The sequence below is a fragment of the Lolium perenne genome, chromosome 7, assembly GCF_019359855.2.
Source record: "Lolium perenne isolate Kyuss_39 chromosome 7, Kyuss_2.0, whole genome shotgun sequence".
NCBI lineage: Eukaryota > Viridiplantae > Streptophyta > Magnoliopsida > Poales > Poaceae > Lolium > Lolium perenne.
This window is the reverse complement of record NC_067250.2, coordinates 18,395,603-18,538,760: the sequence shown is the minus strand read 5'-3', so window position 1 is coordinate 18,538,760 and position 143,158 is coordinate 18,395,603. Positions and strand designations below refer to the sequence as shown.

Here is a 143,158-nt window from a genome sequence, read left to right as displayed (position 1 = left end):
GAAGGAGTATTCTGTTATAACCAGTGCGGTTAATAAAAGTGCAAAGAAACCTATAGAACCTGAAGAGCAAATAAAGGTTGAACCTGCTGTTGCGATAGTTAAAGATCTTGTGACTGAAAATGTAGAAGATGGTCATATTATTTTCTGTGAAGATGCTTCTAATATTGTTTCGCATCCTAATAAGTCTAGGAAAACTAGTGTTCCTATGCTATCTGTTAGAATTGGTGATCATTGCTATTATGGTTTATGCGACATTGGTGCAAGTATTAGTGCCATTCCTTATGAGCTTTATACGGAGATCATGCATGAAATTGGTTCTTGTGAACTTGAAGATATTGATGTGGTTATTAGGCTAGCTAATAGAGAAACTATCTCTCCTATTGGTATTGTTCGAGATGTGGAAGTTCTATGTGGTAAGATTAAATATCCTGCTGATTTTTTGGTACTTGGTTCTGCTGCTAGTAAGTCTTGTCCTATTATTTTTGGTAGACCTTTCCTAAATACTTGTGGAGCTGTTATAGATTGCAAGAAGAAAAAAATTGTGACTAAATTTGCTGGTGAATCTTATGAGTTTAATTTCTCTAAATTTGCCAAAACTCCTTATAAAGCTGATTTGCCTAATAATGATTTTAGAGTTGAACAGTGTGCATCTATTGCTCTTGCTCCTAATAATCCTTTGCAGCAACATTTGGAGGATAGTGAGAGTGAAGTCTTTAGGGAAGAAAGGAATGAGCTTGATGAAATTTTCCTTCGTCAACCTATTCTTAAACATGACTTGCCGGTTGAAGATTTAGGTACAACACCACCACCGAAGGAAGATCCTGTTTTTGACTTGAAACCATTGCCTGATAATCTTAAGTATGCTCACATTGATGATAAGAAAATATATCCTGTTATTATTAGCTCTAAGCTTTCAGAATTTGAAGAATAAAGGTTATTGGAAATATTGAAGAAACACCGAGGAGCTATTGGCTACACTCTTGATGATTTGAAGGGGATTTCTCCCTCTATTTGCCAACATGCTATCAATATGGAAGATGATGCAAAGCCTGCTGTTGAACATCAGCGTCGTCTAATTCCGAAGATGAAGGATGTGGTAAGGAATGAGGTATTAAAACTTCTTGAAGCTGGTATTATATATCCTATTGCTGATAGTAGATGGGTTAGTCCTGTGCATTGTGTTCCTAAGAAAGGAGGAATGACTGTTGTGCCTAATGATAATGATGAGCTCATCCCTCAAAGAGTAGTTGTAGGGTATAGAATGTGCATTGATTATCGAAAAGTTAATAAGGTTACTAAGAAAGATCATTACCCTTTACCCTTTATTGATCAAATGTTGGAGAGGTTGTCTAAAAATACTCATTTTTGCTTTCTTGATGGTTATTCTGGGTTTTCACAAATTGCTGTTAAAAGTAAAGATCAAGAGAAAACCACTTTCACTTGTCCTTATGGAACTTATGCTTATAGACGTATGCCTTTTGGTTTATGTAATGCTCCTGCTACTTTTCAAAGATGCATGTCTGCTATTTTTCATGGCTTTTGTGAGAATATTGTAGAGGTATTCATGGATGATTTTTCTGTCTATGGGAATTCTTTTGATAATTGCCTGCGAAACCTTGATAAAGTATTGCAGAGATGTGAAGAAACTAACCTTGTTCTTAATTGGGAGAAATGCCACTTTATGGTTAATGAAGGAATTGTATTGGGACATAAAATTTCCGAGAGAGGTATTGAAGTTGATAGAGCTAAAGTTGAAGCAATTGAGAAGATGCCCTATCCGAGGGACGTTAAAGGTATTCGTAGTGTTCTTGGTCATGCTGGGTTTTATAGGAGATTTATTAAAGATTTCTCCAAGATTTCAAAGCCTCTTACTAATCTTCTTCAAAAAGATGTACCTTTTGTTTTTGATGATGATTGTAAGGAAGCTTTTGAAACTCTAAAGAAAGCCTTAACAACTGCTCCTGTAGTTGAACCTCCTGATTGGAACTTACCTTTTGAAATTATGTGTGATGCTAGTGATTTTGCTGTAGGCGCTCTTCTTGGACAGCGAGTAGATAAAAAATTAAATGTTATTCATTATGCTAGCAAAACTCTTGATGCTGCTCAAAGAAATTATGCTACAACTGAAAAAGAATTATTAGCTGTAGTATTTGCTTGTGACAAGTTTAGATCCTATATTGTTGATTCAAAAGTCACAATTCATACTGATCATGCTGCAATTAGATACCTTATGACGAAGAAAGATGCTAAGCCAAGGCTTATTAGATGGGTGCTTCTTTTGTAAGAATTCGATTTACATATTATAGATAGGAAAGGTGCTGATAATCCAGTTGCTGACAATTTGTCTAGATTGGAAAATATTACTTATGATCCTATTCCTGTTAATGATAGTTTTCCAAATGAACAATTGGTTGTAATAAAGGTGAACTCGCGAGATAATCCTTGGTATGCTGATTATGCTAACTTTATTGTATCCAAGTACTTGCCTCCAACCTTTTCAGCTCAGCAAAGGAGGAAATTCTTTTATGACTTGAGGCATTATTTTTGGGATGACCCACACTTATATAAAGAAGGAGTGGATGGTATTATGCGAAGATGTGTTCCCGAATATGAACAACAAGAGATATTGAGTAAGTGTCATGGTAGTGCTTATGGAGGACATCACGCCGGAGATAGAACCGCGCAAAAGGTTCTACAATCACTTTTTTATTGGCCAACTCTCTTCAAAGATGCAAGGAAGTTTATTTTATCTTGTGATGAATGTCAAAGGGTTGGTAATATCTCCAGACGAAATGAAATGCCTATGAATTATACTCTTGTTATTGAACCATTCGATTGTTGGGGATTTGACTTCATGGGTCCTTTCCCTTCTTCAGAAGGTAACACTCATATTCTTGTCGCTGTTGATTATGTTACTAATGGGTGGAAGCTATACTCACAAAAAGTGTTGATGGTGAGACTTCTTTAAAAATGCTTTTAGATATTATTTTTCCGAAATTTGGAGTACCTAGATATATTATGACTGATGGAGGTTCTCATTTTATTCATGGTTGTTTTAGAAAAACTCTTGCTAAATATGGTATTAATCATAGGATTGCTTCCACTTATCATCCTCAAACTAGCGGGCAAGTAGAATTATCAAATAGAGAGATTAAATCTATCTTGCAAAAGACTGTTAATAAATCTAGAAAGAATTGGGCTATTAAATTGAAGGAAGCATTATGGGCTTATAGAACTGCTTATAAAAACCCTATGGGTATGTCACCGTATAAAATGGTTTATGGAAAAGCTTGTCATTTACCTTTAGAACTAGAGCACAAAGCTTATTGGGCTGTAAGAGAACTAAATAAAGATCCTAAACTTGCCGGTAAGAATAGATTGCTACAATTGAGTTCTTTAGATGAATGGAGAAATGAAGCATATGAAAATGCTAAACTCTTTAAGGAGAAAGTTAAGAAATGGCATGATAGAAGAATTATCAAAAGATAATTTAATGTTGGGGATAAAGTCCTATTGTATCGGTCTCGTCTCAGATTCTTTGCAGGGAAATTGCTCTCAAAATGGGAAGGACCATATGTCATTGTGGAGGTGTATCGTTCAGGGGCAATTAAAATTAGTTCCCTGCAAGGTGATGTCACACAAGTAGTGAATGGACAAAGACTCAAGCACTATATCTCTGGAGATTCTTATAATGAAGATGTTGATGTTATTCAAGTGGTGACTCCGGAAGCTTTCATCAAAGGTCAAACTGACAGTTCTGTAGAGTTCGACTTTGAATAGGTAACAATACTGGTAATAAAAAGTTCGCGTTTAACTTTACGAACAATGTTTTTGCTATTTTCGGAAAATATGAAAAATTACGAGATCGAAACGGAGTGGAGGAGACGCACGAGGGCGTGCCCCCATAGGCCGGCGCGGGCCCCAGCCTGGCCGCGCCGCCCTATGAGGACATCGCCTCGGTTCCCCTCTCCGACTCTTGTTTGACTTGGTACTTTCCTTCTGTCGTGAAAATTTCTGCTATATAATCCCCCGGACCCCTGGAGGTCCGTATATCGTTTTCCCGTCGTGTTTTGTTTCGAGCTGTTTTCTGCCAGGGTCTGTTTTGATATAGAAGCACCATGGTCTCCAACAACAAGGACAAGGAGCCTTCGAAGGAAGTAAAGGAGATGTCATCAATGAAAAGGAAGCGGGAAACTGCGGGGAGTAAGCCAATCTTGGTGGGATCGGTTAACACTGGACGTTCTTTTTCTCATAACCTGCAGGGACCTCTACCGCCTGCTCTTAGCCTCAACTCTTTCCCTTGTGTGGAGGAAGCACTACGGGTTACCGATGAGTTTTGTGATCAATACCGTGCGCTGAGAAGGGAAGTGGAGATACTTCTTGAGGAGAACAACCGACTTCGCAGAATGTTGGAATATTACTCAATTCCTATCACAAGGCCGCCACCGCCACTTTCAGATAACAATGAATCTCTTCGAGTCTTAGTGCAAAATTGCAAAACTGAGAAGCTGAAGCTGAAGGAGATCTTTAAGGATCGGAGGAACGGGCCATCACCATCATCACCGAAGGAGTAATTCATCATCGGTATTGGCATCCCCTTGGTTTGTTCCAAGCTTGGGGGAGTGCCGCGGTATCACATCATCACTATCTTTTACCTTTTTATTATCAAGTAGTGTCATATCATGAGTAGGGAAGTTATCATATAAGATAGTTTGCAGTATGGAAGCATCTCTCTTTAGTTGGTTATCTATGTATCCCTTGGTGTGAGTTATCGTTATGGAATATTAATGAGAAGTTTTATCATTTACATATTGCACATCTTATTTTAGTTTGCAATCTCTATTATGTGGTTGATCTTGTTGTTAGTATTGGTATCACTTTGGGAGCATTGAGTAAATCTATTTGGTTTTGGCAAACTTAGCATTGGTCAATAGCAACAACACTTTGAGTTTAAAGTAGAGAAGAAATACATGTAGATATGTTGTTTCATTATTTCTTTCTTGTTAGCCATGAGCTTAGTATTCTAAAGTTAAAATCATTTGTGCTTACAAGGAAGATGCATGATTGTTTCTATCACATGTATATTTGTTTGTTTCCCTCAACTCTTATGCTTGCTAATCAACCTTGCTAGCCAAAAACCTGTACTGATAGGGAATGCCTCTCGTGCATCCAAACTTTAACCCAAACCTATGCCATTTGTGTCCACCATAACTACCTACTACGTGGCAATTCTTGCCATTCCAAGTAAATACTTCATGTGCTACCTTTAAACAATTCAAAAAGTATCATCCCTTATTTGTGTCAATGTTTTATAGCTCATGAGGAAGTATGTGGTGTTTTATCTTTCAATCTTGTTGGGCAGCTGAAGCGTGTAGTTGACACGTCCGTTGGGAACCCCAAGAGGAAGGTGTGATGCGCACAGTAGCAAGTTTCCCTCAGTAAGAAACCAAGGTTTAATCGAACCAGTAGGAGTCAAGAAGCACGTTGAAGGTTGATGGTGGCGGAATGTAGTGCGGCGCAACACCAGGGATTCCGGCGCCAACGTGGAACCTGCACAACACAACCAAAGTACTTTGTCCCAACGTAACAGTGAGGTTGTCAATCTCACCGGCTTGCTGTAAACAAAGGATTAACCGTATTGTGTGGAAGATGATTGTTTGCGAAGAATAGTAAAGAACAAGTATTGCAGAGGATTGTATTTCAGATGTAAAGAATAGACCGGGGTCCACAGTTCACTAGCGGTGTCTCTCCCATAAGATAAATAGCATGTTGGGTGAACAAATTACAGTTGGGCAATTGACAAATAAAGAAGGCATAACAATGCACATACATATATCATGATGAGTACTATGAGATTTAATCAGGGCATTACGACAAAGTACATAGACCGCCATCCAGCATGCATCTATGCCTAAAAAGTCCACTTTCAGGTTATCATCCGAACCCCTTCCGGTATTAAGTTGCAAGCAACAGACAATTGCATTAAGTATGGTGCATAATGTAATCAACACAAATATCCTTAGACAAAGCATCGATGTTTTATCCCTAGTGGCAACAGCACATCCACAACCTTAGAACTTTCTGTCACTGTCCCAGATTTAATGGAGGCATGAACCCACTATCGAGCATAAATACTCCCTCTTGGAGTCACAAGTATCAACTTGGCTAGAGCCTCTACTAGCAACGGAAAGCATGCAAGAACATAAACAACTCATATATGATAGATTGATAATCAACTTGACATAGTATTCAATATCCATCGGATCCCAACAAACACAACATGTAGGATTACAAAGAAACGATCTTGATCATGATAGGCAGCTCACAAGATCGAGCATGATAGCACAATTAGGAGAAGGCGACCATCTAGCTACTGCTATGGACCCATGGTCTAGGGGTGAACTACTCACACATCAATCCGGAGGCGATCATGGCGATGAAGAGACCTCCGGGAGATGATTCCCCTCTCCGGCAGGGTGCCGGAGGCGATCTCCTGAATCCCCCGAGATGGGATTGGCGGCGGCTGCGTCTCTGGAAGGTTTTCCGTATCGTGGCTCTCGGTACTGGGGGTTTCGCGACGAAGATTATATGTAGGCGAAAGGGTAGGTCAGGGGGCGTCACGAGGGGCCCACACAACAGGCCGGCGCGGCCAGGGCTTGGGCCGCGCCGCCCTGTTGTGTGGCCACCTCGTGGCCCCACTTCGTTTCCTCTTCGGACTTCTGGAAGCTTCGTGAAAAAATAGGACCCTGGGCGTTGATTTCGTCCAATTCCGAGAATATTTCCTTACTAGGATTTCTGAAACCAAAAACAGCAGAAAACAACAACTGGCTCTTCGGCATCTCGTCAATAGGTTAGTGCCGGAAAATGCATAATAATGACATATAATGTGTATAAAACATGTGAGTATCATCATAAAAGTAGCAAGGAACATAAGAAATTATAGATACGTTTGGGACGTATCAAGCATCCCCAAGCTTAGTTCCTACTCGCCCTCGAGTAGGTAAACGATAACAAAGATAATTTTTGAAGTGACATGCTATCATAATCTTGTCATACTATTGTAAGCATATGAGATGAATGCAGCGATTCGAAGCAATGATGAAGATAATGAGTAAACAAATGAATCATATGGCAAAGACTTTTCATGAATAATACTTTCAAGACAAGCATCAATAAGACTTGCATAAGAGTTACTCATAAAGCAATAAATTCAAAGTAAAGGCATTGAAGCAACACAAAGGAAGATATAAGTTTCAGCGGTTGCTTTCAACTTCAACATATTTATCTCATGGATAATTGTCAACACAAAGTAATATAACAAATGCAATAGGTAAATATGTAAGAATCAATGCACACAGTTTACACAAGTGTTTGCTTCTAAGATAGAAAGAATAGGTAAACTGACTCAACAATAAAGTAAAAGATAGGCCCTTCGCAGAGGGAAGCATGGATTACTATTTTTGTGCTAGAGCTTTTCATTTTGAAAACAAGAAACAATTTTGTCAACGGTAGTAATAAAGCATATGTGTTATGTATAAGATATCTTATAAGTTGCAAGCCTCATGCATAGTATACTAATAGTGCTCGCACCTTGTCCTAATTAGCTTGGATTAACACGGATTATCATTGCATAGCATATGTTTCAACCAAGTGTCACAAAGGGGTACCTCTATGCCGCCTGTACAAAAGTCTAAGGAGAAAGCTCGCATTGGATTTCTCGCTTTTGATTATTCTCAACTTAGACATCCATACCGGGACAACATACACAACAGATAATGGACTCCTCTTTAATGCATAAGCATTCAACAACAGTTAATTTTCTCATAAGAGATTGAGGATTAATTGTCCAAACTGAAACTTCCACCATGAATCATGGCTTTAGTTAGCGGCCCAATGTTCTTCTCTAACAGTATGCATACTCAAACCATTTGATCATGAAAATCGCCCTTACTTCAGACAAGATGAACATACATAGCAACTCACATGATATTCAACAAAGGTAAAAGTTGATGGCGTCCCCAGAAACATGGTTACCGCTCAACAAGCAACTTATTAAGAAATAAGATACATAAGTACATATTCTTCACCACAATAGTTTTTAAGGCTATTTGTCCCATGAGCTATATATTGTAAATGCAAAGAATAGAAATTTAAAGGTAGCACTCAAGTAATGTACTTTGGAATGGCAGAGAAATACCATGTGGTAGGTAGGTATGGTGGACACAAATGGCATAGTTTTTGGCTCAAGGATTTGGATGCACGAGAAGAATTCCTCTCAATACAAGGCTAGGCTAGCAAGGTTGTTTGAAGCAAACTCGAGTATAAAAGGTGCAGCAAAGCTCACATATAAACATATTGTAAGCATTATAAGACTTTACATCGTCTCCTTGTTGTTCAAACACCTCAACCAGAAAATATCTAGACTTAGAGAGAACAATCATGCAAACCAAATTTTAACATGCTCTATGTAGTTATTCATTAATGGGTACAAGGTACATGATGCAAGAGCTTAAACAAGATCTATATGAGCACAACAATTGCCAAGTATCACATTATTCAAGACATTATACCATTTACCACCTGCGGCATTTTCCGTTTCCAACCATATATCAATGAATGAGATAGTTCAACTTTCGCAATGAACAGTAAAGATAAAGCTAAGAACACATGTGTTCATACGAAACAGCGGAGCGTAATATCTCCAATATAAAGGATTGTGGGATCCGACTTTATTCAAACAAAACAAAAACTAAAGCAAACAGACGCTCCAAGCAAAGCACATAAGATGTGACGGAATAAAAATATAGTTTCATTAGAGGAACCTGATAAGTTGTCGATGAAGAAGGGGATGCCTTGGGCATCCCCAAGCTTAGACGCTTGGGTCTTCTTAAAATATGCAGGGATGAACCACGTGGGCATCCCCAAGCTTTGACTTTTCACTCTTCTTGATCATATTGTATCATCCTCCTCTCTTGACCCTTGAAAACTTCCTCCACACCAAACTCGAAACAAACTCATTTGAGGGTCAGTGCATAATTCATATATTCAGAGGTGACATAATCATTCTTAATACTTCTGGACATTGCACAAAGCTACTGAAAGTTAATGGAACAAAGAAATCCATCAAACAAAGCAAAACAGGCAATGCGAAATAAAAGGCAGAATCTGTCAAAACAGAACAGTCCGTAAAGACGAATTTTAAAATGGCACCAGACTTGCTCAGATGAAAATGCCCAAATTTAATGAAAGTTGCGTACATATCTGAGGATCACGCACGTAAATTGGCAGATTTTTCTGAGTTACCTACAGAGAATTCTGCCCAGATTCGTGACAGCAAGAAATCTGTTTCTGCGCAGTAATCCAAATCTAGTATTTACTTTACTATCAAAGACTTTACTTGGCACAACAATACAATAAAATTAAGAGAAGGAGAGGTTGCTACAGTAGTAACAACTTCCAAGACTCAAATATAAAACAAAATACTGTAGTAAAATCATGGGTTGTCTCCCATAAGCGCTTTTCTTTAACGCCTTTCAGCTAGGCGCAGAAAGTGTGTATCAAGTAACATCAAGAGACGAAGCATCAACAGCATAACTTGTTCTAATAATAGAATCATAAGGTAACTTCATTCTCTTTCTAGGGAAGTGTTCCATACCTTTCTTGAGAGGAAATTGATATTTAATATTACCTTCCTTCATATCAATGGTGGCACCAACAGTTCGAAGAAAAGGTCTTCCCAATATAATGGGACAAGATGCATTGCATTCAATATCCAAGACAACAAAATCAACGGGGATAAGGTTACGAACATTATCAATCCTCCCCATAGGTTTCTTTGTAGCATTATCAGCAAGATTAACATCCAAATAACAATTTTTCAATGGTGGCAAGTCAAGCATATCATAGAGTTTCTTGCATTTCTAGGAGCTTACTAGGTATCGGTGCTTTAATTTCCTTACCATCATTAACATTACTAGTGTACCTTATTCTATCCATGTCCATCTTTTCAAGTGTTCTTTTAAAATCAGGGAACATACCAAGCCTCTTATGCTTGATAAAAACTTTTCTAGCTTATTTAACTATATCCTCAAATTCTCTAGCAAGGACTTTTAAAACAAAATTTCTCTTTTCTCCCATCTCCATATCAGAAAGTGTAAGAAACATATGTTGTATTATTGGATTGAGATTAACAAATCTAGTTTCTAACATGTGTACCAAACAAGCAGAAGCACTTTCATAAGTAGGAGCAAATTTTAATAATGGTATATCTTCAAAATCTTCATCCATACTAACATGGGTGAAAAATTCTTCTATATTATCTCTTCCAATGATAGACCCTTGTCCTACCGGTATTTTTTTCAGAGTGAACTTAGGAGGAAGCATGATTAAATAAACAAAAAGTAAATAAAGTAAATGCAAGTAACTAATTTTTTTGTGTTTTTGATATGGAGAGCAAGACAGTAAATAAAGTAAAACTAGCAACTAATTTTTTTGTGTTTTGTTTAAGTGCAGCAAACAAAGTAGTAAATAAAATAAAGCAAGACAAAAACAAAGTAAAGAGATTGGAAGTGGAGACTCCCCTTGCAGCGTGTCTTGATCTCCCCGGCAACGGCGCCAGAAATTTGCTTGCTGCTTGTAGTTGACACGTCCGTTGGGAACCCCAAGAGGAAGGTGTGATGCGCACAGTAGCAAGTTTCCCTCAGTAAGAAACTAAGGTTTAATCGAACCAGTAGGAGTCAAGAAGCACGTTGAAGGTTGATGGTGGCGGAATGTAGTGCGGCGCAACACCAGGGATTCCGGCGCCAACGTGGAACCTGCACAACACAACCAAAGTACTTTGCCCCAACGTAACAGTGAGGTTGTCAATCTCACCGGCTTGCTGTAAACAAAGGATTAACCGTATTGTGTGGAAGATGATTGTTTGCAAAGAACAGTAAAGAACAAGTATTGCAGTAGATTGTATTTCAGATGTAAAGAATAGACCGGGGTCCACAGTTCACTAGCGGTGTCTCTCCCATAAGATAAATAGCATGTTGGGTGAACAAATTACAGTTGGGCAATTGACAAATAAAGAAGGCATAACAATGCACATACATATATCATGATGAGTACTATGAGATTTAATCAGGGCATTATGACAAAGTACATAGACCGCCATCCAGCATGCATCTATGCCTAAAAAGTCCACTTTCAGGTTATCATCCGAACCCCTTCCGGTATTAAGTTGCAAGCAACAGACAATTGCATTAAGTATGGTGCGTAATGTAATCAACACAAATATCCTTAGACAAAGCATCGATGTTTTATCCCTAGTGGCAATAGCACATCCACAACCTTAGAACTTTCTGTCACTGTTCCAGATTTAATGGAGGCATGAACCCACTATCGAGCATAAATACTCCCTCTTGGAGTCACAAGTATCAACTTGGCCAGAGCCTCTACTAGCAACGGAGAGCATGCAAGAACATAAACAACTCATATATGATAGATTGATAATCAACTTGACATAGTATTCAATATCCATCGGATCCCAACAAACACAACATGTAGGATTACAAAGAAACGATCTTGATCATGATAGGAAGCTCACAAGATCGAGCATGATAGCACAATTAGGAGAAGACGACCATCTAGCTACTGCTATGGACCCATGGTCCAGGGGTGAACTACTCACACATCAATCCGGAGGCGATCATGGCGATGAAGAGACCTCCGGGAGATGATTCCCCTCTCCGGCAGGGTGCCGGAGGTGATCTCCTGAATTCCCCGAGATGGGATTGGCGGCGGCTGCGTCTCTGGAAGGTTTTCCGTATCGTGGCTCTCGGTACTGGGGGTTTCGCGACGAAGATTATATGTAGGCGAAAGGGTAGGTCAGGGGGCGTCACGAGGGGCCCACACAATAGGCCGGCGCGGCCAGGGCTTGGGCCGCGCCGCCCTGTTGTGTGGCCACCTCGTGGCCCCACTTCGTTTCCTCTTCGGACTTCTGGAAGCTTCGTGGAAAAATAGGACCCTGAGCGTTAATTTCGTCCAATTCCGAGAATATTTCCTTACTAGGATTTCTGAAACCAAAAACAGCAGAAAACAACAACTGGCTCTTCGGCATCTCGTCAATAGGTTAGTGCCGGAAAATGCATAATAATGCCATATAATGTGTATAAAACATGTGAGTATCATCATAAAAGTAGCAAGGAACATAAGAAATTATAGATACGTTTGGGACGTATCAGCAGCTTTCACTAATGGACTAGTGGCTTTATCCACTTATCCTATAATTTTGCAAAAAGAGCTGGCAACGGGGTTCCCAGCCCCAATTAATTAACTCTCATTAATAATCCTCTTCACATGTTTTGCTCTGATTCATCAGTAAGCAACTTAATTTTGCAACAGACACTCCTCCATGGTATGTGAAATGTTGGAAGGCACCCGAGGATTCGGTTAGCCATGGCTTGAGAAAGCAAAGGTTGGGAGGAGTGTCATCCTTAAATAAACTAAAATACATGTGTAAACAAAAGAGAAGAGAGATGATCTACCTTGCTGGTAGAGATAACGTCCTTCATGGGAGCCGCTCTTTGAGAGTCTGTTTGGCAAGGGGGTTAGAGTACCCGCTACCAGTCGTTGACAACAACAAACACCTCTCAAAACTTTACTTTTATGCTCTCTATATGATTTCAAAACTTGAAAAGCTCTAGCACATGATTTAATCCCTGCTTCCCTCTGCGAAGGGCCTATCTTTTATTCTATGTTGAGTCAGTAAACCTATTTCCATCCATCTTAAGCAAGCAATTGAGTTGTTGTGATCCAACCATCTATATTGTGATATATTTAATCATGTCTTTTATTCTTCCTTGTTCAGTGCAAGTTTTATCTAAATGAATATAGCTTTGAAGATTATCGACGATTATGAGGAGATTATTATGATTGAGTATGCAAATTTTGCTATAAGCCTTAATATAAGAGCGCTGCTCGATAAATAAGTACAATCTGTTAAGTGTTCTCTGACCAAGAACGAAGTTTGCCATCACCAATTATGATTTCCTATGCACCTTTATTTGTGATCTCCTTTTACTTGTTTCAAGTTGAATCATATTGGGAAGTTGTTCACTAGAATGCCTTGTGTGAATTAATATGATGCTTCTTGTCCGTATTTTATTTATCGACTCTTCACTCCATAAACATGTGGTCTTGTTTACTGAGTTCAGTTTCGCTTGGGGACAAGCGAAGTCTAAGCTTGGGGGGAGTTGATACGTCCATTTTGCATCACTATTTTATATCACAATTTACTGTTATTCATTGGTATATTTCATATTTAGAGATGATACTTATGTTATTTCATCTATTTTGCATGTTTCATGATTATTGGAGAATCGCGCACCGGAGTCAGGATTCTGCTGGAAAAAGCACCGTCAGAATGCAATATTTCGGAAGATCAGCAATTGACGGGAATTATACTGAAAATCCTATTTTTCCAGAAGACGGAGGGAGCCAAAAGGAGGAGCCGAGGAGGGCCGCCATGGGCCCCCCTCATAGGCCGGCGCGGGCCCTGCCCTGGCTGCGCCGCCTTGTGGGGAGGGGGCCCACGACCCCCTCTGGCCTCCTCTCCTTCACGTACTTCTTCGTCCCAAAAACCTAAGCTCCAGGGGATAGTCGCGAAGAGTCACAGCCGCCTCTGCGGGGCGGAAAACACCAGAGAGAAAAGAGCTCTCCGGCGGGCAGGAATCCGCCGGGGAAATTCCCTCCCGGAGGGGGAAATCGACGCCATCGTCACCGTCATCGAGCTGGACATCATCTCCATCATCATCACCATCATCTTCATCATCATCACCGCCATCTCCACCGCTGCACATCGTCACCGCTGTAACAATTTGGGTTGGATCTTGATTGTTTGATAGGGGAAACTCTCCCGGTGTTGATTTCTACTTGTTATTGATGTTATTGAGTGAAACCATTGAACCAAGGTTTATGTTCAGATTGTTATTCATCATCATATCACCTCTGATCATATTCCATATGATGTCTCGTGAGTAGTTCGTTTAGTTCTTGAGGACATGGGTGAAGTCTAAATGTTAGTAGTGAATTATGGTTGAGTAATATTCAATGTTATGATATTTAAGTTGTGGTGTTATTCTTCTAGTGGTGTCATGTGAATGTCGACTACATGATACTTCACCTTTATGGGCCTAGGGGAATACATATTGTATTCGTTTGCTAATTGTGGGGTTGCCGGAGTGACAGCAACCTGAACCCCCGTTGGTATATCGATGCAGGAGGGATAGCAGGATCTCAGAGTTTAAGGCTGTGGTTAGATTTATCTTAATTACTTTCTTGTAGTTGCGGATGCTTGCAAGGGGTATAATCACAAGTATGTATTAGTCCTAGGAAGGGCGGTGCATTAGCATAGGTTCACCCACACAACACTTATCAAAACAATGAAGATTAATCAGCTATATGAAGCGAAAGCACTAGACTAAATTCCCGTGTGTCCTCAAGAACGTTTGGTCATTATAAGTAAACAAATCGGCTTGTCCTTTGTGCTAAAAAGGATTGGGCCACTCGCTGCAATTATTTCTCTCGCATTTTACTTACTCGTACTTTATTTATCTGCTATATCAAAACCCCCTGAATACTTGTCTGTGAGCATTTACAGTGCATCCTTCATCGAAACTGCTTGTCAACACCTTCTGCTCCTCGTTGGGTTCGACACTCTTATTTATCGAAAGTACTACGATACACCCCCTATACTTGTGGGTCATCAGCCGCCGCCAATCCCATCTCGGGGGATTCAGGAGATCGCCTCCGGCACCCTACCGGAGAGGGGAATCATCTCCCGGAGGGCTCTTCATCGCCATGATCGCCTCCGGATCAATGTGTGAGTAGTTCACCCCTGGACTATGGGTCCATAGCAGTAGCTAGATGGTCATCTTCTCCTCATTGTGCTATCATGTTAGATCTTGTGAGCTGCCTATCATGATCAAGATCATCTATTTGTAATGCTACATAGTTGTGTTTGTTGGGATCCGATGAATATTGAATACTATGTCAAGTTGATTATCCATCTGTCATATATGTTGTTTATGTTCTTGCATGCTCTCCGTTGCTAGTAGAGGCTCTGGACAAGTTGATACTTGTAACTCCAAGAGGGAGTATTTATGCTCGATAGTGGGTTCATGCCTCCATTAAATCTGGGACAGTGACAGAAAGTTTTAAGGTTGTGGATGTGCTGTTGCTACTAGGGATAAAACATCGATGCTTTGTCTAAGGATATTCGTGTTGATTACATTACGCACCATACTTAATGCAATTGTCTGTTGTTTGCAACTTAATACCGGAAGGGGTTCAGATGATAACCTGAAAGTGGACTATTTAGGCATAGATGCATCATGCATGCTGGATAGCGGTCTATGTACTTTGTCGTAATTCCCTGATTAAATCTCATAGTACTCATCATGATATATGTATGTGCATTGTTATGCCTTCTTTATTTGTCAATTGCCCAACTGTAATTCGTTCACCCAACATGCTATTTATCTTATGGGAGAGACACCACTAGTGAACTGTGGACCCCGGTCCATTCTTTAAATCTGAAATACAATCTACTGCAATTGTTCTTTACTATTCTTCGCAAACAATCATCATCTTCCACACAATACGTTTAATCCTTTGTTTTCAGCAAGCCGGTGAGATTGACAACGTCACTGTTACGTTGGGGCAAAGTACTTTGATTGTGTTGTGCAGGTTCCACGTTGGCGCCGGAATCCCTGGTGTTGCGCCGCACTACACTTCGCCGCCATCAACCTTCAACGTGCTTCTTGGCTCCTACTGGTTCGATAAACCTTGGTTTCTTTCTGAGGGAAAACTTGCTACTGTACGCATCACACCTTGCTCTTGGGGTTCCCAACGGACGTGTGTGTAACTGCACGCATCAAGCTCTTTTTTTGGCGCCGTTGCCAGGGAGATCAAGACACGCTGCAAGGGGAGTCTCCACATCCAATCTCTTTACTTTGTTTTTGTCTTGCTTTACTTTACTTTATTTACTACTTTGTTTGCTGCACTATATCAAAAACACAAAAAAATTAGTTGCTAGCTTTACTTTATTTACTATCTTGTTGGCGTTTTCTATATTAAAAACAAAAAAAATTAGTTACTTGCATTTACTTTATTTACCTTTTGTTTATTTCATCATGTTTCCTCCTAAGTACACTCTAAAAGACATACCGGTAGGCCGAGGATCTATAATTGGAAGAGATAATATAGAAGATTTTTTCACTCATGTTAGTATAGCTGAAGATTTTGAAGATAAACACTTGGTAGAACTTGCTCCTACTTATGAAATTGCTGCTGCCTCTTTAGTACACATGTTGGAAACTAAATTTGTTAATCTCAATCCTATAATTCAGCATATGTTTCTTACACTCTATGATATGGAGGAAGGAGAAAAGAAAGATTTTGTCTTAGAAACCCTTCTTAAAGAATTTGGTGGTGTAGCAAAAGAGGCTAGAAAAGTCTTTATTAAATATAAGATGCTTGGCTCTTACACCAACTTTGCTAGTACCCTTGAAAAGATGGACATTGATAGAATAAAGTACACTAATAATGTTAATGATGGAGGGGAGATTAGGACATCAATACCCTGCAAGCTCCTAGGAATGCATGAAGCTCTAGAAAATGACCACCCCTCAGCCGCCCGTCGTCCCGGCCCTTCTAGCCCATCGCTGCGTGGCCATGTTCGACGCCGCAAATTGGGATAAATTATGATAAATTTGTATTTTTCAATTTCAAATTGGGACAAAATTGTTTGAACTACTACCTCCGTCTCAAAAAAAGCTTCTCCACTTTCTCGATGTGTCCATGTACATCCGTATGTATGATTTGAATTCTATCCCAACTTGATTGGGAAGATTGATATGTATTTGATCCGAGAGGCTGGTACATGCTTTCACTTTTGGGATCCCTTCACTTTTATAAGATGTTCATGCATGCTAAAATTATCGCGCGTATTACTTAGCACAACTAGAAAATTGTACGCCAAAATACAGTGGTTAAAGCCATCTACTGAATAACAATTCTATACTATCTAAATCATCTACCACAACCACATAACTGCTAGGACATGGATGACACCAAATAAAACTGCCTAGATGAATCTACTTTTCTCCTCTCCCATCACTTGAAGTTCATGTTCTAGATTTTCTACCACTTGATCAAATACGGCAAGATCTATCTCAAGTATCAACTTCTCCTTGCAAATAAGCTCCGAATTCTTCTTTTTTCCTCCACAGTACGCTTCAGCTCGAATATCATCAGGTTTTTACGGGCCAATTCATCACCTAAATTAGCCACCTTCTCCTCCAAATCCATCCTCTGGCTACACCACTGGGTTGATTCATCTTGGTATGCAATGTACCATGGATCATCGGCTTGCCTAGCAAACTGTAACAATAATGGAAAAAGAACAACTGAAATCACTCCAACATGCCATGACGACACTTCAAATTCAACGGTAGTACAGAGAGAAGAAGATAGATACCTACACTTCCGACGAGGTAGGAGAAGTAGAACGTGGCCACGAAATGATCGAATCCCCACCCTCGCCAGTGTACCCGCTATGAACAGACATTGAGGACTATTTCGCACCTGCAAACTCCTATTAATTACGGGAACCAAATCGATTAGGGGGCTGGGGAGGCAGAAGCGGAGGTCTTACCAAGCTATACTACCAATTGGTGCGCGGAACAAATCCCGGTCGTCGTGGGCGGCGGATCTTCTTGCGACGGACTTTCCTGCGGTGGGTACAATGCGTTTGGACGAAAAAAGTGATGGAGCCATGGTTGACGTACAACACCGCAGTCCGTCCGACGCCGCCGGGGGACAGAGCCGGCAGTGCGACGAGGCGCCGGCGATGGCTGCTCCATTCGAGGGTGGGGAACGCCAGCGGTTCTCTGATGACTAATGAGATACACAACACTAGGTTCCGACCATGTTTAGCATAAGATTCACTTTAGATTAAGCTGCAAAAATAGTCACCTGCTGGGTCTAGCTTAAGAAAAATTAATTAGCGAACTTGTTGCTTCTCTCTAACTAAAAGTAGGGATATATGCCTTTTCACTAAGGGCGACCCCAGCGGTCATTGGCTGAGGTGGCCCCACAGAGCGGCTCTATATGATTTTCTCTAAATAAATAGACGACCCCAACGGTCATTGGCTGCGGAGGCCCCACAGAGCGGCAATGTATGATTTTCTCTAAATAAATAGACGACCCCACTGATCATTGGCTGCGGCAGCCCCACAGAGCGGCAATATATGTCTTTTCCTGAAAAATACACGACCCCATTGGCCATTGGCTGCGGCAGCCCTATAGAGCGGCCCCATTTGTCATTGGTAGCACCGCGTATACAATCAGGAAATAAAACGGCCCACACGTCAGCGATAGATGGCTGCTCCGACGTGTCTCCTGACCCTACCCGTCAGCACGAGACGGTCAGCGAGGAACTGCCCCTGTGCAGCCCCACCCGTCAGATTAACGGTCAAGGCCTCTGACCAGACGGCTACCGGCCGTTCCAGCATTTGTGAGTGTTTCAAACTAGAGGGAGGGGAAAACTGAGAAAAAATTAAGCGGCTGGGGAAAACTGAGCACAACTAAAAATCCGAGGGCACGAAAATAGAAATCCCTTCTTTCAAATCCTAATGTTTATGCATCGATGGCAATCTACTCCTGCTTGTGCGTTGTAATTGTGGATCTTTAATCTGCTCAGAGAGATTGTTCATGGATTTCTTTGTGTATGCTTAAATCCTGTACCGAAGGAGGTTCGATCCCTCGAAGATTCTTTAGTTCTCGGAACAACACCAAAATTCAACATCATGGACATTTCAAATATTGTAGAATGAACAACTGGATTGTATACATGTATGCGAATTTGATACATAACCACAATAGTGTTTGTACATGTCCCTCTGCTAATTCATATTCTTATTTAGGCATACACAACCATCAACAAATTATCATCTGGAGACATGTGACACGGAGAACAAAACCTAACTTATCATCTTCATGTGGGGTCGGTGTCAGAAAACCATTTCAGCTGGTTTGTTTATCTTTTGTTTGTTTCAGGCTGAACGTGATATGGGTTCCAACTTTGCTTTTTCGAGGAGTCTTAGCTTTTAGTGTTATAAACTTCTCATGGATGTTTCTTCTGTGTTCTTCACATTCCCTGCACTACAAAGAATATGTGTTACTGTTGTTTGGTATGGTACATATGAAGAGGAGAGCGGTGAAACATCTGTATGCATTTGTTCCTGTTATGTGTGATATATAAACCCTACATTCTCTACATCTATTTGTATATTTGACATTTTTTTTGCCGGGTACTAGAATATTAATTATGTATATGTGATGCACATGTTTTGTTAAGAGTGCTTGTTCTCTCAGCATACTATAAAGTTCTATACAAGTTGCCTAATTGCTTCCTATAACTAAGAGTATTTCAGGAATTATGGAGATTTTTACCTTAATTGCTTTCATTAAAACTTAATAGATACATTGTCATATTGTCAATTTATTTTAATCGCTGTTATACAAAATGAACATTGGCACAAACTTCACTGTATGGTGCGCAAAGAGGCACACCTAAATGTAGTGAAGCTAATATTCCCATGGGCAGATGGGCTTATGCAGCGTGACTGCGCAAAACCAGGGCAGCCTAGTCAAGTCAACGGGTCAAAAGATACAATTTCCCTGCAACTACTCACATTTTATTTCATGAGATCTGATCGAAAGAGACAAGCATAAAATTATGAGCGCGAAGCAGGTCTAGACTAAACTAAAGTCGATGTAGACTCTAAATATTGAGAACGATCAGTCGTGAAGTCTTGTTCTTTCACTACCCTTGGGTCAGACGGGTGTGGTGCTCTCTCCTCACTCTGCGTATAAATGGAGAACAACCTCCAAGCCTCCTCCCACACAAACTACAGAGCACAGTGTTGCTCCAACAATTGCCATTTCTGTAGAGCATCCATCACGTCCACTGACAAACATGTCTCCAGTGAAGGTGTTCGGGCACCCCATGTCGACGAACGTCGCACGGGTGCTGCTCTGCCTGGAGGAGGTCGGGGCCGAGTACGAGCTCGTCACCGTCGACTTCCTCGCCGGCGAGCACAGCAGCCCCCAGCACGTCCAGCGAAACGTAAGCAGACGATCGATGATTTGTCAGTCGCCGTAGCAGGTGATGATTTTCTGACCGAGCTGTTACTCGTTCCTTGCAGCCGTTTGGGAAGATCCCTGCGTTCCAAGATGGCGAACTCGTCCTGTTCGGTGAGCCATCCATCCATGATCCATCCATAGTTCCATACACAAATCATTCAAGTCTGTCATGTTAATCCACTCGCTTCTCTAATAAATCGGCCGAGCGAGTTTACAGAGTCCCGCGCTATCGCCAAGTACATCCTCCGCAAGTACAGGACAGCCGACCTCGACCTGCTCAGAGAAAACAGCGGCATCGAAGAATCAGCAATGGTGGACGTGTGGACGGAGGTGGAGGCCCAGCAGTACTACCCGGCCATGTCGCCGGTGGTGTTCGAGTGCATCATCTATCCGGTCATGCGCGGCACCGCGACGAACCAGACCGTCGTCGACGAGAGCCTGAATCGCCTGAGGGGCGTGCTGGGCGTCTACGAGGCCCGGCTGGAGAAGAGCAGGTACCTGGCCGGAGACTCCGTCAGCTTCGCCGATCTGAACCACTTCCCGTTCACGTTCTACTTCATGGCGACCCCCTACGCGTCGCTGTTTGATGAGTTCCCGAAGGTGAAGGCATGGTGGGAGGGGCTGATGGCGAGGCCGGCGGTGCAGAGGGTCTGCAAGAATATGCCTACGGAGTTTTAGTTCACTAGATGTTTATGTGTTCGCGTGTGTGTTGAAGTGAATTTGATGTTGAATAAATAGATGGATGCTATGTATCAGTCCGTTCCATATTATAACATGTTTTGACAAAGTAATTTAGTTTACCAAAACATTGAGACAGAGGGAGCAGTATGGACTCATATCTAATCTTTACTGCGTCATCAGTTACTACTCCCTCGTTTTTTATAGGAGGTGACATGTAAATTTGATAAAAAGATCAATGTTTTCAAATTTCGATCAAATATATTGAAGAAAATATCAACAACTATAACATTAAATAATTATATTACTCCGTATGAAGATCAGAAGCAGCGGCTATCTCCACGCGCTCTTTGTCTTCCTCGCGCTTGTACGCGAAGAACGTCAGGAGCACCTCCTGCTCCTCGAGAAACTCCTCCTCCTCCTCCTCGGCGTGCCGCTCTAACACCTTCCACCAGTGTGGCTGCGGTGTCTCATCTTCATCGCTTGAAGTCACCGTGTCTTTGTTGTCCTCCAAATTTCTTTCGCCTTCGTCGTCGTCGGAGGACGAGTTGAAGTGCTCCTCCTTCACCACCAGAGGCGCCTGCTCTTACATAGGAGCCTACTGCTCTACATGGAGGCGCTTCGCTTGCGGGTACTACGGGACGCATGAAAGTCGAGTGGTCTGCATTTGCCTGTCTATGTACGTGTCTGCACTTGCATGTCTCGCTGGAACAGATCAGAAGCAATCGATCTACAACGTGTGTTTGTCTCTGCGCCAGAAAGTACACATGCCAAAAAATTACTACAAAACTTTATAATTATTTAAAAAATATGAAAAATTAATTGTTGTTGCAAAATTTAGGTTGATCCAACATACCTATTGGGCCAACAAGCCCACCGATTTTTTTTTTTTTGAAATGGATCGACCCGTAGCCTTTAAAATTGGACTTGGGACCACAGGGCCATGTCCAAGGCCAGATCCGAGTCGACCCATTCCCATCATAAGCCATCCCACACACCTTCTTCCACTAAGTGCCAACATGATCGCTAGGCTCGTGCCAAGCTCACGAAGACAGTGTGACGTCACAACCTATGCAACTGAAGAGAAAACTAAAGAAATCCAACAAAACACTACTGCTAACTAGACCTAGCGAGAGACTTAATTGAAACTTAACCAAATATAAATAAGATTCATGTGTGCAATTCGACTACTATTGAGAAATAGAGGCGGTGCTAAACGGAAGAAATTTTTACAAGAGTTATCTGGTGTATGCAAGGGCATCACCAGTTTTCCTTACAATAATGCCTTGCCGTAAGAGACACACGACTGTTCAAGCAATCATGAATCACAAAACATATCCACTTAAAAATAGGACTACAACATCATAGTAGCATAAACAACAACTTTTGTGGGAAAGTTACCTTATCCTTATAAAAAAAGCAACCTCAGCAGTTCAACAGTTCCTTTCTCTTTAGTGTAGACCAAAGCGGTGGCTGTCCATGGGCAGTGTATGGTATACAATATTTGCGGATGTCTCGGGAAAAATATCGACACATACGCAAGGTTTTCAGTATTAGGATGTTATGTATCGTGTTTTTTAGCAACATCATATCGTAGAACCGTATCGTGATGATAAGACTTTTAGTTTTAATAAATATATGTATATATTAAAAACATAACTCAAATACATTTAAATTTGATTATTAATTTCAATTTGAGTATATTTTATATATCATTCGTAGTGGCCTTTAAATGTTGCAGCTATATAATGAATACAGTAATATAGGTTGATGTACAATGCATGACACACGAGGATAATTAATTACGAACCGGCAAAATAAAAAAAATAGGGGTCATGTGCTTCAAAGCGAGTGCACATAAATCGCTAGTCGACCATCCCATCCAACCTAGTGGACACTCAATACTTAGTTCACCTTGATAATTTAATATCTTTTACTTGTGAGTTATTGTTTTCTAATATATCAACTTTGTATCTAGACACTTCTCATGGTGAAAGTAACATAGCTAGTACTTCACACAACTTAAGACGTTTTGGTGACATGACATGGCAATAATGAGAAAATGAGTGAGGTGATAACTAGATATGTTACCATAACATCACACATCTCAAGACAAGATGAATATACAACATAACAAATGAGACAATGCATGAAACCACATATTTTTAGAAAGTTAAACTTGACATAGTTTGACTAAGTATTTACCAAAAATCATTAACATGCAAAATAGAAAATTAATATTATTAAATAGACAACGAAATATATTTTGGTACGGTATCTACAAAATATTATATTTATTGATAGAATGTTTTAAAAATTTGATCAAACTTTACTTGGTTTAACATTTTCAAAGAAAAAAGACTTAAGCTTTGCGATAGAGGTAGTATAAGTTAATGCCCACTATAAAGGTAGCAGTAAGAGCACCTCCAGTCGCGTCCCCCAAAGGGATTTGGGGCGCGCCGGACAAAAAAACGTTCACAGTCTCAAACCCGTTTTTTGTCCTTGCGCGGCCCGATACGGTGTCTGACGCCTTGAGCCCGTCCCCGCCCCACAGGGGACGTTCCGGGTACGTCGGACACAACGAAAAGCGAGACGAGGCATGGCAGGACCGACGCGTCGGCGGCTCGGAAGCCTAAAACCCCGTCGCCTACCTTTGGTCAAGCGACGTAAATGGCATCCGAGTTTTCCCAGGCGACGCAGGGACACGTCTCGTCGTGCGTCGCCGCGTGGCCGTCCGCGCCGACTTTATTGCGTCCAACGACCCGCTGCCGCTTCGCCTGCCGCCGTTGTACATTAAGAGGCCCTGCGGTTCATCCCAATCTCTCACCGCTCCCAAATCTTCTCCTTGCCGCTCCCTGATCTTCTCCTTGCCGCTCCTAGATCTTCTCCTCTCCGCTCCAACCAATGTCGTCGTCCTCCCGCAAGATCGCCGCGGCGAATGGCTTCGGCCACGGCAGCCTCACCGTGAAGGAGGCGTGGGCGTTGTACCGTGCAGGATATCCCGTCCTGCCGGACATGCGCCTGCCAAGCAGCGACTGTTCGCACACGAACACGTCGCCGTGTACCCTTGACGCCGAGCGCGATGCGCGGCAACACGCCGAGGGAGGCTCGCCGGAAGCGCGATACGCAAGACAGTCCAACGAACGCTTTTGTAGACCCGAAACCCCGCTCATCCGGGAGGGACCCCGTCAGGGCTTGCGGCGGCTATGGGCTGCCCTAGGTCGGCCTAACCGCCCCTAGGACCTCGTGGATTTGCAGCCTCCAATCCTGAAGCACAACGAAGAACGAGAAGAAAGATACAATGGGAGAGAGATAAAACTAGATGAACATGAAAAAATAGTAGATGTGTTTGTTCGATTGGTGTTGGTTCAATCGGCCTGCACCCCTCAAGTATAGAAGGAGCGGCTGGACTTTCCGTGCAATAAAGAGGGTTGGATTCACGTCCAAAACTCTAGTTTGGGTCTAACTCGGATGATTTAGCCCGAACTTTTCATAACTGTTCGGTCAGAAACATATCTGCACCTTGCGGGACCTTTTTGAGGAAGTAAACAATCTCAAATCAAAATATCGTAAACAACAAAGTTGTTCGCCTCGAAAAAACGAAGAACTTTCATGTTGATCACTTTTCCATCCGAGTTTATAGTGATCGTTCAATTGAGGTAGCAAGAAAAACGATCAATCCCGACGCTTTCGTCAGTGCTCCAACTCCGCTCGCGCCCTACCTTAGAGGCCTCTATGGTCGGGCGTCCCATCTACGGTAATTCGAGTTCCAGCAGTATTTTAGCTCCACAAATTGCATACTAACTCGGATCGCGATGACTCAAAAACCAAAGTTGCTTTCGACGAGACGCGCAACATTCATCTATATCACTTCTTCATTTGAGGTCGTCTTAAAGGAACTCTAGTGGAAGCCTTCATATATCGATCCTCGAGATCACCTCTGACTGCTAGCATAATCGGCTATCAAGCCGAATCATGGAACAACTTGGCATGGTGGACATTATGTCTTCTAAATGAGCAATAAAAACTCACCGAGTGAATCTTTCCAATTGCGTCTTGTTTTCATCTGTGACGCCGAACGCCGAATTATGTTCTTGATTAGCCATCGGCCCAAAACGAGTATCAACACATGCCCCCCTGTTTTCTGGCAGAGCTTGCATGCCAGAAAATAACTTTCTCCACCTTTTGCTCAGGACGATGTCAACACTCCATCGACCATTGGTTCTCAGGACGATAATTCTATGTCTGCTATTTATGTTCAGGTTGGTTCCACCTTGGTAGAACTTCTTCAAATAATCACCTTTGAGAACAACCACTTCATCTTGACGATTGATGGATATCCCAAATAAGTTCATGTACATCTTCCATAGCGACCCTTGCTTGATCTTCATCCAAGAACTTCAAAAGAATACCGTCAATTGTTCGGCGATAAAGCTTATCGTCCATTAATGCATACTTAGAAGCCATCTATCGAACAGTTCTGTCCGTCCTCTTGCTAGGATCATGCAAATATTCAACAATAGGTATTTCCAATCTTCTTGTTCACCTGCACTAGATCCTTCATTAGTGACCGAATCAATGGGATTTAATTCGGACTTACCTATGACAGCGAGAGCAAACATCGGCTTATGAGATATATGAAAAACATCATGATTAATATGGTAGCCATATGTTTGTTGTGGTAACTCATTTGCATTCCAAATGTCTTGCCTAGATATATGAGCAGTGCTAAAGTAATCTAAGGTAGAAAATATATCTAGATATTTATCAAGATACATATTAAGTGATTCGTCGAAACATTGGCAAACCTTGGATTTTTGTTATACTACTACCAACGAATCACTAGAAGCCTCAATATGTGTAGCACCTATAGCAAAAATCAGTTCTAGCACGAATAGGAAAGCTTCATATTCGGCCTATGATAATCTAAGCGAGATGAGGCTTCGAAAACAGAACCATTAGGAGATAAATAAGCAATACCAAAGAATTAGCTATTGCTTTTAAAAACTGAAGCATCAACGTACAATCTCCATGGTAATAGAGAGACACGATCAACAACCATATTATGTTCATAATCAGTTCCCAACAACGAAATTTAGAATAATTTGGCCTTTCATAGATTTAGATATTCATAAGCCAAATTACAAAAGCATAAACATAAGCATAATATTCAATGAACTCATACCTTGTCTCGTGTTTTAATAGGACTAGGGACGATGTTAACACGCCACATTGTCCATGATAAGATAATTCTCTCAGGGCGATAGGAGAAGTATCGGCCATATATGTTGTTTGCCTCAAGAGGCCTTTATAATTCATCCACTAAAGTATGTATAGCCAAAATAACCAGAACAACAATTCTAATTATGAACTTCAAATATTTCGGCCTCTCAGATTAGCAACATAATTGTAATTATTCAAATGAATAACGATTTGGTAATAACCTTTGATGATTGAAAGAATTATGATGTACCCATGGTTCAAAATAAGACCATGTGGGGTAACCGGTCATACCTGGGGATATGCTATATGGCATATGTATAAATGACACGACTGAGCAATGTGGACGATGTGCTGACCGAAACTTCTTATTATATGACAGACTATTCAGGGTTGATCTTTTGCTAGCCTCGGTCTTTTCTTCTTTCGTCCTTGCTGCTATCCTTGCAACAAGAACTTGCACGTCCTCCTTGCTTTGAGGTCCTTACTTAGGGACCCACGCCATATTCTTGGTCTTCAGCTTCGTGGCACTAAGTTGTTTCAGCTTTCTCTCTTTCCAACTTGTTAAGCCTAGTGGGCATCCCGGCTGTGATTTAGTTTTGCACAGTGCCGTCTCTTCCTTGAACTTTGACACTTCAAATTTTACTTGTTCCTTGGACTTCATCTCTTTGTCTTCTGTAGCCAAGGTCAACTTGACCGGCTCTTTTTTATTTGAGACCGAATCTGAAACATCACACTTGCAACCATCCTTTTTCACTCGGTAAACTTGCTTGACCGTCTCCTTCTTGTTCCTTGAGCTCCTAACCGATTCCTTTTTATTGAAACGGTCTTTGACATGTGATTGATGTTCAGATTTTGACCTTCTTGGAGCTGCATAATTTGGGTTAGATGATCTATAGTAAGACGGATAACGTGCCCTTGGGTCATACATGTGATCCCATGATAGATATGGATAACAATCACCATAGGAAGGTATCCATGACATTGGCATTGGCGGCCTAAAGGGAGGATACGAAGCTGCTGCATTGAACTTCTCCCGTTGCCAATCCCGGTCTTTAGACTTTCGTTTTGGGGGTGATCTCGGTGACTTTGCAATACTTGGCCGATAAAAACTCCTTGCTTCACTCTCCTTCTTATATTTTTCCAATAACTCTGCGAAAGTGACTTTAGTTTTCTTACCCTTGTGCTTATCACGGCCTTTGTCCTGTTTCATTTTGCGTCCATTGATCTTTGAATTTTGTTGTTGCCCCCCAGTGCTTGATGTCCTTGGTGTAGCTTGAATGGAACACCCAACTTCAATAATGTCTTCAACATGCTCTTTAATAATTTCTTCACTTGAAAGCTTGATCCCATTATCTTCCGTGTGTACCTTCTCATCATCATATGAATCGGCTAGAGGTAACCGATCCAATAACTTTTGATCATTCATAGCAATCGAAATAGATTGGCTATCTGTTTGTGTTTCAACAAATTGCAATCGTCCTTTATCTACAGCCAATTGTACTATTTTATGAAACATGGTGCAATTATGAGTACTATGCTCAAACAAATCATGCAACTTGCAATAGATTCGTCCTTGTGCTAATGGCTCAACATTGTGATCAAGGATTCTAATATAATCACTCTTCAGCAATACATCAAAGATATGATCACACATGCTCAAACTAAAGGTGCACCTTTTATCTTCCAGCCGATCTTGATGTGAAAACGGCTTTGAAATTAAGCAAACGAATGGTTCATATTTTACATCACCCCATTCAGCTATGTGTTGATTTTTACACTCTTTTTCCGATGTGTTTGAATAAGTTGTTATTGTATCATCGACTTTATCACAAGACACTAACCTTGGCTTTGAATTTCTGAAACCAAAATAGTTATAACACACATGTCTCACTTGAGACCAAATGTAAGACAAGTATGAAGTTAGCAAAGCTACCCATGTAGATATAAAATTCAAATGAAACAATGTGGAAAGCCTTGGTTGTAATAAGTTTTCACTACCGGTCTTTCTAAATGGTACAACATGTTGACCGATATGCCTAGTGACATAGGCATCCCCAATGGGCCTGCCAAAGATAGTACCCGGGGTTTGATGAAGGCCCACTACCCGAAGAATAAGAAGACTCGGAAGCCCAAAGATATTATTAAGGAAAGTTAGAGTTGTAATAGGAAGGGTTGTTTGTAATCTTACGGGATGAGTTAAGAACCTTCCCGGACTCTGTAACGTGTACAATATGAATCCCTCGGCTCCGCCTCATATATAAGGGGGGGTCGAGGGACGAGAGGATCATCGAATCATTGTTGAACAAACCCTAGCTTTATTTCGTCGAGCACTTTTCGGCTGAAACCTTCGAGATCTACTTGCCCTCTACATCCAACGAAACCCTAGTCTACTACTTGTAGGCATTGACAAGTTAATCCCTTGTCAATTGGCGCCGTCTGTGGGATTTAGAGGCGACAAGGAGCTGATCTCGATGGCACGCTCAGAATCATCAACTTCATCGGCAGCAAGCAACATCATGGATAGAGGTAAACAGATCGAAACTGGTCTCGTTGGTTTTGTACCTCACCCGCCCTCCCGTTTGGATGCATATACATATCCGGAGGAGCCCATGGAGATGACGTTCGGGAGGTTCCACTTTCGCGTCGGGAAGGAAGGAAGTTATCGTCTCGAAATTCCGACCTTCCCGAGGTTTCCTATGGAGCATACCGAATCTTCAAGCTCGGCATCATCGATCGAGTCAGGCGATGAAGAAATCTCTTTGCCACGCTTCGTCAGCACCAAGGCAAGCGAAAAACTCGCCAAGATCTTCAGCGATATGTCTTTCGAGTCGTCTGCGGACTCCTATATAAGCAGCGATTCCGAAAGCGTCGACAGCTTCGACTTCATCGACAAATCTACCACCATTGGAAAGGTCTTCACCAATCTCTATGATGGTGTCACCGAATCCAGCAAGGCGCAGAATTCTAAATATCATCAAATCTACGTCATCGGAGAAGCAAGTCGTGATCAGGATGAAACGTCGGAGGCTTTCGACGATCTGGGAAATCCATACGTCGATCCCTCTGACTTAAGGCGAGGATTGGGCAACAAATACGCTGGGCCTACATCACGTATAAGAGTTCAGTTGCCACAAGCAGCATGGGATAGAGCCGCAAGAGCTATGGATGGTTCAGAACCAATGGCGACAACCGCCACGGTCGAGGAATTGCAAGCATACCAATATAGACTCGCTCGAGCCGGAAGGGAATTGGAAAAACAAACAGAGGTCCTGAACAAAAGAAGGGAGGCAGCTTCCGCGTCAAGCAGGCGAAGGGCGGACCTTAGTCGACACTCAGGAACTTTGGGAGATAGTCACAGAGAAGCTCGGAACAGGGCAAGGTCAAGGTTGCAAAACATACCTGAAGCAGAAAGAGAGAATCTAGTTCAAAACCTCGACATGTCATTTATGTCGATAGACACGAGAGGAAACATTATTCCTAAAACACCGGAAGCTGGGTACATGGCGACACAAGCCTTTATCCTCGCATCTAGGCCACCTCCTGGAGATCCAAGGGAAGCACTGTATAATATGGCCATGGCAGGCGTTGGAGCCATGGGAACAGCGTTCGCATCGACGCCTCCAGAAGGATCAGCAAGGCAAAATAGTCCACGACCTGCGGTTGCAGCAGCAGCTCCCGAGAGAACAGGCGAAGCAAGGGACGCAGAAACCCAGGCAAGGGTAGACAGGGCACGACAACATAGAAGGGAACATCGACATTCTCCAGACTTAGCCGAAGAGGATATGTGCGGGCTACCATGTTTCACGAGGAGGGTCCAAAAAACTCGGGTGCCCTCAGGGTTTAAGCTACCCGATAATTTCAAAAAATTCGACGGATTGCAGGATCCTGAGGATTGGCTGGTAGATTACCTCGAGACAGTGAAACTAATTGGCGGCACATGGGCAACGGCAATGCAGAGCATTCAGGTGCACTTGAGTGGAGCCGCAAGATCTTGGATAAAGAAGCTTCCAGTAGGTTCCATCGATAGCTGGACTGATTTTGAGGACATATTCATCAAAAAAATTCGGTCCACTTGCAAAAAGCCTGCGACACTCGAGGAGTTGAGATCATGTCGACAGAAACATGATGAATCAATGAGGAAGTATATCCAAAGGTGGAACATCATCAAAAACTCGGCAGAAAACATATCTGACGAGAGAGCCATAGATGCATTTGTGGCAGGAGTCCGACGAGGAGATTTCGTGGAGGATCTGGGGAGAACTAACCCAAAAACAGTATCAGCATTAATGGAGATAGCAAATAAATGGGCAGATGGCGAGGATGCTGTGCACAATAAGCGACACTGGTCGCCAGAGGAGGACCGCAATCGAAATTACCAGGGCAGGCGACGATTCTCTCGATTTTCGAGTTATGATCCACCTGGCCAAATTTCGGCTGGGTTTCGATCAGGCACTGGCGGAAACAACAGAGATAATTATCAGCGCAGCAGCGAGCAGCGAAGTGACAACAGAGATGACTCGTGAAATAGCAGGCCAAACAACGGTCCTAGGTTTCAGAGGCCCTTTGTCACCCCTGAGGATATGATGAACGGTCCATGCCAGATGCACTTTTTCGTCGACAACAATGGGGTAAGACAGTCAGGACATCTACAGAAAGATTGTCGGAACTTTCAAGCAATGATGAGGGTTGCCGCGCAAGCCCACGCCTGTGCAAAGCAAGTCGAAATCCCCAAGGACCTAGGAGTGAGATCCATCTACCACCTCCTCCCGCAATTACGGAAGAAAATCGACACCAGCTCAGGATAGCGGCAGCACCAGCACCACCACCATACGTCGATCCCAACTCCCATGGAACGGTCTCGATGATTCAGAAAGGCAGGCCATCCAATAGAGCTCGGAAAGTAATCTCGCGGCAGGTGTTCATGGCAGAAAAGATGCCTCCACCAACAGTCGAGTATCTCAATTGGTCGGGACAAGACATTGGTTTCACAATTGCGGATCACCCGTAGCAAGTTCCTCGACCAGGGCAATCAGCACTTATTTTGCCCGCAGTAATTGCAGGATTCGACGTGTCTCGAGTTTTCATCGACGGGGGAAGCAGTCTAAACCTTATGTATGCAGATACACTAAGGAAAATGAACATATCCTTGGCAAACCTCAAACCAACGGATACACGATTTCATGGCATCACACCAGATAAACCAAGTTACCCACTGGGAAGGATTAATCTCGATGTTCAATTCGGCACCCGAGAGAATTACAGGATCGAAAGGTTGGAGTTCGAAGTCGTGGATTTCCCATCACAGTATCATGCTCTGTTGGGGCGCCCAGCATACGCTAGGTTTATGGTAGTACCACATTACACATACCTGTTGTGGAGGATGCCTGGACCAAAGGGGCCAATCACGATTAAAGGAAGCTTTTCGCTTGCCGATAAATGTGATAAGGATTTTCATCGGCTTTCAGAAACCTTCGGGATGCAAGCAGAATATATGGAGTCAAAGCTCACGACAGATTACGATGTATTACCAGATGTGGGGAGGCCTAGCAAGGAGTCAACCTTCAACACAGCAAAGGATTCCAAGGAAGTACAGATTCACCCGACAGACCCGAAGAAAACGACGTCCATCGCAAATAACATGGACCTCGCATAGGAAAGCGCGCTCGTCGAGTTCCTCCGTGAGCACTGGAAAATCTTCGCATGGTGTCCAGCTGACATGCCAGGAGTACCCAGGGAACTTGCCGAGCACCACCTTGTTGATCGCCAAAACCCACCGGCGGGCAGCGGCCTGTCAACACGGTAGAGCCGGGAAGAGCCTAGAGCTGCGGCTGGCTGAGACCCCTCCGAGCGACGGCCCGCAATGCTCTTCTGGTCACACGCGGCGATGCGAAGTGCAAGGGCGTGCCACCTGACCTATACCTGGTCAGGAAGGTGATGGGGATGCCTCGCTTAGTTCCTGCATGGCATACACGTAAACATTAAATAAGAGCCTCGATCGGCTCTCAGGTTATCCTGTGAATCGGCTCAAAGAGCCGATTCACCCATGATCCGTACGGGGTGCACGAATACTTGGTGATCCTGCTTGATCAAGATAAAGCTAATGAGATCTACGACGATTTAGGGTTTTCACCGCATAATCGGATCATCCTACTCCAGGTTGGGCCTCGCGGCCACGCACGGTGCTCGTAAGCCGATCCTAAACAAGGCCACACAACCAACGTGACGTTGGTCATCGGAACATCCTGTTTAGGACTTGCAAACGCCACCCTACGTGCCGCTGGATCCTCCCCCCCTTCGTAAGGCCTAACTATTGCAGATATTAAACTAATCCTTGCAGAGCAAGGAGCAATCGTAACGGATCAGATCTACTAGATGATGAACAAGCAGGGTGCCGCCCCCACGCCTGAGATAGGCGTGAGGGCGGCTAGACACGCGAGGGTTGCACTACGTAAGCATGTTTATACGAAGAGCTATGCTAACCCTAACACATCTATGATAACTACGTTGCCCGCCATCAAAGACGCTTCAGTACGGGCGACGCATGAACAACGTGGAGCTTGTGCTGCCTAGATCGCAAGATGCGATCTAGGCAGCATGTCGCTTACCTGATTGAAACCCTCGAGACGAAGGAGTTGGCGATGCGCCGAGATTGGTTTGTTTTGGGGGTGAACGTTGTGTTGTTGTTTATTCCATAAACCCTAGATACATATTTATAGTCCAGCGGACTTTCTAACGTGGGAATACCCCAGCGTGCACGATACAAACTCTAACTTCTAACTTAAGACACGATCTAATAAATTACAGATAAATGGGCAACCTAGCCCAACTCCGCATAAAAGGCCGATCTTCGTATTTTCTTCATATATAACCTTCAAGCTTATCTTGATCGTGGCCCACCTCCGACTTGGTCAAATCCTGGTGATAACACATGCCCCCCTGGTTTTGGAAATAACATTTCCAAAAATCATTACGCTTTCCTTCGTCGGGTCATGTCATGATATAGCAGAGTCGCCGCAACATCCGTCATCATTATGACTTGTCAGTTATTCTGGAAAACTCGATAGCTCTGCATCATTTCCTTGGAAACTGTAATGGCGTTAAACTTCCGCCAAGCTCCCTATCTTTCATCCGTGCCAATCGATCAACCCTCTTCCTCCTCTGATCTGGCTATTAACCTTTCTTTCCAATCTATTCCCCAAGTGAGCCAACATTGGAGTCCGAGTGGGCTTTTAGTGAGGACGATGTCGATGACGCAGAGGAAGAAAAACTCCAGTCGAGGGCTAGAGCAGCGGTGACGAGGCATTCTCCGGAAACAGTGCCGGTGACAGCTACGATGCCGACGACGAAGGCAGCGAAGACTAGGGACATAGCACCAGCAAGATGCGAGCAATCGGCTCTTCTTCTGTTCCTCTTTGAACCATCGGCTCTTCATTGCAACGAACCCTCCTTTGTATGAAGAAGTATTCTCCAACCCATTGTTTTGCCGATGGTCAAAGTCAGGCAGTCTCCAAAGAGAGCCGATGGCATTGCATCGGTCTCCATTATAAAAATACGAGGAAAGTCGACCTAGCCGCCCTTCCAAACGGTAACCTGCGACCTCTATCTGAAAAGGTGAACTCAGATCCCCAAATCGCCGCCTGAGCAGCTCCAACCCACAACCATCTACACAGATCTCGGCCACGCCGCCTCCGGCTCCTTCGCATCCCATGGCGGAATCATCCAACACCGATACCACAGCTTCCAGACTGAAGGTAATCTTCAACCCCCTCGCGCTGTTCGACTTGACATGAGATTAATGGCAAGCACCTGAATTAATGTTTCGCTATGCTACTAATTTAGGCTTCAGATATCCTTCTGCCACACCCTTCTCTCGCAAATTCGATGTGCCTTGGTCCTCGTTCTTCTGAAAGTCCTGCCCTGTTAATTTCGTGCGAAGCTAACAGAATCCCCTTTGTGAGCCAAAACCTAGATCTAACTTCCTGGGCCGACTGCCTACGAGCCTGGCCTAATCCTCCTGAAGGTTGGGTGGCATGGTACAATAGAGTATCAAAATCCCACTATGCCACTTGGGAAACCATAGGGATAGCCGATGCCCTGTCACTATCATTATCTCCTCTTGAGAAGAACGAGAACATCTTGAAAACCATCGGCTACTTCGGTCCGATGCATCGAATCGCTTTATGTTTGGTCATGGCCCTATGACACCAACCTTACCGGATGTGGCCATGATCACGGGGCTGGACATTGCATCCCCACCCTTCGCATTCAAACCGCCAAAAGTCCCTTTCACCCTTTCCTCCAAAAAGAGTGTACCAGTGGGGTGCCTACCTCAATCGTTACATGAAAAACAAAGGCCCCGTGACAGAGAGGAGCACACAGCCTTTCTGAATTTCTGGCTGGAGCACTTCATATTCGTGGCCCATCACTTGCTCCTACCAAGAATTACCTCTCCCCGGCTTATGAACTTGCTAAAGGCACCCAACTCGGCCTAGGCAAACTGTTCCTAGGAGAGATTGATCGATCCCTTCAACCGATGTCTCACAAACTGTTCCATCGAAAGACAGTCAAAACTGGCGGCCCCTGGTGGTTCATTCAGTTGTGGGCACAACTATACTTCCAAAACCAAATACCAGACTTCCCACCACTGACCACCTGCACCTTTCCGGACGTGAATGGAAAGGAAATCCGATGCACCAGCTACGGCCAAGCCCTATATGGTCTCCCGGGCAGCAGGCTGATCCCCAAGGAAGCAGCAGGGTGGTTCAAGATTTTCTTTCAAGGTCTGGACAACCCCCTGTTTGATCCTTATACCGAATCGGCGAACTTTGAAAACCCCGTCTCTTTCCGATTGGACGACCTTGCCGGTGACGCCGGCACACAGCATTTGTACTCCATCATGATTCGCCCTTGCTTCCTCCCTGTTGGCATGAGTACCTCGAACCGGATCACAAAGCCCGGTTATGAGTGCTACCAACCGGTAGTGGCAGCCCGACAGCTTGGACTCGGACAGGTGCCTCCACACTTCTTCTTACACCATCTTACAGCCAGTAGAGCGGACCTGCCTGACATCATCACTGCCCAAAGGTGTTATACCTTCTTTGATGCTTTGGCCATCCCAATCCCTCACGACCTCCGTTTCTCCTTTACCACCGATGGTTTTGAAACTTGGTGGTCTATGTGGAAAACCCACGTCTTCAGGAAGGCTCTAGGACCGCTGCTGAAAGAGCTTGACGCCGAATATGACATCCCTGCAGACCAGGTACCATTACTTAAGCATCTCTTGTAACCGCACATAGCGATCACCTGTGACTTGATTCATTCTCCTGGCAGCAACAAGATGGTCCGGCTCCCACACAAGCCGACGGTTCCCCTTTCGTATTCCTTCCTCCGGCACCAGTGGTCCTCCTCTTCCAGAGCTCGCCACCCCTGAAGAAAGTCATAATGCAGAGTCAACCGATTTCACCAAAATCGGCCGCTAAGAGTAAAGCATCTTCGGGGCCGGTTGCCCCCCGAGCCTCGACTCAGGCGAGGACGGCAGTGAGGAAGGTGGCTGCCAGGAAAACCCTGAAGCGTAAAGCCCCGGCCCAAGGAAGCTTGCATGTAAGTTGATTCAGACCCCGTAGGCATTTGTCCACCTCTGAAAATTTGTTCTCAACCCGCTTGTATTCTTTCCTACAGGCCTCCACCGAAGAAACCTCCAGCGGGGCCGAAGAAACCAGTCAGGGGGACTCAAGCTCGGGTAATTCCGAGAGGTCCACCACCCAGAGCCAGACGGCTTCACCAGCGCCGGCTTCCAAGAAAAGGTCGATCCCTGAACCTCCTGCCCCCCAAGCCCCGACCAGATCGGGGTCACGCACGAAGCGCCGCTGCGTTAAAAGGGCTCGTAAGAACCCACGAACCTCTTCATCAAGCCAGGAGGTCTCGAATGTAATCATCTTCTCGATCATACTTCACGCTTTCCGGTTGTTACATATAGATCGGCTAATCGCTTCCTCTTGCAGGCCGAAAAAACTTCTAGCGGAGACGTTGAGGAGATACAGATACCGTCCGCCACTCTGGACCTGGCCACCTCAGCGGTGGCGGCTGCCCAAATGGTTAACCCATCTCAGTCCACCGAAGAGCCGATCGTTACTGCATCGGCTGTCCCCCCTTCCTTGGGAGAGGTATGTCTTTCTTCCTTGGCTTCATTAATTCCACCATTGCCTGCTAAGCTCACTTTGTTTGCCCTGCCAGGGCTATGATCTTTCGAGCTTGCTTTCGTTCGATCCAGAATCCATCGAACCAACTTCTTCCAAGGCAGGTGGGGAGCCGATCCCCATTACAGTCCGTGGTCCACTCCAACGCCTCAAAGATTTGCTTTCTGCCCCAACTGAGACTTTGATTGAAGATTCCGCGGAAGCCAAAGGCATTCTCGAGGATATCCAGCTTCATCTCCCTATGACCCTGCAAGTGAAGCTCTGGCCCGCTGTTACCCTGCCGGTTTTTAAGTCAAGGGTGCAATCGGCTCGCCAAAGGATTGCTCTTCGCCACTCCCAACTTCCGCTGAGGGCCGATATTGCCGAAAAATGTCGACGGCTCAATGAGAAGAAGGCTGCTCTGGACGTCAAGACGGATACCTCTGCTACTCGTGCTGAACTCGAGACCCTGCGCAAGGAGCTGGAGGATCTTGAAGAGAGGGTAAGGGCGACCAAACAGCTCATCCAGGACAAGGAAACCCTTGTTGCCCGTTCTCAAGACGAAGCAAAAGGCCTCACGGCCGGTCTGAAGACCGATCTGGCTGAAATCCGTACCCTGAGCAATCAGCTGGTGACGGGTAAGGACGAGGATGACAAGGCCGAGATTGCTGAGGCGGATCGCGTCCGTGTCGACGCCATTTTCGCCCTCGGTGTGTTCCTTCAGTAGGGCCTTCAGAGACAAATGATGTTTCATTGGACTGGATCTTTCTGTACTTGCTACAAATTTTTTTTTTTACTGGCCGATTTTCCATCGACTCCCGACATTTTCTTGCCCATGCGTCTGTCTGATAACCATATGCACCTTCCCCGAGCCGAATCTGACAGGTGACTGCAGATATCGGCTTTGTATTATGTCCATGCGCCGTACTCGTACCTCGGCTCTGTTGGGATTCGTGTAGCCGACGTGGCCGCCGATCGCTAGATCACCGTTGAAACCAAGCAGACCGTGTAGTGAGAATAATCTTGGCCGACTCGCTGGATCGAAGCGCTCCATGAAGGTTTCGTAATATCCCTCGTGTAATGCTGGAGCACAAGGCTCCGTCGGGAGGACGAGCACCGCGTTCGTACCAGCCGATGTTTCGTCATCGGCTTTCCTTTGCTCGATGTCCCACCGGGCGTGCCAGAATGTGTTGATCGCCAAAACCCACCGGCGGGCAGCGGCCTGTCAACACGGTAGAGCCGGGAAGAGCCTAGAGCTGCGGCTGGCTGAGACCCCTCCGAGCGACGGCCCGCAATGCTCTTCTGGTCACACGCGGCGATGCGAAGTGTAAGGGCGTGCCACCTGACCTATACCTGGTCAGGAAGGTGATGGGGATGCCTCGCTTAGTTCCTGCATGGCATACACGTAAACATTAAATAAGAGCCTCGATCGGCTCTCAGGTTATCCTGTGAATCGGCTCAAAGAGCCGATTCACCCATGATCCGTACGGGGTGCACGAATACTTGGTGATCCTGCTTGATCAAGATAAAGCTAATGAGATCTACGACGATTTAGGGTTTTCACCGCATAATCGGATCATCCTACTCCAGGTTGGGCCTCGCGGCCACGCACGGTGCTCGTAAGCCGATCCTAAACAAGGCCACACAACCAACATGACGTTGGTCATCGGAACATCCTGTTTAGGACTTGCAAACGCCACCCTACGTGCCGCTGGATCCTCCCCCCCTTCGTAAGGCCTAACTATTGCAGATATTAAACTAATCCTTGCAGAGCAAGGAGCAATCGTAACGGATCAGATCTACTAGATGATGAATAAGCAGGGTGCCGCCCCCACGCCTGAGATAGGCGTGAGGGCGGCTAGACACGCGAGGGTTGCACTACGTAAGCATGTTTATACGAAGAGCTATGCTAACCCTAACACATCTATGATAACTACGTTGCCCGCCATCAAAGACGCTTCAGTACGGGCGACGCATGAACAACGTGGAGCTTGTGCTGCCTAGATCGCAAGATGCGATCTAGGCAGCATGTCGCTTACCTGATTGAAACCCTCGAGACGAAGGAGTTGGCGATGCGCCGAGATTGGTTTGTTTTGGGGGTGAACGTTGTGTTGTTGTTTATTCCATAAACCCTAGATACATATTTATAGTCCAGCGGACTTTCTAACGTGGGAATACCCCAGCGTGCACGATACAAACTCTAACTTCTAACTTAAGACACGATCTAATAAATTACAGATAAATGGGCAACCTAGCCCAACTCCGCATAAAAGGCCGATCTTCGTATTTTCTTCATATATAACCTTCAAGCTTATCTTGATCGTGGCCCACCTCCGACTTGGTCAAATCCTGGTGATAACACACCTACACTTGGATCCAATCGCGAAACCAATCAAACAACCTCTGCGACGTTTTTCGGAGCCAAACCGCAAGGCTATGCTGTAGGAAATTAACAGACTCAGAGAAGCAGGTTTCATCAAAGAAATACATACAGAGGCCACATGGGTAGCTAACCCAGTGCTGGTGCCAAAGAAAAACATGAAGGTCCTTCGCATGTGCGTCGACTTTACGTGTCTTAATAAACATTGTCCAAAGGATCACTTTCCCCTCCCAAGGATCGATCAAATCATCGACTCCACGGCAGGATGTGAACGTCTTTCCTTCCTGGATGCTTATTCTGGTTATAACCAAATTAGATTGAAAGAAGATGATGAGGTGAAAACAGCGTTCATCACCCCTTACGGCGTGTTCTGCTATCGAACAATGCCCTTTGGGTAGAAAAACGCGGGAGCAACATATCAGCGGATGATGCAGAAGTGCCTAGCAGAGCAGATCAGAAAAAATGTACAAGTATACATCGATGATGCCGTCATAACATCCAAAAAAAGCGACACTCTAATTGAGGATCTGAAGGAAACTTTCGACAACCTCGACAAGTTCTGCCTCAAGCTGAACCCGACAAAGTGCTCTTTTGGCGTCCCTGCAGGAGAACTTCTCGGGTTCCTAGTATCAGCAAGAGGGATCGAAGCAAACCCCGAAAAAATACAGGCCATCGTAACGATGAGGAAGCCAACTAAGTTGAAAGAAGTACAGCAATTAACCGGGCGAGTCGCAGCTTTAAGCAGATTCGTCGCCAGGCTAGGAGAAAAGGCGTTACCATTCTACGCCTTGATCAAACAGGGAGACAAGTTCCAATGGAACGAAGAAGCGGACAGAGCTTTTGAGGACCTCAAGCGCAAAATCTCGACACCACCAATCTTGGTAGCACCAAAAGAGAAGGAGCCTCTGTTGCTATATATTGCGGCCACACCCCAAGTGGTAAGCACGGTCCTTGTCGTCGAAAGGGAGGAAGAAGGAAAACTCCACGGAGTGCAGAGGCCAGTATACTTCGTCAGCGAAGTTTTATCGCCCTCAAAACAAAGGTACCCTCAGTACCAAAAGCTAGCATACGGAGTATTCACAACCGCACGAAAATTGCGCCACTACTTTTCGGCGCACCCGATCGTAGTGGTCAATGACGCTCCCTTGTCAAATATACTAAACAATCCAGAAGCTACGGGTCGTGTCTCCCTTTGGGGAATAGAACTTTCCCCTCGGGACATCACGTATGAAAAAAGGAAAGCAATGAAGTCGCAAATCCTACCAGACTTCATCGCGGAGTGGATGGAGTTGCAAAACACAGGACCACCAGACTTATCGAGAACTTGGACCATGAACTTCGATGGGTCCAAGAGATTAGAAGGAGCAGGCGCAGGGGTGATATTAATATCACCAGAAGGCGACAAGCTGAAGTACGTTCTGAGGATGACGTTCCCAAACGCGTCTAACAATGAGGCAGAATACGAAGCCCTCATACACGGGATGAAGATGGCGAAAGCTTGCGGCGCAACTCGACTAAAAATCTTTGGCGACTCGCAGTTGGTAGCTCAGCAAGTCATGAACCAATGCGATGCAGTCAACGATAGTATGATAGCATACAAGGAAGTCTACAGCGAGCTCGAGAAGCTGTTCGACGGATGCGAAGTAAATCATATCAGCAGATTGAGCAATGATGAAGCCGACGTTCTCGCAAATATCGGGTCGCAATGCCTTGCAGTTCCGCCAGGCGTATTTTGGGAAGAGATAGCAGAAAGATCTACAAAGTCGACAAAACCAAAAAAGAAGGAGAAAAATCCCTCGGGGGCTACCAATGAAGTACCAGAGGAAGAAGAAGAAGATCAGGACCTGGTCATGATGGTACAGATACCATGGATGCAGACGTACATATCATACATCCCGAAGAAGGAAATACCCGACGATCCAGTCGAAGCAAGGCGAGTTATTAGACGATCTAAGGCTTTTACTGTGGTCAAAGGGGAGCTATACAAACGAAGTATTTCGGGAGTACTACAGAGGTGCGTCACACCCGAAGAAGGAAGGACGATCCTCAAGGACGTACACGAAGGAATTTGCGGTCACCACGCGAGTAGCCGAGCTATTGCTGCCAAAGTCTTTCGAGCTGGATTTTACTGGTTGACAGCAATAGAGGACGCAAAGGAGATAGTACGAACCTGTGATGCGTGCCAGAGGTTTGCCGCAAAACCTCACTCCCCGGCAGCAGAGCTGATGCCAATACCTTTGTCGTGGCCCTTTGCTCAGTGGGGCCTCGATATGGTGGGAAAGCTACACAAATCCTGGCCAGGAGGAAAGGAGTATATGTTGGTAGCCGTCGACAAATTCACAAAGTGGATAGAAGCGAAGCCGATAAATTCACCAGACGGAGCATCCGCAGTAAAATTCATAAAAGGCCTCGTCTTCAGATTTGGAGTGCCCCACAGCATCGTCACAGACAATGGCAGTAACTTCACATCCCACGAGTTCAAAGATTATTGCGAAGAAGTGGGTATCAAGTTACACTTTGCGTCGGTTGCGCACCCGCAGACCAACGGTCAAGTCGAGAAAGCTAATGGAATCATCTGCAACGGCATCAAAAAACGCTTATTAGCACCACTGGAGAAAGCTCGATACACCTGGCCAGAGGAGCTGCCCAGTGTATTGTGGAGCATACGAACGACACCAAACACAGCGACGCAAGAAACTCCGTTCTTCTTGGTCCATGGAGCAGAAGCAGTACTACCAATCGAGATAGAGCATGATTCTCCACGAGTCGTGGAATATGATGAAGAGGCGTCGAGGAAAGCGTTAGAAGATGACGTCGATGCACTCGACGAGGCTAGAGACGAAGTACTCTCTCGGGTAACCAAATACCAACAGGACTTGAAGAATTACCACAGTCGACGTTTGCGGCCAAGATCCTTTCAGGTGGGAGACCTAGTTCTTCGGCTCACGCAAAAAAGTCATGAAAAGCTCGAGTCACCATGGCTTGGCCCTTACGTCGTGACGGAAGTAATCAGAGGAGGAGCATACAGGATAAAGGACAAGAAAACAGGGGTGGAGGAGCAAAACCCCTGGAACGTGGCGCAACTCAGGCGGTTCTACGCCTAGAGTCGAAATATAGTCCTTGTAAAACTTCAATGTACTGAAACGCCCGCGAGTTTTCAGACGCACTCTTTTCCTTTTTCGGGGCACCGAGTGGGGCCGGGAAAGGTTTTTAATGAGGCGGGCTCGCGGTGCTGCAATATAATAAAGATAGTGACAATATAGCTCTTCTTCATCGACACGCTCAAAGGCTCAGACCCGACGAATTTCAATATAGTTCTTCGAAAAAAGAAAGCCTCGCCTTGGTATTAAAATACCTCGCGAGTCAATAAAAATACAAAATAGTACTCGACAAAGAAGCTCGGGGGCTGATACTCGCCAAAACTACATACTGAATAAATGCCTTGGTTCAAAACCTCGCAATATACAAATACAGAAAATAGCCACCGAAACACTCGGGGGCTAGACAAATATAGAAATATGATGATTGCTTCACAATATAATCACAATCGTGGTTTACAAAGAAGAGTCGTCTACCAAAGAAAAATAATTAGTCGTGATTCAATATGTCATCAAGGGTAATTCTGCCTTCTTCGGGAGCAGCACCAAGAAAATCAGCATAATGACCGTCTGCAAAAAAGTCGGCATCCATTCGAAGAAGGTCTTCAATCATTTCTTCGGCTATAGGCGAAACCTTCGTGTTAATTCGGTCGACACCAACTCTTCGACGCCTTACCTTCTCATGAACTTTCGTAACAACTTGGGTCAGGTCAAGCTTCGAGTGGCAGATCTGAAGCATGATAAGGGCAAACCTGGCGCCAGCTACCAGTTGAGCTTTGACAAAACCATGGATCTTGTGGGAATCCTTAAATCTCCCCATTAGCTCGGGAAGAGTTTGTGGCTGAACGTTCCGAGGAAACATGGAGTTATAAACCATAGACAAGGTCCTGGTACAGAAGTCAAGGAAGTCGCGAGTTTGAGAGGTGCGATCCTGAAATCTGACAATCTGTCGGGTCCTCTCTGGGGTAGCCCAGAACAGAGAACCATGGTCAAGGGCAAGGTTAACAAGGAGGTTCGTCCTAGTATTTACCCTCTCTTCTTCGGCAGCAGCATCAATAAAGGAACCTATCAAACAACAGAGCTGAAAATTTTAAGAGACGTAGCATGAAGACGGAAGGTATCGTGGTCTTATAAAAAAGGGGGGAGGATGCGACAAGCATACCCGACATATCCGCGCTGGCTTCATTCATTAACTCGAGCATGAAATTTTCTCAAGTAGTCGCCTTTTCAGCCTCGGAAGCAGCGATTTCCTTAGCAGCCACGGCCTCGCGAGCTTGCTGAAGTGCAATTTTTTCAGCTTCAGATGCCTTACGAGACTGTTCCATCATCACAAGTGTTTGCTTCTTTGCATACTGAAGTTGCTGCCGAAGTTCATCCAATTCTTGCGGCAAGGAATCTTCGACAGGTGTAGTATTAGCAAGAGTTCTCCTTGAGCGAGAAGGAGAAGGCGAAACATTGGAAGGAGCGGAAGACGGAGTATAGTTATCAAATACCAACTAAAATTTAACAAAAAAAAGTCGACATCAATCAACAAGCAAGATAGAGTTTTCATTAATTTTTTGGAATAGTTACAAAGGCGTTACAGTGGAGCTAATGGAGTACGTGTCGCCCAATAACTACTTTGGCGACATCATCAAAAACAAAAGAAGGAAAAAGAGGAGGCGTTAAACTAGACCTCCGGCTTTGAGGAGCTGGGAGTCGAAGCTGGCTTGATCCCGAGATAGGCCAGGATTTTCTTCGTGTTGGGCTTAGCTGCCTTGATCAATGAACGCCACTTCGTTTGTTCTATCTACTCGGTGGCGCCAACTTTCGTCCAGTCGATAGTTTGTTGGCTGTCCGCGACCAAGGCAATAGTGCTTTCGACAGCAACTTTCATGTTCTCCTAGCGCATCTTCAGTCCAAGATCTTCTGACGAATCAAATTCCTTGGCAAGGGCAAGGAAAGTTTTGGGCTCCTCTTTCTTGGGGAAGAAGTGGGGGAACAACTTGGATAAACCCGCGTCAGCATGGTCTATGCCCTCGCGAACTTCAGTTCCATGAAATTCCAAGAAAGAGAGTGCGTCTAGAAGAGGATCATTGTCGGGATCTTCAAGCTCAAATTCTTGGTTTGTTCTGGCTGCCGAGGAAAATACACGTTGGTCGACAGCAGGAAGAAAAATTAACACTAAAAAAGGAAAAGATAGAAGGGTACGATAAAATTACCGACAAAGCGCCGGTTCTGCGCGGTCAAGCGCTTGGTGATTGCCTTTTCACGAGCAGCTTGGGAGGCCTTGTGTTCATTCAAAGCGGTTTCGGCATCAGCCAGCCTCCTCTGCAGATCTTCGACACCAACAGCTTTGGCTGTGGCTTCTTCAGCCTCTGCTTTAGCTTGGCTAGCATCAAGATCGGCCTTCTTGCGAGCCATTTCACTCTGCTCTAATTTCTGAGCAAGAGTGTCGACAAGCTTGTTGGCTTCTGCAAGTTTCTCTGCAACAATAATCAAGAAGTTTTCAGAAAATTCAAGCAAAGCAGGAGCAGGAAGTCGTAAAGCGGGTGTCATAAAAATTAGTACCTTCAGCTTTGCTAGCACATTCACGGTACCCAACAAATTGGGCACCGATGCGAAGAAGCTCTTTGACCATAGGCTGTCAAAGGAAAACGAAAGCAAAAATGTCGATATGGGAAAATACGAAGGCATGCAGAAGAAAACAAGAGGAAATTTAGACAGTGATAAGCAGATTAAGAACTTACGTCATCCAAGAAGGAATTGGAGGAGCTATCCAATTCAAGGGTAGGTTCCACGATTGGCTCCACCCTTGTCCTTTTTGGGGAAGGAACAAGAGGGCTCGAAGGAGGAGTGGGAGCACCAACATTCAGTTGAGGAGGCGAGGATTTCTCTCCTTCAGCTGGTGTCTCTGAAACAACTAGAGTACGCGACGAGCTCGTTCGAGCAGCCACGTCAAGAATTGGTAGTTCTTCCTCATCATCACTGCGAACAAAAGACGACAGCATAAAAAGCAAGATAGACAAAAAAAACTTCGAGTACAAAGATAAGAAGAAGTAAAGACAACTTACGAGCTGATGAGGGATTCAAGATATGGATCATAAGCCGCCTTCTGACATGAAGGATCAACTTCTTCGGCTTTGGAGGTGCCGGAATCCTCGGCGTCATTCCTTTTCCTTTTGTTCCTTGGAGAAACAACAGGAGGAGGAGATTGTGCCGATGTGGTGCCCTCGGAGGCAACATCTTTTTCGGAAGAACCCGCAGATTTTCGAGAATCTACGGGTTCATTCATAAATGAGGGGGCGTCTTGGTTGTCGTCGGCGATAATAGCCCTTTCTTCGACTTCTCCATCCTCAGGAAGAGGAGGAAGGGAAGCCAAAGTAGGATGGTTCTGCAGGAAAATAGCGACAAAAGAAAAATTATAGAGATATCAATAAAATATGATGCAGGAAAAGTTCGGGACAAGACAAAAATTCGAGAAGACAAAATACCTGAGGGAGAGGATTGGCGGCACTGTATGGTTCCACGCGGCAAGAGGAGGGAATATGATCCTTCTTGCTGAGCGAGGAAATTCTTCGAATAAGCTTCTCCAAGTCCTTCACAGAAAGATCCTTGGAGAGCCTATTGGCGTCATTTGCACCAGCATACGTCCAAAGGGGATTTTTGCGAGCCTGAAGAGGCTGCACCCTAATCCTAAGGAAGTAGGCGGTGATTTGGACACCAGACAGCTCCTTGCCTCGAGTATTTTGAAGTTGATGAATACGAGACATAAGTGCTTCTGTCGTCGTTTTCTCTTCTTCGGAAGCTTCAGCACCCCAGGAGCGGCGGCGCAGAATTTTGGCACTTCCGTCAAAAGGGGCTATGTTGTGCTCAACAGAATTGGCACTTTCTTCGTGTATGTAGAGCCACCTTTTGCGCCACCCTTGGACAGAATCAGGAAATTTGACGTCGAAGTAATCAACGTCAGTTCGGACACAGATAACAACGCCGCCTATGTTATAGATGGCGTTGTGGGAGCCATTGCGGCGGAGGCAGAAAATGCGCTTCCACAGAGCCCAGTTAGGAGGGACTCCGAGGAAGCACTCGCAAAGAGTGATAAAAATGGCGACATGGAGGATGGAATTAGGGGTCAGCTGGTGCAGCTGAATCCCATAAACAAAAAGAAGGCCGCGGAGGAAATCGTGAATTGGGGCAGAAAGGCCGCGGATGAGGTGATCAACGAAACTAACCCGGTACTCCATTGGAGGGGTTGGGTAGCTTTCTTCGCTGGGAAAGCGGATGGCGTCCTCCTTCTTCATCAGGCCTAGCCTCTTCAGCATGTTGATGTCTTGGTTGGAGATTTTAGATCTCTCCCACTCAAGATCTTCAGCGGCCATCTTGGACTCTGGAGTACTGTGGCGAGTGAGTCGCGCGCGCGGTGGCATCAACGACACTGGAGAAGCGAAGTTCGTGCGTGCGTAAGATCAAAGAGAATTGGGCGCAGTGGAAGTTTTTGCAAAGAGGAGCAGAGGTGCGGCGCAAGCGAAGGTGCGAACGGAGGTTGAAGAAAGGTTTATATAGGAATTGGGCGAAGCAATGCACCGTTGGATGAAGAAATCGTGCGGTGGAAAAAGATCTTGCAGATGAAGGGTAAAAAAGTATTTTTACTGGGATGGAATGGAACAGGCGTTACAGTACGTGCGCCAGGAAAAGCGGAGGACGTGTGTCCCCCACTTGCACGACGTGTCAACATGGTGGAAATAATGGACCCACAAGGCAGAAAAATTACGACTATTAACAGAGATGAAGTAACTTTGACTAAGGGAAAAATGTCGACAAGAAAAATAAAAGAAGATTGGCGACATGAGAAGTTATTGAATACTTCCGGAGCCTTTGATCAAATACAAGTTTTTGCCCAAATGCTCGGGGGCTACTTCGAAAAAAGTAAATCTCGAGTATGACAATATAGAAATTGCAGGAGCCTATGATCAAACGCAAGCTTTTGTTCATAGCCTCGGGGGCTACTCCCATCGGGAGCGCTGTTCGCGCACCCGAGAGATAAAAAGAAGAAAATGCCGAGAAAGAATGACAATATAGCGACATGGTGCACTACAGTGTTGAGCCTACAACCAAGCACAAGTCCTTGGCTGTAGCCTCGGGGGCTACTCCCATCGGGAACGCTGTTCGCGTGCCCGATGAAATTTATCAAGAAGAAAAATAGAAAGAAAGAAAGTAAAGGAAGGAAGAAGGAGCATATTTCAAGTTATAAAGATAACTCTACATATACTCCCATCGGGAGAGCAATATAAGTCAGAAATTGACTCGATGAAATGTGCTATTCCAACAGCCGAATAAGCACTCGACAATATATTCTCAGAACGCCAAAAGTTGCGAATAAATTCTGAATGCCGCAAAACACTGCGAAGGTAAGACCCCAGATCCGTTCTATGCGGCGTGGCCCCATCTCTGACGATGGTTTGCTACTTTTATCCGTATCAACAGATACGAAGAAAAATCCTAACGGACGCGTTAGGTACCTGATAAATTTAATTGGGACTCGACAGAATGGTAAGACCTTAAGCGGCACCTGTCGAAGTTTACACCAGTATCCCGAGATCATGTCCAGGGACGTGATCTTGAAGTAGGTTTTTGCGGATTGCCACTAGAGCAGTTAACTAGTACCTGATCCGTCAGATGAACTAGCCCCAACTACCATTATCCCTGTACGATATAGAAATTCATGTGAAGAAATATAGACAAGTCAAAATTGTCGAGTAAAAATAAACAGGGGAGATTTTCCCTGACTCTACGATTCAAGCAAAATCTCGGGGGCTACTGACATAGGCATCCCCAATGGGCCTGCCAAAGATAGTACCCGGGGTTTGATGAAGGCCCACTACCCGAAGAATAAGAATACTCGGAAGCCCAAAGATATTATTAAGAAAAGTTAGAGTTGTAATAGGAAGGGTTGTTTGTAATCTTACGGGATGAGTTAAGAACCTTCCCGGACTCTGTAACGTGTACAATATGAATCCCTCGGCTCCGCCTCATATATAAGGGGGGGTCGAGGGACGAGAGGATCATCGAATCATTGTTGAGCAAACCCTAGCTTTATTTCGTCGAGCACTTTTCGGCTGAAACCTTCGAGATCTACTTGCCCTCTACATCCAACGAAACCCTAGTCTACTACTTGTAGGCATTGACAAGTTAATCCCTTGTCACCTAGTAACCATTTTACTGCTAACAAATAATTTACAGTTCACGATTGGTCTTTTGATGTTTCTTATAAAACTATTGCTAATAGATGAATGAACAATATATTCTTGACCGAATCTGAAAATAAGTAAATTATTTGCTAGAGATGCCTCTTTGAAGACGTTAGTAGAATAAGATGGTTGTATGTCATGAACAATAATTTGCCCCACCTCTGGATGATTTTCCAACGCATTGTCTTCATGTTTTCCTGGATAATGTGCTCCTTTACTTTGATGCTCTTTGTCAACCGAACATTGTTCGGCTATATTTTCTTGTCGTTCATGCTCATTAACTTCTTTGGCATGAAATTCATATGGCAACATGTAAGCTCCTGTGCATCCATAAAAATCAAGCATGGTTGCACCATGATCTTTTTCATTGAAGCTTGCATCTCTTGATTCAGTAGATTCAGCACATGTACTTTTTGATTCGGCTCTTTTAATAACTGAATTAACCATACTAGCAGAACCATCTTTATTTTCTTCATGGATCTTATTACTTCCCAAATCTTCTTCTTCTTGCCTTGGTATTGCAGAGGGTTCACCTTGATTGCTGCATGGATGATGGGACTTGATTTCTCCAACGGGAGTAACATTATCTTGAGGGTTCTTCTGGATCATTGCATGGAAAAATTGTAGATCTTCCTCTTCAAGCTTTTTCTTGTACGCTTTATGCTCCTCCTTAAGATTATTTTCAAGCACCTCAAATTCCTCCATGTGCTTATTTTTTAGTACTTCATAGCCTTGGAGTTGTTCCTCTGATAAATCATCAAATGTAATGACCTTATCGGCGTTAACCTCAGCTAGACATTGTTGCCCTCTAATGCTTGTTTTTTTTTCTTTCGACAATGAAGTGTTGTCGAAACATTGTAGTTGTGAAGGACAAAACCTGATATTATTTGCTTGACGCTCTTCTTCACGCTTCTTATTGTATGATTCATAAGCATATATTGGTGCAAGATCACATGGATTTCCTTCTAGTTTCCGGAGAAGAGCATTAAGCTTTTTGAACTCAGCTGCAAGTTTTTCCCTACAATCATTGTTTCCATACGCTACAGCAGCACTAGATGAAGGCACCTAAACTTCTATTGAATTTCCACTTATTCGGCTATAACCATTGTGGAGGTGTAGAGCCGAATTATGGATATCTCCAGTTGCATATGGTGGTGAAAAGTTAGTAACATAAGGTGCAACATATGATGGTTCAGGGTAATTGGCCAAATAGCTAGTAGTAGGATGTCCAATTTCCCTATCCATCGGCATGTATACAGGTGAAACAATATATTCTGAACTATCTACCGATGAATAAAACGATGAAACACTATTTTGCAAGCTACTGAAATTTTTAACATTGGGTGTTTCATATTGATTAACTGAAGTCATCATGTTGTTCATTGGCATATGAACTTCTGGGGATGCCGATGCATGAGAACTCGAATTTACATGTTGCAAGTTGCTAAGAGTATGGATATTATTTCACATCGGCTTTTGCACATAGTAAGATTTAGGGTTAGCTGATACAGTATATATATCAGAGGATCTAGCAACATCAATATAAGAGCTGCTTGCATCTAAATAAGGAGATTGGGAATTCATGATACCGTTGTAGATTGCAGCCTCTTGATGACGATCTTTTCGTAGCAAGAACGGGCTGGAGACCGTTCGAAGCTTCGTCCCCAGCGGAGTCGTCAAAAAGTGTGTTCGCACACGACACGTCGCCGTGTATCCTTGACGCCGAGCGCGATGCGCGGCAGCACATGCCGAGGGAGGCTCGCCGGAAGCGTGATACGCAAGACAGTCCAACGAGCGCTTTTGTAGACCCGAAACCCCGCTCGCCCGGGAGGGACCCCGTCAGGGCTTGCGGAGGCTATGGGCTGCCCTAGGTCGGCCTAACCGCCCCTAGGACCTCGTGGATTCGCAGCCTCCAATCCTAAAGCACAACGAAGAACGAGAAGAAAGATACAATGGGAGAGAGATAAAACTAGATGAACACGAAAAAGTAGTTGATGTGTTTGTTCGATTGGTGTTGGTTCAATCGTCTTGCACCCCTCAAGTATATAAGGAGCGGATGGACTTTCCGTGCAAGAAATAGGGTTGGATTCACGTCCAAAACCCTAGTTTGGGTCTAACTCGGATGGTTTAGCCCGAACTTTTCATAACTGTTTGGTCAGAAACATATCTGCACCTTGGGTGACCTTTTTGAGGAAGTAAACAATCTCAAATCAAAATGCCGTAAACAACAAAGTTGTTCGTCTCAAAAAAAAGAAGAACCATCATATTGATCACTTTTCCATCCGAGTTTATATTGATCGCTCAGTTGAGGTAGCAAGAAAAATGATCAATCTCGACGTTTTCGTCTGTGCTCCAACTCCGCTTGCGCCCTACCTTAGAGGCCTCTAGGGTCGGGCGTCACATCTTCGGTAATTCGAGTTCCAGCAGTATTTTAGCTTCACAAATTGCATACTCCTAGTGGATCGCCTACTTCGAGGCACAATACGACATGGAGATGCAAAACACCACCGGCCTCATCGGCGGGCCGAACAGCTGGAACATGGATGAGCGCCTCCTGTTCTCGGGCATTCCGGGGCGCACCCTGCAAAACGTCATCGACGGCATCCACAACGGCGATCCAAGGTTGGAGGCGCCGTCCTCACCGCCACCGTCTCCCACAGCGCGCTGGCAGCCGAGGAGGACCTCCTCCAACTCTTCCTCATTAGGGCCGGCCTAATCGACAACGTCCGCGTCGCACCGCTCTGCGCCCTACACCGTCCCCAAGCGCGTGGTGAAGGAGGAGCAGGCGACGCCCGTCAATCCGAGGCGCGGTGGCAGCGGCAGCCGACAGCAGCAAAGGCGCGGCGGTGGCGCCCTCCTCATCCCAAAGCCAGAGGCGAAGGAGGAGCAGGACGACGAGGAAGCGACGAAGGCGGCGCTGCTGGCGGAGTACGAGCGGTAGCAGCGGCTCATCGCCAGCAGCGATGACCCCGAGGACTGCCCAGGGCTACAAGTGGCGTGCTTGGCATCGCTGAACGACAAGGACGCCAGGAGGGGCGACCTCGACACGATGATCGTCATGTCCATCCGCGACATCGGCAAGCCGCTCGTGGACCTCACCGACGACGGCGAGGCAGGACCAAACGGCCTGGTGAAGGACGAGCCCATCAACAAGCCCGACGAGCGTTGATACGTCCCAAACGTATCTATAATTTCTTATGTTCAATGCTACTTTTATGATGATACACACATGTTTTATACACACTTTATGTCATTATTATGCATTTTCCGGAACTAACCTATTGACGAGATGCCGAAGTGCCAGTTCCTGTTTTCTGCTGTTTTTGGTTTCAGAAATCCTAGTAAGGAAATATTCTCGGAATTGGACGAAATCAACGCCCAGCATCTTATAATTGCACGAAGCTTCCAGAACACCGGAGAGGCGCCAGAGGAGAGCCACAGGCCCACCAGACAGTAGGGCGGCGCGGCCCAGGGGGGGTGGCGCCCCTGATGCGCGTGAGACACACGTCCGTTGGGAACCCCAAGAGGAAGGTGTGATGTGCACAGCAGTAAGTTTTCCCTCAGAAAGAAACCAAGGTTTATCGAACCAGTAGGAGCCAAGAAGCACGTTGAAGGTTGTTGGTGGCGGAGTGTAGTGCGGAGCAACACCAGGGATTCCGGCGCCAACGTGGAACCTGCACAATACAATCATAGTACTTTGCCCCAACGTAACAGTGAGGTTGTCAATCTCACCGGCTTGCTGTAAACAAAGGATTAGATGTATAGTGTGGATGATGATGATTGTTTGCGAAAAACAGTAAAGAACAATTGCAGTAGATTGTATTTCAGATGTAAAGAATAGGACCGGGGTCCACAGTTCACTAGTGGTGTCTCTCCCATAAGATAAACAGATGTTGGGTGAACAAATTACAGTTGGGAAATTGACAAATAAAGAAGGCATAACAATGCACATACATATATCATGATGAGTACTATGAGATTTAATCAGGGCATTACGACAAAGTACATAGACCGCTATCCAGCATACATCTATGCCTAAAAAGTCCACTTTCAGGTTATCATCCGAACCCCTTCCAGTATTAAGTTGCAAGCAACAGACAATTGCATTAAGTATGGTGCGTAATGTAATCAACACAAATATCCTTAGACAAAGCATCGATGTTTTATCTCTAGTAGCAACATCACATCCACAACCTTAGAACTTTCTGTCACTGTCCCAGATTTAATGGAGGCATGAACCCATTATCGAGCATAAATACTCCCTCTTGGAGTCACAAGTATCAACTTGGCCAGAGCCTCTACTAGCAACGGAGAGCATGCAAGAACATAAATAACATATATGATAGATTGATAATCAACTTGACATAGTATTCAATATTCATCGGATCCCAACAAACACAACATGTAGCATTACAAATAGATGATCTTGATCATGATAGGCAGCTCACAAGATCTAACATGATAGCACAATGAGGAGAAGACAACCATCTAGCTACTGCTATGGACCCATAGTCCAGGGGTGGACTACTCACACATCGATCCGGAGGCGATCATGGCGATGAAGAGACCTCCGGGAGATGATTCCCCTCTCCGGCAGGGTGCCGGAGGCGATCTCCTGAATCCCCCGAGATGGGATTGGTGGCGGCGGCGTCTCTGGAAGGTTTTCCGTATCGTGGCTCTCGGTACTGGGGGTTTCGCGACGAAGACTATATCTAGGCGGAAGGGTAGCTCAGGGGGCGTCACGGGGGACCCACACAACAGGGCCGCGCGGCCAGGGCCCAGGCTGCGCCGCCCTGGCGTGTCGTCGCCCCGTGGCCCCACTTCGTTTCCTCTTCGGACTTCTGGAAGCTTCGTGGAAAAATAGGACCCTGGGCGTTGATTTCGTCCAATTCCGAGAATATTTCCTTACTAGGATTTCTGAAACCAAAAACAGCAGAAAACAGCAACTGGCTCTTCGGCATCTCGCCAATAGGTTAGTGCCGGAAAATGCATAATAATGACATATAATGTGTATAAAACATGTGAGTATCATCATAAAAGTAGCATGGAACATAAGAAATTATAGATACGTTTGGGACGTATCAGCCCCCCTATTGTGTGGCTGCCCCGTAGCCCTTCCAACTCCGCCTCTTCGCCTATAAGAAGCCCCCTGACCTAAATCTTCGATACGGAATAGCCACGGTACGAGAAACCTTCCAGAGCCGCCGCCATCGCGAAGCCAAGATCTGGGGGACAAGAGTCTCTGTTCCGGCACGCCGCCGGGACGGGGAAGTGCCCCCGGAAGGCTTCTCCATCGACACCACTGCCATCTTCATCAACGCTGCTATCTCCCATGAGGAGGGAGTAGTTCTCCCTCGAGGCTAAGGGCTGTACCGGTAGCTATGTGGTTAATCTCTCTCCTATGTACTTCAATACAATGATCTCATGAGCTGCCTTACATGATTGAGATTCATATGAGCTTTGTATCATTCATCTATGTGTTACTCTGGCGATGTTATTAAAGTACTCTATTCCTCCTTCATGATGTAATGGTGACAGTGTGTGCATCATGTAGTTCTTGGCGTAGGTTATGATTGTAATCTCTTGTAGATTATGGAGTTAACTATTACTATGATAGTATTGATGCGATCTATTCCTCCTTTCATAGTGTGATGGTGACAGTGTGCATGCTATGTTAGTACTTGGTATAATTGCAATGATCTATCATGCACTCTAAGGTTATTTAAATATGAATATCGAATGTTGTGGAGCTTGTTAACTCCGGCATTGAGGTGCTCTTGTAGCCCTACACAATTAATGGTGTTTGTCATCCAACAAGAGAGTGTAGAGTGGTTTTATTATGTGATCAATGTTGAGAGTGTCCACTAGTGAAAGTATGATCCCTAGGCCTTGTTTCCAAACATCGAATCTCCGTTTATTTACTGTTCTGTTGCATGTTTACTCGCTGCCATATTTTATTCAGATTGCTATTACCACTCATATACATCCATACTACTTGTATTTCACTATCTCTTCGCCGAACTAGTGCACCTATACATCTGACAAGTGTATTAGGTGTGTTGGGGACACAAGAGACTTCTTGTATCGTGATTGCAGGGTTGCTTGAGAGGGATATCTTTGACCTCTTCCTCCCTGAGTTCGATAAACCTTGGGTGATCCACTTAAGGGAAAATTTGCTGCTGTTCTACAAACCTCTGCTCTTGGAGGCCCAACACTGTCTACAGGAAAAGAAGCGTGAGTAGACATCAAGCGTCAAGAAGGAGGTCGTCACCGACGACATGTACAACTTCCACCAGTACTACGACGCCTCCGGCCGCCGCAAGTACTTCTAGATTATGGTTTAGTTTAAAATTAGTCGAATCTCGTTCGAATCTATGTAATATATAGCACGTTTGGATGAATTCCCTCAAGTTTTAAATTTCCAAAATTTTGTTTGGAGGACGCGGCTGGAGAGCGATGTCCCCCAAACGCTCGATCCGACGCCGTTTGGGGGACGGTTTGGGGGACGCGACTGAAGATGCTCTAACATATTCTCCACTATTATCAGCCTAAAGATAACACGATAGTATCGCAATACGAGTAAAATACCAACAGATTAAGATACCATCACGAATACACGCCAATTCACAACAGTAGTATTATAAAATCGTAAAATACAGTGATAACATGGAGATACCGAAAAGAACTATGCACATAGGAAGTTATCCATGCGGTGACTGATCAAAGCTTGGAAACTGCATGTCGTTTTACACACTACTCGCTACGTATGGCATGGGGTCCCTGCTTACGAAGAATTAACTACCCGCTTAATAAAAACTGCTCGCGTAAGTAGAAGAGACAAACGAAAACAGGAGGAGTACCAATATTATAGGAGACCTTATGAGTTGACTCGTGTAAGTAGAAGACACAAACGAAATCAGAAGGAGACAAAGGGTCAGTGTACTTCCTATAATCAAATGTGTACCTACTCTATAATCAAATGTGTACCGACTCCCCCTAAAAAATACTACCACTGCTATCTACAAGTAAGTTAAAGACCGGAGAACAGAAGACTTCGCATGATGCGTTATAGACTCGAAGTCACGTGCAGTACACCCGTCAAAGACTTGGAAGTGTGATTTTCCCACTTACTCTTCACTCCCCTCTCTAAGAGCATCTCTGACTGCACATTTGGCAACAACGTCAGATCGGTTGTATTGGGAGGGCCAACGCATGGTATACTGGCGTCTACTTCTAGGGAGTGGTGGCACCTAACCTGCCTCCTAATACGGCGCCCTTGTAGATTTTTGTGTGTGCAAATTTAACCATATTTGTGACAAAGTTGCATAGTTTTCAACTTATCAAGTTTTACAGTAATAGAAAAACAAAATGAAGAAAGGCGGACCTAACATAGTGGTAGAGTATCTTCACTTGTGTCCTCGAAGTTCTGGGTTCGAATCAGGCTCTTTGCATAAAATAAGAAAAATGTTGCCCAGAAAATCTCATCCCTAGCCCCCATAATGCATGCGAGCTTTTGGCATTGGGTACCCTTTAATTCAAATAAAATGAATTCGAGAAGTTCAATTAGATTAAATCTAGGCAACATTTTATTTGAGCGCCCACATATGCTCATCTTCATCGGAAGCGGCATTGGCTTTCTCTTCCATCAAGATTGGACTATCAACTCATCTCGCTATCTATGGTATATGAATCAAACAACAAAATAATCACACAACCGAACACCCTATGTAATTTACATAGGCAAAAAGTTGGAAGAAAACATACCTATACAAACATGCAAACACATGACGTGTAAGGCAAGTGTGAGGATGTTGTTGGGGCCATGCCTAAATGCTGAAATCATGCACGACGTTTCAGTAGGCCTAGGGGGAGGGAGGTACTATGAAAAGCGTGGCTAGAGATGCTCTAAAAGTATGCCTTGGTATTCGTAAAGGTTGATATTTTTAGACGTGGAGACCACTAAACCCAATTCTGGCTCCACAAAAAAAGTATGTTATCTTCACGACGCTAAAGATCTTATTTTTAAAACTCAAAAGAAAGGAAAATAAACGTGCTTAGGTGTACAAAGTTTAAAACTTAAATACCCTAAAAAAAGTTTAAAACTTAAATAGTGGCATTTCTTATACCTATATAAAAAGACAAAAATACACAAGCTACGCATTACAATCTGTAACTTTGCCTACAACTGGCGCATATCTTCAACAAAGGGTGGACGGCCTAGAATGAGTTTCGGGTGGTAATGCGATTTTTCTTTGGCAACAAGTGTGTTCCTATAATCTCCTATAAGTATGCACATTCACTTGCACTAATTGCATCTCGAAGCAATCACAAGAGCTAGCCCTCACTACCTCCCTGGAGTCAATGGAGCTACCATCATTGGCCACCTTCCTTTCCATGGTGCTCGCTGCCGCCGTCTTCCTAAAATTCAAAGCCACATCACGCCGCAGCTATAACCTCCCACCAGGTCCGAAACCGTGGCCAGTCATCGGCAACTTCAACCTCATCGGTGCGCTCCCTCACCGCTCCATCCACGAGCTCTCCAAGAAGTACGGCCCGCTCATGCACCTCCGCTTCGGCTCCTTCCCCGTCGTCATCGGCTCGTCCGTCGAGATGGCCAAGTTCTTCCTCAAGACCCAAGACGTCCTCTTCATCGAACGCCCCAAGACGGCCTCCGGCAAGTACACCACCTACAACTACGCCGACATCACCTGGTCGCCCTACGGCGCGTACTGGCGCCAGGCGCGCCGGATATGCATCACCGAGGTGTTCAGCGCCCGCCGTCTCGCGTCCTTCGAGCACATCCGCGCCGACGAGGTGCGCGCTCTGGTGCGCGGCCTCTTCGCCGCGGCGTCCGTCCCGGGGCGCGCCGTGCACCTCAACAGGGACCACCTGTCCACGCTCAGCATGAACGTGATCACGCGGATGGTGCTCGGGAAGCGCTTCTTCGGCGACGGCGCGGACGCGGCGGAGGGGCCGGTGTCGTCGCTGGACGAGTTCAAGTGGATGCTGGACGAGCTGCTGCTGCTCAACGGCGTGCTCAACGTCGGCGACTGGATCCCGTGGCTGGACTGGATGGACCTGCAGGGGTACGTGCGGCGGATGAAGAAGGTCGGCAAGATGTTCGATGCGTTTATGGAGTACGTCCTCGACGCGCACAGCGAGCAGCGGCGGCGTGACGGCGAGGGCTTCGTGGCGAGGGACATGGTGGACGTGCTCATGCAGGTCGCCGACGACCCGACTCTCGAGGTCCAGTTCGGCCGCGTCGGCGTCAAGGCGTTCACCCAGGACCTCATCGCCGGCGGCACGGAGAGCTCGTCGGTCACCGTGGAGTGGGCACTCTCGGAGCTTCTGAGGAAGCCCGCCATCTTCGCTGCCGCCACCGAGGAGCTGGACCGCGTCATCGGCCGCGGGCGCTGGGTGACAGAGAAGGACATACCGAACCTGCCGTACATGGAGGCCATCGTCAAGGAGACGATGCGCGTGCACCCCATCGTGCCGCTCCTCATCCCGCGCGTCGCCCGCGAGGACGTGGTCGTCGGCGGCTACGACATTCCAAAGGGTGCGCGCGTGCTCATCAACGTGTGGACAATCGGCCGGGACCCGGAGCTGTGGGATGCGCCGGAAGAGTTCTCGCCGGAGAGGTTCGTCGGGAGCAAGATGGACGTCAAAGGGCAGGACTTCGAGCTGCTCCCCTTCGGGTCTGGCCGGCGGATGTGCCCTGGCTTGAACCTCGGGTTGAAGGTGATACAGCTGAGCCTGGCCAACCTGCTCCATGGGTTCACGTGGGGCTTGCCGGAGGGGATGACGAAGGAGGAGCTGAGCATGGATGAGGTGTTTGGGCTGTCAACCACCCGCAAGTGCCCGCTCGTGGTTGTCATCGAGCCCAAGCTTCCTGAGCACCTGTATGTTTGATGCATGATATCGTGCAATGTACCATGTTGCAACTTGCGTCAAATTAAAGATTTGGTTTCCTCCCGTGGTCTCTCCTCTTTGCCGCCGCCCTAACCCTAGCCGCCTCCAGTTTATCCTCCTCCATAGATTGGTTCCCCCTCCTCCGGTCGGCTTCGCCGGCGTCAGGAGGAGTGGGGAACCCGATCTATGCGTGGAGTTTTGAATAAAAGTATTGTTTTCATTAGATTATGTTAGGATTTTGGTAGCCGCCTTCTTGTTGGTTTCCCCTCAATGGAGATGGCATCGTATGCAATAAGTGATCTTCGGACTTTCGTTCGGCGACGAGATCTTCTTCCCGGCGTCAATGGTGGTGTTGAACAATCACAATTTTCTAGGTATGGGTCTTCGGATCTTGCTTCGCCAGATCGATTTTGGATCTTTTGTCGTTGTTGCCGCGAGGAGGATTATCCTCGCAGTTTTTGTCCCGGCTGCTACGTCCTCGACAATGGTGATTCGTACTCTCGACTCTCCATCGACGACAAAGCTAGTTGGTTATTATTCCCTGATATACTGGTGTTGGTACTCTTGCCGATGTTGTATGACTGCTTTAATGGTTGCGTGCGTGCACGCAGTCTTGGCATTGCGGCTCAAAAAATTATGGGAGAACTTTCGTCGGTATCTACAGGTCTATGGTTCGTTATATATCTTTGGCTGCCTTCACAAGAGTACAAGATTGTGTTCTGGAAGAAGAAAGAAATTGAAGACCTCGAAGATTTGTTACTATCTTTTAGACTTTATTTTGTAATCGTTGGAGTCAGTTCATGTATCTCTACCATGTACTATTTGTTACTATGAATATATGTGGTATTGATTGTCAAAAAAAAAGTAAAAACAAGTTGATTCAAAATTGACTTAGTTCTAGTCAAGTGAACCATTCTCATATATAACTGCTTTGCAATTTGAAAATCTAACTTGCAACTCGAAAATCTTAGTTGCAACTCAATTTTTAACTGAAAAATTCGAGTTGCAACACTTATCTCTACTAATAAGTTACGAATCGGTGGTGTTGGTAGGTAGAAAAACCGGAATACATTTTCGTCCGTAAAAAAAAACCAGCCGTCCGTGTCGCCCAACATCGTCCGCCATCTTCCCGCACTTACCCTGCCTCCTTCTCTCGATCGGTAACCACCGGCGTATTAGGTCTTGTCTCTCCCAAAAAGAGTCCAGGTCCAAGTTCATAGCAGAAGTCTCTATCAATCAATCAAGGTCTGGACTATGGACTCTTCGTTCGTCCGTAACCATAACGAACTCTATGCTTACAGCCTGTTAAAGCCCTCTCTCCCCAAATAAAAGAAGCCCCACGGAGGCCACGAGTCCATGAACACAACAGAAGCCAACCCCCACGAGGACACGAGTTGATGGAGGTAATAGAAGCCAACCTCCTCCTCTAGGGTGTGCGGCCGCCGGCGCGGTAGGACCGGTGACGGCTCCGTCAGAGGGGGATATCAGGTGGAGCACGTGTTGAATATAAATACACTGCCTAGTCTATTTCCATCAGTTCGGACTTTTGGTTCAATTGGCTAGTGCAGCAATCTTTCATGGTATTAGAGCCAAGATGTCTTAAGTTCAAGACCCTGCTAACGCAGTTTTAAAAAATAAAAGAAAAAAGATTCTGCGGCCCACACCAAACCCACGCTAAGGACTAAAATAGCCTAGACGTGAGGGGGAGTGTTGAATATAAATACACTGCCTAGTCTCTTTCCATCAGTTCGAACTTTTGGTTCAATTGGCTAGTGCAGCAATCTTTCAGCACGAAGGATGCCGAACCCAGGACACGGGACAGCAGCCAGATGCAGTGCAGGAGCAGGATTCATGGACGGTGGGCACATGTTTAGGGACGAGACAGCGGCCATATGTAATGCAGCGAGCAGGACGCGAGGACGGCGGCCAGACGTGGTGTTGACGGACCCATAGTTCTAATCGTCTTGGCGTTTCCATGTATCATGCGGGTGCGGCAACTACCAAACAAGTCTTCCGCGATCTTCCGGTGTACTCCGGCCTTCCCGTCTGCCCCGCGGGCGAGGCTGCCGTCGTCTGGTCGGTGCGGAAGGTAGCGGCCGGGAAAACATGGCGGCGGCGCTGTCGCCATCCGACGACCGTGATTAAAGGCAGCCGACGTAACAAAGAGAAGGGCGACGATAACGCATGAATCGATCGATCTCAACTGCATCGGGCCGCTTCTGTGCTCTGGGCCGGAGGTTAACATTACGCCGGTTGAGGTGCTGCATGTTCTGCAGCTCTCGACCCATAGATCCGTCAGGGTTGCGGCAACATGCACGCCCAAGATGGCGCCCATCCAGCCGGGCCAGCCTTTCTCTATGGCCGCGTCCACAGCGTCGCGATGGCGGCAGCAGCTCGCCGTGGATGACGCCCACACACACAGAAAAATATATCAATACTCCAGGTAGCTGTACCTGGCGCTCGTGGGAACAATCATGTCCATGCTGCAGGTCACTGTAGCTTAGTCGCTTAGAGCATCCCCACTCGTCTCCCCGAGAAGCCCCCCACGACCACTTTTTTTCATCCGGACGGCGAAAAACTGCCCAGTAAGGTCCCCGATTCCTCGTTTTGGTCCGGATTTGAGCTTATTTCGTCCGGACTCCCCACGCCAACCCCAGTTCCCCGGGGTCTTCCCGGGGACTCCGGATGGAGCGAATCATGCACGCTGGGCCACTGTCAGTGGTCGAACACCTCATGAGCAGCTCGGCGTGGGGTGCACATGGTTGAAAGTTTGTTGCCCCCCATGCCAAAAATTGATCCAATCCGGAGCTAATTTCGTCCGGAATTCAGCCGGGGACTCCAAACGAGTGGAGATGCTCTTAGAGGGTCCTGCCCTTTGAGCAAGCTCACCAAAGACCAGAGCACATACCACATTGGTTTTCAGCGGTTTGTCTTCTGTCTTTTCATTCATATTGCTTAATATGTTGAATGCAGAATTGACACTACGTACTCTTCTCTCATCGGATGCATTTATTTTGTCAAATCTCCTTATTTTCAGAGTTCACAATTGTCCTTAGACATTGGTCGTTTTCACGAGTTCAGGTAGAGGTAGAAGAACGTACATCTACAGAATTTGCACTACTCATCTCTGATCTAATGCAAAAGATTTTCTCGAATCGTTTTAATTTTCAGAAACTTCGGTATATTTCATGGCTCAAGTAGAGGTAGGTGTACTACAGACGTTTAGTGTGGTATGGACAATATCATCATACATGTTAATAAATTCATATATGATACCTATCTGTCATGCTACAACTAACTGAAATATGGCGACCAAAAGCAAGTAAATTATGCTACAGCTAACTGAAATAGTGTGGCAGTTTTGAGCTTTACTTATAAGCAAGTGAGTTTTTCATGTAATAATTATATATTAATTAGATACAATTTGATTAATTTAGTTTAGTATCTTTCCATGAAATTTAGCAAATGATTTTCCACATGATCATTTCATACTTTTAAATACACATGATGTATACAAAGAAAATCCCGTCGCAACGCACGGGCACTTCTGCTAGTTACAACTAAAGTATCTCAGATACAACCCCATTTACAACAAAAAAAATGACATTAACAACTCCACTACTCATAGAACGAACAAATCACGATAAAAAAAAGTGGCAATTCCGTTAAAACAGTCTATTCTATGAGTAAGGGCTAAGGACCATGGATCTCAATATTTCAGAGTGAGCATTTTTGAACCAAAACAGTAATTGATAGCTGCCAATTTTTTTACTACCTCTATCTATAAAATTATGTCGTATGTTTGTTAAAATTTAGATGTATGTAGACACTATTTAGTATATAGATACATCTAAATTTAGATAAATATCGGACATCCTTTTATGGACGGAGATAGTAACTTGTCTTGATGCGGACATGTTCCTAAAGTAGCACTACGAGCAATCTCGACTCGAGTGAGTCCTCGTCTTGCCATGAGTCCACCGCAGTCTGGTCGTTATGCAAACTTCCGTGGAACCTCCAAAACTGTCTGCGCATCTTCTCGCTGTTCTGCCGACTACTTTGTAGCTCTTGGCACAACTCGAGTCCACCGCCATCTGGTAGTTCTGCCAGGGCCGGTCCATACATTTTGGGGGCCCTAGGACGACGCGATGCCAATGGCCCCTTGTTCACAGTGGTGGAGCTTTTCTAGGGTAGGGGGCCATGGCCCCCTACTCTTGAAAATTACTTTAAAATATCTACTAATGCTAATTTTATAAATATTTCTTAAAGTTTAACTACGATTGGTGTTATGGCCCCCTTTAACAATCTCCGTCAATCTTCGCCACTTGGTCACACACAAAAACACTTAAAAAGTATTAGTATTCTGCAAGAGAAATATTAAAATAATGCAATAGCAAACTAAATAATATATATTTGAAAGATCGATGGTTTTTAAAATTTGGAATGCAATTATTTATTTCTATTTAGAGCGAACTATATAGTATATAATGTGATTCTTATTTCTACAATATCTACTTGTGTACATGTGTATATACATATATATCTCTACAATTAATCAGATAAAAAACCACGAGGGCCCCATGTTGTTTTACACATTTGGAAAGGCTAGAGAGAAATCGTGCCATCGAAAAAAAATTATTCAAAAATATTGACATAACTTTTTCTGATATTAATAAAATATAGATCACAGAAACATAAAGTGCCAGAATTTGAGACTCCAGATCAAAGCGAAGCACCATTATTTTAGAGAAATCTTGAAGTGGACATACAAAGACATAAATATTTTGCTTCTCTTGGACTTGCTACAGGAGAAAAATGAGTAAAAAACATGGTTCGTCCATAGACTTGTAGAGTTTATTTTGGTCTCTATATTTCTGGAATAGTGTTTTACGGTAACTAAATGTATTTTAGAGCTTGTCTACGGTCACTCGTACCGGGAGTGCAATGTATTTATCGATGTGGCACTCGCCGGATCGACATGTCAGGACACATGTTATGTTTCGTTGAGTGGTCTCAACAATGCTTTTCTTGCAAGAAAACCCCTCTCAATCTTCCATAGTGGGTCTCTCATGTCAACCCTCATCCTTTTCCTCCGACTTCGTGTTGCCATCTCTCCTTCGTGACTAGCAGCTCCCTGATGACCACAACCACCAACCCTTCCACTTCACGGAAAACACTATCCATAACCCTAATGGCCTTGGTGGAGAAGCCCCTCGTCCCTTTCCACTCATCGCCACGATCTCCCCATCCTCTCGCCGGACCCAATCCTCCATGATTTTTTCTGAAAATCCTCATACCCCAAATCCCGTCACCCGATATTTTTTCTTTATTCTCCTCTCGATGAGGAGCATCCATGAAGGAGCAATGACTAGCGGGAAGCAACAATTGAGTGGCAACAATGGAGAAGTAGAGGGTGCCACATCGAGGAGCGCTAGCCCTCCGACGACCGCATCCTCTACTTCAGCGACTACCGGAGCACCCTCAACGATGTTGAACAGATCTCATCGCTGCAAGACCATGTCAACAGTACCGGAACGTGCATCGCCGCGCCATCTGTCTGGGGCATGGACCACCGCCTCCATGTTTCGTCCTCCAATAGGACCTCCACGTGCAACACAATGGAGCATGGGAGGCCATCGACCGCATGCGTTGGAACGTGGGAGGGATGCTTCGATGATGCACATGGTCAACAGGGGTTGCCGCGTCTGGCAGGGTGTGTGTGGGTGGCTTGAGGGACTAATTAGCCGTGCTGGCGCGCGGCGGGGGGGGGGGGGGGTGGGGTGGGGCTTGGTAGCAAGGCTGGTTGGCTGCATCAGAGTCAGCCATGGCAGGTTTCTATGAGGCTGGGGCTCTTGGTAGGTGATGATGAAAATTTTGACCGAAAATATCCTAGACAACAAGCATTATAGTGCAGGTGGTGATGAAAATGTTGCAAACCATGTAGTATCGAGAGGTTTTTTTTTTTGTAAAATAACCAACACTTGGACCGGCAAACATCCTACCACATTGACAAATACGACACGCTCTCCGGATGCCGATGACAACATATGAGCTCTGAAACTATATTCCAAAATCAACTCCGCCGACAAGTTTGTGGACTAACACCATATTTTACTTGGAGAAAAGCCGTAGCTGGTGCTCTCCTCAAAGAGAGAATGGTAAAGGGTAAACGACGATATGGATTTTTGGGTTGATTATTTCCACGCAGCAACTGCTACCACGAGACCACACCATGCCACAATAAAAAATAACTCGTAGCAAACTAGAACACACAAACATATTTACCAGTTACAATGTAATGACCTCAGTATTGAGCAAACGTTTTTGAGAACTACCGTTTTTGAACCAAACAAAAATCGACACGCGCGAACTTATTTTAACGTATTTGATTTGAATGAAGTTGCCTCCGATTTTAATCGGACGACTAACAAATTATTCACTCTATAGAAGACTAAAATCTAAATATTCTCTGCTTATAATTTTGAGTGAAATGCATCAACAGTCCTGGAAGTTAACAGCTATGTCTGAAACAGTCCTCAAACTCAAGACTTGCCTTATTTCAATCCTCCAACTTGCTCCAAATGTCTATCTACGGTCCAAAATACAAAGGTCCACCGTATACCACTAATGTGTCATGTAATCGGGCCCACAATGGCGTTCCGCCAACACCTAATCTAATCTGCCTTGCGTGTGGGTCCCACTTATCAATGGTGGAAGAAAAAAATAAAACTGCGCCCGCCTGGAGAGGATTCCAACTCACGTAGATATACATCGGCCAACATTCTCACGCACCATTGCCACAAACGAGCAACTTCGTTTGATGTTATAAACACGGATGTAGCTTTATTAAAAAACTACCTAGATAATTGGTTAAAATACGGCTGATTTGTTAGCTAGTAAAGCAAATGGCCCTCTTCCAGCTATTTGGAAAGAGGATCCTCCGGATTTTTTAGTTGATGTAATTTCGAAGGATGTATCTGTGTTTCCTAATTTAATATAAATAGTCATTACGGCTTTCGCTAAAAAAAAAGGTATAATATCATGATTGCTGAAATACCGAAGAAGTGATGGTATGAATTACACCTGGGCAAAGCTCGGGCCGGGCCGGGCTTCGGGCCGGGCTTAAAAAAGCCCGCGGGTAAAAAGTCAGGCCCAAGCACGGCCCGGCCCGACTGTCGGGCCTATAATTTAAGCCCGAACCCGGCCCAAACGACCAAAAAGCCCGACCCGGCCTGAGAAGCCCGGCCCGACCAGGCTAAAATGCGTGAAAATAAAGGCCCGAGCCCAGCCCGGCCCGGCGTTCGGGCTCAGATTTAAGGTCCGAGCCTGGCCCGAAGTGCAAGCCCGACCCGGCCCGGCCCGGTATTTTCGGACCGGGCCGTCCGGGCCGGGCTGCCCATGCCCAGATGTAGTATGAATGCATTGTTCAAATAACGTAAAAGTGCTACTGCAGCGGCATGGTTTAGAACTTTTTTTTCCAGCGGCCGTAGGTGATCATGAAGCAATGAACAAAGGGTACTATAACGGTAGCACTACACTTAGCGTGTGTCAGGCTTAAGAAAAGGTACGGACGACGGAGCAAGCTTTTCCTAGAGATACCTTGGTATTTTCGAAAACTAAAAAAGGTGGCAGCGGATGGTGAAGTATTTTGTCTCCGAAGCTCCTACAAAAGAAGATGGTACTATTTTCTCCTGAGGCGGTGGAAGATGGAGTAAAGATTTTCTTTTTCCGAATTACCATAGAAGAAGACAATAGTATTTTTCCCATGTAAAATGGGCAACGAGCGATGGACAAAATATATTTTCTTGGTGGTACCATGTATAGACATGGTAATATTTTCCCTGGATAAAATAGATGGAGCACTTAGTTTCCTAATATAATGTAGAAAAATGAGTAGTATGTATTCTCGAGAAAATAAATATTTTTTTAGAGTATGCATTTAATACTTTTTTGGATAAAATAATCTACAAACGATAAAATAATTTTTTATTTTTAGAGTAGACCCGATGAAGACCTAACGCCAGAGAATTGGGCTGAAACGTTGTCGAAGACATGCTTTTGAGAAATCACTGTTGCGAAATTAGCGGTAAAGAATAACTAAAATTGATACTTAACAACCCTAAAAAACACACTGTAAGGGTATTTTACCCTTATCCATTATTTTGGTATCTATGACACCGTGCTAGAGTATTTGGTCTAATACATGCCTACAAGATGACTTTCAGGTATTAGCCAAAGAGGTATGATGGTATAGCAATGGAACAAAAGGCAACGGGAGACCCCCCCAATTCGACGAAAAATCAGCTAGTTTTTCAGAGCCTGGCCGGTCACAGATCCGGTCGGACCGGCCCTGGCACCGGACAGCCCGGTCACCAACCGGACCCAGAACCGGTGCCATCCGGGCGAGTTCCAGTAAAGAAGGCGAGCCCTCCAGTCTGCGTCCGGTCACCAGCCCGGTTTCGGACCGGCTGCTCCGGTCCATGGCCCGGCCGGGCGCTGCATCGAGCGGCCGGTCAGCAACCGGACTCTGCGCTGTGACATCCGGACGCCATCCAAGAAGGTCGAAGCCTGCCCGGTCAAGACCCGGTCCCAGCTCCGGTTGGAAACCGGCCGGCCTGTCAGGTGGCCGATCAGCCGGGCCGTGGACCGGCCTGTCCGACGCCAAATCCGGTTGACCGGGTTTCTCGAAGAATCTGCTGATGTGGCAAGTGACCAACGGCCGTATTTCGAAGAACACTATAAATAGGTCTTCTCCTACCTCTGAACAGTTAGGCACTACACTACAAGCTGTTCTTGAGCTCTCTCTCTCATACTCCATTGCTAGAAACACCAAAAGCCTCAGATCTCCCTCCTCCTCCACCCAAACTCAAATCCCTCCGGGGAATCATTAGAGGAGGACCCGATCTACCGTTCTACCAAGCCAAATCTCATTCCCCCTTGTATTCATTGAGAAGCTTGCTTCCTAGGGTTCCTTGGAAACCCTAGGTAGGCAAGAGGAGTCCGGAAGCATCCGGGCTGTGGATTTGCTCCGGGCAAGATTGTGAAGGTTTGGAGGCTACCTCAAAGTCTACCACAAGTGAGTGAGCTATTCCTTCGTGGGATAGGCTCCGGAGAATAGGGTGAGCCTTCGTGGCGCGGGGAATCCTTCGTGGGACCTCCACTCCTCCAAACGTGACGTACCTTGTTGCAAAGCAAGGGAACACGGGAATACATCCTCGTCTCCGCGTGCTATCGGTTATCTCTAACCGAACTCCTTACTTGTGATTTAACTGCATGTGAGAGCCTTCGTGCTCGAGTTAGTTGTATCCTCATATAGGTTGCTTCACCTAGTTTGCATTAGGCTCATCTTTATATTCCGCAAAGCCTAATATTGCAAAGAAAGAATTAAAATTTGTAGAAACCTATTCACCCCCTCTAGGTTTACCATCTCTATACTTTCAATTGGTATCAGAGCCTGGACTCTTATTAAGGGCTTCACCGCCTTAAGAGTGAGATGGATAAACTCTTCGAGGGTCTAGATGACGACTCTAACCTTTCGGTTAAAGAGATGAAATCTAGATTCTTGGCATATGATGCCGAGAAGAAGAAAAAGGAGGATGAGCTACAAAACCAAATGACGAAATGACCGCCATGCTTAAGAACCTAATCAAGGGTGGAACTCCTAGTGGGGCTTCGGCTTCTAAGGAATCCTACCATGATGTTAACCATGACTATCCCAGAAACACTTCACCCATGCCTCATATAAACCATAGTGGGACCGTTCCCCATTACGATGGAACTCACTTTCCACATTGGAAATCTGCTATGGAATCTCATATTCGCAGCTGCAGTGTGGAGCTATGGGAGCTCATTGTTCATGGACATCGGGAGCCACAAGATCCTACTCGGTTGACCTCCACCGAGTTCTACAACCGTCAACTCAATGCATCCGCACGTGACAAGATTAGAAGTGGCATCAACCGCAAGCTTCTTGATCAAGTCGATGACATTATCTCCGCTAAAGAGTTGTGGGATCGGATCGTAGTACTCCAAGAGGGAACCGATTTGATCCAATCAGCTCTCTATGAGACCGCAAAGCAAGAGGCCTACCAGTTCATGATTCGAGATGGAGAATCCGTGTTCGATGCCTATGCTAGGCTTGGTGCTCTGAAAGTAAGGGTCAAGGGACTTGGTGCTGAGAAGTACAATGACGGATTCGAGATGAACGAAGCCTTCATAAAATCCAAGGTCATTGCTATGATTGCCGTCAAACAAGAAGACACCAACCTTGGACTCAACTTGCAAATCATGACCAAGAGTGCCGATCTCAACTCCGATGATCTAGTCTCCTATGTGGCCGCCAATGAAAACATGGCCAAAGCCGGAAAGAGGCTCAAGGCAATGAACCGTGTTGATGAAGCCTCACACAACCATGAAGCGTCACACAACCTTGCTCTCAAAGCTAGAGTCGACCATGAAAGCAAAGAAGACTATGAAATTGAAGAAGATGAAGAGATGACTTCAACTAGTGACATTGCTACCGACTTTGCTTTCTTTGCCAAGAAGTACAAGGCAAAGTTTCCAATGCTCCTCAATGACAAGAAGAAGAAGAGAACTTGCTACAATTGTGATGAAGATAACCACTTTGCAAATGAGTGCCCTTATGAGAAAAGGATAGACAAGCCAAAGTTCATCAAAGGGGTCAAGCCAAGATTGAAGCCGAACCCAATCAACGATCGGTACAAGAAGAACAAGGGAAGAGCTTTTGTTGGGGCCGAGTACTTGTCCGATGAAGAAGAGGAAGATGAGGAGAAGGAGGCCGGAGTGGCCGGTTTAGCTTTCTCTAAGCCCGGGTCACTCTTCACATATGACTACTCCAAAGATTACTCCACGGAGAATGATGTTGGCTTTTCCTTCATGGCAAGAACAACTCAAGATGATGACTCCGATGACTCTCCCTCCTCTCCAATCATTGGCTCTTGTCTTATGGCAAGGGAAACCAAGGTAATGGAATCTCCACCTTCCCTATCTAGTGTTCTTGATGATGAGAACGAAGATCAAGAAGAATTAATTGTGCTTAAGGAACTCTATGATGTTAGATGCACCCTTCGTGGTGAAGCTCTTGTCAAGTTTGATTTCTTGATGGACTCACTCAAAGAAAAGGATGAGTCCATTGAGGAATTAGAATATCAATTGAATGAGAAGGAACGGAGATTCAATCTCCTAAGACAAGAGCTAAAAACCGAAAGGTGCACATCTCAAGGTCTTAAGCAACAAATTGAAACTTATGAACTTGATAAAGTTAAGGACCTAGAAACTATTGATAGGGCTCAATTATTGACCCAAGAGCTCAATGTCTCAAAGGAGGAACTTGAAGTTGCTCATGCTTCTCTCACTAGGGATCTTGACCACCTTGAAAGAGCTAACAAGCTTGTCAAGGATGAGCTCAAGAAACTTGGAGAGAACCATGATCTACTTCAAGAATCTTACAAAAGGGCTCTTGGATCAATGAAGGATCCCATTGATGATGAAAAGCTTGCTTGTTCCTCCATTTCCTTTACTAGTGAGCATGCTAAACTTGTTGAGGAACATATTCGCTTACAAGAGGAACATTCCTTACATGTTGAGACCAATGCATATCTTGAGTCCTTGGTGACTAAATATGGTCTTGACTATCATCCTAATGAATCTTCTTGTGAGCAAGCATCTATTCTTGAGGAAAATGTTAGGCTAACAAAGGAACTTGCAAAGTTCACCACCGCCAAGAACAAGATGGGATTGGATGACCTCTTGAGTAAGCAAAGGTCAAACAATCAAAAGTATGGACTTGGATATGTTCCCAAGTCCCACAAGAAGAACAACTACAAGAAGGAGAAACCCGCTCAAGATAAGAACAAGAAGGTCACTAACAATGGCAAAACCTCAAAGGGCAAAGCCACTAGTGGTGACCGCACGGGGCCAAACGATCACTATGCATTATTTGTTGATTATTATGGTGATGTCTATGCTAACTATGTTGGCCCTCCTAATGGCTATGCTTATAGAGAGTACTCAATTTGGGTACCAAAAGATATTGTTGCCATTGCAAAGGAACCCATTAATCGATGGGTTCCTAAATCCTCTACTTGATTTTGTAGGGATATTCCTCAGGTGGTCCAAAATGGGTGTTTGATAGTGGATGCACCAATCATATGACCGGAGGAAAAGGTGTGCTTGATCAATTCATTGAAGATATCAACAAGAAGTCAAGCATTACCTTTGGTGACAACTCAAAGGGAAAGGTACTTGGGTATGGCAAGGTAGCAATCTCTAAGGACTTGTGCCTTGAGACGGTTATGCTTGTTGAACACCTTGGCTATAACTTACTCTCTATATATCATCTTGCCGATGCCGGGTACAATTCATATTTCACTAAATATTATGTGCAAGTCTTTAGGAGTGACAATCTCAAATTGGTCCTTGTTGGATATGTGGAGAACAACCTTTATGTGGTTGACCTCTCGAAAGAGAGCCCCTCCTTCTCCACATGTCTAATGGCAGCCAAGCATGACGAAGGATGGTTGTGGCATCGCCGCCTTGGTCATGTTAACATGAGGAATCTTAAACAACTCCTAAAGGGTGAGCATATTGTGGGACTAACCGGTGTTTCTTTTGAGAAAGATCGTGTTTGTAGTGCATGTGTAGCCGGAAAGCAACTCAAGAAGAAGCATCCCATCAAGAGTATTGTTACCACATCTAGGCCTTTGGAGCTCCTTCATTTGGACCTCTTTGGGCCATCACACTATGATACTCTTGGTGGAAGCAAGTATGGACTTGTCATTGTTGATGATTACTCAAGATACTCTTGGGTCTTTCTCCTTAAGTCTAAGGACGAGACCCATAGAGAGTTCATCACCTTCGCCAAGAAAGCTCAACGTATGTATGAATCCGAGATCAAGGCAATTAGGACCGACAATGGCACCGAGTTCAAGAACTACACTATGCAAGAGTTTGTGGATGATGAGGGCATCAAGCATGAGTTTTCGGCGCCATACACCCCTCAACAAAACGGTGTTGTTGAAAGAAAGAACCGGACTATCATTGAGATGGCAAGAACCATGTTGAGTGAATTCAACTCACCCCACAACTTTTGGGGAGAAGCCATCTCTACGGCCGTCCACTACTCCAACCGGCTCTTTCTCCGTCCCCTCCACAACAAAACCCCATACGAGCTCCTTACCGGTAACAAGCCTAATGTCATGTATATTCGTGTCTTTGGATGCAAATGCCTTGTTAAGAACAACAAAGGAAAGCTCGGTAAATTTGAAACTAGAACCATAGAGGGTATATTTGTTGGATATGCGGAGAACTCTCACGCCTATAGATACTACAACCGGTCCTCCGGGACTATTGAAGTATCTTGTGACGTGGTGTTCTTGGAGGATAATGGCTCCCAAGTGGAGCAAGTTGTTCCATGTGTTGCAGGTAATAATGATGATCCATCTAGTGCCATCAAGCATATGGGCATTGGACACATCCGGCCCATGGAAGTTCATAATGATGATCAAGATGATGGAGTAGATGTCTCAAGCACGCCACAAGTGGAGCCTAGCTCAACTCAAGCCGAACCATCAAGTGCAACTCAAGAACCATCCTCTACTCAAGATGAGTCTCAATCCGAAGAACAAGAAGAAGATCCTCATTCCATGGAGCAAGATCATGATGACGATCAAGAAACATCCTCAACTCATGATCAAGCTCAAGTGGTCCCTCATGATCAAGTACTAGCAAGAGATGAATTCATTGATCATGAAGGAACCGTTCGGAAGATCAAGGCCGCTACAAGGGCAAGTGACATGAAAGTGGATCAAGTCCTTGGTAGCATCTCAAGAGGAGTGGTAACTCGTAGACACCATGCATTACTTATCACTTATTGTCAACATCATACTTTTGTGTCTAGTTTTGAACCACTTAAGGTACATGAAGCCTTGGTCGATCCGGATTGGGTAATTGCCATGCAAGAAGAATTGGAGTGTTTCACTCGTAATGAAGTATGGTCTCTAGTTGAGAGACCCAAGGATCATCGCATCAATGTCATTGGGACCAAATGGGTATTCAAGAACAAGCAAGATGAGAATGGCATTGTTATACGAAACAAAGCAAGGTTAGTGGCGCAAGGGTTTGCCCAAATAGAAGGTATGGATTTTGAGGATACCTTTGCGCCGGTAGCCCGTCTTGAAGCTATTCGTCTTTTGCTTGCATTTGCATCTTTCCACAATTTCAAATTATATCAAATGGATGTGAAAAGTGCATTTTTGAATGGTCCCCTAAAAGAAACCGCATATGTGGCTCAACCCCCGGGTTTCGAAGACCCATGCCGACCCAACCACGTGTATTTACTCCATAAGGCACTCTACGGTCTCAAGCAAGCTCCACGTCCTAGGCACTTCCCACCACTAGATTCTCCCCAAACTTCACACAACCATAGATCGGGATCTCTCAAGCACCTTCACCAAAGGATTTGGTCCCTCTCAAGCTAGTTTGGGAGATCGTGGGGATTTGGACCTCAAGCCTTCTTCACGAGTTCTTCTTGCTCTCTTGGGCCAAGAGGACGATGTCTTCGGGTGATGACTGGACTGATGCGGACCGTGGCACTGTTGCCAAGCGAGGGAGGCGCTCAGGGGTTCCACCGCGGCGTTCTACTGGTCGTGCTCCTCAGACTACGGGTGGCAGCTCAACTGGAGGCCGAATCAAGAGATCTGCCAATAAGAGGAAAGATAAGCATGCAGCACAGGATGGTGATGAGGTACTGCCAGATTTCCATGTTGGTGATGTACATATTGGGGCATGGAGAAGACTCAGAGAGTCCAACCCCTATCGCTTTGAGGAACCCACTTACACAGGGGGAGATCAATTCTTCTGGACCAACACACAGCAAGTCATGTGGGATGACTTCTATAACTCCCGCGAGCACATGAAGAAAGGCACCATTGTTATGCCCAAGGCCATCAAGGATGTCATTGGAATGTATGAAGCCACCAAGTTTCGCTTTGTGGTTGCGACCTTGAGGCGGATGGGGTTGTATGATCTTATGTGCTTGACACCTACTGATGGGTGCTATTGTCCAACCTTGGTGAGGCAGGTTTCTTTGCACAATCTTTTTCCATGATGATGCAGCTCGGACTATGACTTGGATGAGCGGCAAACAGAAATACACTTGCAACTATCTTGATTTCTGTGAAGCTTTGGGGTTTGGTGGAGGGCGTGCTTCGGCTTCAAGATATATTCTCACAGAAGTTCCACCGTGGGGACATTGCCATTTGCTATCCGCCGGAACCCACACCTGGACCTCCCACCATCTCTGGGATGTACTACTCCTACCTCTTACTTGCCAAGCTATTTCGTGAGACTCTCATCAGCAAGTCCGGCGATACAAGTGAATGCCGTGCATATCATCTGAACTTGATGTACTACTGTCACCCTGAGCACCGGCAACTTATTGATGGCTGTGATCTCATCTACTGTGAGTTACGGCGCTGTGTTCGCGAGAGGTTGACTCCTAATCTTGCCCAGTACGTTCAGCTGCTCATCAACAAGGTTGTGCCCGCACCTCTCAATACTCAAGGTGAGCGGGTCAGGATGGAAGCTTTCAAAGTACCTGCCCAAGGTGATAGCCCGGATGTTCCTGAAATGATGCCTTCTGAGCGCCGGTCCAAGGCACGCCATGACCATGCTAGCTCCAGCTCCTCTAGTCGCCCACAGCATGGTGTCGCACGGTTCTTCTCTCGCTTATGGCAGATGTGCAAAAATACAAATGATGTTGCACATCAAAGTCTCTCTTTGAACCAAGAGACAAGGAGGCGCCAAAATGAGTTCATGGCTGCTAGGAATGTGCCTATCCCTCCTCCTGGCCCTGAGTTGGAGCCTGTCCACGCACCAAACTGGGAGATGCCTCTTCTTTCTGATGAGATGTTCCAGAACTTTGATCCTTCTCTGTACTTTGGTGGTCCTACTCCTAGATTTGCTCGTGCACCTCCTGCTGATGATGATGATGAAGAGGATGAAGGTAATGAGGATGACGATGGGGATGGTGATGGCGACTCTCCATCCGCGGGGCACCAGTTCTATTGATGGGACGCTAGCGTCTCTCCTCTTTTCTTCGCCTTTTTGGTGTTCCGATGCCAAAGGGGGAGAAGAGAGTAGAGTCTAGAATCACGGGGTTCTTTGCTTGTCACAAGCCATTGGGAGTTGCTTTATTTGGATTTTATATGGCTTGTGCGTATTTGCTTTGATTTCTCAAGAACCATTTGCTACTTTGAATAATTCATGTATGGATATGTATGGACGACTTTTATGTGTGCTACTCTATGTTAGGATAATCATGCTTTATGCTTATATATGTTGATATACTTGTCCATACCATGCTTGTTTCCTAAAGATATTGGGGGAGCTTCTCATATTCCACAAATGGTGCACTTTGCATTCAAACGCAAATTCTCCAAGTGCACACATTATGGGGGAGCTGTCGTAATATCTTATATGGAATCAAGGTTTAGAGCTTATCATAATATCTATGTGTTACTCTAGCTCGGTTTGTCATCGTATACCAAAAAGGGGGAGATTGTAAGGGTATTTTACCCTTATCCATTATTTTGGTATCTATGACACCGTGCTAGAGTATTTGGTCTAATACATGCCTACAAGATGACTTTCAGGTATTAGCCAAAGAGGTATGATGGTATAGCAATGGAACAAAAGGCAACGGGAGACCCCCCCAATTCGACGAAAAATCAGCTAGTTTTTCAGAGCCTGGCCGGTCACAGATCCGGTCGGACCGGCCCTGGCACCGGACAGCCCGGTCACCAACCGGACCCAGAACCGGTGCCATCCGGGCGAGTTCCAGTAAAGAAGGCGAGCCCTCCAGTCTGCGTCCGGTCACCAGCCCGGTTTCGGACCGGCTGCTCCGGTCCATGGCCCGGTCTGGCGCCCGGTCAGCAACCGGACTCTGCGCCTGTGACATCCGGACGCCATCCAGTAAGGTCAGAAGCCTGCCCGGTCAAGACCCGGCCCCAGCTCGGTTGGAAACCGGCTGCCGTCAGGTGGCCCGGTCGACCGGGCTGTGGACCGGCTTTGTCCGGCGCCAAATCCGGTTGACCGGGTTTCTCGAAGAATCTGCTGATGTGGCAAGTGACCAACGGCCGTATTTCGAAGAACACTATAAATAGGTCTTCTCCTACCTCTGAACAGTTAGGCACTACACTACAAGCTGTTCTTGAGCTCTCTCTCTCTCATACTCCATTGCTAGAAACACCAAAAGCCTCAGATCTCCCTCCTCCTCCACCCAAACTCAAATCCCTCCGGGGAATCATTAGAGGAGGACCCGATCTACCGTTCTACCAAGCCAAATCTCATTCCCCCTTGTATTCATTGAGAAGCTTGCTTCCTAGGGTTCCTTGGAAACCCTAGGTAGGCAAGAGGAGTCCGGAAGCATCCGGGCTGTGGATTTGCTCCGGGCAAGATTGTGAAGGTTTGGAGGCTACCTCAAAGTCTACCACAAGTGAGTGAGCTATTCCTTCGTGGGATAGGCTCCGGAGAATAGGGTGAGCCTTCGTGGCGCGGGGAATCCTTCGTGGGACCTCCACTCCTCCAAACGTGACGTACCTTGTTGCAAAGCAAGGGAACACGGGAATACATCCTCGTCTCCGCGTGCTATCGGTTATCTCTAACCGAACTCCTTACTTGTGATTTAACTGCCTGTGAGAGCCTTCGTGCTCGAGTTAGTTGTATCCTCATATAGGTTGCTTCACCTAGTTTGCATTAGGCTCATCTTTATATTCCGCAAAGCCTAATATTGCAAAGAAAGAATTAAAATTTGTAGAAACCTATTCACCCCCCCCTCTAGGTTTACCATCTCTATACTTTCACACACAGTTAAATAGCTGACGCAAATAAAATCAAGGAAGTAAGAGATTTTTGCAAGCAAATTTTTGTGTAACAAGATTTATTATCGAGGATTGTTATGACAAAGGTAAAGATTTTATAATTTTTTTTACAAAACTAATATTTTGTATAATTTTTGTATAATTGAAACTATTTCAAGACTAATACAATAAAGGTGCTTGTATATATTATTGGGAAACACCCAATTCAATTGCAAAATCCTAGTTCAAATACTACCAAGAACAACTGGATGTACTCCGTCCATTTTTCTTTATGGCTTCACTTAGAGTTAAAAAGAAAATAAGTTTGACCAAAGATGTAACAGAAAATATCAACATCTATAATTGCATATTTATATAATATAAAAATACATTTTAAGATGATTCTAGAGTGCTAATTTATATTTTTAGAAACTTATATTTTTCTTATAGTTTAGGCAAACTTTACAAAGTTTTACTTTAACTAAACCTATCATGTAGGATAATTATGAACGGAGGGAGTATGTTTTTGAGGGAAGTCATTGATCCTAGTTTATAAACGTGCTGATATTTTTCAAAAAAGAAGGGCTGGCACTTGGTCAATAACATGAGAACGCTAAAATTACCAAGAAAATAAAGACATAGCGCTAGCATCCCATCCCTTAACTCAAAAAATATGGGGTTGTTGTGTTCCGCTCGCGTTGGCTGCAGGTAGACGTGAGTTGGACTCCTCTCTCCGTGCGTTCAGTTTTTCTGTTCTTCCACCAATGACAAATGGGACCCACACGTAAGTCACTTCAGGTTCTGTTCTGGGGCAGCCTTGAACGCCACTGTATTTTTTTTGCATGGTAATACGATTCTCATTGATAAATAAAAGACGAGATACAAAGTACGTATACACCGATCTTACAGATCTGGAAAGATAGGATAAACCTATGTGACAAACTAACGCCTATCCATCTTCTTTGGCACCACCGTAGCAGCCACCAAGGAAAAAATGGGCAGATCACCTCTTCACCTGAGCTCGACGCGGCTCCATCGCTGATCATCAGCTTTTCGGACCTCCAATGTAGTTTGCCATAGGACAAACCATTGCCGTTGAAAGAATCAGACCAGGGCAACATGTCCCTGGACACGCCATCGAGCCAAAGACGGGCACCCACGCACGACGATGTCGGAGTAGGGAACCAGAACCATCAGCCTTCAACCACGAACCCACCACAAGGTGCACCATCTTCCAGCTGTCACCAGTACAGACCACCGTCTGCACGTACTCCTGGACGAATCCTCTCTGCTCCACCTTGGCGTCGGAGACCACGCCGCAGCAACGGGGACAGAGCAGGAGGAAAAAACCATCTGATGGAGTCGTCGCCGCCGCCTCGCCGACACCATCCATGAACCCTAAAGCCACCGATCCGAAAGATCGGCAAGCTTCTGATGCCACCAACTCCGAGACGCCGCCATGAAGGACAGCGCCGGTGTGGGAGAAGAGTTGAGGCAGATTTATTTGCCCGGGCGCCGCTCCCACCACCCCAACGGCGCGCCATGCCAGAGAACTCCTAGCCCTAAGTACCATGCAAAAAACGGGGTCCCCCTCCCTCCTACCGCCGGAGCGGCAAGCGGAAGGAGAGGGGCCCAACGCAGATGCCGGAGATTGGAGCAGGAAATTTTCCGCCGCCGCCGCCTGGGAGAGACGCAGACGCGGAATCACACCCTTGAACGCCACTGTAGGCCTGCCACATTAGCAGTATACTGTGGACCTTCGTATTTCGGATCGTAGATGGATATTTGGAGCAAGTTGGGGGACTGAAATAAGACAAGTTCTAAGTTTGAGGACTGTTTTAGACATAGCCGGTAACTTCCAGGACCGATGATGCATTTCACTCTATAATTTTCCTAGATTCGCATCATCCACACCGAGCTCGTCTTCTTTTTCTCGTCCCTCGTACCTTCGTCGTGTTTGGTTGACCTCCCAAATCCCAATCCAACCCAACGCCAACGCATCCCTCCACATATCCCTCCTCCGATCCACAGCCGCCGCCGCCGCCGCGCCGTGGTTAGCGCCAGCACCGGACGCTTCAGACCCGCCCCGCCATCCCCTTCCCGCTCCCGCCTCCCACCTCGCGTCTCCGCCATCGCCCCGCTGACAACCGTCCCCATTTTTCCTCATCGCGACGCCGTGTTCCTGCTGTCTCCAACCCCCTCTGCAATCTTTGGCCATTTGGTGTTGAGGTATGAGCTTGTCGTCATCCAGTTTTAAGTTAAGCCCCACCCGACCTCCACAATTTCTGGGTGTTTCAGTGCCGGTGCAGACCCGGCACACAATCCAGATCCGCCCCTGCATAGTCACGTAGGCCATCTCTACTGAACTTGATACCTGGACGATTGGATGTAGCTGCCAGCATGCTGCATTGCAAACTTGTGGTGTATCCTGTTCCATCTTGTTTTCTTGTCAAGTTTTATCTGCATGTTTGCTCGGTAGCAGAGTTGTAGTTAATCTCAGAACATGCTTAGTGCATTTTACATTATCTACCATCTCGTGGAGCATTTTACAGGAGATTCAGACATAGTCTTTAGGCCAAAAGCGAGATCATTCTATCTTGCAAGTTCATCTCATCATCTGACTTTAGGCTATGTACTTCATGGAGCCGTGAAAAAGATTCAACAAAAGACAAAAACAAATCCACTATTGGTTTTGTGTCAAGCAATGCATAGAGTAACTCCCAGTATACGAGTAAAAACAAAACGTAATAAAAAGGATCGACGCGGAAAGTTCTGATTGAAATAGGATTTAAACAAGGGAGAGCACTTGCCATTCGTTGGTTATTAGAACCCTCCCAAAAGCTATGCTAAAACCACATAAATGCTGCAAGTGTGCATGTAGAGATAGGGCAAGGTAACTGAAAGTGTACGCCTGCAGACCATAGGATCATTATTGTTCATGTAGCTGTAAAAGATTGGAAATGCATTGACGTTGACTGTGTTTAATATGTGCTGAAAATGCTCATTTATGTATCAACTCCTCCAGGAAGAATACCATGGAGATCAGACCCATGGTAGCTCTGCGTGCAGCCCTAGTTGGTGGTGTAGCAGCATTTGCGAAAATCGCTGGGGCGATGAAAGCTGCAGGAGGTGTGAAGGTTGGTGCAGCGGCTGCAGCCATGACAGCAGCAGCAACGGCTGCTGTATCCGGGAAAGACACGGCTAATGATAACCAAAAGCCAGGAGGAAAATGATATATGCCATGAATTTGGTTGAGAAGCAATGCATGAAAATTGCTTCTCCAGAATTTAGATCAGCATTCAGCAGTTTATCAGTGCTGAAGAGCTGTGGAAGCTAATTGTGGTCTTCGACATGATAAAATAAGTTATCGGAGCAATTTTAATGATACACGTGTTATCTACTCTGGTATAAGAGTTATATTGTCCTGAGTTCCTCTATTTATGATTTGGTTCCATGCAATTGTCTCTGTTTATGATCCAGTGATGTAATCAGCTCCACGATTGTGTTGAATTCACCTTCCATGCTAATCTGGTTCCTGTTGTCTGAAATCCAATTGATTAGGATCCCTTTCTGTTTAACTGAAGATCTGCAGCAGAACTGTGCTGAAACTGTAGGTATGATCTTACCTGTGCTACTGTATACACTTGCAATGGTAAATCCCTGAGCAATTAGTTCTTGTGGCACATGCTTCCTTGAGCTGTTCTGCATTGCTTGCGAAGTTGGAAGCTATATCTGCATTTGTGGCTTCCCTTTGCTGTGCTAAGTAGGAAGTGTGCCATTGTGAGAGAGAAGATAATCAATGGGACACATTACTGCATCAAATACAAGAGCAAAACAGTCTGTAAATAGACTTGCTTGCTTCTCAATTTTGGATAACAGCCTAATTAACTCAACTGCACCGCAAGCTAATCGATGGGAGTTAGTATTCTCTTGTGCTCCTCTATGTCTTGTAGATTTTGATAAAAGCATAAATCACAGTGATAGAGATAGTCCACACCCTTCTTTCTGTTAATTTAGATAGATACATGAACATGATGTTTACATGTAATTTTTGGCTGGGAGCTTGATGGAAAAAATAAGGCAATACATGTTAATGTGCAAAAAGTAATCCCTGGGCCTGGAGTGTTTGTTTTCGTTTGTTAACCCTCTCTTCTCATGTAATTTTGACTTTTACCTGGTACACAGTATTGAGTTATTGGCACACTTACTTTTTTTCTGTGCTTCTCCTGTTTCCTTGAGAAACATCTCCCTGCCATTTCTTACATATTTTACTGAGCCGCTTTACATTTTCTGTTTGTGTGTGTTAGGGCCCTTCTGTGGCATCTTGATACATCAATTCTAAAACACGACCTTTCAGCGATGCTACGGGAAGCCATTACAAGGACCTTTTCTGAGAAAATATAATTGGAAGAAAGACCATGATCAAATTATCAGATGTTGCAATAGGTATGTTTGCTTATTGCAATTGATGAGATTCATTCTTTTTTCCCGAAAAGTGCTTTTGGCTCCCGAGCTCTCGCCATTAATTTTTTTTAGAAATGTTTATAAGTTATCAAAAAATCTGAAAAAATAATTCTGGAGATTGTCAGTGATATATCTCACAATCATGCAAAATCCCAACCCAAAATTCTGTTTACTTTGTGCTAGACAAAAATAACAAAGTATGACATGTTTTTGGAGATTTGAAAATGACTACTCAGATCTGCACTTTTGTTATTTTTTCGTAGCTTAAAACATAAAATATTTGAAATTGATATTTTACACGTTTGTGGGATACATTGTAGGCTATATGCAGATTTTTTTTCAGAATTTTTTGAAACTCAAAAATATGATTTTTGATTTATTTAAAAAACGAGATCACTGGTGCCCATGTGCACCAAATCTCTGTCCCTTTTTCCCCTCTTAACGTTCATTGCCCTATATGGTAACCATCAATACCGGCAAAAGTTTACTTAGATAATACCCACACTAACAAACAACCGGTCTTTAATCTATGGAGTACATACCTAGCATTAAAGGAAAACTAAAAATAAGCCTCCCATAATATAAGTAGAATAAATTTCCATCAACGAAGACTTGAACTTAGGTTGGGGGTTCGTACATCGACTTCCCCAACCAAGCGAGATTGGATCCTTGTGTTTGGCTTTTATTGATTTGCTGGGATGTAGAAGTGGGATGAGTGGGTGTGGCTTTTATTGATTTGCTCGTACATCTGGATTTATTAAGAAGGAAAAAGAGCCACCTATCCCACTTATCCCACTTCTACATCCTTGGATTTGCAGTAATGCGTCCATACATGGGGAATTTGGCACAGATAAGGCTCTAATATTAGTCTAGTAGGTGATTGCTGATTCATGTCAAGATCGCTTTGGTAGCAACAATAATATAAGTTCTTCTTTCAATTAAAGGAACCCAAAGGAAGCTATTATAAAAATCAGAGAGACAGGACACTATCAGCGTCAATTAACAACTGCGAAATTTCAGCTCTGGCGTTACAGGCCATAATGCTTACTGCCTTGAGATCAGTTATCACCTTCCTGAGGGTACCTAAAGGTGTTTCTGCAACTTCAGGTATCTGTCTATATCAAATCTATGCTTGGCGCAGAGCTTTCTCCTCCTTGCCAAGAACAGCCTCTGCCTGAAGTCTTGTAACGTCGGATTACTCGAGGTATGGAGGAAATATCCGTAGCAAATAATCAGCTGGATGCCGGCTATGGTAAGGTCGAGCGGCTCTGTCTCATGCCATGTGAACTCCCAGAACGTAAGGCGGAATAAGAGAGCGAATTGGAGCAGGAAGTATGCAAAGCCAACACATAGAATTCGCATGGCATGCTTGTGAGCCAGGCTGTTTATCTCTTCCATCTTTGCCTGGAGTTGTTTGAACTCTTCTTTTCTCGCGTCGTTCTCTGGGGCGAGTGCAAAAGGCACAGCCCTTCTAATCAGGTTCACAACCTAAAAAATTGACAAATATAATTCATTAATATAACTGCATTTTGTGCATATCTTGCGTAACAAATATTGCCCCTTTTCTAAGACGTGACATGTTCAGTCGCACACTGCCACTCCTGAAAATTGATGGTATACCAATTTTAAGTCACATGCTGTCTGTCCTTTTGAGGATTTAATATGTAATCCTTCATATATGCCCAATACTAGTTACACAGACTGGCACATAATCATCTTTGGTCGATAGATCCAACAGCTTGTAAATTGCCTGGTGAAAAGTGAACGGTTTTTTTTTATAATATAAACTACTAGTGGAAAGTGAGAAAAGCAGCCATGATACTTGGTCCAACGTGCAGTGTATGTATAATATCACGTATATACGATTGGTCTGCACATGATCTTAACAAAGTTTTCAGTATGTAATTTGGACTGCCGATGAATATGTTAGTGCAAGTTTATAAAGTTGTGTTATTTTATGATGATATTTTTCACCACAAATCTGATGGCATTTATTTTAACCCTAGGAGTCACTTAGCTGATAAAGTTGGGTGCAAATGGAGAATCTAACAAATTTAGTAATGCCACCTACTCACTTTCTCATGGTTGAGGTAGGTCTTGCCCCGGACGAGCATCACCAAGCTGAAGTCGTCCATCTTCTGCACGAGTTCCTCCGCCTCTGTGCGCTTGAGGCTGCTCTCCAGCAAAACGTCGAGGAGCTGGCCGTGGCTGACAATCTCGTCCTGCCCGTCCTGCATCCGCCTCTCTATTTCTCTGAAGATCGCTTTGGTAGCAGCTGGTGTTCAATCCATGTAAACTTGGTGTTAAAAAAGTTCAGTAACAAAAGCTATTTTCAGAACGAAGTATAAGTAAGAACTGAGAAATTTGCTGGTGTTACTAGCCCTGACTCATGAAACTTACAACCTTCAGTGCATTCACCTCCCAGGGGACACTTTATGTGTTTCTCCATTTCCAGGTACTTCTCCATATCAAAACCCTCCTTGTCGTAGAGCTTCTTCCTCCTTGTTTCAAACAGCCTCTCCATGTAGCTTCGATATGACAGCTTGCGTAAGGTAACAAGGAAATAGGCATAGCCGACAAGCAGGTCAGAACTGGTCACGAAGAAGGCGACTGGCGCTATAACGTCCCAGGAGAACTCCCAGAACGTGAAACGGAAAGTGAGGCCTAATGTGGTCTGCAAGAACAGTAAGCCAGACCAGAGGATTCGCTTGACTTGCTTGTGCGCCTGCCTGTCAATCTCTTCTTTCTTCTTTTTCAGTAGCTCAAACTCTTCTTTTCTCACATCATTCTGGATCTCGAGTACAGGCGGAACGACACTTCTAACCAGGTTCACTACCTGAAGACGATCAATAACCAATCAACATATATGAGCTGAAAATTCAGTAACCAGAAATATCGGAACCATAAGACAGGACCAGAGGATTTAGAGACACCTTTGTGGCAACAGATTTGGATTTTATTGTTTTCTCTCGTATTTCAAAACCATCTAATTTGATATCCTGCTTACTAGAAGAAGTTTTAGAGAGAACTTTGTGGCAGTGCATTTAAATTTTAGAATAAAAGATTGGAAAAACGATGAAACTGAATATAATATAGAAAGTGGGAAGTTTAGAAAGAAAAGGAAATATCTAGAAGAAGATTTCAGAAAACATGAAAATTAAGAAACAAAAATACAAGATTATAGGAGGAAAAAAGACGTATGATATTCATTAATACTCTGGAAATCCAGATATTTTGTATTACAACATTCCCTTTTCTACATTCTTTTATAAAATCCATTTGTAGAATTCTCACATGTTGCACTATTTTTTCTAGAATATTCATGGTTTTGCTTTGTATGTCCCTGGTTTTCCCTTATTTTTCTTATTTCCGACAACTTATCTAATTTTTGTTTTTGTCTAATTGTTCTTGCAAAATTTCGTTTTTTTACATGTCTAAATGTATGAGCTCTGAACCTTTATACATTTCCCTTCAAAACAGTATATGCTTGCAAGAACATTTTTTTTTTTTGAAACGGAGGCAAAAGCTTTGCCTCATCCATTAATTAAGAAGAAAGTGCCCAATTTTTAGGAGAAAATTGGGCGAAAACCAACAACACACACTGGACACCCCGGCCAACCTGGCTACCCACACGGAGCACACACGCCAGCGAGAAGAAAAGCCATCGATGAGGATGTCATCGAGCGTCATCGTCGTCACTCCTCCACGAGCCAGCGATTCCGACTTCACCTTAAACGACCGCCACCGAGACCCTCGCCGCGAACGACACTGCAGCCAATGTGAGCCTATGCCAAACAGTCGACCCCCAAGCACGTCGAGGAGGAGGCAGCTCCGACTTCAACCGTGATCTTCAAAGGAGAAAGTTGCACGCCTTGCACCGACGCAAGCACCAATCAAGTGGCATCGTTGCCACAAGTCGCCTCGCAGCTCCGACTTCACCATCATGGCAGGGGTGACGAAGGACATGCCGCAACTCCGATCCGCTCACCATTGTCATCGTTGCCACGCAGCCCACGACGCCAACACCAACCATCTTCCACGGGTCCCTCCGACCAAAGCAGCTCCAAATCGATGCCCCCAAGAGGGAAGACGACACAAAAGCGCCGCCACCGACCGATCACGGCGGATCTAGGGATTACCCCGGAGCTCTTCCGGACAGGATGACAAAACATCACCTCGGCGATGCCTTCAAGAAGGAAGCGGCGCCCGAAGCCGTCGCCATCGCCGGCCTCGGCCAGCTGCCGGCCGGCCAGCCACCGATGGCAAGGCATTAGCCCGGAGCTTATCATGTCATCCTGCTTCAAGCTTCTGGCCAGACCACCTCCCTTCCCTCAACCACCATCACCACCACGGCCGCCACACCCAGCCCTGGACTGCACCGCCGGCCGACCTCCGGGCGCCGGCAGAAACACCACCGTGCCCCCCACGGCCACCCGCATCTCTTCCCGCAGCAGTCCAACACGCCCCTGGAAGGGCTGCCACCGGCATCCTCGCCCGCCTCTGAGCATACCAACCGAAGGAGGCAAGCCCCCCCAAGCAGCGACCACCACCCCCGCATCTCCTCCCCGCGCACGCCCGGCCAGGCCCCGTCATCCTCAGGTCCGGCCACCAAGCAGCACGGCGAGCTGCCCAGCAACCGCATCTGCCCAGGCCCGCCCGGCCCAAGCCAAGCCCAGATCGGGCCCGCATCGCCGCCGCCAGCCGCAGCGCCCGGACCGCCGCGCGCAGGGCTCCTCCTCCGCGCCCACCAGCTCAACCACCCCAGCGCCACCACCTGCTCCAGCCGCCATGGACGCCCGCAGCGAATCTCGCTGGCACGGGCTCCCCAATCCCGTGAGCAGCCCCTCCCGGCCGGAGGAGAAACGGGTCCTGCCGCCGCCGGCTCCGCGCGGGCTTTGCCCGACGGAGCACACCGGCGACGGCAGAGGAGGAGGTGGGTGGGGTTGCGGTGGTGGCTGGCCGGGATTTGCTTCGCCGCCCGTGTCGCCCAGGGGAGGGAGCGACGCGGGGGCCTTTCCTCTGTCTCGCAAGAACATTTATAAAACAGTAGCATATGCAGTAGCTCTACTCATGCAGAGTATCGGTTGGAATGAGAATCCAGTATCCAGATCGTCAATATTCGTCATGGAATCATGAAAACACATAATCTTAGCAATTTTGTAAATGTCACCTTCTCTGGGTGGAGGTAGACCATTCCCCGGAAGAGCACCACGCTGCCGGACTGGTCCATCGCCTGCGCCAGCTCCTCCGCCTGGCCACGCGTGCGCGCCGCGCCAGCCTCCACGCACGCGTCGAGAAACTCGCCATGGCCTAACACCTCGTCTGGGCTGTCCCGCAGCCGCCTCTTTAGCAGCTCCACTCCAACAAGCCGCACCATTCGTTGAGCCTCCGCCGGCGTGAACTTCGCCTCCGCCGGAGATGGCGGCGGGAAATGGCAGAGGTTCCGCAGAGTGTACAATGCCGTGGCGGCTGCCGTGGATGGCCGTTGGTGAAGGAGGAGGTGGGAGGCGGCTGCTCGCCACATGGTGTGATTCTCTCGCTGGTGATGAGCAGCGAGCGTGTAGACAGAGCGAACGCGCGCGAGCTCTTAGTTCTTGAGGGGTCTCGCAGTGGTATTTCAACCTACCACGCTGTGTTCGCTGAAATTCTGCTAATGTGAATGGGCTTTGTCTTTTCATCAACAAGCATGGGACATTATCGAAAAGAAATCGGCAGAGGAAAGTCGGCACCGTTGCTCATCACTAATCAGTACTTTGGCATTTATATTTTTGCCTTTGTAATATTTTTTCACCTGCGACTTTAAATGCAAGAAAAGAGAGCTCCTTTTTTGCTTTTGAGCAAAGCAAGCTAGACATTCATGGACGTGAACCTCGTGGGGCATTGTTCTTCATTTCTTTTCCAGCGTTGCTCCGGAGAGTGAGAATATGCAAAGATTTTGTTTTCTCGAAGAATTTTGCTTTTTGATGAAAAAGCCACGCGTCAGGCTTTAATGATCAGATAGCAAAGTTATATTGTTTGCTAATAATAAACCTAGGGGTTCGTCGACCCAATTATAAGAATTACTAGAAGTGTAGGCATTCCTAGACCCTAGCAAACTCATGCGCCACCTGATTTGCCTCCCTATAACAAAACTTTACTGAAACATTACCAAAACCACTCCACAAAATGTTGCAATCGTCATATATTGCAGCTGATTAGTTTGCCAAGAATCCTCCCATTCTTCATTGTATCTACTACCTGCATGCAATCGGTTTGAATAATAAATTTGTTGCTTCCAATGATTGGGAAAGCACTAAACCTTCTATGAAAGCATACACTTGAGCCATTGGAGTATCTACTACATGCGGTAGAAATTGATTCATCGCATCAACACAATGGCCGGAGGAGTCCCGAGCTACTACCCTGATAGATCCTCTCCCATATTCTAAATCAAAAGCTGCATCCACATTGAACATAAGCTTTCCATCTGGTGGCTTCTTCCACCATTCTATCTGCATTGCATCCAGTTTCTTCCTCACCGACAAATAAATCTTTATAAGAATCATTATAGCCATAGCCGAGTGAAAAGGGACTTGAACATTTTCACCATGAGCAAACTATCTCCGTACCAACCTGTTGCCAAAACCAGTTCAGAAAAACCGACATTGTCAAGAGAAGCAACGAGACCCCCTCTACTGACAATCTTCTCCACCACAGCCAAGCATGATCGATCGATTTCCAAAATTTCTTAAGTTCTATGCTAGACCCGGAGGCATCTTTTGATCTTATTATCAAGGTTCAGGGTTTAGAGCTTGAATTTGACACAACTATGAAAGAGCTTAATCACTGGTCTCTGCATATGCGGGCATACACAATCAAACAACAAAGTATGTTGAAAAAAAAATCAAACAGCAAAGTCTACAATATGCACATGTTTTGGCCACGTGACTAGATGGCCCCATTAAATATGTTTTCAAAAATAAATTCAGAATCTACATGTATGTGTATTTTGTTTTATCTCAGATATTTTTGTGAAGAAGAAACATTTATATTGTCTAGGCAAAAAATACAAAATAATATCTGGTGAAAAGTCATTTTGGAGGATCAAAATTGTATTTTTTTACACGGGTTTCAAAAAAGTTTTTTCCCATGAAACTTTATATGCGCACCTAGAATATGTACCCTATATGTACACCCTAGTTCTTTTCTGAAAATTCTGTAATATGAGCCAAAGTGGATTTGGAACGGGAGGCCCATTTCTAATTGAACTGAACTAAAGCCCAAAAGCCCACCTGGCCCGTCTTTCTCGTCCCGTCCTCCCCCACTTCGGCTTCTCTCTGAGGCTCGCTCGCACACTGACGCAGCGGCGCCGGCGCCGGCGACCACCACATCTCCCGCTCCCGCCCCCCAAAAATGGCGCCTCCTCCCCTCAACGACCTCACCCGCCTGCTCGCCGAGGTAGCTTCCCGCCCCGCCGGCGGCGAATCACTCTCCGCCTCCATCTCCTCCCTCGCGGCGGCCCTCAGCCCCAGCGCCCCCGCCTCCGGAACCGGTGTCCTCGACGCCGCGCTCTCCCTCATGTGCTTCGACCCACAAGAGGCAATCCATCTGTTCTCTACCACTGCAGGAACCTTGGTTGGTTGGTGGTGTAAGCGAGCGCGTGTTTCCGTTGCAGGTGGATAGGGCTCGCCTGGACTGCCTGGTCCGCACCACCGTCTCCGCGCTCTCCGACTCGGCCTCGTGCCGAGTGGTGCGGACCGACGAACGGAGCGGCGGCGAGATGCTCTGCTTCGGGAGCTCCGTCTCCCCCGGGGACTGCTGCGAGCTGGTCCGCTCCTGTGCTGCCCTCGTCGATAAATTGGGGGATCTTGATGGTGAGAATCAGTCCCCTCTCCCCTCTCATTCTATTCTCTCCCCGAATTGAATGCAGTATATAGCAATGCTGTCACTGTTAGACCAACTTTAAACTGGCACGGCATTATTTGTCATCCAACTCAGTTTCTGTTGCAGTTCAGAGCTTACCACATGAAACTTATGTTTGCCTGCCCCCCTCTCATTTTGCATGTAGGTAAGAAATGTTATTGCCGTCAGTGCTGATATTTCGTGACTTTATCTTGTGCAGTTGCGGGTCACTCTTATGACCTTCTGCACGCCGTTGTGAAAACGGCGCTGCTATCTCCACATTACCAGTCTCTCTTTCCTTTGCCATATTACAGAGAAGATGGAGAAACCGGTTATGAAATGGGTACCATCGGCATCGATTTAGCAAGGCATCCATCTTATCAAGTGCTTCCCGGTGATGGCTCGATCCCGCCGAGGTATGCTTGGGACAGTTATATATGGGCTTTAGTGGAAGAAAGATTTAATGATGTAATACAATATTCGTCAAGGGTGTGATGTACTGTATTATAGTATATTCCGAAAGATACTATAGAAAATAAGGCAACACATGTTAAAGAGCGACAGGAATCCCGGAATACATTGATCTTTTTGGTCCACTGTACATATCTTTTTGTTTGTTAACCCTCTACTTGAAAAAAAAACTAATCCACTGCTTTGTGAGTACAATTTTGAGTTATCGGCACCCTGTTATCTTATTTGTGCTTACGTTAGGTGATGATTTCCTCTGTTGCCTGACTTGAGGAAAATCAGCCTGCTATTTTTCTTACGCTTTTACTGATTTGCATCGCATTTTTGCGTTTGTGTGTGGTAGGGCCCTTCTGTGGCATCTCGACCCATCGGTTCTAAAACATGATCTTTCAGAGATGCTACGGGAAGCAGTTGCAAGGCCCTTGCTTTATCTGAGGAAAGAGTTACATGATCGGGTATCATGGCGTGTGATTGTAATATGTTTGGTTTGCTCCCCGCCTGCATTCTTGGAGATGCGATCATTACTCCATATATGGTTTCTTGCAACGTAAGTTCACACCTCATAATACTTGGTCCTAGCTGATCCATATTCTGTTTGACTCTGAGTTTGTGTGTTACTGTCAGTTGACTTCTCCAAGTATTTTTACACTCGCTACTAAAATTACACAAAGTACAATTAAAGGTGTTTTTTCCTTGAGCCTGAAACCAGCAAAGTTGAAGTTCATTTTAGGAAACAGGGTAATGGGCATGTCCAAGTGAACTCTGCAAAGGTTGGAATCAAAGTAGCTGGAAATTGAGTTAATTGATGCATTTTATTGCATTCATTTTAAAATCTCATTGTCTGCTACTCCCTCCGTTCCTATTTAATCGACGCTGGGGACAGAAGTCTATTGAACAAATAATGTATTGATAGAAGTCAATTAAATCCGGACAGAGGTAGTAGTGTTTTAATCTCTTGAAATGGAAACTTTATTAACATGAGACTTAATAATTATTTAATCTTTGTAGCATTTCCTTCTTCCTGGTCTAAATGGTATACATCCAACACTATTATGGATGCAAATGGTTCTGTACATTGTATCAATGCATCGTACATTCTCTGGTGGCTGTTTAAGGAGATCTCTTTATAATTTTTCCTTATGTATGCAGGGGTATGGGTTCTGTGCTAGAACTTTGCACAGCAATGGTATCATCAGTATTAGATGTTCTTCTCGAGCCGATGGGATGGGGAATATCCATGGAACTGGGGCAGAAGTTTCCCTTCGCACATGCTTATTTCCCAAGCCAGCAAAGGGACTTGCTTGCCATACTAACTGGACCCATATCATGCAGAAGATTTATGGACCTTGTTTCTTGCATAGAAGCTATGGTTTGTTTGGGTAACACAAGAAGCGGCAACTCTTTATGGAACAGCATACAATCACAACCATCAAAGGGATCACACTTTGGCAAAAAACCATCATCAAAGGGATTGGTCAAATTCGAATATAGTTCTGCTTGGTATGTTTATTAATATGGAAATACTAATATATATCTAGATTTTAAGCATTCTATCCAACCGAAAGATAATTTCTCCTGCTCTGTGCTGCTAGGTTGATGATTACAAATTTCCCTATCTGGTTCAGTTTTGCTACTGCCTTACTTTTTCATCAGAATGGTTCACAAGGTTATTTATCAGAAATATTATCCAGGGAGAAAACTGCTGAATCAATAAGTGATATCAGTCTTGCTCAGAGGGCAGCATTTTACCTTTCGTGGGTCTTATGCCCTTCTAATGTAGATGAAAGACAGATATTGGCTAACAATATGGTGGACTTATCACATGCTTGGGCTAGGAACAACAAAAGACGCCCCAGTTATGCATACCATACTAGTACTGTAAATCACAGGAGGAAATTGCGAATACCCACAGCAGAGGTTACGGGGAAACTTTATGCATCAACCAACCCTGTCAGTTCCCTTATTGAAGAATTTGATGACCACTGTGTGAAGTTCAGTAACATTACTGCTGTTAGTCAAGTGCAAGATGAAGACACATCAGACATCCCTCTCGCATGCCCTAATTTTCTGCATTTGCAGATTCCTTTAGGGGTGTTGCTTGTGTCCTCTAGCTGTATTAGTGAGCAGGAATGTAACGTGATTCTGCACTACACAAACACTGGTCTAGTTCTAGAGTCAAAGGAAGTGCAGGAAAAAATGAAAGATCATTTTGGTCATGATGGTTTTTCATCCACCTATAGAGGTTTTAATGAAAGACGGGCTTTAAGTGGTGCATATCTCATCTTTGGCTGGCTTGACATCATTGATGATATGTCTGGAGCGATCTTTGAATCTGAAGATACATGTCGTCATTTTGTCAGTGAACTAAGAACCAGGATGTGCCCATACTTGCTCAAGTGTGTAAATTTATTGCTGAATCAGGCAGGTCAAGATAAAGATTTTATAATTGATCTCCGTGACAGGTTGCTGAACTGGAGTAATAAAGGGCAGAGTTTTGATGGTTGCGAGGCATTCAAAGACGTTATCCTTCAAATAAATAGAAAAGTTATGCTCCCACCACAGCAATGACCAGGGCTTTTATGTAACTGTGAATGTGTCCTGACGGATTCCTGGTCTTCCTTTGGTGGTTATACTGCTGGACATGAGCTGTTGAGTATAAACATATCCAGCCAGCTCTTGGTACTTTTCTATCAGAGTTCTGAGGTTACCACAACTCCCAGCTATTTAAGCAGTGCAACTGTATGGGCTCTGATCGCTTCTACCCTAGTAGATAATGTAAAGTGACGTCTCAGTTCTAGATAGTGTAAACTAACATCTGTGGAGCATACATTGGATCAGGCAAACTAGTAACACTGACTTCAGTTGCAAATTTAGCTGTTGCCTCCTATCTTGACGTTTCCACTTCATTTTCTGTCATGACCACTAATATTGATTGATGTGCTTGAACCCATAATTAAAATGGTTGCAATCACCAGTTTATTTAGGCAAGTATCATCACATACCATACCTATCTTACCAATATGCAGGAGATATTTATATTTAGACTGAGCCGCTGAGGGACTTCTACATGACACGGGGCTTAGATACACACTGTATGTTTGCTGATTCTCTTGCTGCTGCACCACTGCTTCTGGCCAACTATTTTGTTGTGCACTAACTACTCCAGTCTACTAGTGCCATTGCTATATTTGGTGTTGCAATATTTCAGCTCTGCGTTTGGAGAACAGAAATTACCTCAATGTACATTCCTTTTGTACTTCATTTTTGTCCTGCCTTTTTCTGTTTGTCCTACTAAGCTGAACTTCTTTTTGTTTGTTGCGCAGATTGCAGACCGCGCTAAATTAAAATGTTTTGAAGAATTTTATATACAATATCAGGCCTACCAAGTGATATAACAGTTTGGTTTGGTATGCTGGTGTTATTTGTGCCCTTGCCAAACTGGTGAAATGATTCTGATGGGTTAAGTTTTTAATCAATTCTTCTTATTTTTTTTGTGGGACATTATTACCTCTTAATTTTACTTTTCAACTTTGTTACTCTGAAGTGGATACGATGTATAAAGACGACTGATTTGTTTGCACTTAGCGGCCTCTTTTGTGGCGCTCTACTTCATGGCTGCTAATTTCAGACTCCATAATTCGTTCCATGGTAAGAACTTGTTGCATACATAGAAGAGAAAAAACATGTGCATATATGTTCATTCTGTTTATAGTACATATGCACAGAGAACACAAAATGCCAGAAGGTGCATCTTCTGCCACTATAGATTTCCAGGAAACAATCCGTTAACTTGGTGCCAGCTTTGAAAGTTGTACTATAATCTGTTTTTTCACCAGTCTTTTATTAGAGTTTGTTGGTCTGTTATTGGTGGTCAATTCAATAACTAACTCCTGAATCCCTATTGCAGGGGGCTACTTTAAGCACGGATAGAGATTTAGAGATTGTGATGTCTCAATCTTTGGAGTGCCAATTGCAAAATAATTAGTTTACGATCAATTGGTGCAGGTAATGGTTTACATCAATACATCTGCTGCATCATAGATATCGTCTCCCTGATAACAGGAATCGCCGACGTCTTGCATTGAAGAGTTCAATGCAGGAGACCGTTAAATGAGCTAGTATTAATTGCGTCATCAATGTGAGTATGTGGCAACCAACAAAAATCTATAAAAAATCTTTAGATTTTAGGTGCAGGGGGTTCACACGTAGCCTTCCAATTGTATATACAGCAGTAAGTGGTACGGCGATCCATTAACGCAATAGCATTGCAGCCTACTTGCGGCTCCAAGTTGGGCGGGTCATCGATCGGGATGAGGACACGACCCCATTATGGTTACTCTCCCTGCACAAACAGAAGAAACATGTATTTAAGATTTAACTTTAATTACTGATTAGTCCAATAATTTTATTTAACTAGATGCAGAGTTGGAACCATAGAAAAAATAACAAATGTCCGTGTTGCTTTTTGTTAAAAAGTTACAATCAAATTTGTACCGGTTAAACGTCATATTGCTGATTTTTTTTTGGTAAAAATATATCTTAAGAAACACATGTGTCCTATTTTTTTTTTTTTTTGGATGAAAGCGCACTTTTCTCTGATCAAATTTACATGCATGTGGCTTTTGAATTTCTTTGTACAATCTCAAAAACATCAAAGTTAAGCAGACATGTTTGCAAAAGGGAAGATAAATGGTTGTGTTAGTCAATTGATGCAGAGGTTGGGATATTCTCCCCTTTTCGAGAAAAATAATTAAGAAAAGTACTAGTAGTTAACAAATTGTCACCATGTGGGGCTGAAATCAATTGTTGGAAGAAAACTGAAAGTCAAATCACCTATGACACTACTAACTTATTAAGGATCAAAGACATGTCCTTTCAACTAGTCAAAGGAAAGTGCATGCATTTTAAAATTGTGGGAGCATATGCACCCATATTCCGAAACACCACTCCCGCATGGACACCACTATATTGTCATCTTAGCAAAAACAAAATGCCTTCACGAACAAGATTAGAAAGACAAAGATAATTTTGTTTGATCCAATTAATGAATGAAAAATTACATGGACCAAAGACATCACTTACCAACATGCGACTCTAGGACCTCGCCATAGATGAATGAGACAGTGGCGGAGCTTCCCAAAAAATCAAGGGGGCGAAACATAAAATGTTAGTGTTTGGGGAATGAGACCATAGAGGCTAGATCCATAGCGAAGAGGCCTGCAATCGTTGTTAGTTGCCTCTAGCGAAGACGGGGCTAGATGAGGCGTCGGTTCTTGAGGGAGGCCCTAGCGAATTTTGCATCGTGATCTGCATGCTAGCGCTCTAGAGATTTCTATGACATGACTAGTGAACATGTGTGCATTATCGTGAATAACTTATGCTATGGAAGACCAATTTCCCACCGTCATAATTCCTTCTTGATTGCGAGTTTTCAAAAAGGGTACTCCCATCTTTAGGAAATTCAACAGATCGACTCGTCAAGGGAGACTCCCACAAACCCTCACGCACGCGTCCCCAGGGCGCCGTCGGGGGCAACTTCCCGCGCCGCCTCTACCAAATCCCGAGGGCCTCCTCTGTCGCCGCTGCCGGCAAGGGCTGCGGTGGCGACGGGCCTGGCGCAGAAGGCATTGGGGGTTGATTTGCGGTGGCAGATCTCTAGGGGCAGCTGGGGATGGCGCAAGGTTTTTGCTGCGCGCGGCGGCTAGGGTGGCGTCCTTAGGCATGCAGTGATGGCGATGTTCCCTTGGGCGCGATGGCCGCGCGGGATGGCTGCTTGTGGCTGATGTGGCGATGCCTGTTGCAGCGGCGGCTTCCTTTGGGCATCCACGCATGGGGTGGACGTCACGGTCGCAGGTCTAGGCTCCCGCCTAGATCCACCATCGACACGACTGCCTGGTTGCCCGGAGAAGTGTGGGAAGGCGGCACGGTGCACTATGCCAGCCTTGGGGCGGAGCGTGCGCGTGGTTCATGCTTGGGCTTACATCCTCTTCTGCCAGATGGTGTCGGTCGTTGGGTGGCGGCGTGGGGGCCTGCCGATATGCCTAATAAAGGTGGTTGTCCTACGGTTCCTCTTGTGTGAAGATAAAGACCTTCCTGAGGCGGTCCTTCTTGATCTGGCCGGCGTGGTGAGTTCCGGAAGGCTCGGCCGGTGAATGTAACACTTCAAATTATGCATGGAGTTTGCTGGATCAGGTGGTATTCCGTTGTGCGCACTCATACTTTTATTCCGACCGTTTGGTTCTGAAGGGAGCGGCGTGAAGCTCTATTCTTTCTTGCCATTAGGCATTTTGGTCCATGATGAAGTCAGAGATGAAGAATATTATGAAGGCAGGATTGGAGGACTAGTAATGGAGGTTCGAGTCTCTATGCTATCGAGGAACTTGATTGGTGTTCTAGGTTTCGCATGAACAATATATAAGTGGGCCGACAACATAGGTGAAGTTCAAAGTTTTACATTTCAGTGTGAAAATCCAAGGTCTAGCCTTAATTAGTTGTGTCTGTCACCTTAGGAATCTGAAAGAAGATAAGCAAGCCCAACCGCTGCAAGAGTTGAGCATTCGTCACGGAAATAAAGGTAATCAAAGCTCAATACCATTTGCATAGAAAAGCCGAGAGCGACCTCTACCGAGGTTGTTCACAAATTATAAGCTCTTCATGACATAATAATATAGTACTAACTAGGCAACAAAATGCTCACATTAATTTGCAGTACGTAGATACAAATTGAAATCATCAAACATATGTATGTCGGTAGGCTCGTCGATCTGCAGCAGCTGCACGGTCTTTTTATAGCTACGCTTACTATGAGAGTAAGTCGATGCCCGCGGAGACCATGGAGTCGGCGATGACCAAGTTGGCCGCCTCCGACGGGTGCACGCCGTCGAAGTACACGTAGCTGCTGGCGTTCCGGCACATCCCGACCGCCGTGGCCGGGTCGCAGAGGTAGACTCTCGTCCCCGCCTTCCCCGTCCTGCAGCACGTCTTCCTCGCCTCCGAGAAGCCCTGCGCCGCCGGTTTCTCGGAGAGTTCCCGGAGCGGCGTGTAGATGTCGAAGACGGCGACCTTGAGGCCGTCGTGCCGCTTCACCAGAGCCTCGACGGTGGCGTTCAGCTTCCGGTTGAAGGTCTCCGCGTCGCCGTTGAGCCGACGCACGCACCCGCTGCGGCCCTTGCCGTACAGCCGGATTGCCGCCGGCAGGCACCCCAGCGGCGGCATGGACGTCACGCCGATCCGCCGTGCCCCCAGCTTGTACAGCTCCTGCGATCCACAACCACAAGGTCACGTCACGTGCTGCGAGAGATGCATACGTACGATGGGTATGTGAGGCCGGCGATGTCGGTAAGCCGGTGTACTAACGTCGGTGAAGCCGGAGAAAATGCGGACGAGGTGGTCACAGTAGCGGTTGACGTCGTAGCGCGCGGACAGGGAGGCGTTGTGGTAGTAGTTCTGGAGGAAGTCGCCGGTGCCGGTGCTGACGACGTACAGCGCGTCGGCCAGGATCGAGCGCGCCCCGCGGCGCCCGGCCACCGCGGCAAGCTTGGCCTGGTACTCCTTGTAGTACTTGAGCTGCTGCGACAACGTGATCGCATCCTACAAAATATACGAATGAAGGTCGGATAATATCATGATAACCTTCTTTTGTTCCTCACTGTACTCACGCTGCCACTCTCATCTCATGTACAGTACTGCAACTCCTAATCAAAGCTGCTTTCTCCGTTCGAGGATATGGCTGATATATACTTACATACAGGGCGGCCGTGTCGTCGTCGTAGCTGGATGCGGCAGATCCGAAGTTTGCGCCGGCGAGGAGGTTCTTCCCCGATGCCAGCGGGCTGAGGTACGGCGGCGCGTAGCCCTCAAAGCCAAGCGTTTCAGCTGCAGAAAGCACACATGCACAAACCGTAACACCAGGTAAACTGCAAGTTCACAGAACCTATAGATAGCTAAGAGTGACACCGTTGCAGGATATGCTAAGTGTGAGAGAGTGTGTATGCAACGACGTACAGGTGACGTCGGTGACGATCTTGCCGTCGGAGAACCTGCCGGTGGCCTTGTGGCGCCTGAAGTTCTTCCCATACGGCGCGTAGTTGGCCTTGAAGACGGCGCCGGGCAGGTAGTTGTTGTTGCCGACGTCGATGGTCGAGTCACCGAACGAGATCACCGCGGGCACCACCTGCGCCTGGACGCTGCCGCCCCAGGAGATGAGGAGCAGAGACAGTGCCAGCAGCACGAACCTCCCTTGCATCGCTAATGAACCCCTAGATGAAGACATGTTCAGTAATGCTTTTGCCCGGGCCTGCTTTTGCCTGCAGCGATGGTACGTATATATATAGGGAGAGCCATAACTGGCAAAGTTGGCATTCTCACTGGTATGTGTTTATTTGAAAAAGGCACCTATAATATGTATACTTATTTTTAAAATTACCCCTCCATGTTTGCTCACCTGGAATGATGCCATGAGATCTAGATCCCATCATCCTATGGATGCCATGCCGCTTCCGTCCCTATCCACCGGTCAAATACACCTAATTTTGAAACATAAGGCCGTAGCCCAGTTTTAAATTAATAAAGCCAGAAAACCGGCAGCATACCAGCATACAGTATACGAACCCATAGTCTCATAAATTCATCGAATAACATATCATCACAAATCGGAGTAAGGGAAACACCAGCCAGTAGAGAAAGAAACAAGAAGCAGAACTAAGCCATCATATGGCTCAGCAAGTCGTCCTTAATCCCTAGTCTGCGCATGTAGTCTTCTCACAGCGCCCAACGCCTCGTCCAGCAGGCCTCTGTCTTTCGGTCTGACTAGAACCCTTTAAAAGAAGACATCAGCTGGGTTGTTAATCATCTTCCCTTTGATAGTAAGTTTATTATGGAAATTCCACAAAGTTCAACACAAGGTTGCGAAGGTGAACCAAACTATCCTACGAAGGAAGCCCGAGAGCACATGTGAAAGTGCGATGAAGCCACCAACCTTGGCTAGGTTCCAATCTCAATGAAGGAGTTCCCTGACTCCTGCTTAGGCAAAACAAGCAAGAGAGCACGCAAAGAAGATATGAGTGCAATCCTCGAGCTCACCGCAAAGCAAGCATGCACCCGTAAAAGGGCCATGTCGCTGTGCCACCTGGTCGCTACATGGCACATTGCCCCTAATCAACCGCCACAAGAAAATCTTAATTTTGGGTGGCATTGTAGTGTGTCACACCTCCTGAAGTGTGTCACCGCCGCTCCCTGCGACAAACTAAGGTAGATAGGTCTCGTGGAGTATTCACCCGAGGCCTCCAAGGACATTCCATCCTCATTGGGGTCCTCTGCGAGAGCTTGAATCTCCCTACATTGGTTGTCCCACTCCATCGTCTCGTCAAGGCCAAATTGTCTCTTGAAACGGATGCACCATTCCCCTTGCCCCCCATATAGAACTCAGGTCCCATGAACCAAAATAAATGGTTCAGCGGAACAACTAAACAGTAGTGGGAAGAGAGCCCTAAGTGGCGCATTGCCCGACCAGTCTAGCCCGAAGAAGGTTCGCCTCCCAGTACGAACCGTATGTTTGACTCCAAGCTTGCAGTACCACTTGAGCTTTTGAATGGCGTTCCAAAATTGAGAGCCACAGACCGGAACCTCCCTAGAATAATGGTTCGAGGTGCCAAGATACTTGACGAGGATCAGGTCAGCCCATAGTCCCTCCGCTTTTGATATAGCATCCAGATCCATTTCAACATCAGGGCAATGTTCATGTATCTGGTGTTGGGGATCACTAGACCTCCAAACTCTTTTGGCCTACACACCGTTGCCCAGTCCATCATATGGTATTTGCGTTTATTACCCACACCTTCCCACAAAAAATGGGATCGAGGCGTGTCCATGCCCTTATGAGCTCGTGAAGCAAGTAAACACCCATCACAAAACTAGACAAACATGAGTTGGTGAGTTCAAGCCCCCTGAGGCAAGGAACAAGCCCTACCATGGGTCAACCCTATGGCCCACTTTTTCGTGGAGGAGGTCCCAGTCAGAAACCCTAAGTGGCTTCATGGGGAACTTTCCAAGCATATAGTTGAGCTTATTCGCTAAGCTTCGCTTCCTCTCCTAGGAGACCCCTGTCACAATCGCTTCACTTTTGTCAATTTTGATCTTCAAGCCCGGCATACTTGAAGCAAAGGAGGAGAAAGTTTAGGTTTGTGATCCCTAGATCGGTAGGCTCCAACAGGATCATCGTATCATCTTCATACGTAGATGAGTCGCCACCCCCCGGGATGAGATGCACACCACCCCCTGAATGTGGCCTTACGCCTAATTCGGTGTAACCAAGGCAACGAGAATCTTGAAAAGCGACGTGCTCGCATGTTTTCTACATTTCCATTCATATTCACCACTGTTGAGTGCCTCCCGCTCTCTACTAGAAAACCTAGCTAAATCACCACTCACATTCGTTGTTATCTTTAAACCTGCGCTCTTCTTTTCATCAGTCTCAGGATTGCCCTGTCAGACTACACATAAACTCTTTTCTGTATGAAACATCTAATTTTATTAAGCTTATTTATTAACTAATGCGTTACATTACATCAGATGTGAAAACATATACACACGAACAATAAAGACACATGATTTTCTAAAATAATAAAGATCTCTAGTAAACCAAAAGTTATATCATGTCCTTCTAGCTATTTGCTTCTAGCACCATGCTATGCAATTGTGATTGATCTTCCCCGTGTCTATACTCTATAGCGGAGAAGTTGAAGAAGACAAAATCTGCACAAGCTACACTTGCATCATGTAGATCTTAAAAAACCGTACGGGCTTCTTTCCTTAGTGGGGTAAAATCCCTGAACACGTTGTGGGATGCCAACAATGATACCGGAGTTAGTTCTCAGGTGAAGCTAGAGGAAAAAAGAATTAATGGGTCAGCTCTACTACAGCTAGAGTAATGGTGTTGTAATCTTTCATTAATGAGCTCAAAGACTAAATTAATGAGAGTTGGACGTATTTGGTTAGCTAAGCCCTCCCCAAATTAAACTACTCTTTCAAAAACATAATAAGTGTCGAGATTTTAGTTTAATTTTGTTCAAATTTAAACTAAAACATCGACATTTTTTATATACAGAAGCGAGTAGCTTTAGTGAGCCAAGCAAGTTGTAAGTGTTGTTATCCAAGAGGAAGAAGATGTGATTCAGCCCGACGATATGACACTGAGTCTTGGTGCAATCTAGAGACATACATAAGTTGATGATTTCTTTTGCTATAAATGTCTTATTTTGCTTATATGTTTTTCGATAAAGGAGCAGAGTCCCAGCCTCTGCATCAATAGATGCACACGGCTTCTTTTATTAAAAACCAAATATCAAGTCTTAGTATAACATCACTTATTACAATCACGGAGAAGCTAGAATCGCAACAAAGAACAACCAGACGAAAATATGGCTAACAGAAGAGCTATGCATTTGCTATTCTATTAAGATGCCGCCACCCAGTAGCCTGGAAAAAGAAGTCCTGAGCAACCAGTAGCATCCGGTTGCATCCAGTAACCATATCCTCCCGCTGCTCCATAGGGAGGAGGAACGCCCATTGTTGAATTGAATGAGCAGCTCGCCGGATAACCTGCAAAAAATTAGTCCCAGTGTGTTTGTTAAAGATCATATCATTTCTAGTCCTCCAAATAGCCCAACATAAGGCCGAAACACCTATTCGAATCTTTTGTTTATCCTCTTTCCTCACTCCATTCAGCCATCTACCAAACATATTAGTAATATTAGCTGACGGAGGGATATTATAAGTAAGATACACCATACGCCATATTATCTTCGCAAAAGGGCAAAATACAAATAAATGGTTTACAGTCTCCATGGAATCACAAAAGCAACATTTTTGACACCCATTTCACTTCCGTTTGGCTAAGTTATCCTTAGTTAAAAGAACCTTGTTATTAAGGAACCACATAAATATTTTTATCTTCAAAGGGATCTTTAACTTCCATAGATACTTACGAAGGTAAATAGTATGCCCATTCATCATATCTAGATACATAGATTTAACTGTGAAAATACCCGAATCATTTAGTTTCCAAATAAACTTATCCGATTCAGTAGTTAAATTGATTGTAATTAATCTTTGGCATAGATGTAACCACCTATTATCATTCAGACCTCTTCTAAAAGTAAGATTAGTAGGTTGAGTTTCAAGCACAGTCGACACCAACACATTTTTATGCTGAATAATATTATACAAAGTCGGATATTGATGGGATAGAGGCGTGTCACCCAACCACACATCCTCCCAGAACCTCACAGATTTTCCATCACCTACTTTGAAACTGCCTCGCTTAAAGAAATCTTCTTTCACATGCATAAGACCCTTCCAGAAAGGTGAATCAGTTGGTCTAACCTCTACTTGTGCCAAAGTTTTGTTTTTAAGATATTTGTTACATAGGAGTTGTTGCCACATACCCTCCTCTGAAAGGATTTTAAACAACCATTTACTCAATAGGCATTTATTTTTCAATTCCAACACCTCAATACCCAACCCCCCTTGATCCTTTGGTCTACACAAAATACTCCATTTAGATAGCCTATATTTCTTCTTATGCTCATCCGATTGCCAGAAAAAATTTGATCTATAAAAGTCAAGCCTCTTCCTCACCCCAATTGGGATTTCCAAGAAGGAAAGCATAAACATTGGCAGACTTGTAAGAACCGAATTAATTAGGACCAATCTATCACTATAAGATAACAATTTACTACGCCAACCCCCCAATTTTAACGCAAACCGATTTTCAATGGGATTCCATTCCGCATTCCGCAAAGTCCTATAATGTACCGGTATACCCAAATATTTTAAAGGTAGACATCCAGACTCACACCCAAAAATGTTTCTATATTGATCTTCCGTATCCTTTGCCTTTCCGAAGGTAAAGATTTCACTCTTATGGAAATTAATTTTCAAACCCGAAAGTTGTTCAAAAATACATAAAATCAGTTTCATATTAACAGCTTTAGCAATATCATGTTCCAAAAACAAGATTGTGTCATCCGCATATTGTAAAATGAAAATTCCCCCGTCAATAAGGTGCGGCAACAAGCTTCCCACTTTACCTACATCCTTTTCTCTAGCAATAAGAATCGCTAACATATCAGCGACAATATTAGAAAGAATTGGGGATAGAGGATCTCCCTGTCGTAGACCTACCCTAGTTTGGAAGTTATGCCCAATCACATCATTCACTCTTATACCAACACTCCCCCCTTGCACAAATTGCTTTATCCTATCACACCATATCGGATCAAATCCTTTCATGCTTAGAACTTGTTGCAAAAAGGGCCATTTAACCTTATCATACGCCTTTTTAAAATCAATCTTAAAAATCACCCCATCTAGTTTCCTTCTATGCATTTCATGTATCGTCTCATGAAGGACAACAACACCTTCTATGTAACAGAGACAGGCTGTGTTTGTTGGTCATACCCTTCCATTATAGGAAAACCGTCTGATGATCAGTGATGAGTACTCGCGCGTGGAAACCTTTAAGGCTAAACTGTTCTTGATGTCAGGTGGTGTGCCCCAAACCTTTGACTATTCTATTCATATTGTCAGGCAGATACAGATATTCAAAATATTTTAAGAGCGTTGCAATTTAAGAGTGTTGTCCAGCGCCGTCGCATGCCGTCGAGCTGTGCCGACGCGACGCGCGTTTATAACCTAGCTCCATCTATCCAGTTAATACACGTACGATCTCACTGTGACACCCAACCGCCAAATGGTGACACGCATCCAAAGTTGCAGGTGGAATGAGACTTTCCATTAATCCCGCCTTTCGTCCCGTCAACGAAATCAGCTAATTTCGTACGTGCCATCCGGGGCCCCTCTTTCCCACTTTGTAATATCCCTCTAATCTTGTTTAGTCTCGATGGGCATGATCAGATGGGATCAGGACAACCCAGACCCGCGCCACTTGCATCGTTACACCACGCATCAACTTTACGATAGTATCCCAAATTTCCAATTGCATGTACATTTGCAAGAGTCTCACTCTTACCAAATTCATATAATTCACTGTGTATAGTGGCGTATGTGGAAATGCACCTGAATCTGCAATTTTTTATGAGAAAAATCCGGTGATCTATACGAACAATATATAGTGGTGGGCAATTTTTTATGAGTACGTATTTTAAATCTTCAAGTAAAAAGATCACTAAAGCATGCGCCAATGAATTACGAGGCGGCCTAGACTTTATGCTCTATAGGAAATATTTTCTCTCTCTTCTTCATGCACCCAAATATCCTAGAACCTTGTTTTGCGTAGATGCAAAGATTAGGAGCAATCAAGCACACTATGCGGTGATCTGCGCCATTCCACGTGAACGGCTCCTGATTCGTCAGGCTCCTCCTCGTCTTTCGCCTCCAGGTGGAGCCAGCAATGCCGAGAGGGGCCGCGAAGGCATCGCCGAGCCAAGACGGAGACTCTCTAATAGATGCAATGGAGGTGAGCACTAACCTTAGGGTTAGGGGTTAGGTCGCAGGCGGGACAAGGTTGGGGGATGACACTCGAGAAGAAAAGGATCGGAATGAGGAGGGGGCTTAGAGGGATGCTGGGGTGGCGATAAACCAGCAGAGGCAACGCTCTGGACAAGGCGGGTGGCGATTTCTAGTGGCAGATGGCGGGGGAATGGAGGTGGGGGTGTTGGTGCTGCACCATGTTGTGGGCATGAGATGTTCTTCTTCCCATACAGTGCGAAGTTCTGCCATTGTTTCAAGATGGCGGTGGACGGAAAAGTATGAACACAGAACAACATCTTTGATATTGTTTGATATTTTTGGAAGAAAAACTATATTGATGGAACCTTCGGATTTTAGTCCATGGAGCAAACTTGAGTTGCTTTTTTTTAATGAATGCTGTATGACGTTGGGCTAGATTCTTGAATTCGTTTGCTCGTTGGAACGTCCGCTCCATAATGGAGTCCTTTTAGGCTGGTGCCAACGCGGGCGAGAGCTGGGGCGGTATCGCCCGCGACGGGGTGATAGCTGGGCGAGTTGGCGGCGAGACGGCAGCGTGGGGCGACGGATCCACCGCCCGGCGGTACCGCCCGCTACCGCCCGGCTGCCGCCCGCGCTGGCGCGGAGAGGTAGGCGAGAGCGGGGCGAGAAGGGGGCGAGAGCGGGAGCGGCGCGCTGGCGGGTAGGGGCGGTAGCGGGGCGAGAGCGGGTGGCGCGATTTGATTCATCCACGTCAGCAAGCCGTTGGGTGATGTGGAGGAGAGAGAAGTGAGAGCTGGGACTATAGCCCGTGCACTGGCACCGTGGGGTGAGAGTGGGGTGAGAGCGAGGGTAAAAGCTGACGTGGCGAGGCTATAACCTGTGATGCATTGGCACCAGCCTTAGAGTAGTTGCAGAAGAGGAAAAAATAGAAAGTTGTGTATTTAAATGTTTTTGAAAATTTTGAAATATGGTGGAGAACCTGGGTGTAGGCGCACCTAATTTTTTTAAAAAACGAAAATTTCTATTTAAATGTTTCAAAAATTGCAATAATTCACACACGTACATATCACCTTGATACTTACTCATGCAAATTTTCTACATTTTATGTTGTGAACATTTACAATTTGTTATTTTATGTAGGTTACTTTTATATTTTAGATTCAAACTTAACATGCACATATAGCATGATTTGTGCCTTATTATTCTTTAATATTTTAGCATTTTTCGATTTTATTTTCCAAAGTCGCAACGCGGGCTACTTGCACAAGCATTGAATTCGATTATTGACCTCGATTTTGAATATTCTTTCAAGGCGCAATCACCGTCAGGTAGATAGAGGTGTCCAGATCTCCTGTAAGAGTGGAGTAAATTACTTTCTTGGAAGATGTCACACACGCATGGAGCTCTGGTGTTGGCTTTAATTACCGTGCGAGCCGTGCCGAAGTGATTGAGGTCCATAAATGCACATACTACATACAGCTCCGCCTAGCTTCTTATGCTCGCTCCCGTTGTGACACTCAACCGTGAACTGCCAAAGGGTGACACGAAGGAATTCATTAGCAGTAGGCTACCTGTAACATCAGCAAATTCACTCGACAAATAGTACTCGACCCGTCGCTCTCGTCCGCAATATTTGTACAAATATGCCGTGAAAAAAGTGAAAGAATTATCAGAAATGTTTTCCAGAACAAATGTAATACTATTATCTTCATCCGACCAATTCACAGTAGTTACTTAGGAGAGCTAAAAACTACACGTATTTTAAACATCACCCCACTTTGAAAATGGAGGCAGTGCCAGTACTCGAGTGTCGAGTAGCCTTTGGCGTCGCTTCCAACTTAAAGACGCTGAGGAAATAGGAAAAGTCAAGTTGTTCGGTGACCATCAGGTCTAATGATTAGAAGAAATGACAGGAACATCATAGTTAATTTATCGACGGAAATATATCTATCTGAAATTCTCTTTGTCAGTTTCTTTGTTAGATAACCATCAGGCATAATCATTGACGAGAGCAAGCTGGAGAGCATAATCAATTGACGGACCAATTTATCTTGCCAAAATTCTCCTTGGCAAACTTAAATAGAAAATTTTCAGACATAATCATTACGAAAATGAATGCAAGCTGAGTAGCATAAATAATTCCTCGACGAAAAAAATATCTTACCAAGGTTTTGTTGTAGACGATACCCTTTCTGCACACCAGCTGCATGCATGCAATCCAATATCAGACTCAAAATTTGATAACACAATTTATGAGAATACAGAAGTGTAAATGGGAGTTACGAACCATGGAGCTTAAACTCCAACCACCAGTGAATGGTAGGAAATACGAAACTGGAAGCAACACAGAGCAACTTGGATGCTTACTCAGGACGCGATGGCACAACCCTGAATATGTGCCAAGAAAGAACACATGCAGTGGAGCAGCCAACTACCCTTCAAGGTTCTCCTTGACTGTCAGCTATGTATTGCTTTCCTTCCAGGAAAAATACCCCTTCTCTTCCCTTGCACCAGATACCGGTAGATACCAGCCATGGATCATCAAACCAAGGTTGCCGTGCAGAAGATTGTTGTCTCGCTCCAATCGGTGCATGAGATCTTAGAGGATATCCTATACAGAGCTTCTGAGGAGAAAGTAGATAGGATTTCTGAGAGACCAAATATTGATCTGAAGGATGGACTCAGATACCTGGAATTGGAGGCTCATAACATTCATGATCTGGCCAAGAAAGTCGAGATCAAGCTCTCAGAATGCAGGGAGAAGGAAAGGAAGGAGAAAAGCAGGATGGAGAGTACGATATCAAGCTTAACAAAGGAGAACCAGGATACACGCATCATGTTGGAAGTTGCAATAGCTGAGAAGGAGGCTGCGGAGAATAGCTTTCGTGCGTTGAAGGACGACAGTGATCAGAGAAGAAGTGCAATCCTGCAGATTGCTGAGAAGGGATTGCAGAAGGTTGGCTTTGGCTTCATCATGGAGGTGATAAGCGGAGATTCGGAAAGAGAAGAGATTAGCAGCTGCAGTGCCAGTGCAGCATCGAATGAAAGAGAAAGTAAGCAGGATATTGACAGTCTGGTAAATAGTTCTACATCACTCCTCAGTATGTGCAATAGTTCTGTTGGTTACTAATAATCTGAAGCACTTACTCTACAAAAAAAGTACAATATATAGCAGTCATTTTCCTAGATTATATATAGTTGTTATTTCTGAAGTAACTGTCAGGTGATCTCTATTTTATGATCCTGCATGCGATGCAACTAGAAACCGTTGATCATGTTATGATTATAGCGTCGACTGAAATCTTGCCCAGTGGAAAGTTTGTCAGCTCATAAACACCTTCAAGTTGTTTCCTTTCAGGCTTCAATAGTTGGCACGACACTCAAGAACCTGCATCATGAGATCAATGATCTCAGACAGGCCTTAAACGAGTCTAGGTAAACTAAGAAGGCGTTGATGACATACGTCTTTGATGATTTTTTTTGATGGACGGCTTGAGGGCCTTGTAATCTGTGCTAACTGACAAACTGATGATATCAAATTGCTCCAATAGGTCAGATTGCGATCATTTGCATCTCCAAGTTGCTGAACAGGCTCAGAAGATAATGAAACAGGAGTCACACAAACAGGACCTGAGAGAACGAGAAATTTTCCTACTTCACAGTGTATAAACACACTATTGTTTGTTTATGCAAGTTCTTTTTTTGCTAGCCCTGTATTTGACAAAGATCTGAAGTCTGTTTTTCAAAACTTAAGGTGGAAGAGCTCACTGCAGGGCTAAAAGAAGTGGAACGGGAGGCTACAAGATGGAGAGAGGCATGTGCTTTGGAGGTAGAAGCTGGAAAAGTTGCCATCAAAGCACTAAACCAGGAGGTATTCCAGGAGAAATAAGTTTGACCTAAGCTTCACTAAAATGGTCCTCTTGAGGTCATGGGATGTGTTTCTTAGGCTGATAAGTGACAATTGAGCATAATGTCATTCGAGAATTGATATGATGTAACTTCAAAGTAATCAAACACGAAATTTAAAGGGATAAGCACGCCCAACTTTCATTAATTCAAGAAGTCGTAAGTTTGAAATCCTTGAGTTTGCAGTAATAGCAAGAGAAAACATCTCTGACAATAGCTTTAATAGTGCACAGAAACACTCTCATTTAGTCATTCATCTGAGGAGCTGTACATGTTCTAATGAGGTACCTTTTCAGGTGACCTTGCTCAGAGAAGAGCTGCGAAGGGTAAAAGCAGACTTACATGCTGCAAATAGCAAGATACATCTAAAAGAGAAGTTAGCAGCAAGTGCAATGGCAGCACAAGCTGCTGCAGATGCATGCCTTAAGCTTGCTGACAGTAGATCTGCTGGGCTACAACAAAGAATAGAAGAGTTGACAAGGCAGATAGAGCAAGAAGATGCACATGTAAGAAAAGGGCGAGAGAGTGCTCGCAGAAGAATACGATATGCCTGCTGGCCATGGCAGCGACTCCAAGTCATATCAGCATCCTCTCGTGCTAGGACATGGTTTATTGATCAGAATGGCAGATTGTTACCAGGGACAGAAGCACTACTTCAAATAAGGATCTGACTAAGTTCTCACAATTTGCTTAGACTCATATATCCCTCCCTGTCCCCCTATTTCATCTATGTAGGCATGCGCCTAAGATTTTTCAATTAACTTCATAAGGTCTTGTCACTGCTTACCGGATCTAGCTTGTCTGGATATTGCCATCAGGAGAATACGTTCAAATTTCAGCTCTTTTGACTCAATAATCCAGAAAACGAATGCGAGTTAATAAAATAGTAAAGAATAACAAGGATGTTGGGACGAAAATAAAATATTCAAGGGCAATACTTAGAAAATGTAATCGGAACTTCTGATACTTACAGGGTTTGGTCTTGCGCGATGCAGCAGCATTAGCTCATTTGAAGCCTGACACTCATACATTGTGTCAAAACGCAGAAGGGTGCACAGCTAGATTAAGAGGGCCATCTGGCATTGTGCTCTTCTTGATTCTCTTGCATCATCTGCACCCCACAGGCGACCATAGTGCGTCAAGATGCTGCGTGAACTAATAACCTGTAAGAGGTGTCTACTCTGAAGGATCCATTCATCATTTATTTCCACATGGGTTCTCCTTTCAGGAAATATATGACATGACAGGAAGTGTAGTTAAAGAAAATGAAATTCTAAAGTCAGGAAGTTGGAATAGGTGGAGCAGAATTTCTTTAAAGAATCAAATGAAAATCAGGCACTATTGAACTTCTGAAGCACAATATTAGAACATGTCGAATAGAATTTTCAGTAAGCATATGCCCTTACATTCGAGAAATAGACATTGAGGGCATGGTAATAGAATCAGCCAAAGGGGATTGTAAAACTTTGGCTGGAACATCAAGACATGTTTGAATATTCAGATGGTTGAAGCACACAAATTGTCACTTGGCCTTCTTCCCTAACGGCAATGAAGTAAAAGAAAGCAATTCCCTCTTCTTGCTACAAGCACTGGTTCTACCTTGCGGCTCACCGCTATCATCATCGCTCTCCTCATCCACCTCCTGAGTATTTATTTTCTCCTCCTCCGCAGACTTCCTCTTCTGCGCATTCACCTTTCCGAGCAACCTCCTCTCAACTGGATCAGTGGGAGCTGCACGCTTCGCATTAGGTGCCACTCTAGCACCAAGACCAAGCCTGGAACAAATTGATCAGTCTCTTAAAAAAATTATCCAGGAAAAAAAATGCTGATACCAAGAAGCATTGATGAATTATACCCTGATGGCCGACCCTCAAAGTCCTTATCGTTCAGTTCATCTGGCTCTGGCCCACTCATTTTGTCCACCCATGTCTGGGCCTGGGAATGGCATATGAAATGGGTGAGCATCACACAAATTTATCAAACACTCAACAAAAGCATATGCAGCATTGATGGTCATCGCCGTGAATGCTTCTCGGCGCAGAGCATCCATTGCTTCGAAGACCTAATACTCAGCTAAAACTGAAACAACAGCACTGGAGATCACGGAGGGCTGCATCGAATAAGCGAGGAAGCAGAGCGGGGGAGTATGCGGAGCTCACCAAATTTAGGGCCTTCTTGAGCGTGACCACCTTCGGGAGCGGGGCCTTCTTGTCCGGCACCGGCGCCGGATTCTTCTCGTCCGACGGCTGCCCGGTTGCCATCGGCGGCAGAGCTAAGCTAGAGACGAAGCAGAAGCAGGCGGCGGAGTCTTGTGGGGACGAGGAGGCGGCGGCGGCGGCGGCGTCGTGGGGATGAGAAGACGGCGGCGGCGAGGCCTTTGAAGCGGTGATACAGTTTTTTTTAGAGGACGGGTAATACAGCTTTTTTAGGACAAGAAGGCCCACTGAGGCCCGGTGAAGAGAGAATGAGAGATTAGTTCTCTGGTCGTTTGCTGTGTGACCACGTTTATATCTCCATTGAAAAAACAATTTCCAGTGATGTAAAAAAAAATACTCCTTCAAAGTTGTACATAGAATTTTTTTACTATAGATTCTGATGGCACAAATTAAGACCCAGTTTGGCATCAAAGTGTTTTTGAAGTATTTAGAGAATATTTTGGCTTCTAAAAATAATAGAGTATTAAATACTTTAAGGTGTTTGAATCCAATTAATACCGTGGTATTTAAAAAATAAAGTATTCTCAACTTCAGTCCCCTCTTTTTCTCTAACCTGTAGTATTCCTTGTTCCATGCATTTATGGTTTTTAAAAAAAGGATATCCGAGACGGACCCTAAAACGAGAGTGAATTTTTGTAGCCCGAGCTACATGTAGCTTCTTTTTTTTGCAAAATTGGAAAATGGGATTTTAAAGTTTTAAAAAAATCTGACAAAAAATCTAGATGTATACAATGATGGGATCTACCAATCTGTAAAATTTGAACTTGAGATGCCTCATATTCTGGGCTGCACAAAAATGACAAAATCTGACAGATTTTGAGATTTTGAAATCTGACACCATTCACTAATATTGATATCACAATTTGTCATTTTTGCACAGCTTCAAATATAAGGTATTTCCAGTCGAAATTTTCCATGTTTTTAGATCATAGTATTATCTATATATAGATTTAATTTCGGAATTTTTGAAGCTTTAAAATGTTGTTTTTATTTTTTTCAAAAACGAGCTATGTGTAGCTCGAGCTACATTTGTGGTTTCCGCCCTAAAACAAGCTACATAAGAAAATTATCTTTAAAATGTCAAGTCTCTCATAATCAACTGTAAGGCATTGCAACCTAAAAAATATACTTCAACCAGTTCATATTACTTGCCACTAGTATGGATGTATCTAAATCTAAAATACATGTAGATACATCTATATTAGTAGCACATTCAGAGTGAAAATATACTTCAACAAGGCCTGGCCTTAACTGATCGTAGAGCATGCTGCAAGATGCATTCGCTGAGAGCAAGACATTAAAAACACAGGAAGATGGACACAACATAACTTGCATTCAGAGAAATGCATCCAAAAGACATAACACATTTAGGGTGAAACCTAAGGTCTGGCCTTAACTGGCTGTATCTGGCAATGATCTTGTTGGAGGCATTGTTTTGAGAGCATAGACTATCTTCAGGGTGAAAACCTAAGATCGTTGATCGGACGATGACGGTGCTGGAGCACTGTTTCCTTCTTGAAGGCGTCGTTTTTGGAGAGTCTGTATTTCAGGTGATGTCTTGGTGGTGGATGTATTGTTGTTGTTAAGCTGAAACATTGTAGCGGGATTTCTGTTTCATAGTTTTCTTTTCTCCTTTTTGATTGTATGCATCCGTACTGCCATTAGGATGTTGCGTTGTTGCGAAGGCTAGATATCTTTTGATATTAATATATTCCCTTTATCGAAAAAAGAGACATAACACATTCATGACTAAGTAACACTCCAACGAGATAACAAACCTAGTCAAAAGCATCGTTTTCGTGTACAACGGATTTAGCTAGCTATGTCGAGTGTAATCTACACAAGAAGCATTTTGATCCCCTCAGCGATGGAATCCAAGATGACTATGTTCGCCGCCTCCGACGGATGGAGAGAATCCCAGTGCACGTATTTCGTGGCGTTAGCACATGTCCCAATGGACAAAGGATTACAGAGGAGCACCGTGGCCTCCACTAATCCTGTCGCGCAGCATCCCCGCCTCGCCTCATTGAACCCTAACATCATATACCGACACATATTTTAGATGGAACGAACATATACATAAAACCTGCGAGGCTGATGCAACAAGGTGAAGAAACAAATGCATCATGACACCTTGCCACAGCTTAATTAGTGGCCTACGTATGTCTCCTACCTTGTGGCCCGGGAGAAGTGGCTATCGAGGCTGTGCCATGGTGTGTAGATGTCAAGGACCGCAATCTTGAGATCACTGTACCGCTGTGACAGCGAGTCAACAGCAGCATCCAACTTTGAATTAAACCTTTGTGCATCGTTATTGAGCCTTGGCACACACCTGCTTCTCCCAAGGCCAACACCGTGATCGCCAAGGGTGTACAGCCCAGAGGTGGTAACGAGAAAACACCGACATGCGTGCTCCCATAACATACGGTCAGTAAGGTTCAAATATGTTCAATGACATCAATTGTTTGATCCTTGTTGACTAAGGACGAAGCTTAATTTGGGTTTGGTCTGCTCACCGTCACAGTGTTATTAAAGATGCCGATTAGGCGGGCAGAGAACTGGTCTGCGGTCTCGGTCTTGAAGAGCAATGGGTTGATGTAGTTCAAGCCGAAGTCCGTTGAACCAGCGCTGATGATGTAGAGTGAGTTCGAGACGATTGACTGTGCCCAGCTGCTCCCAGCCACCACTGCCAGCTTAGACGTGTATTCTTTGAAGTAGTCGAGACTCGAGTTGTTGGGATAAAGAGATGACATGCTGTTCCACAGGGTTTTGATCAGTGTACTACTTGTGTTAGAAAACCGTAATGCATGAGGTATAGATGGATTATTGCTTGTACTAAGAGATTGTTCTCTTGAGAGGTCACTTATCAATGATACTTACAAGCATAAATGCTGTGGGATCGTAGTAGCCGCTCCCAGCAGATGCGAAGTTGGCTCCTATCAGAAGCTTCTGCCCTGACGCCTGTGGGCTGAGATATGCAGGAGGGGAGCCACTGAACCCAACCTTTTCACCTACACAGTTGCATCTTAACGCATCTAATTAGCAAGAGTTAAGTAGTACAAAAATGTCAAGTCAGACTCAGACCGGGTCACCGGGACAAACCTATGATATCGCTGAGCAATCTGCCATTGCTGAACCTCCCGGTCGCGACATGGCCCTTGAAGTCCCGGCCATAAGGAGGGGCGTCTGCTTTAAGGGCGGTAAGAATGTAGTCGTTGTTACCGACAACGACTAGCGAGTCACCAAAGACCATGAGCGCCGGCACCGGTGGCCATGTTTCGCCGACGTACCCAGACAAAGAAATAAGGAAGACGGCCAGCAGCCCTAGCAAGCATCTTACCGCCATTGGAGGCTGTCGCAATATCAGTCAGACTTGTCCGAAAACACAAGATGGAGTGTCCGTGAGCTTTATACAAAGCGTGCCTGCAGTTACCGGCAATGAGATACTCAAGGGCAAACACATGAAACATATCGTGAACAACTATCAAAGGGGAAAAGTGGAACATTTCATGCGTGAACACACACACACACGCACGTGAAAACATACAGACGATAAGTGGATTGGAGTTTTAGGGACAATTTTCTACTCTCCTGCATATTTCTCAGATGTATTGACAGAATTTAACACATCGGTTGTAGATGTGTAGGCCAAAGAAACATGACAAGGACTTCACTCAAACTGCAGTTGGCAAGGGGGTCACTCCTCGATACACACGAGAAATAGCTCTTAGAGGTTATTCCAGAGTGCATCGTTTTGGCTCTAAGCTCAACTAAGCTCATTTCTTTTAAATATCAAAAAGAATATTTTAAAGTTTCACAAAATTCCAAGATTCTCTACGTGTAAATACACATGTGCACTACATATAGGCAAAGTTTCGCTAAATAATACGTTATACTGTTGGCTACACAAAAAATCGTGGCTCTGAAAAGCATCAATAACTTGGTTTTGCTTCTAAAAATTTGTACTTTTTGTACATATCACAAATTAAGAATACGTCAATGAAAATTTGGTTGTACAAAATAGACATTTATATGTACAAGTAGGATTTGTATCAGAAATTTTGGAGACCTAAAAATGAAGTTTTCAAAATTTTGATAAACGAGCTAAAAGGAATGTTCGTTATTTCCAGCACTATGTATACAGAGCATTCAATGATACACGATCAGAAACGCTCACAGAAATATCACAATCAGTTACAAATACTGGTATTAGCTATTAGATATATACGGTCAATCAAATATGCATTTATGCAAATCCTGAGATGGACTAACAACAAGACCCAGAAACAGGGGGGTACTGCCAACAGAGATGACCATGATAAGACCGTCATTCGTCAGCTAAGGAATTTGAGTGATAACACGGATTTATACCCGGCTCTAGAGATGTTGCTTGAGAGTGAGACTTGATTCAAATAGATACCCCTCAACCTGAGTTTAACAACCAAACTAAAAGAAAAATTATAGCTAATGTGAGAATTTGACATACTCAAAGTCTGTAATTTTGGAGTGTATAGAATGGGTGAGTATTATATGTTTAGCAATGAAAATAAAGGTTAAAAGAAATACATTTTGGCGCTTCACCATCATGAGACATTCAACTTCTATCGTACAGATACGTGTTGGACATCCTCTACATGGAGAGAGTCACCTTCTTAAGCTTTCCCTGCAGTGAGAAAATGCCTTGTCAGCAACTACTTCAGTTTCCAGATGAACTTGAATCGAGACCAAGGCAGCTCAGAGTTACTGTACCTTATAAACCACTGTGAACCCACCACTGCCAATTTGCTGCTCGTCAGAGAAACCATTTGTGATTTCTTCCAGGAGCGACAGTAAGGCCTTAGGCTCTCCCGTTTCGTCACATAGCATGCACTCCAGGTCCCTTGGTGTTATACTAGATCCACGATCCATTTGCGATGTCAAGCCATGGTATCCTAAAAAAAGAGCAAGCACATCAGTTGGCAAGGGGGTCACTCCTCGATACACACGAGAAATAGCTCTTAGAAGTTATTTCCAGAGTGCATCGTTTTGGCTCTAAGCTCAACTAAGCTCATTTATTTTAAATATCAAAAAGAATATTTTAAAGTTTCACAAAATTCCAAGATTCTCTACGTGTAAATACACATGTGCACTACATATAGGAAAAGTTTCGCTAAATAATACGTTATACTGTTGGCTACACAAAAAATCGTGGCTCTGAAAGGCATCAATAACTTGGTTTTGCTTCTAAAAAATTGTACTTTTTGTACATATCACAAATTAAGGATATGTCAATGAAAATTTGGTTGTACAAAATAGACATTTATATGTACTAGTAGAATTTGTATCAGAAATTTTGGAGACCTAAAAATGAAGTTTTCAAAAATTTGATAAACAAGCTAAAAGGAATGTTCGTTATTTCCAGCACTATGTATACAGAGCATACAGCGATACACGATCAGAAACGCTCACAGAAATATCACAATCAGTTACAAATACTGGTATTAGCTATTAGATATATACGGTCAATCAAATATGCATTTATGCAAATCCTGAGATGGACTAACAACAAGACCCAGAAACAGGGGGGTACTGCCGACAGAGATGACCATGATAAGACCGTCATTCGTCAGCTAAGGAATTTGAGTGATAACACAGATTTATACTCGGCTCTAGAGATGTTGCTTGAGAGTGAGACTTGATTCAAATAGATACCCCTCAACCTGAGTTTAACAACCAAACTAAAAGAAAAATTATAAGGAGCTAATGTGAGAATTTGACATACTCAAAGTCTGTAATTTTGGAGTGTATAGAATGGGTGAGTATTATATGTTTAGCAATGAAAATAAAGGTTAAAAGAAATACATTTTGGCGCTTCACCATCATGAGACATTCAACTTCTATCGTACAGATACGTGTTGGACATCCTCTACATGGAGAGTCACCTTCTTAAGCTTTCCCTGCAGTGAGAAAATGCCTTGTCAGCAACTACTTCAGTTTCCAGATGAACTTTAATCGAGACCAAGGCAGCTCAGAGTTACTATACCTTATAAACCACTGTGAACCCACCACTGCCAATTTCTGCTTGTCAGAGAAACCATTTTTTATTTCTTCCAGGAGCGACAGTAAGGCCTTAGGCTCTCCCGTTTCGTCACATAGCCTGCACTCCAGGTCCCTTGGTGTTATACTAGATCCACGATCCATTTGCGATTTCAAGCCATGGTATCCTAAAAAAAGAGCAAGCACATCAGTTGTGAAGCTGCTAGGCCCAGATGCACTAATTACTCAAGTTTCTCTAGCTAATCATGAAAGGCACTCTTCCGTTTTTGCTATAAAAAAAAGAGTTGCCTAGCAAAAAATCTTTGTTTTGGATCCTGTGACTTTTGGGTACTACAAGCTGATTAAGTCCATTCGGATGAGCAGTGAATTTGAACTTAAATGACATCTAACCAAGATGCACAAAATGGGATCCAAACATGAATCAAAGAGGTAAATATTGCAAAGCAACAGTGGTCAGTAATACTGAAACATAGCAAGTGCAAGTGCTACTAGATATCTAGAGCATAATAGCTTGATTTCTCCCCTGTGTGCATTAGTGCTGCACTCTGTATACAAGTTGCCAGATCTTAGGCCCCTTCATCTGGTTGCAGTTCTGATTAGTAGAAACATACACAAATCATAACAGGGTCCAACAAGGTGACTGAAAGACCACAGAGAGAGGTATGCAACTATACCAAGGTCCAGAAAATATAGATCTGGAGAAGATTATATCAAAGAAGTTTCCATAATTACCCGGCGAAGCACTGCTACGTAGTAGGACGATGGATAATTTCTCAAGCTGTTAAAAAGAGAACATCAAATAGGAGACTTGAGAATTCTGAACTGGTTCAGGTGAGATCTTAAACCAGCTCCTGTCAAAGGAAGGAGAGGATGTGAGACTTCAATTAAAGAAGCGACTATGAAGTTAACAATTTAGTAACGAGGGATCATTTTGATCAGTAACAATCCCCAACAGTTGTACTTATAGGCTAGGCTGTTCAAACTTCAAAGCTGGTCTACTGTCTACATTATCATAATAAACTAATTCCTTCATGAGATTAACATTGGGTAATTAGCTATAAATAACTAACCTAGCATGCCAAGAAGTCGACTTGGCCCGTACTCACATGTCCAGGTCTTGTCTTGTCTTAACTGATACACTTTACAAAATGTTGCCAATTATTCCATCTTTGCTTATTAGTTCTCTTCAACCTCAGATCAAAAAATGGTTGAGTAATAATTCTTCATATGACCTCAAGCTGAATATGTTCATGATGATTTCAGCACATATAACTTGTATCAGCTGCATCATATCTTCCCCGGCAATGTATATAACTAACAAATGAAAACATTTTCAAAAGGTATATAATAAGGAAATAAGGTTGCTGCTCCACTCACCTGCCATGATTTCAGACAGAATTTTCCGGACTTAAACTTTTCCTTACACGGATGATATACTGTTGATATCCAATAAATCATGAAATTATGCTGAAAATTCACTTATATGTCAACATGACCACCCGGTTTGAATACAAAATCTGAAGAAAACATTAATCTTCCATGCCTGTCATGGTCACATGAGGTGTCTCTCAATGGCCTCTTCAGATTATGCTTGACCATAAGCATTAAGCTACGTACACTATATCTATGGGGAGGTCGAGGGAGTAACTGACAAAAAATAGGCAGACATACATCTACGTGAAACCTACATCCATATATCACATGCTACAATCACTTTATGTGCAGCACAAACCAGATTTAATCTGGATATAATCCTTCAAGTATTGCCATTCTTCACTCCCAGCAGCAGCCATGGATGAGAACCCAGCTCTACAGCAAGCAGAGCTTAGGCCATCATGCAGTTCAGATGATTATACTTCCAGCACAATCACTAGTGATGTGAAACCACAGTTTTGTCACGTCAGAGGTAATTATCTTTGATTGTCTTCACAATCTCTTCAACTCGCTTGATAATCTTAGGATTCATCAAGTCTCGCGCTTGCCCCAGGAGAGTGCCTTCCCTGCTGCTATAATACGCGTCAATTATAGCACTCGCCCAAGTGTGTAACACCTCAGGGCTCCTGCGAACCATCAGGCATGTCAGCATGACCAGAAAAAAACAAGAGAAACATCTTTCATGAAGCACTAATAACCGTACTTACGTGTATAACGTATCGACATTTTCGCCTTGCAGTTCAGGCCCAGGAGTAAAAGCATCGCTCAACGCGCTCACACGTTCTTCTGGGTCCTCAATCATTATAAGGTGCTTCAGTATCCTGATATCCTTCGGCATTTGTCTCTGGAGATTGGCTACTGCAGTCATGTATAGATGGAACATTATGTCTTTTGCCTGCAGAATGTTGGTAGACCCACTTAAACTGATGAATTTGTCGCAATTAAGCACAGGTAGGAAAGAAGCATGAAAGATATCGTGTAACAGATACATACATCGGATTTTGTGATGTCGGTGCCCTTCGCCGCTGACCAAGCTTTTGAAAGCATCAACACTAACGCGGAATCTAGTTCCTTCTTCTCGGCCAAGTCATCAATCTTTCTGCATGCAGCGTCCACTGAAGGCGAATTAAGTATATCTTTGAGCTTTAGCTCTGCAACATTCAACGCTTCAAGACTACCGCACTTGTCATCGTGAGCTTGTAGTGCGTCTACACAATCATTTCCAAGTTTTGCCAACTCTGCAAGGAAACAAACCGAGAGAGAAATGATGGAACTGCAAAGCGATAATCAATAATAAGGTCGCAACCAAAAATCTCATGTATATCTCACCTTTTTGCTTATCGGGGTCATCCTTATACGACTCCGCAACATAATAAAGGTGGTTGAAAAACTCCACCGTGAAATCTTTACGTCGCTTAGCAATAACAGCACCAATTTTAGCAGGTGGCGTTGATTTAACTACTTCAAACAGTTCATTATGCCTTTGCACATCCTCATCGATCTGAAAAGAGGGAGGAAAATAAATAAATTAAGATCTGACAATCAGAGAAGCACCACGCGCTTCCTGCAAAACCAGAAAGCCCCATATTACCTCTCTCAGCTTTCTCCCCAACCTGAGAAGACCGTGCTTCATCTCAGGATTCGATTCCGCGTCCGCTCTCTCCCGACAGCGCCTAAAGAAATGCGGCCTGATGTTGTCCCACTCCCTGCTAAAAGCTAGCAGTTTCCTCCAATCCGTTGGCGTAGGCTTATCGACCATGAACACACCAATCAACTTGTCAGATATCTTGACCATCTTCTGGTTGCCTGCGGCCATGTGGTTTGCCTCGCCCACGCTTCCTCCTGGACGCTCTTCACTCATATGACCATTTGCATACCCGCTGCTTGATGGCGAGTCTTCTGTGTAATCATCGGGCGCTGCCATCACATCGCCGACCGCTTCCACGTTAGAGCATCGCGGTTGGGGAAGGCCGCGGAACAGGTGTTGTCCTGAGATCAGAAAAATGTCATGTTTTCGTTCTGTAAAGGTGTGATAAAGTTTCAGAAGTAGGTCAAGATGCACACAGATATTGTGCTACAGAATCTACTTCATGTAGGCGTACAGACAGACATAAGTAGTTAATGTTACACTGCCAATCGAACAAGCTGCTATGCGGGAGTCAATGGTCGGCGACTTCATTGCGGATGTGTTTTAGGTGGAATAGTGGTGAATTAACAGTACAATTTTGCAGTTCCCATAACTAAAAAAAGGGGCAGCTGCCACAGCCTAACCCACAAAATGAGATTATCGAACTAAATAAGTGCACAAAGAACTATCATTTGCCGAGGGGGAATACAGTACACCACAACTGAATTGAGAAATAGAGCAGTAAATCCGTATTACTGTCTTGGTTCGCAGCTGGATAAGCAGGAGCAACATACCGCGGGCGTCATCGCTGGTGGACGACGATGTTGTGGCGCAGGGAGGAGGAGAGTACGGGAAGGCGGCGCAGGTGAGGTATATCGGCGGAGGCCGGCGGGGAGGGAAGGAGCAGGAGGGATGGGGGCGGCGGAGCGAGGCGGCGGCGGCGTAGGGCAAAGAGGCGATAGCAGCTTGGTCGAGAGCCATGGTGCTGGTCTGAGAGTGAGACTGCGACGACCGAATAGCCCACGGGCGGTGCTAACCATCGCTAAGGGGAAACTGTTAATGGGCCTGGCCCATTAGTTCGGTTATTTCAAAATTTTCCAGATTTGAAAATTTGTTTAGATTTCAAAATTGCCTAGATTCGAAATTTTCTTAGATTTAAAAATTGCCTAGATTCGAAATTTGCTCAGATTAAAAATTTGCTAAGATTAAAATTTTGCTTACTTTGAAGTTTGATTAACTTTAAATTTTGCTCCACTTTAAATTTTCTTAAAAAAGAAAAAGCAGAATTTTTTTCGAAAACCCGAAAGAAAACCGAACCGTAAGAAAAACCGAAGCCTACAGGCTCCCTACATGTTAATGGGCCGCAGCCCAAACACTCCCGCGGGTCAAACCACGCGGGTGATGGTGGGTGATGGTTTGCAACCATCACCCGCAGGTGATGAATAGGAAAAGCCAGAGCTCACTTACTTGTCTCCATTGCAAGCCCAATGAGCCTCTTCCTTTTGCTTGATAATGGTATAAACTTTTTTTTGGTGTTGTTGTTGAGAAAATCTCCATGAACTTCTCGTGCACTATTCAGACTTCCAAAGGAATCATTCGTAGCATATCATGTACTGAACCATTCGGTTTTTAGGACTATATATATACTATGCATGCTTTCTAAGAGCATCTCCAGTCGCGTCCCCCAAACCGTCCCCCAAACCGCGCCGGATCGAGCGTTTGGGGGACGTGTTTTGTTCGTGCCGCGTTTGGGGGACGTCGCTCCCCAGCCGCGTCCCCCAAACGCCGCCCCCAAACATTTAAAATAATTTTTCTTGGCATTTTTATTTCAATTTCCACAAACTAATACATAATTGGGAACGTGGTTTACACGAAGACATAGTTTGGAACATGGTTTTCCACAAACTAATACATAGTTTGAACCATGGTGGACACAAATATAAAATATTGCAAAAAAACTAAACCTAACTAGGCCGTGCATCGAAGGTTTCCTGTGTTCGCTGCTAAGAAAGAACACTCGAGGGCACACCCAGTCACCTAAACTGGAAAATCCAGCGGGAGGATGGTGCCCTTGTTGGTTCTACCGATGAGGCGAACAGGCAGAAACCTCCGTGCACGTATTCGCTGCGAAGAAACAACACTCAGTCGTCCTCCTCGTCGGTGCTGTCGTCGTGGGAGTCCCTGTCGGCGTGGTAGTCCCGGAGGCAGCGCCTCTCGTCGAAGACCTTGACGCTCATGTCCCTGTTGCCGAAGTAGGAGAACACGAGGATGAAGCCGGCTTCGAGGCTGTGGTGGCGCGCGAACTTCTCCCAGCCGATGTTGAGGTACATCTTGCCGCGCGCGTCGTAGATCGCGTCGACGATCCACCGGCAGAAGCCGCACGAATGCTCCCGCAGATGCATCTTGCGCGGGCGTACGCCGCCGACGTACTCGGCGAAAGAGTCCGGCAGCCTCTGGATGCCGCGCGGGTCGCCCTTGAGGACGTGGACGAACTCGAACAGGACGTTCGGCTCCACGTCCATCTCCGACGATGAAGACGACGGCGTGGGAGGCGACGGCGAGCGTTCAGCTATGCCGCGGCCACGACCACGACCACGACCACGGCCGCGGCCGCGAGGTCGGCCTCCGCCTCTACCAGACATAGCGTCGAGTCTTGTTGAGAGATGGTGGCGGCTAGGGTTTGGGAGAGAGGCGCTAGGGTTTGTGTGTGAGAGGGACGATGAGAGGCGCCCCTTTTTATAGGCCGGAGGGAGGCGGAGGAGCGGTGGTGCTCATTAACGCCGGCACGTAGAGCTAGGCGCGACGGGACGCGTCGCTGCGCCCTCTGCGGGAACTGCACCGTCGCTGCGCGCCAATAACTTCCGTCGCGAGGTAGGCGACGGTTAGGTTTAAATTAATTGTGCCGCTGACGGGTCGGCCCCGCCACTCCCCGCCTCGCTTTTCGTTGTGTCCGACGTCCCCGGTGCGTCCCCTGTGGGACGGGGACGGGCTCGGGGCGCCGGACACCGTATAGGGGCGCGTCGGACAAAAAAGGGCTTTGGGGGACGCGGCTGGAACGCATTTTTGGTCCGGCGCGCCCCAAATCCCTTTGGGGGACGGTTTGGAGGACGCGGCTGGAGATGCTCTAATACCTCGATGCAAAGAAGTCCTTGAATGGTCCATTCAACATATAATGTTTACTTCTTTTACATTTTCATGCAAAAGGTTCTGAAGAAAAGAAAAAAAAATGTGTTGGCAGCGTGGAGACAAGTGCGCGTCATGTAGTATGTGGTCAAAATTTAAAATATTTGGTAGGTAATTCTATATAAGCTAAAAAAAACTGAAGGATATCCCTTAAACTTACAGGTAGGTAGTCCATAAGACCATAAACACACCGATCTGACCGTATTGAGCTTCTTCCATATCCTAATCCATCTGATCCCTCTCGCATTGCCCACGTGAGGCGAACAGGAGGGAACCCTAACTCCCTCCCGCAGCCACTCCCCCAATCCTCCTCCTCCTACCTCGCCGTCGGCGGCGGCAGGGCTTCCCTTTGGCCTCTCGCTCTGATGACGACGCGGCCCTGCCCCTTGGGCTGGAGCATGGCGTGTCTATCGGATGCCATGGCAGCACACCTCTTGGAGGTGGTGCGGCGCACCTGCACGTGGGATGAGGTGGTTGTTGGCTTGTGCTTGATGGTGGCGGGGCCGACCTCCTGCCGCAGATCCGGATGCTGCCCTTGGTGACGCGACCAAGTTTGGCGCGGCGATCGGTGGATCACCTACGAGGTCTTGTCACTACTAAAAAACAGGCAATCAGTGGCGCACCAGTTTTTGCCATCAGTGGCGCACTAGTGGTGCGCCACTAATATCACGCCACTGCTAACTGTTAGCAGTGGCGCACTACTAGTGCGCCACTACTAATACAAATACTAGTGGAGCACTAGGTGATGCGCCACTACTAACAATACAGTGTTATCACCAGATTTTGGACAAATCCAGAGGTGGGCCGTAAGAGAGATGGGCTTAGAGGACTACACGTGGAAGATCTCTGAAGCGGCCTTGCACGGAGAATTTGGGCTAGTTTGCCCGTGTATCTTTAATTATAGTAGGTTATATCTTAGATCAAGATTTAGAATTTGTATCGCACACGGTGGGATATTCCCACGTTAGAAAGTCCGCTGGACTATAAATATGTATCTAGGGTTTATGGAATAAACAACAACACAACGTTCACCCCAAAAACAAACCAATCTCGGCGCATCGCCAACTCCTTCGTCTCGAGGGTTTCAATCAGGTAAGCGACATGCTGCCTAGATCGCATCTTGCGATCTAGGCAGCACAAGCTCCACGTTGTTCATGCGTTGCCCGTACTGAAGCGTCTTTGATGGCGGGCAACGTAGTTATCATAGATGTGTTAGGGTTAGCATAGCTCTTCGTATAAACATGCTTACGTAGTGCAACCCTCGCATGTCTAGCCGCCCTCACGCCTATCTCAGGCGTGGGGGCGGCACCCTGCTTGTTCATCATCTAGTAGATCTGATCCGTTACGATTGCTCCTTGCTCTGCAAGGATTAGTTTAATATCTGCAATAGTTAGGCCTTACGAAGGGGGGGAGGATCCAGCGGCACGTAGGGTGGCGTTCGCAAGTCCTAAACAGGATGTTCCGATGATCAACGTCACGTTGGTTGTGTGGCCTTGTTTAGGATCGGCTTACGAGCACCGTGCGTGGCCGCGAGGCCCAACCTGGAGTAGGATGATCCGATTATGCGGTGAAAACCCTAAATCGTCGTAGATCTCATTAGCTTTATCTTGATCAAGCAGGATCACCAAGTATTCGTGCACCCCGTACGGATCATGGGTGAATCGGCTCTTTGAGCCGATTCACGAGATAACCCGAGAGCCGATCGAGGCTCTTATTTAATGTTTACGTGTATGCCACGCAGAACTAAGCGAGGCATCCCCATCACCTTCCCGACCAGGTATAGGTCAGGTGGCACGCCCTTGCACTTCGCATCGCCGCGTGTGACCGTAAGAGCATTGCGGGCCGTCGCTCGGAGGGGTCTCGGCCAGCCGCAGCTCTAGGCTCTTCCCGGCTCTACCGTGTTGACAGGCCGCTGCCCGCCGGTGGGTTTTGGCGATCAACACATTACAGCACGCCCGGTGGGACCATCATCTACATCAACCACATCGCCATCTACATCCGAGATGGCGGCGGACGGCACGCCGTCACCTACGAGGAGCTGCTCGCGAGCTCAAGAAGAAACATGACGAGATCAAGGCCACCCTCGAAGCCGACCTCATCGGCTCTTTTCGAAGAACCCGTACCCATGGCATCGGATGGAAGGGGTTCTCACCACAAGGTGCACTCGATGGGATAGATCTCTCGCCCCGTCGGAGGAACGCACCAGGGCCCTACGGCGGAGATCAACTACTTGGTGGCTCACTCGCTACACCGCCACTCGAAAACTTGGTCAACGTGTTGGAGCGTCTCGCTCTGCGCGTGATCCAGGAGATCATGAGCCACCGCACTCGCCGTCGGGACCAGCTCTCGGGACGCACCAAGGAGAGTTGCCACTCCGGTCCCGTCCACCGCTGCCATATGCGTTGGCAGCACCGGTGAAGTGCCGGCTACACCGGCATTCGTCGTCTACAAGATCGGTGGTGACCCTAGTGACTACCGGTTCTTGGCTGAGGCGCCCAAGGAGATCCCTCAAGGATACGCGTGCACGTATGTGCCGGATTGTAACAACCGGCCACTCTCAAACCAGGCCACGACGTCGGGGACTCCGGCGCAAGCGAAGGAACGTCGGCAACAGAGCTTGAGAAGCGGACGTGGCTAACTAAGTACGCCACCCCGACGAAACTCCAGGCCCAGCTCTGCGGTTGGCTCGAAGCTGGAAAAGCAAACATGGCTGGCTAAGTACGCCACCCGGCGAATCTTGAGAATGCATCTCCTGCGACCAGCACGGCGGATCAGATCGGTACCATCTTGAGAGACCGGTTCGGCATTATGCCGAAAAGGAGGGCAATCGGCTATTCCAAGCCGTACCCGATGAGTACGAGATGATTCCGCTGCCACCTAAATATCGGCTCCCCGACTTCTCCAAATTCGGTGGATCAGATGGCTCCAGCTCCATCGAGCACATCGGCCGATATTTGGCGCAACTAGGACCGGCTTCGGTGTCGGATCAGCTACGCGTGAGGCTCTTTTCACAGGTCCCTCACAGGATCGGCTTTTGGATGGTATACCTCTTTGCCGGCAAACTCCATCCAGTCTTGGAAGCAATTGGAAGAACAGTTCCATACGCAATACCATTCGAAGCTTCCGAGTCTAGCATTGCCGATCTAGCACAACTACGTCGAAGCGCGGAGAAACGGTGACAGAGTACATCCAGCGCTTCAGAATCTTAGGAACCGATGTTATTCGGTTCGTATAAGCTGAAAAGGAAGCGATCGAATTGGCGTAGCTGGCCTTACAACCCAGCTCAAGGACATGGCCTCCCAAGCAGATTATCCCTCGGCGGCGCACATGGTTCAGAAACTATCAAGCATATGAACAACGCCACCCGCACTGTGTACCAAGACAAGTTCAAGCGTGCGATGGTCATGGTCGATACGAGAGGAAGGTGAAGTGCTGCGGGAGACCAAGAAGTAGCGATGGCTGAGTGGACTCGGGGAGGAACCCCGTATCCTGCCAAATGGGTAAAGCCACCAGGGCCGCCCGGGGATTTGATTTTGACGTGACCAAGACTCGAACAAATCTTCGACCTCTGCTTAAGGAGAAACAGCTTGACGATTCTGAAGGTCTCAAGTTCCCTACGAGCGCAAGAGCTAAACGGAAAGCCGTGCGCAAATTCCACAACTCGCTTTCCCATGCCACCAACGATCGCAGGGGTGTGGCGTCGGCACATCCAAGCGGCGATAGAGAAGGGGCGTTTAATTTTCAACCAGTACGCCATGAAGGTAGACACCCAGCCCTTCCCCGCCGTTAACAGGGTAGAAATCATCTACCCCGAGGGCTGCCAGCCAGGTCCCACGTTCAGCATCAACGTGGTAGGGCCTGGGAACCACTCGCAAAGATGGAGATGAGGGCAATGCTCTCATAGCAAGGACACGAAGAGGCCGCTCCACGCGATCGGCTCCATCATGATGGCAAGCGCTACGTCACGAGAGGGAGAAGTGAAGAACATAAGATATCAGCGACCTCTCTCGATCACCTCCTCAACAAATATGTGAGTCGGTATGACCAACGCCGACGGTCCAACTATGATGATGAAGGAGATCGTGCGGCTAGAGAAGCGAGAAGACATCGTCGGCGGGATTGCGATGAGGAGGAGCACGAGCGCCGTGCCACGGACAGACCAAGGGAGCAAGATGACAACGCCGTTCTGGGACTGCCCTTTCTTGATTAATCGCTGGGATTCAGGAATGAGCCGATTGCCCACAATCGGCAATTGCCCAGAATGCAACAAGAAGAAGAAGGAGGCAGCCAACGTGTCTGTGTTTGAGCGCTTAGGACCTCTCCCACCACCAAGCAAACGCGCTGAGTCACCTCGTTGGGCAGATCTTGAGGATTCAGAAGACGAGGGACTAGAAGAAGAAGAAGACAGGTACCACCGTCCAAGGTGGTGCCCTGACGTACTCACCGTTCACGAACGCAGGGTTCAGCGGTTGCGCGGCCTGGAGGAAGCCGAAAGGTTATACTTGCATACGTTAAGGAAGGCACGGCCTGATCTGGCTGCGAAGATTCAGCGAGCCCTGGATGAAGAGGGTCGTCCACGGAGAATGGAGTGGCGTCCCAAGCAAAAGAAAGCCGATGATGAAACATCGGCTGGCACAAACATGGTGCTTGTCTTGCCGACAGAGTTTAGTGCTCCACGATTATACGATGCACTCAAGGTGGACGACAGTAGGCGCATCAAGTCAGAGGTTGGGTTGGTTTTATCCAGCCTAACTGAGTAGCAAGATTAAACCAATGAGCAAACCGGGTGAGGCTGATCCTTGTGATCGGCCCCAAAAAAAAAAAAAAAGGGTTTATGGAGGGACATTACAAAACCTTCATCGAGCAAGCAATGTGGAGGCCGATTCCAGCAATCGGCCAAAATTATCTTCTGCACATATTCTGTTTATGGTCAGCAACGGTCTACTGGGCAGCGGCCACGTCGGCAGATGAAAGTCAGCATGAATCTTTGCGAAGTCGACGTGCAAGTGCAGTGCCCTGACTTACCAAGAAAGCCGATATCTGCAATCATTTGGCAGATTCGGCTCGGGGGGCATGTAGTCAGATGAACATGTGCAGATAAACATGTGCAGACATGCGTGCAGTAAAACATGGGAGGCCGGTTAAGAAAAATCGGCCAAAAAAAAAAAAAAAAACAACACAAAAGTTTAGCCGATGCAGATACGTGGCCATCGACTCAAGAGGTACAGCTACAGGGTCAACGAAGCAGGAAGTGAGTCACGAAAAGAGACTCTAATGGAAGAGTTCCTCAATTGAGTGGCTTGATAACTTTGATTTTCTCTTCAAGAACCTCTGGTTTCCTCTTTGCGAGCAATGTGCAGATCAGGTTAAGGATGGGTTACATCAGATCCACCACAGGGGAGGAACCGATCTGACTTGCAAAGCGCGAAAGTGGACTGAAGAAGCTCGGGGGGCAGCTCACCCTGAAGGTTCTCTGCTCTGGAGAGCCGATTTTGCTGAAATCGGCTGGTTCCGCGTCATGACTTGGAAACCGATGGCGACACATTTGGTTAGTCCATTGATATGCTCACCTTGATAAAGGCTCGGGGGGCAACTGATGGCGCAGAATTTGCCGTTCTTAAGAAGCCGATTGAGATTTCATCAGGCTGAAAACACAATGATATCGACTTCAGGATCAAGTCGTTTTCGGCGGTAATTCTGGTTCTCTCGTGAGAACGTCGATTTGCCTAGTTGTCCGCCAGAACTCAAAGGGATGGGGCATTAAGTTACCGGTGCGTTGTCATTGGCTTGTTGGCCATTGGCTAAGTGACGATCGGTGGGGTCAGCAGAAGAGAGAATCGGCTCAATCAAACTCAGAAGAAATCGGCAGAATTAAGATTGGGGAAGAGTTCTTCAACGATAAACCAGATTTCTTACATAGAAGAGCTGATTGCTCTCAAAAGGAAGTACTAAGGGGATACATTGCCCCGTCTACTGTTGCTGATCCTATTCTAGAGGTCCTATTCTACGGGCCGTCACTGCCCTCGTCGTCACCGTCGTCAGCGCTGCTCCCGGCGAGCTCGTCGTCGCTGCTGTAGCGGCCGCCGGCAGGACCTTCGTTGTCCTCGTCCTCCACGTCGTCGTCGTCGTCGTCGCTATCATAATCACTGAGATTCCCTGGCCAGGGGCAATGGCGCTTGGCCGGTGGCTCGTCGGAGAGGCTGTCGTCGTCGTCCTCCTCTTCCTCTCCCTCCTCCTTCACCTCGGGGGAGGTAAAGTCATCCCAGGAGAAGCGATCGTCATCGCTCTCCTCTTCCGATTCCCCGTTGGCGAGGAAGCGGAGGTCGCTCTCCCCGTCCGTCGAGGATTGGTCGTCCTCAGACCAGATGGAGAAGTCATGGTCTGACTCCTCCCCGGCCTCAACGGCGCGGCGGATGTTGGCCGCATAGACTTCTTGTGGGCTCGGTGCTGGCATCGGCTCGGGAGAAGAAGACTCGAAGGAAAGTCCCGACGAGGCAGAGGAAGAAGAGGACATGGTGCGCAGAAGGGTTGTTTTTGGAGTGCCGATGGCTGGAACAGAGGAAGAGGATAAAGATGACTATTTAGTCGGCATGGTTAAATAATGAGAAACCTGGTGGGGGTTACTGCCATCACAGTTTCCGAAGGGGTAATGTTAGAGCTGTCAAATTTTGCAGAGAAGCTGAAAGGACAGGGCACAATGATGACGGAAGCTGCAAATGGCTCTGTCCTGCCACGACATGACCCTTCGAAAGGAAAATATAATGATTTTGGAAAAATTATTTCCAAAATCAGGGGGGCATGTGTTATCACCAGATTTTGGACAAATCCAGAGGTGGGCCGTAAGAGAGATGGGCTTAGAGGACTACACGTGGAAGATCTCTGAAGCGGCCTTGCACGGAGAATTTGGGCTAGTTTGCCCGTGTATCTTTAATTATAGTAGGTTATATCTTAGATCAAGATTTAGAATTTGTATCGCACACGGTGGGATATTCCCACGTTAGAAAGTCCGCTGGACTATAAATATGTATCTAGGGTTTATGGAATAAACAACAACACAACGTTCACCCCAAAAACAAACCAATCTCGGCGCATCGCCAACTCCTTCGTCTCGAGGGTTTCAATCAGGTAAGCGACATGCTGCCTAGATCGCATCTTGCGATCTAGGCAGCACAAGCTCCACGTTGTTCATGCGTTGCCCGTACTGAAGCGTCTTTGATGGCGGGCAACGTAGTTATCATAGATGTGTTAGGGTTAGCATAGCTCTTCGTATAAACATGCTTACGTAGTGCAACCCTCGCATGTCTAGCCGCCCTCACGCCTATCTCAGGCGTGGGGGCGGCACCCTGCTTGTTCATCATCTAGTAGATCTGATCCGTTACGATTGCTCCTTGCTCTGCAAGGATTAGTTTAATATTTGCAATAGTTAGGCCTTACGAAGGGGGGGAGGATCCAGCGGCACGTAGGGTGGCGTTCGCAAGTCCTAAACAGGATGTTCCGATGATCAACGTCACGTTGGTTGTGTGGCCTTGTTTAGGATCGGCTTACGAGCACCGTGCGTGGCCGCGAGGCCCAACCTGGAGTAGGATGATCCGATTATGCGGTGAAAACCCTAAATCGTCGTAGATCTCATTAGCTTTATCTTGATCAAGCAGGATCACCAAGTATTCGTGCACCCCGTACGGATCATGGGTGAATCGGCTCTTTGAGCCGATTCACAGGATAACCTGAGAGCCGATCGAGGCTCTTATTTAATGTTTACGTGTATGCCATGCAGGAACTAAGCGAGGCATCCCCATCACCTTCCTGACCAGGTATAGGTCAGGTGGCACGCCCTTGCACTTCGCATCGCCGCGTGTGACCAGAAGAGCATTGCGGGCCGTCGCTCGGAGGGGTCTCAGCCAGCCGCAGCTCTAGGCTCTTCCCGGCTCTACCGTGTTGACAGGCCGCTGCCCGCCGGTGGGTTTTGGCGATCAACATACAGGTGCGCCACTATAGCCTTGAGCAGTGCGCCACAACTAGCATCAAATGCGCTAGCTAACAGTAGTACGGAAACAAAAAAAAGGGCAAGTGAGCTACCACTACCATTCCGGTGCGCCACCGTTAACCATGGTTGGAAACAAAAAAAATTATGCAGGACAGGTCGTCCTGGTGATACTGTCATGGTGATAACATCACACTAATTAGTTTATTTACAGAGCATTTAAAAGAAATTTACAATGAATATTTACAGAAAACACCCTACAAACAAAAATGAAAAGCAATCAAGTCCCACATGGAACCCCTCGCCACCCGAGACCCTCGTCCCTGCCACCGCTGCTGCCCGTCGACGTGCTCCTCTCCGCCGCACCTGTGTTCCCGGTCCTGCATGGGTGGCGACGGTTGGAGTGGAGGCCGCTCGACCTGGTGGAGTGGAGGCCGCTCGACCTGGTGGAGTGGAGGTCGCCATAGGACCGCCGTGTCCGCGTGATGCAGAGAAAGGAGGCCCGCCGCCGGCCTAGCAGGGTGGTGGCCGGAGACCAGAGATGAATGATTCAGGGGCCACCAGAGACAAGAGATCCAGAGACCAGAGATGGAGGATTCAGGGGCCGCCGGAGACCAGAGATCTGGGGAGTTCTGGATCATGTCGTACTCATTCTTGGCATCAAAGTTGACCTTGTGCATGGGCACCGCCCCGGGATGCGCCGCGTCCATGAGCTGGCACGCCACCGCGCCCGGCGCCGCCTGCAGACGAAGAAAAAAATCCATCTCAGCGACCCATCCCCTCCAAAAACGCAACGAATCTAACACGAATCACAGCAGCATCAGATCCGGCGGAAACCCCCCGTTCGCAGATCGGGGAGGAGAGAGAGAGCACTTACCTCCTCGACCTTGGCGAGGCCGAGCTGTAGCGTGGTGTTGATCTAGGAGAGGATCTCGTTGCGCCCCACGAAGTAGGCGTCGTCCATCATCCCGATGTTGTTCGCCGACATCTCGGCCACCGCCAAGGGCTCGAACCTCTCCCTCTCTCTCGCGCGCGCCCGGAGACGAGGTGGGGGAGCGGGGGCTGGGCTGGGTTGTGGAGGAGCGGCTGAGCGGGTGGTGGCCGGAGGCGGGGCAGAAGTGGGAGAGAGAAAGTGGATCTGGGGAGTGTTGAGTGCGTGCGGCGGGGAGAAAGAAAGTGGGTTTGGGGCCTTGGGGGAGAAAGAAGTGGGTCGGCGCATGGTACGTGACATGTGCGTGCGGTGGGGACGCGCGTGAGGCCGGTGTGGAGGTATGTGCGGTGGTCGGTGGCGCACCACATCGCACCATATCTAGTGCGCCATTGATACTCCAGCACAGTGACGCACCAAATATAGGTGCGCCATTGCTATTCAAATAGCAATGGCGCACCTATATTTGGTGCGCCACTGCTAACCCTAGACCAATTTATAACTTAGTTTCAGAATTAGTAGTGGCGCATGGCTAAACTAGTGCGCCATTGGTAATTGACTACTAGTGGAGCACCACTTTTTGGTGCGCCACTGCTACTTAGCAGTGGAGCACCTGTGTAGTGGTGCGCCACTGCTAGCAATCTTACGGCTAGGCCTTTTTCTAGTAGTGTGTTGATGTGATAGTGAAGACAGGGTTGCCTCCTCCTTCCGTCAGAGGTGTTTGGCATGGTCGCTCTAATGTACGTGTTGTTGGATGGAGTCTTAGTATGGTAGATTCGAGTGAAAACCCTAAGTTTCGGCCCTTGGTCGAAGCCTGTGATTGTGACATTTTGTGTGTTCTTGAAGGCATCATTAGGTGAACCTCCCAGCTCTTTCGGCAATCCTCCAGGGGAAACCCTAGATCCTTGGGGTTGATGATGACGATGCCTCTACGTCGTTCCCCACTTGGGGGTATCAATCTTGGAGGTGTGTAGCGATGCGATGGACAACGGATGTTTTTTGGAGAAGCAGTGTTGTTTTTAGCGCATCAATGACCCGAATTTCAACGGCATGGCCTAGTAGGGTCTCTAAAGCGGTCACCTAATGTTCGATGGGTGCAGTTGGTGTTGTTGTATTGCGTCGTGGCGGTGTTGACAAAAGGAACAACAAAGATTATGCAGATTTCTATCATGAAGATTGCTTGGCAGTTCGATGGCGGTGACGACTTTTGTAGAATGTGCATGAAGTGCTCGCTAAGAGTCTGTCAGACCGGATCGATGGGTACTCCGGTGTAAGAGCAAGATCTATATCCCGTGTTTTGTGTGTTTGATAACAACACTCGAGTAATTCTAACCGTGCACAAAGATTGTCTTTGATAGGTTTGCAAGATGTACGGTTCCCTCGCTGAACACATTATGATCGGAAGACTGAAGCATAGTTCTTAGGTTTTCTGGTTTTGCGTGTGTGTCGTGAGGTAACATGGTAGGAGAGGAAAAGTGGAAAGCAGTTTTAGCCATAGCGGTACTACCGGTACCAGGAGCGGTAGTACCGCTATCCCTACTGGTACCGCTCTGAGGTACCGCTCTGAGGCTTTCACACGATTTTGTCCCACAGTACTAGTTACGGTACCTCTGCGGTACCATGAGCGGTAGTACCGCCCACGGTACCGCTCAAGTACCATAACTAGTTACGGCAGTACCGCTTCGGTACCGCTCCGGTACCGCTTTGAGTCCAGTAAGGTTTGGACCCTATTGCGGTACCTCAAGCGGTACCGTCAGCGGTAGTACCGCTCTGTGTCCACGTGGACAAGTTCTGTGGGGATTCGAACTCAGAGCGGTATTACCGCTTGCACAAAGCGGTAGTACCGCTTAGGCCAAAACTGCACACAACGGTTGGATTCGAGGAGACCTATATAAAGGCCTCTTCTTCCCCAGCTCGTTTTTAGCTCTTCTCTCTCTCTCTCCTCCATTGTTGCTGAGCTCAAACTGAGTGGATCTCCCTCCCTACCCAATCAATCTTGCTCATACTTTGAGGAGTGGTGGAGGAGACCCCGATCTATCGTTCTACCGAGAGAAATTTCACCAATTCGTGGTAGTCCTTAGTGGATCTTGGTGGTAGTGTTCCTATGGTGGAATCTTGGAAGAAGTGCACCTATGGAGGCTAGCTTGGTGTTGTGCTAGCCCCATAGGTTGTTGGGAGCCTCCTTGTGGTGTGGAGCTCGCCCCAACCTTGTGAAGGAATCACCGCCTCGACCGGTGCCTTAGTGGAGAAGGGGGAGCACCTTTGTGGAGCTCTCTCGAGGAAGAAGGTGAGGCCTTCCTTCGTGGTGTGGCCGTCTAGCCTCTTGTGTGAGGCTAGCACCTCCTCAACGCAGACGTACTCCCTTTTGTGGGAGGAACTGCGGGAAACAAACCTTGCCTCGTCTCTGCACCCTCCGGTTGTCCCGCTCCTTACTCTTACTATCTTGTTTGATTCCTTTGCTTGTTGTACCTGTCTAGGATCATTGTAGGAACACCACCATCGCTAAAGCTATCACCTTTACCTTCTGTTGCACTAAAAATTGAAAAAGACTAAAACTTGACGTAGCGTCCATTCAGCCCCCCCTCTTGATCGCTACGGTCCATTCAATTGGTATCAGAGCAAGGTTTCTTGCTCGGGCTTTACCGCCTAAGAAATGGCCGATCAAGGGGTGGTTGTGAATGGAGTCCTTACCGGTGAGCAATCATCTCCATCATCAATTGCCGATAAAACTCCGGCTACTTTGGATGACCTCAAGAAATTGGAGTCATCCATTGTATCTCAAATGAAGGCTATGATGATGGAGTTGATTACTCCAAAACCAAACCCCATCATAGAACCTAAGAGAGGTGTCGATGTTCCCCCACCACAAGTTAACACTTTTCCTCTTGTTGGATTTGTTGAGCAATCGACAAAGCCACCTCGGGAAAAGGATCTTGAGGATGTTGACACCTCATCAAAAGGGAAGGATGAATCTCCGGTTGCGGGACAATTAAGAGGTAATCATGCGGTGCCACCACCAAGTGATTACACCGTAAATGTCCCAATACCCATGCCTCGCATTTTGACTCATGGTTCACCACCGCTACTTGAATCCAATAACTTTGAAAATTGGCAATTCTTAATGCGTTCCCATGTGCGCAGTGCTTCTACTGAGCTTTGGCGCATCATTGAGGAGGGATATTCACCACGAGACCCAATGAACTTGACAAGAAGGGAAGTGGTGGATGACCAACTCAACGCCACCGCCATCAACATGATTCACATGGCCGTCACGCCCAAGGATCGTGCTCATATCCGCTCGCTCAAGACCGCCAAGGAAGCATGGGATAAACTCGACAAGCTCTTCCTCGGAAATGAGAGCATCCAAAGCTCTCGTTTTGATGAAGAGAACAACATGGCCGACAACTTCGTCATGAATGGAGGAGAGACCCCCGAAGAAATGTATCGGCGCCTCATCGCTCTTGCCGTACAAATGCAAGATCTTGGAGCAATGTTTGTGGATGATCATTGGATCAAGCGCAAGTTCTACAACGCTCTCCTCCCTTATGAGGAAGTTAAGTTGACGGCCATCCGCCAAAACGCCTCCTTCCGTGCTATGACCTCCGATGAAGTTCTTAGCGAAGTCATCGCTTTGGACATCTCCAAGAAGAATGCGGAGGATCTTGTTGCTCGCGCCCACAACGTCCGCAAGCCCAACCTTGCATTGAAGATGAAGGTACATGAGGCTAGTGAAAGTGATGAGGATCACATAGAGTGGGGACCAGATGATCTCAAGACCAGCTATCATGAGCACATGGCTCTGATGCGTGCAGTTAAAACACGTCCGTTGGGAACCCCAAGAGGAAGGTGTGATGCGTACAGTAGCAAGTTTTCCCTCAGTAAGAAACCAAGGTTTATCGAACCAGTAGGCGTCAAGGATCACGTGAAGGTCGTTGGTGACGGAGTGTAGTGCGGCGCAACACCAGGGATTCCGGCGCCAACGTGGAACCTGCACAACACAATCAAAGTACTTTGCCCCAACGTAACAGTGAGGTTGTCAATCTCACCGGCTTGCTGTAAACAAAGGATTAATTGTATAGTGTGGAAGATGATGTTTGTTTGCGTAGAACAGTAAAGAACAAGTATTGCAGTAGATTGTATTTCAGATGTAAAGAATGGACCGGGGTCCACAGTTCACTAGTGGTGTCTCTCCCATAAGATAAATAGCATGTTGGGTGAACAAATTACAGTTGGGCAATTGACAAATAAAGAAGGCATAACAATGCACATACATATATCATGATGAGTACTATGAGATTTAATCAGGGCATTACGACAAAGTACATAGACCGCTATCCAGCATGCATCTATGCCTAAAAAGTCCACTTTCAGGTTATCATCCGAACCCCTTCCGGTATTAAGTTGCAAACAACAGACAATTGCATTAAGTATGGTGCGTAATGTAATCAACACAAATATCCTTAGACAAAGCATTGATGTTTTATCCCTAGTGGCAACAGCACATCCACAACCTTAGAACTTTCTGTCACTGTCCCAGATTCAATGGAGGCATGAACCCACTATCGAGCATAAATACTCCCTCTTGGAGTTACAAGTATCAACTTGGCCAGAGCCTCTACTAGCAACGGAGAGCATGCAAGAACATAAACAAGATATATATGATAGATTCATAATCAACTTGACATAGTACTCAATATTCATCGGATCCCAACAAACACAATATGTAGCATTACAAATAGATGATCTTGATCATGATAGGCAGCTCACAAGATCTAACATGATAGCACAATGAGGAGAAGACTACCATCTAGCTACTGCTATGGACCCATAGTCCAGGGGTGAACTACTCACACATCGATCCGGAGGCGATCATGGCGATGAAGAGACCTCCGGGAGATTATTCCCCTCTCCGGCAGGGTGCCGGAGGCGATCTCCTGAATCCCCCAAGATGGGATTGCCGGTGGCGGCGTCTCTGGAAGGTTTTCCGTATCGTGGCTCTCGGTACAGAGGGTTTTGCGACGAAGGCTTTAAGTAGGCGGAAGGGCGGAGTCGGAGGGCTGACAGGGGCCCCACACGCCAGGGCGGCGCGGCCCCACCCTTGGCCGCGCGGCGCCTCGTCGCCCCACTTCGTGATCCCTTCGGTCTTCTGGAAGCTTCGTGGAAAAATAAGACCCTGGGCGTTGATTTCGTCCAATTCCGAGAATATTTCCTTTGTAGGATTTCTGAAACCAAAAATAGCAAAAAACAGCAACTGGCTCTTCGGCATCTCGTCAATAGGTTAGTGCCGGAAAATGCATAATAATGACATATAATGTGTATAAAACATGTGAGTATCATCATAAAAGTAACATGGAACATAAGAAATTATAGATACGTTTGAGACGTATCAAGCATCCCCAAGCTTAGTTTCTACTCGCCCTCGAGTAGGTAAACGATAACAAAGATAATTTCTGAAGTGACATGCTATCATAATCTTGATCAATACTATTGTAAAGCACATGAGATGAATGCAGCGATTCGAAGCAATGATGAAGACAATGAGTAAACAACTGAATCATATAGCAAAGACTTTTCATGAATAATACTTTCAAGACAAGCATCAATAAGACTTGCATAAGAGTTACTCATAAAGCAATAAATTCTTAGTAGAAAGCTTTGAAACAACACAAAGGAAGATATAAGTTTCAGCGGTTGCTTTCAACTTCAACATATATATCTCATGGATAATTGTCAACACAAAGTAATATAACAAGTGCAATAGGTAAACATGTAAGAATCAATGCACACAGTTTACACAAGTGTTTGCTTCTGAGATAGAAAGAATAGGTAAACTGACTCAACAATAAAGTAGAAGAATGGCCCTTCGCAGAGGGAAGCATGGATTACTATTTTTATGCTAGAGCTTTTCATTTTGAAAACATAGAAACAATTTTGTCAACGGTAGTAATAAATCATATGTGTTATGTATAAGATATCCTATAAGTTGCAAGCCTCATGCATAGTATACCAATAGTGCTTGCACCTTGTCCTAATTAGCTTGGATTAACACGGATTATCATTGCATAGCATATGTTTCAACCAAGTGTCACAAAGGGGTACCTCTATGCCGCCTGTACAGAGGTGTCAACACCCGGATTTTTAAGTCCAGATGCCTATTATGCCATACATCGCAATCCCAGGAATATTGTTGTTGCGAGACATAATAGTTGAATATCATAGAGTCATCATTTATTACAACACATAATCGTCTTACAAAGGTAGATCACATGATCCAATATTACAATAGTAGTTGATCTATTGATCAACGAACATCACAAATAGCGGAAGCGAAGTAGTAGTGGCTATCTAATCCACAGGCCAACGCTTGACGTCAGGAGTAGTCCTAGTTGTCGTACACGTCCTGTTGTCCATCTTCCTCGTACTGCTGTTCTCCTTCAAAGTCTGGCCATTTGAATAGCCAGGGACAAAGCCATGAGTACTTTTAAAGTACTCGCAACTAATACTAAGGTAAGTACTTATCAATTTTAGTAAGGGGTGCTAAGCTCTAAGTTTATTTGCATAAAGCCAATTTTAGTTCACAAATATTTAGTAAAAGCCTCCTCATTTGCTAACTAATTCAAGTGGGAACATTAGTGTCATTCCCACAACTCTGTTGTGATTCAAGCCAAATTCAACATTCACCTTTCAAATGCAAAATCACAAGTCATATGTCACATTTTTGAAAATGGTCTGATGACGGAATAGTATGGCCTTTCCAACCATCCTTAACCGTGGACGCGGCTATTCGAATAGGTTTACACTCTGCAGAGGTTGTACACTTGTGCCACAACTTTTGATTACATCCGTCAGGGATAACCCTGAATAATCGTAACTCAGTACGCGGATCATCAACCATAACCTTTCACTTACATATCCTAGTATAGGTACCTCTCCCCATGAGCTTGGCCTCCCAGTGAAGACAGACTGGTCCACCGGGGAACCGCACAGGCTTGGGTTTGGACATTCACCTCATCTTTAACGTCGTTTCTTTTGTGTTGTGGAGGCAGCTTTTGGCATAACCCCGATGACGCTTGTTTAGAGGGAACCCATACTAAGACACATAAACTTCCAGTTAAGCCCTACCCATAATCAGGTATTGTGGGGGTACTTGTAAATTGGAATGGTATCGCATCCGAACCCAACAATCAGTTTTTGTAAAGTTCACCATTTCATTCACCCGTCAATTCACCTTCAAAATCTTTCAATAGAATGAATCATTATTCCAAGGTTTTCAAAGTCTTTTTATTTCACATATTCCCATCTAGAGTAGTCAATTTTATTTGTTAGCACTAGCAACTAGTCATGAGGGTGCTAACTAGCTTATAGCTTTCTAGGCTAAGTTTGATGCTCTTGTTCTATTCTATATCTAAACCAAGTGAATCATGAATCAAAAAGTAAGCTTTGATAAACCCAAAGTCAAAAACTTGTAAGGTAAAAACTTGGGATAGGATCGTTAAGCATAAATTAAATGGGGATGAGGCCTTGCTCTTGTAGAGCTTTGCCTTAGGGTATCTTGCAAGAATATTAGCTTGCCTTGGTTGGTGTATGGATCAAAATGTTCCTCCTTCTTCTCCGTAGATGTTCTCGTCGTCCCCTTCGTAGCCTTCGGTACTAGCGTCTATAAACGAATACGAGGATACAATCACCACACAAAACTTGCATGCTAGACTAAAACACACAAGAGGGTTCACACACTTAATTCTAACATCACATCCATCATGGCATGGTGAATTACTTGGTTTGTTTTTATTTAAGAGAAAATAATTTCCTCCCATTAAGTAATTATTTGATTTGCTATTTAAGTCTTTGGAGAAAATAATTTCCTCACATTAAATCCTATCAAGATTTAATCTCCACAAATAATAATAAGGTATGAAATATAAGTTGACCAAGGTCAACATTCCACATCTATTATATGGGAGTATAATTTAAATGAAGTGTTATACTTCACACCATTTAATACCACCATTTGAATGTATTAAAATCTCTAAGTAACACCAATCAGAGGTTCATTAGCCTAGGGTCATTTCCTCTGGTTGGATTACTTTGGATCAAGATTTAAATGAGAGAGTAGCTCTCATACTATTTATAATATTTGAATTCCATAATTCGAAATGTACTAGAAATGGATATTTAACCATTATTTTGATCCAGTACATGATCATGCAAACAACTTGGCTATATTATGGCATAAACAATTAAAGAACCTCAATTGTGATTTATGAGAGTTGGAATCAACTCAAAATCAGATTTGGTTGAATTTTAAATTAAGTTTCAAGTTGCAAAAGTCCCTGACTTGTTATTTTTAGCATTTTAATTCTACCACGAATTTGGAGATGGGACCAGTGGCATTGGATAGATAAATTCATTAGCTTTCCAACGGTATAAAACTTGCTAGATTTGGTTTGGTAGATTTCAAACTATTCAAAAAAATTACTAAAGCATCTGCAGGACAAATTTCATTATGAATAAAACCTAGTTTGAATTATTGGGCTAGGCGGGAAACACTACTGGGCCGAAACGAATTTAAATGGCGCAGCGCGGCCCAACAAGCATCTGGTGCGAGTGGGCTGCCTGACGAGCTGGGGGCCACCCGTCAGCGTGTTTTAACCCAGCGAAACGGTATGAGCAATTTAGGCCGTAGGATTAGAAATGAGATCGACGGCGTGTGAGCGTCGTCGTCTCCGACGAGAGGCGAGCTCACTGGCGGCGAGCCTAGGGGGTCGGGGAGCCTACCAGGCCGTTGCAGGTGTCTGGCAGGGTGCGCGGAGAAGTGGTTGTCGACGAGGAACAGCTTGGTGCAGCGGCGGCGCTCGGGGAGGCTCCAGGTGAAGCAGAGCTTCCGCGAGCTCCGGCGGACTTGAGCTTGCAATTCGGGCAGCTCCGGCGGTGAGAGGTGAAATTAGTTGGGGGAGAGTGATCAGTGAGGAGAGGGGAGTGAGTTGTGTGAAGAGAGGAGGAGCCGATCGTCTCTATTTATAGCGGGCGGAGGTGGCCGTGGGGTGCTGCAAGGGCGCGTCGACGGCGTGGCCTCTCCGGCGATCGAAAGGGCAAGGCGAGGACAGCATCTTGTAGGAGGCGTTCTAGCGATGCTCCAGGACTAGCTAGCGCAGAGAAAGGGTGAAAGGATGGCTCGGCCGCGTGCGATGAGTGCGGCAGTACCCGCGGTACTTCGCCGGCGAGGACGACGGTGATGAGGCATCCGCAGTCGTTAGAGTGTGGCTAGATGGTAGAGGGCATGCAGTAGATGCTCGACGCAGTGGTAGGGATGCAGGAGGAGGACGGCATCGCTCGAGCGCGCGACGTACTGGCGCGTCCAGAGCGCGCTCACCGCGTTGGCTGGCATGCTTTGGCAGGGTTTTGGACGCGGGCGTTCTGGCCAATGGCGTGTGTTGGCGATCGAGTGCAAGGTACTGGCGTGATCCTTGAGCTGCAGAGATGCTCCAGGACAAGGAGAAGAGTTGAGAGGGGGGGCTAGATAGAGGGATGCCCAAAAGTGGCCGGGTGTGCATGACATGGCATAAATTAGGGTTCTTCTCCACTTTAAACGACGGGGCAAGTACAGGGTTTGATGCAGGGAGGCTCAGAGAGCAACAATGATCAAGAGTAGAAAGGGGTTTAGGCTAAGGACCGATGGACAAAGGGCTGTGTTACAATTCAGAAATTCTGCCTGCCAAGTGTTCGATCAAATGGCCGCATGGACTTTAAATTTGAAATTTGAAATTCTTTTTGGTGGAACTCATACATATTAATTATTGGTTAGTTTGGTGGTGGTGGGGTTCAATTTGGAAAAGAATTGCAGATTTTCAAATTGGAGGTCATCTTCATATTGATTCAAAGTCTCCTCTTGTCAACTTCCTACTGGTCAACCTGGTCAACTTTAACCCTGATGGTCAACACGAAAGTTGTAGACTTTGACATGGTCTTGGATGACATGGCATTGGTTGACTAAGTTTAGTTTAAGAGTGGAGAGAACCAGAGGGGTAAAGTAGTGAAGAAAATATTTTTGGGCCATATGACCATTATCATATGTATGAAGAAATTTTGATTTCCTTGTGTTTGATTCTTGATCCAAGGATGCAATTGTGTTAGTTTATCATATTAAAGTATTTTACAAGCAAAATCAAGAAATGGTGGCCTTTGGTGAAGATTTGCAAAATTGGCCTTATGTGTATGTGAGTAAAATTGGGATTTTCTCCCTATTTGATTTCTCTCCATTTGATTTGACTTTTCTTGACTCTAATGTGATTCTTATTAGTTTAGAAACATTTCCAAACCATTGAAACCATTTTCAAAGTTCTTGTTCAAAGATTTGCAAACATGGCCATAAACACATGTATGTGATATTCCAAATTTTCTTATTTTCCTCTTTTATTTATCTTGCTTTACTTAGGCATGGGTTAGGGTCAATTTAGCGTTATATTAGGTTTAGAGATGGTTTCACACCATTTGGTCAAGGTTTGAAGTCATAGGTCAAGGTTTGGTGAAAAGGCTATGTGTCACATATGCCTCTATGCATAGGTTGCATTTGAATTTTAATTTGACTTGGCTTGACCCAAATGAGTTGTTGAGTGTTGAAATGGTATATAGGAGTGATCCAACTATTCACAACAAGTCATAGGGTCAAGATTCTTAAATTCACAAATTTGCTATTTACTCTCATATGCCTCTATGGCATTTTTATTTTCTTTTTAATTGACTTGGTTTTCAACTTGGATTTGAGTGGTTGAGCACTAGGTAGGGTTGATTAAGGTTTTCAAAATATCTAATCCAGGTAGAAAAGCCTAGATAAAAGTTTTACCAAAATAGCCATAGGCACATAGGCCCTTTTTCTTATTTAATTCCCTTTTATTTTATTTTAACTTGGGTGGTGAAAAGAGGGGTGAGGTTTAGGCTTTAAGATCATTTCAAATACTAATAACATGCAATCATGGCACTAAAACAATAATTAAGCAAGATCACTATGTATCAAACTTAATTTAAGAAAAGTTTTTTTGTTGGTTCCAAAATTTGGAAAATATGGAAATTCATTTTCTTTGGTTTGTAATTTTTGGGATGTTACAAGAGGTCTAAGGAGAAAGTTCGCATTGGATTTCTCGCTTTTGATTATTCTCAACTTAGACATCCATACCGGGATAACATAGACAACAGATAATGGACTCCTCTTTAATGCATAAGCATTTAACAACAGATAATATTCTCATAAGAGATTGAGGATTTGTGTCCAAACTGAAACTTCCACCATGATTCATGGCTTTAGTTAGCGGCCCAATGTTCTTCTCTAACAATATGCATACTCAAATCATTTGATCATGAAAATCGCTCTTACTTCAGACAAGACGAACATGCATAGCAACTCACATGATATTCAACAAAGGTAAAAGTTGATGGCGTCCCCAGAAACATGGTTACCGCTCAACAAGCAACTTATTAAGAAATAAGATACATAAGTACATATTCTTCACCACAATAGTTTTTAAGGCTATTTTCCCATGAGCTATGTATTGTAAAGGCAAAGAATAGAATTTTAAAGGTAGCACTCAAGTAATTTATTTTGGAATGGCAGAGAAATACCATGTAGTAGGTAGGTATGGTGGACACAAATGGCATAGTTTTTGGCTCAAGGATTTGGATGCACGAGAAGAATCCCTCTCAATACAAGCACTACAAGAAAAGTTGCCATGGCCGACGAAGTTGAAGTCGCGCCGTGGTTGCTGGTGTACCATGGCCGACGATTTTGGGTCCCTCCGTGGTGCATGTCAAAACTTTTTTTTCTCGTTTTTGAGGCCACCTAGCCCGACGAAAGCGGCCAAAACGTCGCGTATGGTGGCCCAGGACGTGGTGCATCTCGAAATCTCGGGTTCGCCGGCCGAGTCAACGCAAATCCGCACCGCCGAGGGATGTAGGGCCCAGATGGCAGCCTCTCTGGCATTGTTTTTTTTCTCGATCGCGCCATCTCGTTCAACGTTCTCCGATCGAGCCGTTTACGATGCAGGATCATGGGTCCCGCATGTCATCCTCTATGAACCAAAATTCTTTCTATTCTTGGATTTTTTTGACCCCCTGATTTCTGGCTACTTCCTTTTTCTTTTGATCCCTTGCCGCCTTGGAAACGTTGAGACCGCTGCTGCTAAATGGGACCCGCATGTCATCCTCTATGTGCAATCAACTTTCTTTTCTTGGAGTTTTTTTTGGCACCTCATATTTGGTCACTTGCCTTTTTTCGATCCTCGCCGCCTCTCAAACGGTGATACCGCTGCTGCTAAATGGGACCCGCATGTCATCCTCTATGTACTATAAAACTTTCTTTTCTTGGATTTTTTTGGCACCTCATATTTGGTCACTTGCCTTTTTTTTTCGATCCCCTGCCGCCTCTCAAACGGTGATACCGCTGCTGCTAAATGGGACCCGCATGTCATCCTCTATGTACTATAAAACTTTCTTTTCTTAGATTTTTTTTTGGCACCTCATATTTGGTCACTTGCCTTTTTCTTTCGATCCCCTGCCGCCTCTCAAACGGTGATACCGCTGCTGCTAAATGGGACCCGCATGTCATCCTCTATGGACTATAAAACTTTCTTTTCTTGAATTATTTTTGGCTCCTGATATTTGGTCACTTGCCTTTTTCTTTCGATCCCCTGCCGCCTCTCAAACAGTGAGACCGCTGCAGCTAAATGGGACCCGCATGTCATCCTCTATGAGCAATCGACTTTCTTTTCTTGGAGTTTTTTTTGGCACCTCATATTTGGGCACTTGACTTT

At 45.4% G+C, this 143,158-nt stretch overlaps 8 protein-coding genes, 1 non-coding gene and 1 pseudogene across 19 annotated transcripts; 5 read left to right on the top strand and 5 right to left on the bottom strand.

Moving 5' to 3' along the window:
- Positions 1–19,943: 19,943 nt before the first annotated feature.
- Positions 19,944–21,011, top strand: LOC127311274 (glutathione S-transferase 1). The gene is made up of 3 exons (XM_051341662.2): positions 19,944–20,176; positions 20,256–20,304; positions 20,411–21,011. Exons 1-3 carry the CDS (start codon positions 20,027–20,029, stop codon positions 20,869–20,871), a joined length of 660 nt encoding a protein of 219 aa, XP_051197622.1. The 5' UTR covers positions 19,944–20,026; the 3' UTR covers positions 20,872–21,011.
- A 35,265-nt stretch (positions 21,012–56,276) lies between these two features.
- Positions 56,277–57,929, top strand: LOC127311275 (trimethyltridecatetraene synthase-like). The gene has a single exon (XM_051341663.2). It carries the CDS (start codon positions 56,336–56,338, stop codon positions 57,884–57,886), a length of 1,551 nt encoding a protein of 516 aa, XP_051197623.1. The 5' UTR covers positions 56,277–56,335; the 3' UTR covers positions 57,887–57,929.
- Positions 57,930–77,708: 19,779 nt separating this feature from the next.
- LOC127316210 (uncharacterized) lies at positions 77,709–82,338 on the top strand. Of its 2 annotated transcripts, none has more exons than XR_011748401.1 (4): positions 77,709–77,994; positions 78,791–79,379; positions 80,073–80,211; positions 82,324–82,338. It is a non-coding gene; the product is annotated as an uncharacterized protein (transcript). The 2 variants fall into 2 exon arrangements; XR_011748400.1 differs by lacking the exon at positions 82,324–82,338 and adding an exon at positions 81,337–81,469.
- Positions 81,207–85,801, bottom strand: LOC127311276 (uncharacterized). Its single transcript, XM_051341664.1, has 4 exons — positions 85,400–85,801; positions 82,633–83,065; positions 82,305–82,504; positions 81,207–81,717 (listed from the first exon to the last, which is right to left on the bottom strand). Exons 1-4 carry the CDS (start codon positions 85,751–85,753, stop codon positions 81,313–81,315), a joined length of 1,392 nt encoding a protein of 463 aa, XP_051197624.1. The 5' UTR covers positions 85,754–85,801; the 3' UTR covers positions 81,207–81,312.
- A 1,783-nt stretch (positions 85,802–87,584) lies between these two features.
- On the top strand, positions 87,585–93,085 carry LOC127311277 (uncharacterized). Of its 7 annotated transcripts, none has more exons than XM_051341669.2 (9): positions 87,585–87,807; positions 87,884–88,082; positions 88,331–88,526; positions 88,922–89,125; positions 89,728–90,078; positions 90,171–91,257; positions 91,605–91,818; positions 91,902–92,226; positions 92,486–93,085. In XM_051341669.2, the coding sequence occupies exons 1-6, from the start codon at positions 87,622–87,624 to the stop codon at positions 91,144–91,146; spliced, it is 2,112 nt and encodes a 703-aa protein (XP_051197629.1). In that variant the 5' UTR covers positions 87,585–87,621; the 3' UTR covers positions 91,147–91,257; positions 91,605–91,818; positions 91,902–92,226; positions 92,486–93,085. The 7 variants fall into 7 exon arrangements, with proteins under 7 accessions (XP_051197629.1, XP_051197628.1, XP_051197626.1 ...); XM_051341668.2 differs by having other exon boundaries at positions 90,171–91,281; XM_051341666.2 differs by having other exon boundaries at positions 90,171–91,317.
- A 2,068-nt stretch (positions 93,086–95,153) lies between these two features.
- LOC127311279 (GDSL esterase/lipase APG) lies at positions 95,154–96,863 on the bottom strand. The gene is made up of 4 exons (XM_051341672.1): positions 96,583–96,863; positions 96,323–96,453; positions 95,935–96,168; positions 95,154–95,835 (listed from the first exon to the last, which is right to left on the bottom strand). Exons 1-4 carry the CDS (start codon positions 96,848–96,850, stop codon positions 95,380–95,382), a joined length of 1,089 nt encoding a protein of 362 aa, XP_051197632.1. The 5' UTR covers positions 96,851–96,863; the 3' UTR covers positions 95,154–95,379.
- A 7,311-nt stretch (positions 96,864–104,174) lies between these two features.
- Positions 104,175–109,560, bottom strand: LOC127311282 (uncharacterized). Of its 4 annotated transcripts, none has more exons than XR_007857638.2 (7): positions 109,113–109,560; positions 108,809–108,888; positions 108,553–108,728; positions 107,741–108,064; positions 105,212–105,250; positions 104,473–104,575; positions 104,175–104,398 (listed from the first exon to the last, which is right to left on the bottom strand). XR_007857638.2 is itself a non-coding variant. In XM_051341674.2 (3 exons), exons 1-3 carry the CDS (start codon positions 109,212–109,214, stop codon positions 108,476–108,478), a joined length of 435 nt encoding a protein of 144 aa, XP_051197634.1. In that variant the 5' UTR covers positions 109,215–109,545; the 3' UTR covers positions 108,295–108,475. The 4 variants fall into 4 exon arrangements, 1 of the variants encoding a protein (XP_051197634.1); XR_011748536.1 differs by having other exon boundaries at positions 104,179–104,398; positions 107,925–108,064; positions 109,113–109,559; XR_011748537.1 differs by lacking the exons at positions 104,175–104,398; positions 104,473–104,575; positions 105,212–105,250 and having other exon boundaries at positions 107,718–107,801; positions 107,925–108,064.
- Positions 105,581–107,624, top strand: LOC127311280 (uncharacterized protein At3g49055). The gene is made up of 5 exons (XM_051341673.2): positions 105,581–106,123; positions 106,406–106,482; positions 106,599–106,710; positions 106,802–106,918; positions 107,250–107,624. The coding sequence occupies exons 1-5, from the start codon at positions 105,581–105,583 to the stop codon at positions 107,622–107,624; spliced, it is 1,224 nt and encodes a 407-aa protein (XP_051197633.1).
- Positions 109,561–110,860: 1,300 nt separating the features above from the next.
- LOC127311284 (GDSL esterase/lipase APG-like) lies at positions 110,861–116,410 on the bottom strand (annotated as a pseudogene).
- A 229-nt stretch (positions 116,411–116,639) lies between these two features.
- On the bottom strand, positions 116,640–119,280 carry LOC127311283 (uncharacterized protein At4g37920). The gene is made up of 6 exons (XM_051341675.1): positions 119,061–119,280; positions 118,231–118,628; positions 117,969–118,140; positions 117,633–117,877; positions 117,347–117,534; positions 116,640–117,265 (listed from the first exon to the last, which is right to left on the bottom strand). Exons 1-6 carry the CDS (start codon positions 119,245–119,247, stop codon positions 117,106–117,108), a joined length of 1,350 nt encoding a protein of 449 aa, XP_051197635.1. The 5' UTR covers positions 119,248–119,280; the 3' UTR covers positions 116,640–117,105.
- Positions 119,281–143,158: the final 23,878 nt, after the last annotated feature.

Coding starts and splice junctions, on each gene's coding strand:
- LOC127311274 (XM_051341662.2), top strand. CDS start 20,027: ATGTCTCCAGTGAAGGTGTTCGGGCACCCCATGTCGACGAACGTCGCA. Junction 20,177..20,255: donor CCCAGCACGTCCAGCGAAAC/GTAAGCAGACGA, acceptor CGTTCCTTGCAG/CCGTTTGGGAAGATCCCTGC. Junction 20,305..20,410: donor TGGCGAACTCGTCCTGTTCG/GTGAGCCATCCA, acceptor GCGAGTTTACAG/AGTCCCGCGCTATCGCCAAG.
- LOC127311275 (XM_051341663.2), top strand. CDS start 56,336: ATGGAGCTACCATCATTGGCCACCTTCCTTTCCATGGTGCTCGCTGCC.
- LOC127311276 (XM_051341664.1), bottom strand. CDS start 85,753: ATGTGGCGAGCAGCCGCCTCCCACCTCCTCCTTCACCAACGGCCATCC. Junction 83,066..85,399: donor TCTACCTCCACCCAGAGAAG/GTGACATTTACA, acceptor GATCGTCTTCAG/GTAGTGAACCTGGTTAGAAG. Junction 82,505..82,632: donor GGGAGGTGAATGCACTGAAG/GTTGTAAGTTTC, acceptor ATTGAACACCAG/CTGCTACCAAAGCGATCTTC.
- LOC127311277 (XM_051341671.2), top strand. CDS start 87,622: ATGGCGCCTCCTCCCCTCAACGACCTCACCCGCCTGCTCGCCGAGGTA. Junction 89,126..89,727: donor CATATATGGTTTCTTGCAAC/GTAAGTTCACAC, acceptor TTATGTATGCAG/GGGTATGGGTTCTGTGCTAG. Junction 90,079..90,170: donor TTCGAATATAGTTCTGCTTG/GTATGTTTATTA, acceptor CTGTGCTGCTAG/GTTGATGATTACAAATTTCC.
- LOC127311279 (XM_051341672.1), bottom strand. CDS start 96,850: ATGTCTTCATCTAGGGGTTCATTAGCGATGCAAGGGAGGTTCGTGCTG. Junction 96,454..96,582: donor GATCGTCACCGACGTCACCT/GTACGTCGTTGC, acceptor TGCTTTCTGCAG/CTGAAACGCTTGGCTTTGAG. Junction 96,169..96,322: donor ACGACACGGCCGCCCTGTAT/GTAAGTATATAT, acceptor TATATTTTGTAG/GATGCGATCACGTTGTCGCA.
- LOC127311280 (XM_051341673.2), top strand. CDS start 105,581: ATGGATCATCAAACCAAGGTTGCCGTGCAGAAGATTGTTGTCTCGCTC. Junction 106,483..106,598: donor CAGGCCTTAAACGAGTCTAG/GTAAACTAAGAA, acceptor TTGCTCCAATAG/GTCAGATTGCGATCATTTGC. Junction 106,919..107,249: donor TCAAAGCACTAAACCAGGAG/GTATTCCAGGAG, acceptor GTACCTTTTCAG/GTGACCTTGCTCAGAGAAGA.
- LOC127311282 (XM_051341674.2), bottom strand. CDS start 109,214: ATGGCAACCGGGCAGCCGTCGGACGAGAAGAATCCGGCGCCGGTGCCG. Junction 108,889..109,112: donor TCAAGAAGGCCCTAAATTTG/GTGAGCTCCGCA, acceptor TGCCATTCCCAG/GCCCAGACATGGGTGGACAA. Junction 108,729..108,808: donor TTTGAGGGTCGGCCATCAGG/GTATAATTCATC, acceptor AATTTGTTCCAG/GCTTGGTCTTGGTGCTAGAG.
- LOC127311283 (XM_051341675.1), bottom strand. CDS start 119,247: ATGGCTCTCGACCAAGCTGCTATCGCCTCTTTGCCCTACGCCGCCGCC. Junction 118,629..119,060: donor CACCAGCGATGACGCCCGCG/GTATGTTGCTCC, acceptor TTCTGATCTCAG/GACAACACCTGTTCCGCGGC. Junction 117,266..117,346: donor AATGTCGATACGTTATACAC/GTAAGTACGGTT, acceptor GATGGTTCGCAG/GAGCCCTGAGGTGTTACACA.